The sequence below is a fragment of the Perna viridis genome, chromosome 6 (genome assembly GCF_037379345.1).
Source record: "Perna viridis isolate PV_CMFRI_1.1 ecotype Kerala chromosome 6, ASM3737934v1, whole genome shotgun sequence".
NCBI lineage: Eukaryota > Metazoa > Mollusca > Bivalvia > Mytilida > Mytilidae > Perna > Perna viridis.
The window spans coordinates 29,362,170-29,500,888 of record NC_142450.1 but is presented as its reverse complement, the minus strand read 5'-3'; the positions used below and the strand labels follow the sequence as shown (position 1 = coordinate 29,500,888).

Sequence of the window (138,719 nt, the reverse complement as noted above, 5' to 3'; positions counted from 1 at the left end):
ACCATTATTCCACGTTCATTGGTCCATTGTAAGAGTTTTTTTATCGATTGGTCACACGCAAGCTCATTATTCCGTAGTGATCTACAAGAGTATACACTATTTAAGGTTGATGTTGTTCACTATTTTTACTATCGCAATTGCTGTTGTCACTTTGTATGTATGATTTTAATTACTTTATGTTCTTTGTTGTGTGTGTCTGTTTTCCATTTCTGGTCTTTGTTCCTGGGTTACATTTTTTTATTACCGTTATAACCTTAGTTCCCTTGATTACTCTTTTTATCAAATTCATTATTATCTATCTAATGATCCTTTCGTATGTAAATATTTTAACAATAGTATTCAAAATATAAGTTTTAAAACAGAATGTACACTGGATGTCAATTTTTAAAGCCACGAAGTCACCATCTTCAAAATAAATCTTAAACTTTGTGTGGAAGACACCTCAAGTTCTAGATGAAAAAATAAGGTAAAAAGTACAGAAGAAAATATTTGTTGCTTCATCATTTACGATATGTTTGTCAGAAACAAAACATTTCTCAATAAGTTTCGACTTTTTGTAAGCAGCGCATATGACTTGTGTTTTATTACCTTGGTCGAAAAGCATGTATTTTAAATATAATGAAGACAAAAATATATTATTCTGGTGAGGCCACGATTTACAACAAAACTGAAATTCATTACTGTTATCCATCAATAACTCAAAATGTACAGGACGATTTTTACATGTTCCCTTATTTAATACTTAACTAATAGATATATGTATGTAAACATAAAAACTTACAAACGCCGTAGTGACGGCATTCCAATGAAAGCTCCTTTTTCAACACTCGATATTCTGTTTGAATGTAAATTCCTACAAAGCAAACAATTTGTCTATAATGTTATAAATGTTTAAAGAGTATTTGTCAAATTGTTAGTTGAGTTTTATATATGAGTTTAAAAACTTCCGATTTCTCAAGACTATGAATTTTGCTGCTATTTGATATTTAAACAAATTGTAGGACCTGTTTACAAACACGTCATCAACATTTCAAGATCGGTTTTGTTCACGAATTCAAATAATTTGTAGCAGAGGTCGTTTTTACAATTCATTCATGTGAATTAAGTCAAAAGTTATGACATCATAATAGAAAAAATACCTAACGAGTTAATGTAAATCAGATTATAGATTTCCCCATACACCTGGTCCATGCTCCCAGTTTTTAGTGGATTCCGAGTTGCTCATTTACTTTTGTTACTTTGTATGTATAATTTTAGTTACTTTATATTCTTTGTTGTGTATGTCTGTTTTCCATGTCTGGTCTTTGTCCCTGGATTACATTCTTTTGATTACCGCTATAACCTTGGTTCCCTTGATTACTCTCTCCCAATCTAACTATACTAAATCATCAGTCACCATGCCATTTCTTCGTTCTCCATTCCTGATTGCCCATCCCCTATATACCATAGAATGGGAAGTTTCCAATACAAGTTATGTACCTATATTTGTTTGTATATTGTTGTTACTAGAAATGAAAATGCAAAATAAATAGTCCATATCTTAATTTTTATGACTTAATGTACTGCTTCATGTTCACAAATTGACCACCTAAAAGAATGTATGAAAATCCGATAAAAGATGTTTTTTTCGGCTTTTTAATGAGTAGAAACATTAAATAATACTCCAGCTAAGACTCATGCAAAATGTGATTCATGGTTGGAAAGCCTACATGTTTTTATTTTTGATATTTTATTGAAAACGTTATACTGAACAGAAATTAGCATGTTGTTTTTCATATAACCCTTGTTTATAAGAGATATAAATTATATACAATGTACTGTAAATTCAACATAAAAGAAGATAAATCTGTAAATGACACGACACTCAAAATACAGCAGAAACCATTGAATTTTCAAATTGAATTATCTCCTAAGAACAGACATCATATAGACCTATAGAGCAACGTTATAACAAAAATAAAAATGTGTGGCCTATTTTGGGGGTGTATCAATAATTACAGAATTTGGATGATTCTTAGCTGGAATACTACTTAATAATCGAAATATAAATGTCAATCCGAGTATTGTAAGAAAGTGCTTGCATGTATTTTCAGATTTCTTACGCAGATACCTTAAGACCATTTCCCCTTTTTTGCAAAAATAGAAATAATATTGACATTTGAGTACTTACAACAATCTAAGATTGAGCAGTTTCTCAAAGAACTCTTCTTTCACTTTCGCAAATCTGTTTTTACTTAAATCCCTATAAAAATCAAAAGATAAACATGCTACGTAAAAATAACAATATAATAGGTTGGCAATTTCTTAAGCATCATTTGACTGTATCAATAAAAGCCAAAATCAACACCAAACCAAACAAAAAATACGCTTACCTGAGAATAGCACAGGATGTATTGTTTGATAAATATAGTAGCATCACATAAACCTGTAGAATTGATTATATTGTGTATGAAAACTTTGATTAAACAAACAAAACCTTCTTACTGTAGATCATGCATATTACACGGTGCAATCATTATGGTAATCTTTCAAAATTATATAGATAACTTTTTTAATTAACTAAAATGTTTGCAATTATGCACAACTAACACATTTAATTTTTTTTTGTCATAAAAATTTGCATAGAAAAATGTCAAACATCAATTTAAAAAAAAACTCTTTCAAGAGGAGATAATTGGAGGGGAAAAGTTTTAGAGAAATGTACTGGGAATTTTAGTTATCGCAAGAGAGTAGTGTCCCTCAAATTTGCTTTGTCTTTTATTCAAAATAATGTCAGTGGATTTCTCTTTATATGTATTTGCAATAAATTCGGTACACCAGCTTTTTTTATTGTTTGCAAAATAGTAAATCGATATGAAAGATGGTACAAAACTGTCTCCTTTAAGGCTCAAGTATCTTGAAATCAAGTCGTTGACATATGTTTTTACATTTAAATTCTAAAGTATGTTCATTAAATGTCATTTTTGAGAATTAGAAACATCTACATGCTAGAAGTATTATGGATGAACTACCTCAATTGTGGAATTAAACCCAATTAATATTGGTCTAAAATTAATTCATTCATATTCCTTTAAAAGTTGACGCAAACAAAGACATCTTCTCACTGATTGATTGATTGATTGGTGTTTTTAATGCCGTTTCGGCGACCAGGGCCATATCACGGCAAGAACATTTAATGAAATGAAAATATTAAAAGCAAGATCAAAGTCTCATCATAAAATTATGGAATTAAAACAAAAAAGCTATTTACATATAAAAGGGTACGTAAAAAGTAAATCTAAAAGACATAAAATACACATAGAAACATTACTTCGATAAAACATTTAAACTATTGCAAAATCAAGGAAGGTATCAAATTTAGATTTTATTAAATATACCGATGTCCCGCAAGAAATCGATAATGTTTTTAGATGAAACGGTCTTGAACAAATCAAACATATTGTCGCAGTCAAAATAATTTTGCCTGGTGTTGGCAAAATCCACACAATCTAGAAGAACATGTTTGATAGAGAAAGGGCAATCACATGGGATACACTCAGGTTGAGGATCACCAACAAGCAAATGCCCATGTGTACATCTAGAATGTCCAATGCGCCATCTAGTCATGACCACTTGTTCTTTGCGATTGCCCGATCCGAATGAACGCCTAGATCGGGTTTTATGGAATGGAGTTGTCCCATCGGTCCTGCCACAACTTAAAAATATATTTCCTTATTAAAGGTTTAAAATCGGTGTATGGCAAACTAACGTCCTTAACTAATTTATTTTATTGCCTTCTTGGCAACCGTGTCTACAACTGAATTCCCCTGAATACCAATATGACTGGGTACCCAGCGAAAAACAATCTCTTTATCAAATTCCCGAAGTCGATGAATAAAATATAAAAAATTGTAAAATAAAAGTGTTTTTCAATTTGTGACTCTTAATTGCCAAAAGACAGCTCAAAGAGTCAGAACAAATAATAAACTGTGAAAGATTAGATTGAGTAATCAATTTTAGTGTTAACGAGATGGAAGCGTTCGATGGCAACCGTTCAGTTGCAGTTCTGTCACCATGAACTGTCACTGCATTGGTCTCCAGATAAATTGCTTCTAAGTGAGTTTTTATTCGAATGCCAAAAGGAGGAGTTTTGCCTTCATGTTTTCGATAAATGTCGACATAAATAGGATTAATGACACAGTCATTGGCAGGGCTATCAGGGTAGGCCGTAAGTTTACTTCCATATTGAAGACCTACTTTTAAAGTTTGTCTCCAAGGGATGGTTCATTTGCCTCGGCATGAAGGCTGTCAATAGGAGAGGTTCTGAAGGCACCAAAGCAAAGTCGCAACCCCTGGTGGTGAACAGCGTCAAAAAGTTTAAGGTAAGATTTTGTGGCGGAACCATAAACAAGAGATCCATGGTCTAGTTTAGACATAACTAAAGATCTATATAAATTTAACAAAGTTGAGGTATCAGCACACCAATCGGTACGGGACACCATTTTCAAAATATCTAGTGCCTTAAGACACCTAGATTGAAGTAATTTGATATGGGGAAGAACATAAAGTTTACTATCAAAAAGTAAACCAAGGAATTTTGTTTCTTCTAACCGGACGAAATGGTCAAGAGTACTTCTGCCTTGTCTTAAACCACTCTGACTCACTATTAGTGAGTAAGTTGTGATTCTCAAGGAACCACACAAGGCCATCATTGACCATTCGTTCCATTGTCTTGCAGACGCAGCTAGTCAATGCCATCGGGCGATAATTTCCTGGTTTTGGCATAGGGACAACTGAAGCCGTTTTCCAGATGGAAGGAACGTAGTAAGTAGAGATGGATCAGGAAGATGATTCAAAAGTTGATAATGAATATTATCTAGCCCACTAGCTGTATCATGAGCTTTAGCCAGTGACGATTTTAGTTCCTCTATAGAAAATTGAGAGTTGTAGGATTGAGAATCATTCGACTTAAAGTTTAGTGTTGCCTTTTCTGCAAATGATATATAATTTTTTTGGAAATCCAGTTTGTAGTTACTTGAAGATCAATATTTATCGAACGTTTCAGCTAGCTTATTGGCGATATTTTTTTTCGGTGTTTAGAGTGGTATTACCAAATATAAGGTATTTCATTGAAGAATTCGAATTTTTTCATTTTACTTTTCTAATAAAATTCCATACTTTATTAAGCGGAGTGTGAGATTTAATACTGGAAAAAAATTCCAAGAGGTTCGTCTGGCTTGTTTACATGTACGTCGAGCTTTTGCTCGAACTATTCTGACAAATTTGCTGGTGTAGGATTTTTGTCAAATCGGCGATTGGCCTTGTTGCGTTCTTCGATCACTTTGTCGCACTCATCAGTAAACCATGGTTTACTAGGCCGTTTTGGATTTGTCGAGGTTTTAGGTATTGTTTTATTAGTAATTGATTTCAGTCTTTCATTAAATAATAAAATGGGATCTTCAACATCCTTCATCGCTTCAAGGCAGTGGGCTTCAAATGATGGCCAATATGCTTTCTCAAGTTTAAAACGAGGTTGGCGTTCATCTGTATTGGAGGAAAAATGCTCCACAATAATTGGAAAATGATCACTCGTGCGCAAGTCGTCATGAACTCGCCATGTAAGTACGAGAGGATCACAAATGCTTAAATCAATAGGAGAATACGATCCATTGTCTGAATGAATGTCGAAGATCCGTCACTAAAAATACTCAAAACGATCATTTGTAGTATGATCCGTGCGTAATTTTTGAGTGTGTGTGACGTCAAGTTACTGACTTAGATTTGGCAATAAAACTTTCTTAAGGCAAATTTTCAAAATTCCTATACAATTATTTCTTATGGAATACCGATAACAATTATTTTTAGAATGAATGTTTATTTCTGAAGCAAAACTGAATTCGTTCTACTTACAGTTCAACAAGAAGTTGACATCGTGAGATGCCGGATGGAGTTTTCCAAAGTCCATTAGAAGACATATTCCTTGAAAATTAAAAAGAAACTCAAGCAACATAATTCATTTTACAAGTCAATATTATAATTTGTTTTGGGAGTAGCCCTACGGAAGACAGATAAGTGAAAGTCATTTTTTTTTTGTCAAAAATCAACCAATACATTACGTTGATCAATTGTCAAATTTTATATTGATAAATCCATATTGTATTTTGATAATTGTCACAAATTTGTTCATCATTTCTTACTTCGTGTTTTTCTTTGACATTTTATGACAATTTCACTGAATGTCTCTAGAAAAGCAGAAGACCCTTCTTTCAAGTGCACGTGGTGCATGGTTTATTTTTTGTGGAGTTCAAGTTGCTCAATTACGATGTGCCTACTACTTATAATTATATACGGTTATTTCTATTTATTTAATTTTTTGGTGTGTTGGACTGTTGAATCTTTCCCAACACGGTGCACCACTATGGTTTGCAGTCAAGTTTTCCGTTTTATAGCCTGACAACCCCAGCATGTAACACGCCAGGGATACCCCATTCCACCATTCTGGGCACTATTTAGTAGCCTTTTACGACAAGCTTAGCGTTGCTGTAGGCCTATTCTGTTGACACCTGGAGCTGCACGTGGCGAAACAGATTGAAGGTTTACCGATTGAGATAATAAAGTTGATTATTATTTCATATATGTAATTATACTAACAGTCTTGTTAGTCTAGGACAATCTCCCAAGGCTTCATCTAAGTATACCAAAGCGTTCCTAGACAGATCTCTAGATAGAAAATTAAGAAACTTATGTATTACAAAAATGCCAATATTTTCACATTTTCGTTTACTTCATCTGTACATTATTAAGAGAGGTGAACTTAAATTAAACGCCATGAATTTTATAACTCATTACTATGTTTGCGAAAATGTTTACATAAATCGTATGTACGAAGCTCCGTTAGATAGATTTATTTCATTCTTGTTTGATTAACTGTTATAAATATATAATTGATTCAGGAGTTACGTCCCTTAGCCTAGGTCTACCCCTTTGAATTACAAGCTGCAGTTGTGAAATATTAAATTCCAAAAATACCAAATTTCTGATGCTTCTTACACCAAAGAGAACAAAAAAAAATGAAAATCATTCAGACAAGTAATGATTGTTAATGACTGGATAGTTTGTACCTTATTAAGAATGCTTATGATAAATAATCAGGAGTTTCTGGACTCTGTATGTCTTGTTTCTTTTTCACTCACAGTTTCTTTTTGTGTTGCTGGGGTCAATGAGGGCAACTATTTTGCTGTACCTAAGTAGTATGTTGTTTTTGGACCAGCTGCAGTTTGCCCTGTGTTGTGAGGGTTTTCTTGTTGCTTATTGAAGACCCTATAGGTGGCATTGATTTTTCATCCCAGTGGGGTTGTTGTTTCTTTGACATAGTCATCATATCCATTTTCGGTATATTTGTAGAAAACAGACAAATGCATGCAAGGAAATCTCTATTTATGTTGTAGGATAGATCTGTCTATCAGTAATATTTGCAAAACTGAGAAATTCTATGAAGACTTCGTGTTCGTTATGAAAAATCCTTGTCGTAGATCATAAATATCGGCAAGAAATACCGAAGCGTCAAGTTCAAAAACATGGCTTGAACGTTTAACACATGAAACAAGGACAAGCTAAATACACAATGTAGCGAACCGAATAAAATAGATAACAAATTTAAGAGTATTCAAGAGAACCAAGGTGGTAGTGGTAATCAAAAGAATGTAATCCAGTGACAAAGACCAGACATGGAAAACAGACATACACAACAAAGAACATAAAGTAACTAAAATCATACATACAAAGTAACAAAAGTAATTGAGCAACTCGGACTCCACTAAAAGCTTGGAGCATGGACCAGGTTCACCGGCAGGGTAAGCGTCCTCTGCTTAGCTGGAAACACCCACCGAGTTGCTCATAAAAGGTCAAGTCCAGGGTAGACGAAAGAGGAAATGAAAACTATGACACATTGAACAAATCAGTTTTCACGGCGCAGATGGATACACCGTAACGATCCACGAGTTCATGATGACGACCATAAAACTTTTGAAGTGATGACTTCAATCTTGTGGCAACATAACCCTGCTCCAGAAGCCTATTGGTTAGAATTCTAGCGCGATACAAAAAGTATGCATAGTCTCGGCAAGCTTTGGCATAACGTATGAGTTGTGATATGAACACTTCATACGCAGGTGCTGAAGGGATGTTGCCAATTTTGAATGAAAAGTCATCACGTTTGTCGTAAAATTTCGTCAATAGTTTTCCTTTACCATCGATTTCTAAGTGTAGGTCAAGATATGAGGCTGACCTTACAGTGTCTGTAGTATCCTTTATCTCAAGTTCTTTGGGGTAGGTGCGATGTATCAAATCCCCAAAACTACGATTGTTTAAAGATAATACGTCATCTATATAGCGGAAACTAAGATTAAAGGATCTAGGTAAACGATATTTTTTCTTTCGGATCAAATCAGCTATAAAGTCAGCCCCATAAGAGTGAAAGAATAGGTCAGCAAATAGAGGAGCACAATTTGTTCCCATTAGAATGCCGACCGTTTGTTGAAAAACGCCATCACTACACTGGACAAATATGTTGTCGATTAAAAATTCCAGCATTTTGTAAACATCTTCTTCTGTATATTTGGAAGATGATTTGGAATTATTTCTTACAAAGTATGAGGAATCTCTACCAAGAACTATATATTTGTATCTAGGTGTACCATCTTTTTTGGAAAAACAACCATGTATAATGTTTTGAAGTCGGGATTTTAACTGAATATGTGAAATAGAAGTATACAGTGTTGAAAAGTCATAGGTTTTAATGCTATTATATTCTGATGATAGTCTTGAACTAATTGCCTCCAAAACAACTTTCGAATTTTTCAGGATCCAAATTGAATTAATACTACTACGGGAGTAACAAGTGTTGTTGTAGGATTGCAAACCCTCTTTGACAGCTATGAGTATAGAAGTTAAAAGTTTTGAAAGAGGTTTGGTGGTACATTTCGCAGATCCAGCTATGTAACGTTGTTTGTATGGATTCTTGTGGAGTTTAGGAATCCAGTACATAGACGGTAAATCACAATTTCTTCTTTGGAGAGTGTGGTAGCTGTATAGGTCATATCACTGCTATTATGTTCTACGTCTACCTCTGATAATAAACATAGGATGTAAAACATTTTGCAGACAAAAACAGTGTTGTTTTGGGCTTTGTCTGCTGGTACGACAACATATTTGTCATGTATAGTAGACAATGTTTTTCCTACATCGGGATCTTTGAAGACTGATATAGCATTGGCACTCATAAGACATCACACAAAAGCAAAAACACTAGCAATATGAACTCTCATAACAAGAGGGGTGGCATAAGGCGTTCCAGAGGTTAAACATGTCTTGCTTCACCAGTAATACCCGTAATATTGCAAGTCACAAAGAATTTCCGTTTAAAATAATTTACACTAGGACAAAATCGTTTCATTCAATTTAACATTTTATTATGATGTAAATTAAGTAAACAATGCCGAAATGGTAGAAAACTATCCGGACATGGGACAATACAAAATGCATATTTAAAAATGTCGGGATTTGACATTGAACCTGAAGCAATATAATGATAAATCAACGTCGTGTCAAAAACTTGCTTGAAGATTTCAAAGGAAATTAAAGTCGTCACTGGGTAGTTATCAAGCCTTCACATGATGGTAGTGTAATTTTTTAATTGTAAATGAGATCAGTAGAAAAATCATATGACCTGTCTTCTTGAATCTTTTTGAAGAAATCTAGTATTTTCTGTGAGATAGAAATTACAGATCAGTTATTAAGATGTCGTTCGTAGTACTTATACAATGCTGAAAATAACAAAGGTTTAAATTACCTTTGATTATAAGATTTTTTTACAATATCTTTGCTCTACAGAGCAAAGTCCGTCTACAGGCTCGACAGAAACGAATAACTGATACTTAATCATTTAAAATATACTCACAATTGCGATAAATGAGGAATCTCCTGAAAGACATCTTTGCCTAAATGCCATAATCCATTTTCTTGTAGATACCTTATTCAATCAAAATTTTATATAAGAAGTTTCAAAAATACGAAGTTCCTTAGCAAAATGCTAGCTATTAACAAATTAAACATATAATTTGAAAGACTAAAACGATCTTCTTATCATGTACTTTAAATATCTTTAAAAAAAAAGAATACTTTTATACACATGAATAAACACAACATGAGAATGATCCGACAATGATATGATTCCAAAACATATAATATTTTTTAATGACCGACGCATAACAAATTATTTGTTACGAAATGACTTATAAAATAGGCAAAATAATGCGTTGATGTATGTGTTATGAATATTTTTGCAACCTGAGTCTTCCATATGTGTCAATCACTGTGACAATCAAGCAGTGGCATGGATGAAACTTGGTATGTGTTGACAAAAATGACAATTTCTAACATTAAAGTCAGGGAATATATTTTTGGTTAAATTAGTTATAATTGCATTGACAACTATGCCAAAAAAACTTTACAAAAAACAATGCATATGACGCAGATGTTAAATAGGGATCATTCCAAACAAATAGACTTTTTGAGTTGGAAGATTCCACAGATCGTTGGGTTTTTTTTTTTTTTTTAACAAAAACGGAAATTAATTTGCCGGATTCTTACAAAAACATGTACCTAAAAGCTTTTGATATTTAATATTATTTTTAAAACCAAAAAAATATTAAAATGAGGTATAAGATTACATATGCTTCGGTAGGTGCATTTCCAACGGGTTACATATGGTACGTAGTCTCTTTTGATGTACTAAAAGGAATGTTTATGGTAACGTAAGTACAAATCGTAATTCTCCATTCTTATAATAAATGAATCTTGTGCCAATTTTTCCCATGAAAATCTATGTTTTTTTCCCTAATTTCAAAACATTTTTATCCTGACTTGCGATCATATACAACATATTTGAATCCACATGAACGTTGACCAGGATAAAACAAATGCACATACATTAGATTCTTTACTTGATTATCCAAGCATCATAATTGGAAAATCGTTAATCGATAATAAATTGCTACAATGCCTACAGATTGTGAATTTAGAACGTAGAAGCGTTTACGGTTACTACTTACAACACTTCAAGGTTTGGTACTGCTTCGAAGTAACACCTTGTCAATTTGGATATTACATTTTTATTTAAATTTCTGAAATTCCAAAAATAATACAACTCATTCCAAATAAATAATAAAACTGAATTAAAACTACCTTTCATTTACGAATACAACGATATCAGTACAACTGTCCAATTGTAAACACTTGTTCTATACTACAATAATTTGTTCCTGCATTTTTTGTTCCGTTAAATATCGAATGCATCTACGGTTACAAATTTGCACGTAAGTTCATTGCAATCATAGTAATTAAATATTTGCGGTTAAAATGTGCAGTAAATATTCACAAATTTATTCCGAGATGTCTTTTTGTGTTCTATTTTTGTTTGTATGTTTTAGTATCGTTTTGATCTAAGCTGGTTTAATCGCCTGTCTATTTTGTAGTCTAGTATTGTTTTAGCACTAACCTTACCCTGTTAATATCTTTGGTATAAGGCTTTTAAGTTTTTTTTAACCGGAATTATTACTGTTGGAAGACCGCTTTGTTTGTGGCTTGCGAGTTACGTGTATATCAATATGGTGCATAGAATGTGTTTCGTATTTATACCAAACCTTCTTTATTTGAAAATGGATATGTGTCATACTTTTATCACCGTATTTACGCATTAGTGATTTTTGTTGAAAAATATGGCAGTCCATCACCTTTGAGTTAGGGTCAAATCTTGCGAGTTCACGGAGCCACATGACGAGACTAACTTATTGCTACTTCTTCTTACTTACAAAAAGATGAGTTCAGAAAGTCCTTTGAATGGGTTCCCGTCCAAAGTACTTATTTTGTTATCCTCAAGTTGCCTGAAATTTGAATTAATAAAATATTTGTATCTTACATTTGTCAGAGTGAGCATTAGCCCACACCCAAATGCAGTTCTTCTCCTTGTAATTTAAAAATATACCGTGCATCGCAAATAAATGGAAATTATGACGAGATTTTTTAGATCTTTTTACTTTAAATATATTTTGATGTAAAATCAGTCAATAAATAGGTAGTAGATGTTGGTCATTGAAATTCATTTATGTTATAAATAACATACACTTTAAAATGATATTATTTAAATGGCATTGGCATTTTTTTTCTTTTTTAAGTCACATGATAAAAATGAAATAATCGTTTCCTTTTATTTGCCCACTTCATTTACTTACAAAGTTTTCAGATTTTTACACTGTTGGAGGCCCGACGGGATTCTGGATAGTTTGTTACTTGAGAGATCCCTGAAATGATTTTTTTAGAGAGCATGAACTTTCAAGATTTTAAATTCTACAAATAAATGTCGATAAGAAAATATCATAATTAATACCCATTTTAAATTTCACTATTTCAGACTTTTTTTCTGCTTTAGTAAAGAAACACGATATTTACTTTTAATGTTTTTTTTTCAAATTGTTCTATCCATAGGCGTTGTGAAAGAACAACCAAGGATTGGTTTGGTAACATGGACTGTATAGTTTATTTACCCAAGGCACATAACTATAGGCACAAATACAATATTACATACAGCAGAAGGTTGTGTAGCAATTATATAATACATGAATTACATCAAGTCTGTTCTCTGTTTCATTGCTCTGAATATAAATTTTCCCAGGTTACATACTTCTTTTACATTATTAGAACTCAATAACTGAATATATCAAACATGGACGGCCTTCACCAATAGTAAGGCTTGATAATTTTTTTTTCTAAATCCTTTATAAACTGGGCATTTGAGGATAAAGTGCATCTCGTCTTCTATATCATTTAAATTACAAAATGTACAAATTCAATTATCCCTGGATATACCATTAAATCTACCACCCTCTATAGCGAGATTACGACTTCAACATCAGACAAGGGTTACTCATATGACCATTAAATGACTTCTTGAAATTTGAGCACATGAATTGCATATAAACAAACATTAAATTTTTCATATAATGCTTACAAATGTTCAAGATTTTGTAAATCTTTAAAGACATCTTCTGACAAACTGGATAGTTGGTTGTTTCTGAGAACCCTGTAGTAATTCAAAACAATACTTTTTACTAGTTTTGTTAAGATGCACTCAGGTAAGTCACTTTGATATACAATTTTTTTTAAGTCTTAAAAATATTGTAACAATGCGGATCAGGCATCAGTGAAATTTACAAAAAGCTTTAAAACGAAAGTATAGTTCTGAGGCATACAAATGCAAACACATGGCATAAACATTAAAACCAGAATAAAAAAACAATCCACATAGACATCATATTATAATCCAATTCAGAACTGAAAAAAGATTAATTGTCGTTACTTGGTAAATGTTTTTTTTTTCATTTTTTCAGCTAACTTTCAGCTCATGCCACGTGAGCTGTTGCCATCACTTGGTGGCCGTTGTCGTTAACAGTTTGTTTAAGCATCTCCTCTGAAACTACAGAACCTAATTCTGTAAAACTTAGCATTATTGTTCCTTAGAATGTCCTAAGGATGCTCAAAAATGGCGTTTGGATTTTGACCCATCGAAACACAAGACCATCGTTTAGACCATAGGGGTCAAGTCATCAATTTATACATATATCTGGAAAGTAAACAAAGGTATTTGAAAATAAATGTGACTTTCCTTCTTTAGCTCAAAAAGCTTTACAAAAGTCTTTATTGGGTCAAAGTTTTCGGACAACTCTTTGTGAAAGTTATTGCCCTTGAAAGGTTAGAAATGTCCATTTTTGAAGTTTTTAGCCAATATTTTGAAACCTATTATAGATAGATAAAAACTTTCAATTGATGAAATAGTCTTTATGATAAGGCCTACAATAGTCTCCATTTGTTGAAGTTATCGGACGAGTCTTTGTTAGAATTGTTGCCTTTTAAAGGCGGAAAAAAAGGCAAATTTAGGCTCATATCTCAAACACTCTGATAGCTTAATAAACAAGTTTTATTTGATGAAAAAAATCTTACGATAAGGCCTACTAAAGACAAATGGCTCATCAAAGCTGTGGAAAGACTTCTTGTTAGAGAAAATGCCCTTGAAGAGCAAAATTTGAACCAAATGAGGGATTCAGGTTCCTGGGAGCATCTAGTAATTAAAAGAAATGCGTTTTCGATATAACGCAAAAACAAACAAAACAAAACAAAAATAATACACACATATTTACCTAAGATTTTAACGTCGCAACTTACAGGATTTTCAGGGCGTCACCGACAGGTGCAAAGGCTAATGGTTCTATCTCCGAGATCTTGTTGCAGTCCAATTGCCTGTAAGACAGTACATCATTGTATGACAGCTGATTATATTCTGAACTTTGGGAAATAGAGGTTGTCTTCCTTTAAATTCCTTTTTTAATTTATATTGAACAATATATGGTGAACATCTAAGGTAATCATCTACAATAGACAAGACAAATTGAAGCTTCCTATCAATATTTAGGTATTTGATTGTACATTCTATAGAAAGTTTAAATCTCTTTTAATCGGTATACGCTCACTTTTATATCACGCGACATTCATATTGCCCAACTATGGAAACGTAACCGATGGAGCTTACAACCTCTAATTTCATTAAACAAATGTGATTGAAGGTTCCATTGAGGGTATTTGTTACCGGAATATTATCGATCAAAACAGTCTTCGATTTTCAAATTAAATAAACATATGCCCTTACATTGCTTACATCACATTATAGTTGTGTCTTTGATAGCATTTGATAGAAAACGAAAATATATACGTACATGTATTAGCATATGGATAGAGTGTTGAACTTCGATCATTTAATACAAATCGCGCCCAGAGAACGGTTTTACCGCTTTTAAAATGATGCTGTTACAGATACACCAAATTACATAATATCAAGTTTTTATTTCATCAATTAACATTGGTGCAATAGTTCAATGTCAAAGGTCATGAAATTGGGACACGACACTTCAACATGTCATGATGTGACCCAAAACGAAATATCCAAACACAGATGAGTTTTTGCCCCGACAAGAAATAGGCTTTAAATGTCAAATGCCAAGGTTAAAGACAACTTTGGTACGCGACACATTGTCTTCAAGTTGTCTACCTACATACCTACATACATACTATAAAAAGTCTTCGTTAAAACACAAAAAAAAAGTTATGGGCTGGACAAGAAATTTGCTTAAAACCCATTATTTGAGTCGGAGATCAAAGATCAAAATCAATGGGTTTGGTACGGCACGCCTTGTTTTTATATGATCTAAATATATACCAAACCACAAAACCCTATGTCAAACGATAAATATTTTATGACCTAGAGAAGAAATTGGCTTAAAAATCAATGATTTGACCTTGATGTCAATGGTCAAGGCCAAGGTCTTACAAACAAAAAGTTTACAAATGGATGGACAACATATCTGTTGACACATCAAATATCAAAAACCTATGTCAAAGGACAAAAAAGCTTTGGCCCGGACAAACTTTGGCCGGGAAGAAGAATTCTCAATTAAACAATTTTAATATTACTTAAGCATCTGTGTATAATGATATGTTGGGCCAGCTGCAGCCGGCCCTGTGGTATGAGGATTTCCTCGTCGTTCATTGAAGGCCGATGGGTGGCGTTGGGCTGACATTTTTATCGCGGTATTTTTTATTTTTTTATTTTTTTATTTTATTTATTTATTTATTTATTTATTTGGCTCTTTGTCATATACACCATTCCTATTCTCGTTACATCGTGTAAAAAAATTTAAAGAACATGTTCTTGCTATGTGAACTCTTCCTTTAAAGAGACATTCAGAAATTAAGAAATGCATGTAAATCAAATTTAGTTTTATGTTAGTGTTCGTTTTATTATTTTCAAGGAAAAGCATTATTCGTCATTTAAAACTTTATGCAAACTGAAAAGATATATGCATTTTCTAGACGATTGATGAAGATGCTCATGAGAAACTTACACTATTACATATTCAATTGATTTTCCAGAAGCAATAGCTGTAAAAACTGATGGATATATATTTCCCGAACTGTCTCCTAATCTACTTTGCATTTCCCGCGTGTGTTTTCATTACAACGCAGGAAACTTTCGCACTTAATCGTATACTTACAACTCGGAGACGACTTTAAGGCCACGGAAATCAATTGCAGAAACTTTTTGAATTTCGTTGTCTTTTATATATCTACAAAATTACATGTTATATGACCTTGATTTTAAACTAGTATTTGCGCTTTCAGACTATTTTGCTTTATTGTGCGTGTTAGATTTTAGCTTGATTTCTTCCTATGTGCTGGTCTATGTAAGAACCATTTTTATTTCAGTATTGGTGACACCAAAAATGAGAAATATACAATCGCAAGTGTATAATTGGGTTTCATATCATGCGTTAAATTGAGCGCTTACTGTTTTGCAATTCACCAATGAACGATAAATGTTTTGCAAATATGTTTTACATACTCGACCGTGGCATTGTAAAGTTAGAAATGTGGTTCACTTAAATACATCTATGTCTATAGATTCAATATAAATAGCATGCAGGGTATATTGGGATTAGTTTGTTTCATTTTTATGCTTAACCGACCAAATTACGACATTGGTTTTAGATTTGTCTTCGGTAGATTTTTGCCGCATCAGTATTTTAATTCATCTTAACATCTTGCTGTTTCAATATAACGGTGCTCGTGTTTCTTCTTTCTTTATCCCTTATATCTTTGAAAATATAGTAATGGTAACAGTTTTGCTCATAGATTTCATTCATTTCATATATTTTACTTACATTGCTTTGGCTTGAGAAGCACAGTTCCAGTCGTCGGGAATTGTGGTGATTCCTGCTTTGATACATGTGATTTTTTCTTTAAGGCATTCACATTTGCTTGAGGAGAGTTCGTTGGTTCTAATTTGTGGGAGGGTTGTCAGGAATACTACAACATTGATTATGAAATACATGTTGTCTATTGAAACCGAAACGATCTGAAACAAATAAATAATATCCTACAGGTATCATGAGCATGTATTTTGTCTTTAAAAGTTAGATCTTAATTCAACAGATTTCTTATAGCTCGTTTTGATTGTATTTTCCTACTACTGTCCCAGGTAAGGGAGGGTGGCACTGAGCGCTCACAAATATCTTTAACCCCGCCTGTCCCATGCTGGGACCCTGAAGTCCAATGGTTGTCGTTATTCTTATGTTTATTAATATTCCTTTTACTTTTTTTGTATAAATTAGGTTGATTTTCGTCCTTTTTATTTTCAATTTTATTTTTAGACGAAATCACTTATTACTTTTACACATATCCAAAACGCTATACGTTCCTAGAGATGTATAAAAAAAAAAGCACAACGTTATATAAATAAATCGATCAGGCGTTAAGTCAATACCATGAAGTTTTCTTGTCAGAATAAACCTACCTCAGAGAAGTTCCAGCTGGATATAATACTCGAAGAAGTAAAATAATGTTATATATCAAATATTGAATTGCGTTATATATTTTGGCTAATATATTTGAATTATATTCTTTTGTTATCATTTGATGTAATCATAATTGAAACTTGAAAATCTATAATTGTCAATTTGTTTTCTACCATAAAATAAATTGACTATTTCATAAAAGAATGAACAAGGGAACCAAGATTCCAGAGGAAAGCAAAGAATATAATCCAATGATTAATACTAGACAGGGAGACACACACACACACAACAAAGAACTTGAAATGACAGTAAAAAACACGTACAGAGAAACAAAAGGAAATGCGTAACTCGGACTCCATAAAACTTGGATCCTGGACCAGGTGCACCGGTGGGGTAAGCATCCTCTCTTTTTATCTTGTTCATAAAATTTCAAGTCTATGATACGGCGAACAAATCGGTTCTCATGTTGCAGATGGATAAACCGTAACAATCCACAAGATCTTGATGACGACCATAAAACATATGTAGTAATGACTTTAATCTTGTAGCAGCATAATACTATTCCAGAAGCCTAACTGTAAGAAGTCTAGCGCGGTACAAAAAGTCTTCGTATAAGGCAAGCTCTAACATAATGTTTCATTTGTGATATGGAAACTCTGTCGTTCTGCACTCATCTAACCAATCTTTTCAGATGAACATTTTTGTTATAATTTTAAATTTTCTTAAGAAAAAGTTTATCATCTTGTAGTTATATGTTTGTTCTATTTTATAAGTCATTGTTCATATATTTTGACAAAACCTTAGTTTGTAAAGAGACAAAAAGAAAACCCGCTCTATGTTCATAACCTCCATGTTTTGACGTAAACCCACTCATTGGATGCATTGCAAGACTGGTACCTATAAATGAAAATCATGATCCCATCCTGAAAGTTGAGTTTATTTCCCAAGTTCATAAAGATGAAATTCAATTTTATTAGTTCATGATAATGACATATTACCTACGTTTGAAAGAAAAGAAGGAGTCGATTGTCCTACTGGTGCACCCGGTTCATGCCCCTGGTTTAGTCGAATCCGGGTTGTTCGTTTAGTTTTGTTCCTAAATGTATGTGTGTATTATTCTGTTTATTTTATGTTCTTTCTTCTGTGACAATTCCATTTTTCTAGTCGTTATCCCTAGATTATATTCTTTTTGTTACCGTTCTGATGAATCCAGTATTTTTTTCAGCCTTTTGAAATTCAGTCACTTCAGGAAACTTTGCAAGCTGATGGAATGTCTATTTCTGTAAATATGCCTTTATTAGGTTATAAAGAATTAGCTTAGGTATATAATAATTCGCTTCTTTTACAATTCAAAACAAATTTTGTCCTCTGTAATATAAAGAGTTGCCTTCACAAATGTTTAGACCAGCTGACAAAAATGATACATTGAAATTTATCAAATAATTAGGATGCTTTTTTGACGTTTGTGCACAAGTAATTCCATTTTTCAGGCGTAGTGACTTCATATAAAATATAATGGTTTGAACTAAATATGTTGATTTTATGGTAACTTAAATTATGAACACTATGAGGTGAGTATAGGAAGAATGATTTTTTTTACTAATATTTTTTAAGAGTTTATTTAATGTTAATCTTTATTCTTGTGACATATTGTAATTCAGTTTTGCATTTTTTGCCTACATAAATGAATAACATATTAATAGCTTTTAATTTTTTTTATTTTACAAGTACATTATCTTTTTGTCAATCATTTGATCAGAATAAAAGATTGGGAATTACTACTACAGCTTTTAACTATGAAATAAATTGTAAAAGGAATTTAAAGCACATTTTTAATCATTGTTAATGACAAAAATGGGACAAAATTTTATATACACTTTAAAGAGCAATGCTTGCTGGGGTTGTCAGGCTATAATACGGAAAACATGGACGCAAACCATAGTGGTGCACCGTGTTGGGAATCATGCCACGTTCCTCGCACGTTAAAGAACCCTACTGTCGTCTTCTCCCGGAGTAGGAACCATAGGGCTCCGCCACAGGAGGCAAGATTGCCAAACCCTACCCACCTCTCCTTATTTCCAGTGGCAATCAAAATTTGTCGTCCCCATTATCTTTGTGTCCCCTCCCATTTTTCATTTCATCACCAATTCATGTTCATTTTATCATCCACTGCATATTCATTGCCTGAATATAGCTGAAATATTGCTGCTCGGGCGTTAAACCCCAACAATCAATCAATCATTAAAGAGCAATGCGACCAGGCATATACACTTTTACAGAACGAAAGATATCTCCAATAAGATAAAAGCTCGCAACTCTAGTCAATAATAGACCATGCCACTCAAAAACTTCTTTTTACACGTTTGAAATCATCTATGAATGAGAATATTTTTTGTACTTTTTTGTAATTGACGTCTTACTTTAATGTTGGTTAGTTTTTTTTCCATGGTGTAGGTTTAATATTATTGTATTGTTCTGATTCTCCTACTATCATACCTGTATATACTCTTAATATGTTAATGAAAGAAATACTAATTTGACAGTGTGGGCACAGTTTATGGTCAATTGAAGATGAATTAACAGTTCGTTCGTCTTTGAAGAAGTGTCAGAGGATGCAGAAACTTACAATAGAATGATAGCGAAAAGTGAGTTATCTACCTTTGTTGATAAAATTGTAATGCACTTCTAAAGAGTTACCTCTAATTACTGACTCTTGAAAATGAAATGAGTGCCATTTCAGACAACATTTCAAATAGGATTTCATTGGAATACTTGTGTTTTTTTGTTTGTGTGTTTGTTTTTGTCCTCCATGATTGACCCACAGTGTAATTCTTATAGAGAATAGCACGAATCACAAATCCAAAATTAAATTCCGACACTTTCATCGGTAATAGTGATAAACGGCCGCAAATCCTTTCGAACAAAAGATGATTTTCATCAATTTACATGCCCCATATTTTTATATCACTATTGTTTTTACTGCATACAGATCTGTATTTTGGAGAAAAGCCTGCATTCATTTTCTTTTTAAATCGCCTACCCGATTCTGAACAATCTATATAATCTGTGTCTCAAAACCTAAACAATCGAATGACGGACTACGACTTTTTACATCTATATGGTATGTATGGCTGTTTCTGAATTAGAAATAAAAATGAATTTTATATGAACCATCTCCTGCCTGATGTTCACACAGACTGCTACTAAGTTACTATAAATATGTCTGATATTAGCATGATGATTATTTCAAGTGGTAATCTATATTTATCTTCGACCATATTCAAAATCGGAATCAAACACTTCAGATAGTATTTAAGAATAGTTTAAAACAATTTCCTTGTTTGCGTTCGAACCATTTGCATTCAACTATATAGTCTAGGACATACATGAAATTTATAAAACTGAACAATGCAAATGAAATAAAATATTATTGATTGTGTTGTGTACATGTTTACCTCTTTTAGTTTACTTAGATGTATAACATGTATAAAGGTTTATGTATTGATAAACCTTGCTAGTATCTCACTGTTTGCAACTCATTTTAATTGAATAATCATTCGCACGGAGTGAAACTGAATAAAAATTGCGAATTTGTAAACAACGGTCAAAGCGAATTAAGATATATGAAAGCCAATGGACAAAAATTAAAGCAAGGAAAAGGAATACTCAAACAACAAAAGCCAATAAACAGGATCCGCAGAAGTACACACAAAACACAGAAAGTAAATATTAAGCAACCAGGTCCCCTCAAACGCTTCGAGACGCATCTTATGTTGTAGCGATCTATGATTTTCTAGAAGTAAACCTGGGTGTAAGATAAATGAAAGACAGCATTTTCGTTCTAAGAATGTTCATACGTTTTGCTGTTCGAAACATATATGCCTTATGACAATCGGTGAATAAAGACACAATAATTGAGACAAGAAACATTGTGACATAGCTCACTTTTTAATTCCTTCGCTCTGCTTCAGAGAACCCAAATGTCATTCAGATGTAACAACAAAATAGAAAATAGAAAGTGCACAATTACATTATATGATAAAGAATGTGTGAATGATTTATCGAATTCCATGCATCGGTTAAAGAAAACTTGTGGATTAGAATTTGTTGATCTTAACATAATTACTTTTACCTCCAGCTTACCTAGTTGTATAATAAATAACTTATCAATTATTTATCGACATTTCATACAATTAAGGATACAATATAACGATGAATTGCTAACCAATTTGATGTTGATGTGGACAATTAGGTCAAGGATCAATGAAAATCGACAAAGGAAACGCCTATTGAACACAGGATGATTTTCTTTTTCAAAGTTTTACCAATTATTTATTTAAATAAAACTTTAATCACTCTCAATAAGTTTAATAAATATCATTATAATAATTTTGTCAAGTGGTTATCTATATCTATCATCTATCAAATTCTATATCAGAACCCACGGTTTATTTAAGCACTGCTCCTAAAAAGGTCAGGTAAACTTTTTATGAAGATGTACTTCTTTGTTTATTTCACCTTAACAGGATAGAATGTTGAAACTAACAAATAAATAACTTTCATTTTTGTCAAAGTTTATAGAAAAATATATATGTATATATAATTTACACTTACGAATATGTATGCACTCAGGCTTTTGTACTCACAGCTTTTATGAATTTCTTACAGTAAGCACGAAATTTTACCAAAGTGAACTTGCAAGTCTCATTGCTTATTTTTTTAATGCACAACTGATCGATATTTTATATTGTTCCTTTGATTACTTCCATTTTAGGCCAAATATATTTTTTTTTTAAATAAGAAACACTCAAACAATTTTAGACGCAACTATACCTTTAATGATTGTAAAAATATAATACTATACATTTTAAATTGTATGAAATAGTAAGTTTAAATAATACAGAACGATTTCTGAACACATAACTTGGCTATAATTAAATTGATTATATATATTTGATTGTTGCAATTCAATGCTTATTCATTGAAAAAAATATATTATTTCATTTCACATCCTCATAATGATTTGCAACATTAAGCTTTACTGTTTGACTAAGTGTATTGTCTTTATCAACTACCATGTCTTGTTTATAATTACATGGTGAATATTTAGAGATGCCCGGAACGTTGCTGAATTCATGGTATGCTGCTTCTGTTCGAGTTTCACACAGTTTATCATACTGCGACTGTTCTCTTGGCAAACCTTGAACTACATCTACATTGTTTTCAAAATCGGCGATCTCATCATACTGGATCGTCGTAGGTAAGGGTGAAATGATCCTAGAGGATTGTGATTGTGTATTCTTGGGTAGGCCAAACCGAAAGAACGAGATTATAAGACCAACGACCAAGCAGCTTGCAGCCGGTATAAGAAGATAAATATACCATGCTGGCGAGAACATATTTCCATCATGTCTTCCTGATACTTGACTTGCTATAAAAATATAATACAATATGGAGTTTTGTTTTAAATTTGGAAAGGAATAGATAGAATTCCTGCCTATCTTACTATTAAAACATTCCTGTTCATGAAATACAGATGTAATCAACAGAGCAACCTTATACTTCTACGTTGATAAAAATGATGGCATTTCATCTTCGATAAATGTATATTAGTAAAATAACGTTCACACTTGTCAAGGGTTTATACTATAATTAGAATGACGACTGACATTATGATGTTACATGTACCCAGGGACAATACTTTAGTGCAGCTTTGAAAAAAAATACAGCCATACATCGCCTTCGCAAGTATGGACCAAACTTCGAAATGAATTGAATGATCTTAAATGATGAAGTTATTTTTTTTTTCAGATATAACTTATTTCAAAGCTTACTCGTATTGCAGAATTCACCTGTCCAGTTAGTAAAACAGAAACAACTTCCGTTCACATGACTGCAACTGCCATGATAACAACTGCATACATTTGTACACTGAACGCCATAATGGTCCTTATCGCAAGCTTAAAATGCAATTGAATTATTACGTATCAAGTAAAACCACTCCTACAAAATTGCCAACTGGCACAGCAGGTTTTAGCCTGAATATGCATGAACGACACACCAAAAATCATTTTATGATCACAAATTTGAAAAAATTTAACTTTAAAGTTTATTCAGATAAAAGGTTAGTCGGCATCTTTTAAAACCAGATATCAACAAATATTTCTTATGTATGTTTTCGTTTGTTTTGTTTTTTGTTTTGTTTTTTTAGGTGTGTTATTTTGCTCTGTTTTGTTGGTAGATTGTTTGTATTTTGGTGGCTTGTTTTGGTGGGAAAGACCCATATGCATAACCGTGAAGAATGTTTTATTGTGATATAACTTATGTAGTATTCTTACCTGCGTTGCATTTGCTTCCCTGCCATCCGGGGAAACAAGAACATTCACCAGTTACGTGATCACAGTCCCCATTTTTACAACTACAGCGATTTGAACAGTTGTTACCATAGAATCCATGTGCACATGCTTAAATTGACAAAAATAAATATGCAGTGGACAATATTTTTCGGCATGTTGATTAAAAAATTATTGTTCATAATTTTGTGTTTCGATGTTTAAGTTAAACAAAGGTAAATTTTCCTAGTTTAGATAATTTTCCATTCAAGGGTTTCAGAAACGTTACTTATTAGAAGATGATCTTTTACAATACTGAAATTGATTCACTTTTACTTGTAGTACAGTGCTTTGGTAACAATTGTCATAGACGTTAAATCGATTTGAGTGTACATAATAAAGGGAAACCATTGTTAGTTCTGAAATAAAAGTTAACAGATGATAGACAACATTTTGGGAAAACTTTCTCAGTGAAATAAATTTTCTAACAAAGATATTGCAATGGATTGGTTTGAACATTTTTATCATATTGGTCTGTTTGCTGCAAATGTTTGTCAAAGTTTGTCATTGATAAAAACATTATATTGTTTTTAAATGAAACATTATTACACTACTACCAATAAGGGTATTTATCGTTAGGTATTCATATATATGATTCTTGCTTCTATTTGTCCGATGCTGTCTGCTGAAATGAAGACTTGTAATGCAACCTCGACCGTTGTTCCCTTGATTTTATTTTCACTATTTTTCTTTTATCTTTTAATTAAACTCTCAAAACCTGGAGTAGAGACAAGGTGTTTCTTACTTTCTTCGCATTTGCTACCCTTCCATCCAGGAAAACAAGAACATTTTCCAGTTATGTGGTCACATTTCCCATTTAAACAGGTACAGTTGAATAAACATCTGTCTCCATAGTAACCAGGTGCACATGCTGAATAAATGAACGGTATCTCTTGTTAAAAACTAAAATATACCTTTGCTTGTTAGAATGTAGCAGACCATAAGAACAATATATAAACGGCTTTTTACTTATATCATTACAACACTTGTTTTTATATTATGTATCTCTTAGTCGACATTATTTGACTTTATAAAAATATAAGAATTCCTCAAGGAGACACGGAGAGCAGGAAATAACTTTTTATAACAAACTGTGAAAAGCACATAACACAACAAAAATATACGCTTACACTTGTATAACAATAAGGCATCTTTCATCATAGAAGTATATATATATATATATATATATATAGAAAGGTCTGAAAAATTCCCAACGATGTTAGAACTGTCAAATTTGCGATGCAGATTTTTGGTCGTTCCCTCCACGGGACTCGTACCGCTGTGACATCTATGACAACGCCACCTGCACAAAGTCCAGCGCCCTAGACCACTCGGCCAGCTAGGCTATATAAGTAAATATAGCTTTCGCTGGCCGGGTCATTCCTTCTCGTAGGATTAATCTAGGGCTGTAACTTGGTACACGATGTATGGTAGTACGGGACAGTTCATTTAGGTGTTATTATGTAGGAGAGAGGATCAAATTAATGATGCATGTCACAACAAATCAATATTTTACAACGTCTCAGAATGTGACCACTCTATTCGCTACACTGCTCCATCGGATCAAATTGATACAGGGAAGATATGTAAACGTAGAGAAAGGTCTGATAAATTCCCAACGATATTAGAACTGTCAAATTTGCGATGCAAATTTTTGGTCGTTCCCTCCGCGGGACTCGAACTCGTACTGCTGTGACATCTATGGCAACACCGCCTGCACAAAGTCCAGCGCCCTAGACCACTCGGCCAGCTAGGCTATATAATTAAATATAGCTTTCGCTGGCTGGGTCATTCCTCCTCATTTATTTATTTATTTATTTATTTATTTATTTATTTATTTGAAGAAATAATGTAAGTCATATTTACCTTTTTCACAACATGGACCTTCCCAACCTGACAAACAAGTACAGGAATTGTTTACAAAGTCGCCATGATGGCAAATTCGGTTACACCCAGTGCCGTACCAAATTTCTTTTTGTGTGTAGAAACATCTGTTCTTTACGCAACTCGCATAGTTCATGTCTTTTGGACAGCAGACAACACGTTGTCTACTTTTTGTTCCTCCCCCACACTCTGTTGAACAAGAGGTCCATGAACTCCAAGGTCCAAAACTGCAAATTTTACAACAGTGCCCGATTGACAATATCACTAATAAGATATGTACGTGGAACATGTTGTATTTGTTTTATTTGCCATCAATCTGCAGATTACGGTTTCGTCTTTACAGGGCGGAAGAGTTTCTAGTTGCCCGCTAAGGTATTGTGATGAACAGTTTCATTACAACACTAAATTATAAAAAAAACTAACTTGTTATGTGTTTTTAAACGTTTCATCACCAAATTATTATTCATTGTATAGTTATTAATATCAAAACATAATCAATCCATTAGAATGATAAATATCCTGGTTCCTATTTAAGGTTACATTTTTTTTTGCATAACTCTAACAAGAAAATCAGAGTCAAAGCGATATTTTAGCATTCAAGAATCGCTTGATAATTTTCAGTGTTCTCATCTAAGCAAATTAACCAAATGGTGACTGGATATAATATGTTGAGTAATCCAGCTAGAAATCGAAATAATATTGATGATTTATTTCCTGTAATTATCTAATTATATTCATAAGCAGTCAAAATTGTCCAACAAAATGTCATTTTTCTATTTATGGTCATTTCCTTACAATTGTTTTCTCCATGTTTCGGAAATATACAATACTTGGTATTAAATCGTTGGAAATTCCATTTCAAAACTCAAAAGTTAGAGCAATACTCCATATGAAACCAAATATATTTTATTGATTCTGAAATAAAATTAGTAATTAAATTACTCAATAGACATATACATATACATAAGAATACACATTTTTTCACATTGACGGTAAATATAGTTTCCACTTAATATACATGTAATAATTCATTTCCTAAACTTCAAAAACATATCAAAGATAAATTCAATATGTAGGAAACACATCTTCTTTCAAATATTTGTCACTGATACTAAATGTTGTACTTGAACTCATTTTGATTTCCGTTGAAATGTTTGACGATTTTAGAAAACAGTATACATTCTCCCGAAACGATGTATTGATCAAAGTGAATGCAAACATACTGTTTAAATACCTTATTGTTAAAAGTTAACATCCAAACGGAATTTTACCTATTTCTATATTAAAGATTGGAACTAATTCTTGTGTCACAAAATTAAATGGCGCAACAAAACTGTGGATATTGAGCACAGTTAACACTAAAAAACCAGTTTCTAATCCGTTAATTTTTCAGAAAATATTGTCTATGCCAAAGTTCATTCTCCTTTCCACATGGATTACACTATTATTCTCTCTCTTTTACGGATCAAGTATACCATGTAAGAGTAAAAAAAACAAACAAATAAATCAATACAAAAATAAATACATAAAACAAAATAAACGCTTGACAAATATATTTTATGATAATTTTGGCGACAGAATGGCCAAATGGCCGTAAATATACACGTTATACAAACTATTTGTTAAGTGAAGTGTGTTTAAATGTTCTTCCCGTTTCCAAACCGAAAGAGATATATAGGAGACAAACAACTAGGACAATGGCTACTTAATATATACATGCACTATATACTAGTGATATAACTAAAAATGCTTTAATCTGTCGCCAAATTTGCTGCGGTTGTGATGCACAAGCCGAATTTTAAGTCCATAAAGCAATAGTTTCTGTTATTTTTTATGTCTTTTTGAAATAATTCCAATCACGTGCTGATCACTGAATGGCCTGCGATGTGTCATCATGGACGTTAATGTTTTTTTTTAAATGACAGAAAGAACAGCGATAGTTACTTAAGTATCAATTTTTTGCGAGTAAAACAATTAATTTTCTCACAGTATATCTAATTACTGCAATGTCTAAACCACTGTGATGACGTATATCACACAAGTATAACAAACTCCTGGATCATGTTATCAAAACTGTACGACACAAGCTATACTATGGAGTGAAAGCCAGATCGTATTAAGCTGATTAAGTTCAACAAAAAACATTGAAGCCGTTTATTGCTAACCGTGTGACCAAGATAAAAGAGCTCATTGAAGAATGGCAACTGCCCGAATGATTCAAACCAAGCCGATTTACTAACAAGAGGCTTGAACGCAGACAAATTAAAAGACAACAAATTATGCAACAACGGACCCGAACGGCTACCGGGTCGAATATACTGGCAAACATGAAATGGAAAGGAATCTACAACAATAACAACCTTACCCTAGGAGGAAATAGGAGTACACGATGAACTGATAAATGGTAACACTGATTATGGTGACAATTGATTCGAGCCGATTCAGTTCATTTTACAAACTTTTGCGTGTAACCGCTCATGTTTAATATTCATTGAAATTTGCAGAACTGGCAAATTGAACACAAATACCAGTATTCTTACTCCAACTTCGATACAAATAGCTGCAAATACTTGGATTCGGGATACTCAAAGATGTGTTATCTGGAAATTATTCAATCGGGATCAAAAAGCAATTGTTTAGTCCGACAATTGAAACTCTACTAATTAGATGATGATAATCTAATACGGTGTGAATGACGCATACATCATGCACCTCTAGACATTTTCTACAAGGTTTCCTTTGTTACAACCGAAAAAGGAGGAGCTGACCAAGCTCATAGTGATGAATGCTCATTGTCATCACTTACATGCAGGATTATCAGACACTGTCACATTGTTAAGTCAAGCAGATTGGATACCATTGATTCGTCAGATTGTGAAAAGCATTTTATACAAATGCATAAATTGTAGAAAAGTAACAAGACGCCCTATAAAGCTGGTGACGTAACGCCACTACCCTACGATCGACTAGAAGATTCAACTCCATTTTCTGTTACAGGAGTAGTCTTTACTGGTGCACTGAATGTAATATCATTTGATGGAAGTATTACCAAAGTATGTATTTGTCTTTTTACGAGCGCGAGTACTCGAGCTTTACACTTAGAAGTTATAATGGACTTAACTGAAGACACATTCATGTTAGCTTTTCGATGATTTATAAGCAAGACTTCGATACCTAAAACAAGCATGTCGGACAATGCAACCGCGAAATAAATAGACATTAGCTATTGTTGAAGAGCTGAACGTAGGGAGAGATGGTGTCAAGAGATTGGTCGTTATACGTACAAGGACTGGGTTCACCACAGGCCCCGTCAAGAACTTATACATGTATCAACTAGAAGTCAATGACGAAGACAATAAAACAGACTAAGTGCATATACGACGCACTCAATGTAAGAATACAGATGATGCTAATTAGAGAATTAAACAATGAACAGGTGCTAAAAATAATACATAATAGAATAAGTTACATGTGTCAGAGACTGTTTAAATTGTGTGCCAGAGACTGTTAATATTATGTGTCAGTGAGTGTTGAATAGTGTATCAAAAACTGTTTGAAGTATCCGTCAGATTTTCTATTTCTATCTCTACAACGATAAAGTGCGATTCAAATTTTATGATTTGTAAGGACCTGAATCTTTCCTTATAGCTTAAAGCGTGCATTTTACACCTCTTTACCTTCACAAGTATCGCATATATTTATGTACAAATGCTCTACTCCCCACACTCAATATTTCCAACAAGTTTCTCCTTTTAATGTGCAGTAATATAAATTTGTCTCATACGCTGAGAGATAAGTTAACAGATGATGGATTTTCGTAAAGTATACAAATTAATTTTCTGTAGTTTTTACTTGTATACTATTATAATTTCATCTTGAACTTTTTTTTTGAAACTCGTGGTTCTGATTTTTTTTTACTTTATTTAGGCTAAAATTAAACAACTAATTCCACTTCCCATAAGCTTCAATGCTACCATCACAGTATGGACTTCACCTTACCTGCAGAAGACTATATACTAATGTATCAGCATAATTCTACATAGGTCAGCTCACATTCCTCAGAAGATAATATAGAGTTAGCAGAATTGCAGTGCAGTACTGGTCTCTGGAAGTGAAAGGTCTATAAATAACATGGGAAATACCAGTGTTTTCACAAGACAGGGGTAAATTTGAAATCTTTATGGATATTATGCATTACAGAACAAAAAGAAAAAAGCACTTATCAAATGTATAAAAATATTTTCCTTTCCGAAACAGTTTTAATTTGTTTTAAATGAAATGAGAATTTATCTGACAGCGCTATGAGTAACAGGAGCTAAGTAATTTTTGCTTAGGATGGTACTTCTAAATGCTCATTGGTTGAAACTTGTGTGTAAACTTTATTGCCCTTCATTTCTTTCAATAGAAATAACTTTCATGGCAGAATTTCATCATAGTAACATCACGGAAACCATGATTAAAGCATACAACTTTAAAATCCGAAATGTTACAAATATGGTACAAAAGCAAAAAAAAAACGAGGCAACAAACAACATTTATATAGAAACTGGAAAAAATGAATAAAAACTAAAGCAAAACATAACAAAAACAAAGAAAAACAAAAAACAAAACAACAATGATAACAATAACAAGAGTTAATCAAATAGCGGGGCAATCGATGAACATGGTGCCTGTGCATGGTGCACTGGTAGGGTTGGTGAAGAAGATTTAGGTTCTGGATGAGATTTAAAGAATTAGATAGGATCATTTGTTCCGTTTATAGTAAGTCAACTTTTTCTCCATTTGACACAAGTCGTTGTCTGTGATCGTTTTTTTCCCTTATTCATAACTAGTGTCTCTCCATGCGTTTGTATTCTTAGAACAATATCAATATTTTATATCTGTATATGTTTCAGAGTCAAGTTATATTGTGCTTATAAGACTTAACCTCTGAATTAATTTGTTTGTGTATGTGTTTGATTTTTGTTTGTTTTTTATTTTTTCTCAATTTTACGAATTTTGATATACTCATCTGTGTTGTTTCAACAGATACAGAAAGAATTAATACGCTTGGTAAAGACAGACCTATCTTTTAAATTTGTGATATCAAAAGATTTTTTTTCTAAGTTATCAATAGGTACCTTTTAACATCCCAGACGGTTTCTTTGACGAAGTTGCATAATACTATTTTGCACTCTACGTTTGGCCCAGTAACAATGTAAATCTTAAAAGTTCAGGTACTAATCTATAGATAAGCAATAAATGTAGGACATTTATATTGGAGTGTAAACCGCCATGGCTACTGTACAACTAGGGGTTTCTTGTCTGTTGCTTGCATTGGTAACACATTATGTGAGTTGAACATTATCTAAGTATGTTTATACCAATTTATTGTCATTTATTTGCATTGAGTGCGGAAACATCCAGAAATATCGTGAGCTTTTTTTACATTGCTCATGAGAAATGTTTTGTTTCGTTTTGTTTTGTTTGTTTGTTTGTTTGTTTGTTTTTGTCTCTCACAAATGCAAGAAAAAAGGTCTACTATCTAAACAAAGCCAGTTAAGAGTTCTTAGTGGATACTCCTATATAAGCCCTTTGGGAAGCCATTTAGAAAGTTGTTTGTATACGATATATTTACCAATAATGACTTGTTTTGCGTAAATCGTTGGTTACAATCGGACTATCTAGAGTTGTTTATCACCTGTTTAACTCCAAGCATTGGGATGATAAGAAATGCGTATGCATGGGTGACGACTGCATAGTGGAAGTCTTACTATCGGCCAAATTAAACATTCGTGTAATGCAAAAGTATATAAAATGTATATGCATAGATTGAACTAACTTTTTTCACATAAGTATTGTAACGGGAGAGCATGATTTGTCTCCAAAAATTATACGCCGCCATCGAGGATCGAACTTAGACCACTCGGTGACAAGCCAGCGACAAACTTAATTCTTTAGCCAAATTAATTAACTGGCTATTTACGTGTCACTACGTACTACAACACAGGTAGGCCTTCCTGCTACAGTATAATAAGCCGTGTTACATGTTACTGATAGAAAGGTCACAAATGTTCAATTCGTCCTTATATATATATTACTTATATACATTTTTGTCTACATTGCATGAACCTACAACTTCTGGTCTATAATTTCATTTGATCTTATTTAAAGGTGTATACTGCAAGTGTCTCATCCATGACGACGCTACCGGCGACAACGACGCGTCGTCATCATGGTCATCACTACGTAAAACCAACTCACAGCTCGGAACCTTCAGAGAATGCTCACTTGATCTTCCATTTTGATCAATATTCCATTGAGGTAGGGTCGTACAGAACTGATCAAGTTAAGAACCATACGTTTGAGTTTGAGTGAAATACCAGCACTGTTTTTTATACGACTGCAGTCCGCTTTTAATGTGGTAGATGTATAATTTTCATTCCCTATATCCTTGGAAAATGGCAAATGAAAAGTTTGTTTGAAAGATTTCTTAAATTATGGAAGATAGTTAGTTTTCATTTGTTTTAACTGTTTGTCTTGGTTTTTTTTATTTGTGCGAAACGTAAAAGGTTGGAATTCCGTTCATCTATACAATAACACCAAAATAGATTATACATTACCAGCCGAACTATAGCATGGCAGGTGTACATACAGATGCACATGTTCCTAGTGAATCGTGTATATTTAAATGTATGTTTGTTTGTTTGTAGTTGTTGCTGCTGTTGCTTCATTCATATATCAATGTCATAATTTAATTCCAGAAATTGTTAGTAGCAAAACAAGGAAATTCCTGTTACGCTTATCCACTGATGAAAAGTGACCTGAATGTTATACATACACCGATAGAACTTTTCAAACTTGAGGTACATGACATGTGTTCCCCGTGATTTTTCACCATTGTACTGATTTGTTCCTAACAAATTTATTTAAACCAATCATAATAGACTTTCTTCTTTAACAGATTTCTACCCTGGGAGATTACGTATATAGCATCTTTCGATAATTGATGTATTAATAAAAGTTAATATTTGTGTATTTCAAACTTTTAGTTATAGGGCATAGAAAGGCTTTTCCTTTAAGTTTATTTTAAACCTCAAACGATTCAATATAAGCACAGGTCTAAAGAAATGGACTGTAATATGGATTAAAACAATGTTTTGTTATCTGTTATTTTTTAGTTCCAGGCGTCTTAAAGCCGAAGGATTTAACGCTTATTTACATTTTCAATTCACTCACTACTGCATCACGGCCGGGTAATTTAGTTACAATGTAAGCGTCGATTATAACCGCCAAATTTAAGTGTTTAGAGTAGGGTAGTATATTGCTAAAGGGAATAAAATGCATCAGTTTCTCCATGCAGTATCCAGTATTTTCTCTACTTAGGGGCACCTGATGCACCAGATTGCACAGAAAGCATACGTTGACTGGAGTTTCGATGACTTAGCGGTGAGAAGTAGATACTACAGTAACTTCTGCAAGGACCATTTCAACGTGTACAGAGTGCACCGTCTGTGACCTTCCAAGACTTCCAGTGTGCAATGTTTTAAAGTACTGCATAACTTCTCTTTAAATTCGAAATAAAAATGAAATGCTTTAATATATTATATATTCATAATTGCTTATATATCAAAAACTGCAGCTTTTGACACGAATGTGTTTTCCTTATGAGTTCAATGATGTACATTTGTATCCACTGTACCTTGGGCTTTGTCAAATGTTTGATGGTTTATACACTTTTTTTAAAAGAAATTTTAGTTTTTAACTAATGAGAATTGCCTATTTAATGTAAAACTCATTTGTTTTACGACATGGGCGCGGATTTTTCTCTCAATAGCTCTGGAAGGAAGTAACAAAATATACACGTGAGGTACTCTTTCCGTTTTTGTGTTCATTTATCTATCCTAAATACAATGGCTAATATTCATATAACAAACTATAATAAATACATACATGTATGCTGATTCAAAGGGTGTAAAATAGAATTTAATTTAAATTCATACATTCCAGGTAGGGTTGTTTTCTTTGACATAAATATCACATCCATTCTCGTTATATTATCATCATAATTTTTGTTTAGGTAAGAGAAACAAAAACTATGTACAAATAATAAAAAATAATACATTTGTATATCCTTTTGTGTTTTCTTAGTGGTTAGTAGGAATGCACTTTTGTCCTTCAGGAAAATTAAGAAATAAATCAGGGAAACTCCATTTTATCATTGTTTTACCACGGGCTGACCATTTATGCCGCACGTGGCACGTGCTTTATGTGTGTAAGTGATGATTACGGAATATAGTATAACTTTTCTAAAACATAACAAGCATTAAATATATAATATGAATTCGATGTTCTTTCACGCTACTGAAATGAATGAAGGCAGTTGATACAAATCGGAATGTTACGTGTGTTTGTTTACATGATTAAATTGAACAGTAATTTGCCAACACACATGCCACGGCCAATAAGTCGCGTGCTGCTTATATGCATATGGCAATCGGAAATCCGATCACAGTTGTGGTCTCAAAGCCTGTTAAGGACGTCATATTAGAATGCTAGTTAACTTCTTAAGAGCTCAATCATTTCAGAAAACCATGAAACAGTGGGGAATAAAAATGTGCAAAAGTCTGTTTGATAGCAGTTTTTAATTCTGAGAAGGATTAGGCACCAACCATTTTTATATTGAGGGGTGGGGGCTGGGATAGTTTAGAAAAAAAAATTATTAATTTCACTGTGAAGAAAAATATTTTAAAAAATTTGCTGTGGCCAGAAAAAAATAAATGAAGTTCCAAATTGGTACGAAAAAAAAATGATGTTGTATTCATAAAAAAATGTTAAGGAAGAAAACACAATAGAAAAAAGAAAAGGGGAGGTGTGGAATCTCATGTACATGAATTGAATGTATCATAAACTGCCATTCGACATGTCATGTTAAATTATGTATGAAGAAGTATGTAACAAATATCAACATTTTACTACTTATTGTCGCAAAATTCATGATGTTATAATGAGCAACTAAATATATATCAATATCCAGATAATTTTGTTTTATATTAATCCAGTATGTTAAACTATTAAAAAGGCTGCACATAAAATACACAAACTACCATTATAACCAATTTAGATTTTATCTCCAACAGTAAATAGATAAGAATACCAGGCCTTCCCATTATTTCCTATTGTGGTTCTTTAACGCATTACTTGTGGAGACTTCTTGACTAATTTTTGCTACCTATAGTTAAAAACCAAGGAACTTATGTACGAGAGAGTTTGGAACTTTTAAAGTTTCTAAATAACAACAAATTTCCTATGTACTTATGACATGACAATCATGTATACTAGCATGTTCAGTAATTCACTAATTAAGGCGGCTGAAAACGTCATCTTTGAAGTAAAAAAAGACAATCCTGTAGTTTTGAATAATGAGAACTTACTTCTAATATTAGAATTAGTTTTTAATATGATGTGCAATTATTATGGGGACAGTCTGTAGACCTGATATTTTCGACAAACAATTATTATGGGGACAGTCTGTAGACCTGATATTTTCGACAAACAATTATTTTGGGAACAGTCTGTAGACCTGATATTTTCGACAAACAATTATTATGGGGACAGTCTGTAGCCCTGATATTTTCGACAAACAATTATTATGGGGACAGTCTGTAGCCCTGATATTTTCGACAAACAATTATTATGGGGACAGTCTGTAGCCCTGATATTTTCGACAAACAATTATTATGGGGACAGTCTGTAGACCTGATATTTTCGACAAACAATTATTATGGGGACAATCTGTAGCCCTGATATATGCGACAAACAATCGTAAGAACTTATTAACTTTATGGTTAAAAAATTCCCAAACAAGCACAACATAATTCGTTCCGAGATGATGGCTTTATTGTCTTTAACGGGTCTTTTGGTCAGCTTCAAATGTTATTTAACATTGTTATAAGAACCTGAACTACTCAAATTTAAGTATATGTCCTTTAACGGAACAGAGTTGAAACATTACAACACTTAACACATTTTATCTGTTTAATATAAAATCATTACCTGTATATACCGTTCTTTAAATTTGTATCTTTTACATAACACATTTGATTAGGAAACTAACTAATATGTTCATTATATGATCGGAAGCCAATGCAACATTCGTGAAATATACTTGTGATATGTGTATATGTATTACAATACATTCGATTTTACATAACTATAATTTTTCATCCTCCGATGAAACTGTTCTCCCTCAAGACCGCTTCAAGCGAGCTGGAACGTATGGACATTATACCAAACCGGAAAAGCTGCCCACACTGCAAGGGAAGTGGAGCGCTACAACCTTAGAATGAAATTAGATGGGATCATTCTATCTTCAGGGCAAACTCTACTGTAATCTAGACCATCAAACGAGGATAGTAACCTTAAACATGGAGTATGCATCTTACTCAACAAGAAGGCCAAATCATCACTCACCGAATGTAATCCTGTGAGTGAAAGAAACTGTCGTGGCAAGATTTATGTCAAAGATATAAAAAGTAACAGTCATTCAATGCTAAACTCCTACCAACGTAGCAGAGAAAGAAGATGAAGCAAAGTTTTACAACCAGCTCCAAGCTACCCTAGATAGAACACCAAGAGACATCTTGATTGTAATGGGTGACATGAATACCAAAGTCGGAAAAGATAACACAGGGATAGAACTCATCATGGGGAAGGAAGGATTTGGTAACAATCAATTCAACGAAAATGGAGAACTCTCTGCAGATTTATGTTCCCACAACGATCTGGTCATAGGAAGTACAACATTCAGTCACAATGATATCAACAACCTGGGTGGGTATCTCCAGATAGAGCACATTACAGTCGCCAGGAGATGGAGAGAGCATGAAAGACGTTAGAGCTTATCGATGTGCTGATATAGCACCCGATCATCAACCTGTGGTGGCTAAAGTTAAGATAAAAATACCCAGGGCGAATTAGAAGCAGAAAGCACAGCATAAGGAAGGGGCGCAGTAAACAAACAATGGAAGAGAGAGTAAAATCCACATATAACACCACATGCCAAGAAGACCTTGGATTTTCAAAGAAGGAATACAAGATATGGTTATCTGACGATACAATCAAGACAACTAAGAAGCGTAGGTCTATTAAGATACAACTTGACCAAGTCAAGACAGGATTGAGGAAAAATTAGTTGACGAGGTAACACATAAGCATCAGGAAAGAAGTAAAGAGAAAGACCAAACAGGATAAAAGAACCTACATCAACGAGCTCGCTTCAAAGGCAGAGAATGTAATGGTCAGAAATGACACCAAGATTGCGTTCAACATCACATGCCAACTGGCAGGTAGAAAGACCAACAAATCCAAACCAGTGATAGACAAAGATGGCAATGTGATAACAAACCTAAATGGACCACTTTTAAATGGAGAAGAAGATATACCAGATGCTCTTGATCTACCTCCTGGAGAAGAACTTGATGTTAATATTGGCCCAATCACGAAGGGTGAAATCACAAAAGCTCTATGGAGAATCAGCACTGGAAAAGCCCCAGGACCGGACCAAACTCCACCAGAGTTCTTGAAGAGCAACCCAGAATTCACCTACAGCATCTTGATTGATTGGTCAATTGTTGGGGTTTAACGCCCGAGCAGCAATATTTCAGCTATATCCAGGCGATGAACATGAAATAGATGAAAAATGAACATGTAATGATGCTGCAATGAAAAATGGAACGGAACACAGGGATAATGGGGTCGACAATTTTTTATTGTCACTTGAAATTGGGAGAGGTGAGTAGGGTTGGGCAATCTAGACTTCTGTGGCGGAGCCAAATGGTTCCTACTCCGGTAGAATAGCAAAGAATTGTTCTTTAACGTGCAAGGAATGTGGCATCTTTCCCAAAATGTTGCACCACTATGATTTTCCGTATTATAGCCTTAAAACCCCAGCATGTTAAATGCCAGGGTTACCCTATTCCATCACCTAGGGCAAACAACCCAGTTGCTCTGTGGGCACAACGCCCTTAGACCCCCGCCAGAGCTCTGAGCACTATTTAGTTGCCTTTTACGACAAGCTTAGCGCTGCTACGGGCCTATTCTTTAGACACCTGACCAGGAACTCGGTGGTCACTCACTACAAAGCTAGACGACCTTGACTTTGCAGATGATGTGAGCCTTCTATCCCACCAATATCAGCACATATAACTGAAGACATCGGCCTTGTTCGAAACAGCCAAATCAACGTTACAATACCAGCTTCACCTACCTTGGTAGTGTCGTTTCAAAGAATTGAATTGCCGATGAGGACATCAAGGCGAGAATTGGAAAGCCAGACCAATCTGGAGGAGCAGTAACACAAACATCAGCCTCAAAAAAAAACAAAAAAACTCAGAATATACGAGACAAATGTCAAATCAGTTCTTTGTATGGATCGGAGACTTGAAAAGAGACGAAAAAAACCGAACATGACCAACAGGTCTTCGTAAACAAATGCCTCAGACAGATTCTACAAATCAGATGGCCTGATTAATTACCAGAGCTATGGGAACATACCAACCAAACACCCATTGCTGATATCAACAAGAGACGTAAAAAGGGATGGATAGGCTACGTACTAAGACGCTCAGATAGCAACATCACCACACACTCTCGAGAGTGGAATCCGCCAGGCAAAAGAAGGTGTAGACTTAGGTAGATTGGCCATGCATAATTGATTGTGACGTGGGCTGCTTCCCTGCACGGGTCTTTTTTTTTTGTGCCATCCCAGGGGAAGCTTCCCGGCCCGCACTAGTCCCAGAATTTCTCGAGCAATCGCAGGGGAAGCTTCCCGTACCGCACAAGTCCCAGTCTTACTCATACTATCGCATGTCCACTGTTGTATGTTATAAGGCCTAAATACAAGAAACTGACGTGAACAAAAATCCTGATTTTGAAATTCCTGTCCCATTTTTAGAGGATTGTCATTTTTAGGGGCAAGAGGGGATGCAACTCTACTAATTTATTTTATTTAGTCTTAACAAGAATAAGATATCTTATTGAACTGAATCTTTACCTTTATATGCTCTCCTTTGATATCTATATAAAATTTTCCATTTATTGTTTATCGTAAAGCTGACAGGCAAAAAAATCTGCCATAAGAAGAGTAGAGAAAAATTATTTAGCTATGTTGAAAATCCCAGGCCTCTGTCGGAAGTCACATATTTGATCATTTTTAGATAACTTTTCATTTGATTTCTTATTCTACATATTATGTACTTTCTGCTGGTTGTATCCCACTAGCTGAAAAACGAGCTCGCTTGTGTCTGACTTAAATTAGTTCTTCCATATAGCAAATTTGGCGGGATCTTCTACTTTCACTTTCACTTCGAATTAACAGATCAATATCATGAGATACGTAATTATTGCAACGTAAGACTTATTGTTTACACATAAAAAAGTAAAGCAATAGATTTAATTCGTGCAAGCACTAAACGTTTGGGCGGGTAAACATTTTTTTTGACACAGAAAAGGAATTAAGAATTTTAAATTATAAATTTAGAAAAGTTTGACTTGTGGCATGCCGTCTTGGTTTGTTGGTCATCATTACTGACTTGCAGATTAGGATCTTACTTTTGGAAAAAGAAAACGAAGTTGTCATAGTGGTAATGAATGCGAATTTAACCGTTGATCTAAGAAGCACGGAGAGCCTGATTTCAGTTTGACAGAAAGTTAACCTGTTAGTGTTATACCAAGAGTAATATAAAGGAATTGCAAGGATCTTTGAGTTTCAAATCTGTAGCAAATGCTGGTTACACCTACCTCATATTAGTTCTCAATGGCATGGGTACCACATTTTTTTTAAAATAACACTCATCAATTAAGGAGTTGGAATTAAGGTGAAATGTATCATTGAAACTTTACTTTAATTTGAAATAGTTAAGATGATGTGTCAAAGTGGCATGTTTTTCCAAGAAGTATCTAGAAACATACTCAAAATATGTATTATTGTTGCTGAGCATTAAAAATGTGGTGCAAGTCATTCAAGTGTGAAATTGGGAGAAGATAAGTCCACTGTTGCCAGAGTGTCATGTAACCACATAGATTAAGTATGGTGGGTCTGGGTAAAAGTTGCTGAGATTTTGACTTATGTAAAATGTGGAGAGATTTTGACATGTAAAATGTGATGCATGTCAGCCTTGTGCCAAATGGAGGTCAAGACCATGTGAATTTTATTCGATATCTCGACTTATCCACCAAAAAGTATGAGATCAAATCTTTCCCCAACAAGAAGGATGCATAGACCAAATATGGTATTTAGTCTATTAGGTATTACAGTTTTAAGACAGTGTACATGCACAATCCTAATAGTTGATGGCACATTGCAGAGGATAAGTCATTTTTTGGTTATATTTTTGGCAAGGAAATTACGTCCACACATAAATTACAACTTTATTTTAGGTGAATACATTCATTATTACATAGGTTATTATATGTGAAAATATACAGTTGTTTCTTTGGTTTGGGGATATTTTTGTGGATGTAAGTATGTCCAAATAAAAACCAACCAAAATTTACCATACTTGACTGTTTATGTTGAATGACGTCAAATTTGTTGGACCATTTTAACACCTCATTTAAAAAAAGGGGTGCATTTCATATCCCAAATGCATCCTTAGGATCTATACATACGAGATAATTCGAATGGTTTGCATAAGATCTATTTTTACAGCTTCGGAGTTCGGTTTTTAATATTGCATCGTCTTTGTTAAAATAATATATTAAACAGTAAAGAATAAAAAAGGATGGAAAAACTGTGTTCAACTCACTCAATGAGGCAATTATAATATTTTGTAAAGTGCTGTTAGCAGTCTACATAAATAATAAAACACAGGTTTGTAGTAACTCCTGTAGCATCTTTAAAATCATGTCATATATTACGGACTGGCTTAGTCCCAGCCCATAATGAAAAAGACAGTAATTGAGATTATAAATAAGGTAGGCAACTCTTGTTCTCTTTCTATCAGACAGTAGTGAGGGTGCTTTTTACATTACATTCATAGTCGACATAGCCATACAAAAAATTGAGGAAGGGGCTTTATGGATTTTTTTTTCCCAATATGGTATGTTTTTATAACGAGTCGAAGAATAAATCTCATTATTTTCAAGAAAGAAGCTAATCTCATCAATCTAATAACTAAAATTTTAATTTTCAATGACAATTATTTTAAAGTAACTTATTTATTAAAGCTAAATATTGGGAGTCTAACCCTTAATTTTTTTTAACTTGTCTGACTGCAGGAAAGAATGTAAATTAGATGGCAAAAATTATTTGCTGTTGAAAACTTCTGGAGCAGTGAAGGTAGTCTGTAGTCTCAATTACAAAAAAAAAAAGAAAAAGAATACTGGTAAGAGTGGATCTTGCCATTTTCAACACAAAAGCAATTCTCGGCAATTTGATCACTACAATTTTATTTTTCAATGATAATCATTGTATGATAGCTCATTTCTGAAAGCAAAATACCTGCAATCTGTAAGACATTTTGTCTAAAAATTTGGGCATTGACTTCTTACACAGGAGAGGATGAAAAATCTGTTAGCAAGAATTATTTACCAGTGAGAACTACTCCTTGAACGGCATGTACCCACTCTTTTGAATTATATTTAATTGCATTGCACAATGAAAGAAATTAGCAGTATACCTACGGACCGAGCCTATGTAAAATCGAGCAAGTCTATAATGAAACTGGCTCAATTTCCTTTGAAATGTACAGTACTGTCAATATAAAATATGAAGGGTCTATGTTGACAAAAAATTAAGTTTCTGACACTGAATTTTTAAATGAATCAATTTTTTGCTTTTACTGTATGGATCATGTCTATTGATGCATAACATTCTGATTTTGTTGTATTAAAATGTAACACATTTCCTCAAATTTCAACCCTTTATACTACATGAAGATTCAAAACGCAAAAATAAAACCTTGTATTCAGTTTTTATCATTTTATTTTGCAAGTCTCACAGTAAATTTGTCATTATATTTTGCATGCCTCTTAGTAAAAAAAAAAGCAGGGCCCCAAACTGTATTATCAGCAACAAGATGTCTCAGTTTGATTATAAACTACTGTGAAAGTCCTATTATTCATTGGTAGACCAAAGCACTAAATTTGGTTCCCGAAGTAAAGGATGTTTCCATTGATGTGTTGACTGAAAACCTTGAAACCATGGATTCAAGAATCCATGAACTTGTGTTTCTTTCCTTATCCACACAAATTGGTATCCATGCATTTATGTACTTCAACAGTACTATTGTTTAATTTGATCCAAGGAGGCTAGGGTAGCCTCTGGTTGAATAATCTTACAGAATAACACAACTATATATTGATGTATAAAAAAAACTGATGATTAAATAATAATGATACACCTGAACCATAAACGATACATATTGGAATATTGTTGACAAAAGATTAAATGTATCATGAAAGTTATGGTGAACAAATTCCCAGTCTGTGGTGACAAAATAAAAGTAATTAGTAACTTGAGTTATCTCTCTTTGATTGTTGTTGGTTTATGGGTTACTCCAGTATTGCTAGAGGTTGTCTGGCAAGCTATTTTCTGACTTGTGCCATCCTAACCTCTAGCATCAAATGTGTTTGAGCCACTGCAAATGTAAATAAGCTAAACATGTGTTCTAAAATATTTTTAGTCTTTTATTTACATACTAGTGCATGTAAAATTCAGACACTGCCCATATTAAAGTAATTCATGGTGAAGAAAAACCCACCGGACAAACAATGCTTTTTCAATGTACATGTGCTATATTTTTATGTAACAGTTGTCCTTTCCATGTTCAGATCTGTACTTTTGAGAAAATCATATATTTATCTCCGACTAAAATCAACCAAATCAAACAAAATCAAGAACAATAACTCTTGCATAGTGCTTATTTCATGTACAATCTATATAAATTTTATATTTATATTTTATAATTTTATAAAGTGCAACATCCAAATGAAAAACTAAGATGAGATCAATGGCTGATTTTGAATAAGAAGTAAAAGTGAAGTCAGTGGGTTTTTGACATGCATGAATAGACTGTAGAATGGTATTATTTATTTCCCATAGGCGACAATTGTAAAACTTCTATTCACCCCTTTCAATTAAAAACAATGACGGAGCTATGAATTGACATTTTTCTAGTCATATCTTCATTTCCCTAACTAAAATTGTGAGCAAAGTCTTGGTATAACCCTCTTGTTTCTTTGGTATTTTAAGCAGATGATGTTTGGGGTCAAAGTTCACCCCTATTTCTGCAAATGGCACATAAATTTTAAAAAACCATTATACATGTATTTATATAAAATGGTTTTTAAAAAATATAATGCAATATTTAAAAGTATAATAATGTAAGAGTCTGGAATTAATAAAACATTTTGGGTATCAGCACAATTTGTCCAATCACATTGCCCGGAAGTATTTACCTGAGAAGGTTACACGAAAGGCCAACCTAAAATAATGAGAAATAGTACTGTTCTACCTGAATCACCTTCTGTCTGATTTTTATAAAAACCACTACTTAAGTAACAGTCAATATAAACATAAAAGAAGTTTAAGCCACCGAAAATCATGTGATAAAAATCCTAAATTTCTTGCTAAATACCTAGAAAACATTTGTGATGAAGACAGTTATCAAAGTGACCAGTCAATTTGAATTAGCTAGGTCTACAATATATTTTGACAAAACAAATTTAAAGTTGACAATGGCAACTCGTTGGTTAATTTGATATTTTCATTTTGCAAATTAAAAATCCATAATTTTAATAACCAGATGTACCATTCAAAATGCTGAAAACCAAATGTGAAGTTTATTTAAACTACTTTTACAAAGGATTTCCAGGATTGCTGGATGTTTTCATTATTCGTTTTTCTTCAGTTAAGTCACCTCCCGTTTTAGGATAAATATTTTACCATATTTCTGCCAATTTCAAAGAATGTAGGAACATGTGGTTTGCAATTTGGTGCCCAGAAGTAAGGGGTTGAGGTATGGAGGAATGGAATTCCAACAGCTTACATTATAGGAGTAGATTATGGGTATCAGTCCCTGAGCCGATGTGCATCAAAACATTGAGGGCATTCAAGGCCAAAAAATATAGTGTGTTTCTTTTTGCCATTTTCTGTTTTTTTTTCCAGCAAATGATTATCATTTTTCATCAAAAGTTCAGGGTAAATATCTAGCTATGACACTACAATCTTGTTTTTGAGGAAAAACAGTATTGTCATGAAAAATAATGCTTCAGAGACAGGGTCTTATCTTATGCAATGAAAAAAAATCGTGAAAGTCAATTTTAGTTGGACCCATTCTGGTGTGCCAAGGTTTGTGCCTTTTTTTTTAGAATGCTCCAAAAAATGATCTTTGACATGTCCTAAATGAAAAAAAATGGCCGAAAGTGAGATTGAGACTTATTGTTTATTTTATTTAGTTTATTTGTGTTCTAATATTTTCTGTGCCGACGAAAAGGAACAATTTTTGATAAATATTTTGGGGTGACAATATGATGATGAAAATGGAAAAAGAATTAATCAATTATATATAAATCCTAAATTTTATATGATTTAAATCTCTTACAAAAATGAATGTTATGTCTTTTTATTATTCCTATCCATGAATTTCTAAATTCAACTACTGTGGATTCCTTTTAATCGTATAACCTATTTGTTTGAAAAATACATGCAATTAATAGCAATATGCAATTAAAGGAATTGTCATTTTAAGGATTGATTGATTGATTGTTGGGGTTTGACACCCAAGCAGCAATATTTCAGCTATATTCAGGCGTTGAACATGAAATGGATGATAAAATAAACATGAAATGATTATGAAATGGGATGGTCACAAGGACAACAAGGTGGACAGATTTCAATTGTCACTGAATGTAGGGAAGGGTGAGTAAGATCAGGCACTTTGGCCTCCTGTGGCGAAGCGCGAAAGTTCCTACTCTGAAAGAATACCACAGCAGGGTTCTTTATCGTGCACCACTATGGTTTGTGGTCAGATTTTCTGTATTATGGCCTGACGACTGAAGCTTGTAGCATGCCGGTGGTACCCCATTCAATCACCAGGGGCACACAACCCAGTTGCTCTGTGGGCAGAGTGCCCTAGCCCATGGCCAGGGTTCTGAGCATTATTTAGATGCCTTCTACAACAAGCTTAATGCTGTTGCAGGCCTATTCTTTTGACACCTGAACCCGCACCAGGCTCTTTCCAAGGAAAAGTACCTGATATTTTTATTGTTTAAGTGGGGTATATTCTTTCCTTATGTTTAATTAGGTTTGTGCTTTATTGTCTAGTCAAAAGACATCCTCCCAAGTCAGGGTTTTGAGTCCACTCTGGCTCCCTCAAACCCCTGTGATACACTAAACCTGTGTATACAGTTATATGATTTACATCACACAGACCTGTCAGCTACTTCCTGTATATTGTCTCTGTGCTATTACACAGGTGGACCAGCAAGCCAGTCACATCCTGTGTGTTTAGATTAACTACTCAAAGGGTAAATAGGTCTTCAGTAAGTAAATAATTAAATTGATGACCAAGCTAATACACAAATAATCTTGTACAGTTTTTTTAAAATGTTTTTGAAAGGATAAAAATATGAGACCATATAGTTGGAAATCAAAGTTTCTGAAAGAAAAAAAAAAGATTTTTATGTTCTCACAATTTTTTTATATATCCATTAAGTAGTTTTAACATATTCAATATATTTATTATTATACCGGACAGAAAAAAAATGTGTTTGAAACTAAACACGGGCAATAGTCTTCTAATTGTCCTCTAAAACATGTCAAACTAACTCCAAGATGCAAGATAAGATACACTATGTTAACAAGTTACAAAATAGGGACCTAAAGAAAAACAAAACCCAGAGCAAAAAATGATGACGATTTGTTTATGGAACAATCTGTGGTTGATTGTTTAATTGATAAGTAAGATATCTTCAAGTGGTGTTACGCATCAGGTCTGGACTTAAATTTAATAAAGGTAAACTTCTTTGGATTGACAAACTTCAAACTGGACTTGTGGTCATACTAAGAAATGCCCGTTTGTTAGTCTTGCTATTTGCAGAAAATATCTTTGTAAGCATGATAAATTTTAGTGTCATAAAAAGCAGTATTATTATTAAATTTTTTTATGAATCTGAAATTACTGGGCTATTGCATTTTCAATATGAAATGGTGCTCTAATCAAGTAAGTTGAATTTTTATGTGCTAGTAATTTGAATATTTTAATGAGCTTTTCTATTTACCTACTGCATTGGTTCTGCATTGTTAAACTTTTAGACATCAGTTCTTCTGGTTTGTGCTTGTGATGGTGGGAACTTACACTTTAAGTTTAGAAAGCAAACTTCAAGTATGGAAAAGTTTATATTTATCTAGAGTTCCCTGTGGAGACCTGAAATTTTGAAAAATCCTAGATCTCTCTGAAGGCATGCAGCTTATAGGCCAAAAACAAAAATGTATGTTTAAGGTTACTCTAGCTAATTTTTTTTTTGCCTACCCAAGCACATTTTATTGGTGTATTCTTTTTTTTTTTTTTTTTACAAAAGCCCCTAAACTTTTGTCTTGGCCTTCTAGACTTTACTATATATATTACATTTTTCACAGTTAAAACATCTTTTTACATCTTATTGGTCTGTAATTTTAATTAGGTAACGTTTGAAACTATCCATGGCATCTTTCATTTTTTATTTCACTAACAAAACTAGTCTCTCTAACACATCTACTTTTACATCCTATTTACTTACTACTGGACATCAGTGTTAGCAAAAGTAGATTGGGACAGTATTTTCAAATTGAAAGTGGACAAAAAAACTTAGGTAAGACGGGTTCTGATGTCTTGCTTACCCATTCTTGTATAGAAATTTGTCAAAAACATTTCAACATTTCTGATCTTATACATAGTAGTTATATATGATAGTTCTTTGATATGGATGTAAAGTTTTCAATATTGGAGTCATTATGTCTTTACATTTTTCTTTAGTTACAGTATCAAATAATGGAAGTATTGTTATTGTGCATTTCTTCAAAGTAATACATAAAAGTTAAGTAAGTTATTTGTTGAGATCTTGCCTTTGTTTGTCAGAATATTATTGTCCACCTAGAAATTTAGGACTTTTGACTTAGATAACCCAACCATGAATAAACTCTTATATTCTAGTAATACAAAGTAGAGATTTAATTTCTCTTTTTAAAAGCTTTCCTTTAAATAAATATTTTAAAGGGAAGACCATATTATTTGTGTTTATTTATATACTGATTAAAAGGTAAATATTCATAACGGGTAGGACTAACAGTATCATATACTAGTTTTCATTCATAACATAGGGGGGTTTAAACCCAGTTATGGAAATGTGGTATGAGAGAAAAAAGTAGAATGGAATTTTACCTTATTTAAACTAATGCGTCGAGAAAGTTAAGACTGAGTGATCATCACATGAAACTTTTGAATATTGAATGCAGTGTGCAGTGTGCAGTTAATTTTGTTGCGTAATTATCAAAATAGATTGTTTCAATGGGTTTGTGAACAGATGATTTGGATGTGTTAATCAAAGGATGTTGTGTTGGATTTATTACCAGGAATTTTCTTGGAATTGAGATAAATTTGCATACACAATAGGTTAGTCTTCAGTTATTAACACAAAACCTTTTGATGAATGTTCTTATGGCTATTATGAAGCACAGTTCCAATTAAGTTTGTATTTATTTTTAAAGGGAGATAAATGGTGTTGAATTATTCAGATGGGAGATAAATTGAGGTTTAATTGAAAAAAAATATGACAGATGTTGAATGATTTTTTTGGTTGGGTGTTATTTGAATTAAAGAAGAATTAAATTTAAAGCTTAATTTTGAAAGAATGTTTTTCATCTTCACCAGTTCTACAGAAGTTGTGTGTGAGCTATGAAAAACAGTACCGATGATTGCAAAGAAATTTATTCCTTTTGTAATTCCACATTTATAGTCATATTCACATAAAGTTCCTCAAGTACAAACTGTTTTTGTATGCTTCATTTTATTGACAACATACAAAACTTCATTGTAGTTCTTAGTATTCTGTCCCAATTGAATTAACATCTTTTTATCTGCATCTACTGGTTTTAAGTTTGATGTACTGTTTGAAAATTAATTTTACATTTTTCATTTTGTACTGTTAATAATTGTATCAAAATAAAAAAAATCCTGAATAAAGAAATAAGTTTTTAGCCACTTAAACATGCACTGCATAAACATTATTCAAGTTCAGTCAAGGCCTTTAAATAGACGGACATCAGAGATACAATGTTCATGATCTGTCAATACACCCTAATTTTGTTAATATTGAGTGTAAGTATTTGTAAGAATCAGGCAAAATGGGAAAAATCAGAAACATGCATGCCAGATACCCACTGATCTTACAATATAATTTCACTCAAGGATGCTTTCTTTATTTGATAAGATCATTATTTGTTCTCTGCATCATTGGATTTACTTGTAAATTTTTCAATAGAATGTCAGAAAAATGAGGTTTTTTACAGATTTATCTGTCCTTTAAATGTTCATTTACAGTGCATTTCATTGAAATTGTATCTCAATACAGCAACATGATATGGAAAACCTTGTTTTATTCCTTTGACTCTGATCATACAAATACATATAGTCAAATTACACTTTCAAAGTAATGTTTTTTTTTTCATACCATGTTTCACCTACTGCCTAATTCTTACAAAGACTGACAATTAAGTCAGAAAGAGAAAATTAATGTACTGCATGTTTTGATTTTGAAAAGATTGGTGAAAATGATGTTCATAAGATTTTTTGTAAAATGAATATTTAAAAAAAGCCACATGTGTAGATAGCATACCAGCTAAGATTATGAAAAATTGTAGAACTGTAGTTGTAGCTCAGTTAACAACTTTAAAAACATTTTTTTTATAGAAAGTGGAGTTTTTTTCCAGGCAGAACAAAACAGGCACAATAAACACTTTTTGTACAAGGAAAAAAGCCCTTTGGAAAAATCTGTTTGCAAGCCTGTCAGTGTACTATCTACTTTTTTCAAAAGCTTATGTAAAAGTTTTTGAAACTCAGTTAAGCAAGTATTTTGATTCCATTTTTTGCTTTTGGTACTTTGTATGTATGATTTTAGTTACTTTATGTCCTTTGTTGTGTATGTCTGTTTTCCATGTCTGGTCTTGGTCCCTGTATTACATTCTTTTGATTACTGCTGTAATCTTGGTTCCCTTGATTACTCTCTTACCCTTATTTGTATGCTTTTAATAGGGCCCATGGATACCATGGATGCAAACTACACTACTAAGACCGTTGCAATATTGGTGATCAGCACTAGATAAAAATTATTTTGTTGCTGCAGTTTTTGATGGATCTGTCTAAGGCATTCAGCTGCCTTCCCCATAAAATTCTGCTTGATGAATTATCAGGATATGGAGTTTCCAAGATTTCAGTATTACTCCTTCATTCCTACTTTATGAATTGAAAACCGCAAATTAAAATTAGTAGTATCCTTAGTAGTTGGGCTAACATCCATAAGGGCGTGCCGCAAGGATCCATCCTTGGCCCTGTTCTTTGCAATGTATTTATCAATGATATTTTTTACTTCATCAAACATAGCTCACTATATAAATCCTGATTATGATGTATTAATATCTACCTTAGAAACTGAATCATTGGAGTTGATTGAATGGTTTTGAATAAACAAAACGCAGGCTAATCCTTTGATATTCATATTGGTAATTTGTGTAGGATGGAGTCTCAGCAGCTAAATGCACATTTGGGCCCATTTTTTAATACACTCACAAGACTTACCATACTTTCATTCTTAGCAATTTTAATTCTTTTCCCTTTGACAAGGCATGTCTGTACTGGAAAAAATTCTAAAAAACTGGAAAAAGTGCAAGAAAGATCACTCTGTTTTGTGTATGATATGTCTAGCTCGTACGAAGTAATTTTAGATCAAGCCAGGAATGCGTTCTCTGCATATTAGACGATTCGACGCCAAAGAACAATGGCTGTTGAAACCTTTAAAATCCTGAATGATTTATTACCTGTATGCCTAAGTGATCTTGTCATTGTGAAATCATACATATATTCCTTTAGGAACAAAAATAAACTAGATACATATATCCCACAGGTCAAAACCAGTACTTATGATAGATAAAGTTTTCGTTTTGTTGCAACTACTTTAAGGAACAGTGTTACAAACCATTTCAGGACAGAAATAGTTTTTCTCATTTTAAGAGCTTAGTTCAGTCCTGGAATGGCTCAGAATGTCGCTCACAGTTCTGCATGCAAAAAGCTTCTTTCGCTTTATATGAATTTTTGCTGCCCACTAGTGCTACAGTGTAGTTGTGCTAGAAATTTGATATTTTACCCAGTCTTAGTATTCTTATGTCTTTTATGTTTGTGCATGAAAATGTGTTTAATATTGTCCATGTATGTCTTGTAAAATGGGCTAGTTACTGTACTATTTGTTTTATTGCCAATCTATGTTTTTATGTTTTGTGCAGTTAATGTTTGAATTTGTTTTGGTGTTCTTTTGCTATTAAACATTGTGTAACTATTTGTACATGTGCAGTCTCTGCGTTTTGCATGTACTGTGTATGTGATATATATATATGCTCATCTGTTAAAAGTGCACCAGAGCTTATGTTGTCTGTTATTATTTGTACTGAATGTAAATAAAGTTTTTGTATGGTAATGTATTGACATTGCATTGATGAGTAAGACTTTATTCAATTAAAAGTAATTGTCCCCAAATAACATGTATTTAAACTGATTAAATTTTGTACTGCACATTTTGCATTCAATAATTTAATTGAATTGTTACTAAAATTATATAATTTACAGGGGACTCTTTGTCTTATGAATTTTATAATACCTTGTCCTGGTCTTTGAAAACTTCTTTTGGACTTGATCTAGATTCTGACTTTCTTCAACCCTTAATATTTTTGACTTGCACATTTTCAGGTTTAAGAGGCTATCTGGCAAAAATTATATACATGTACATTTATCATGTTGATATAATTATAGAATATATGCAGGTCTTGAATTTTTTTCAATTCAATTCAATTAAGTCAACATAATATGAATTAATCAATCAACTGATCTATTGTGGTATGTATTAGGGTTTGACAGTACTTTTTCAGATACCAGATTACTTAGATATATATATTATTTTTGGTACAAAACTCCCGAAGTTTGACACAAATCCCTAAACCATGAAAATATTTCTTATGTCTTATTCATTGTATGAAATCAGTGGTACACATAATCAATATTTGATTTTGTTCAGTCTTAAAATGGTATCAACCTGTCATCATCTTTATCTGTGTTGTTGGCGTCCATTTACTTTGTTTATTAATGATAACTTGCGTACAACTTATCATTTTTAGGGACATGGCAGAGGGTCCTATAGTTGGAGAAGGTTTTTGTCCCACCTCTTTGAAAATAAAGGAATTAAAGGGGAAAATAGTTGTTGTAATTAGAATTGATAGCAAAAGTTTGTAGCAAGAGTAATCAAGGGAACCAAGGTTATAGCGGTAATCAAAAGAATGTAATCCAGGGACAAAGACCAGACTTGGAAAACAGACATACACAACAAAGGACATAAGGAAACTAAAATCATACATACAAAGTAACAAAAGCAAATGAGCAAATTAGATTTTAATGATTCAGATGCCCTGTGTTAAAATGTTTTACATGGTAGACTTATCTTAAACTGTTTTGAAGGAACAGGATACAAAATTGGGCCGTACCCCACTTCCCCCCCAAAAAAAAAATTGTTTTTCAATGTTTGATTTTCAATTTTTTTTATTGGACTTGCCTGCAATGGTTTTCAAGTTATAAGTGGCCAAAAGGGCATGTCCCAAAATATTAATTGTTTTTTCTTGGCTTGATTTTGGGAATTTTTTTATTAGATTCCTAATGAAAATTTCAATCAGATTTTCAATATTTTTTAATATGATTTTCAGTTATAAGGGGCCCAGCCCAAAAAAATCTATTTTTTTTATTTTTGGTACAATTTTGAATTTATTTTTTTTGATTGGATTACTTATGGAAATCCCTGCCTGTATATTACATCAATCTTTTTTTTTTTGGTCCTTTGAATTCTGTTTATTAGATTCCTTATGAGAATCCCTGCTCAATTATCTCAATCAGATTTACATTTCTTACAGTTTTTAGCTTGTCTGGCCTAAGACCATGTGAGCTGTATCATCATCACTTGTTGTCTGTCATCTTCTGTCATTAACTTTTCTTTAAAAAATCTTCTCCTCTAAAACCATTTGATGGATTATTGCCAACCTTTGCTATCAGCATCCTTAGCTTGGATGTCTTCTTAAAAAAATATATTGATTATACAGATCAAGCTGAAAACATGGCCTTTGTTGCTAATTTTTATATCACAGGGACCAAGTCACCAATGACTAAATAAATCTCAAAAGACAAGAGATACTAAACAAATAGTGACACTCCTTCTTCATTTTTGAGAGCTCTACGAAAGTGTCCATTGGGTTGAAGTTTTAGGACATCTTGTTAGAATTATTGCCTCGTATGGCAAAAAAAAAATGAACCAGGTGAGTAATTTAAACTCCTTGCATTTTGAAGCCTCTAGTATAGTTACAGGGATTGAAAGCAAAGGTCTTTGATTAACACCCTTAAAGCAGAACTTTTTTACTCTAATTGAATTTCAGTTTTTGTGCTATATTGTGTCCAAACCATTTGTTGTGTATTTAATGAACTGCTTAAGTGTGTGAAAACTTCATATTGTGTCCACACTTGAGTTCAACATGCTGCATTTTGTACAGCTTTTTATTTCTACATGAATAAGGGCTCTGTTAAAAAAAAACATGCTTTGATGTATTTAGCTCAAGTCACAGATCAATTAACATATTTAACTACAAAATTTAATATGTATTTATAATTGTTAAATATCCTGTAAATTTGAAGGTATCACTGTCGTTTATGCTAGTGAAAGATCTACAATTTAGCAGTGCTTTCCTTCAGCCTGGGGCTAGTAAATATTGATTTGGGCAAGTGAAATGATGTGTACTTGTTTCAGGATAGTTGAATCCTGTACAGTCCTTTATTATTCAGGCTAGTCATTGAGAATTTTGAAGTAAGGACTGATTTAGTGCTCTATAATTTGCATTCGACGTCAGTTACATAAAAAAAATTTCCTATAACAGATATCAACCCTCAAAGTTACATACATAACTGTAGGCTAGGCTAAATTTGTTTTGCTATGGGTAATATGAAAAGGAAATCCTAGAGCTGTGGTGACTACATGTTAAGAATAAATTTTGGCTTAATGATATATTATTTATTTTGTTGAAGATTACTTTAAGATTAAAGATGCGTGTTGTGGTTCTATGATAAAAATGTCTTTTTGGTTCTTTGAAATTCAATGTTAAAGTTTGGGAACTATATATGTAAAATATTTCTTGGCTTTATGATAATATTTGCTGTTGATGGTGTTTAGATCAAAGATTCACGTTGTTATAAATATTTTCAAAGATCCCTATGGCAATAGTTTTTGCAAGTATGTCATAATCTTACTCATGTTTATCACCTGTGTAAACTAGATTTATGAAGTCGATAAGGATGAAACTGTCTGTAAAATTCTTTTGAAACATTTAATGCTTGCTGAAAATTGGAATAAAATGAGACTACCATGTAAATATTCATGAAGCATTTTATACTTTGGAAAATGGATATTCAAGATGGCCCACCCACTCCATTTTTTTTTTTTTTTTTTAATTTTTCACTTGTAATGTTTTTGGAAATGAACAACTACAAAACAGATATTGATTCTGTGTTGCTGTGTTAAAAATGTGTTGTGTTTATTGAAACAAATGTTACAACAATGAATTAGATGACATACATGAAATACATTGTTGAATTTCTTCCCAATAAAATATTATATTTTCATCAATTATCATTAATAAATATGTCAGTCACTTGATATAAAATGATAAAATATAAATTTTATGTCAAATTTCATAGAAAAGTCTATATTACAGTTTTATATGAGTTGTAGATAATACAAACTTCTTTATTTTCCATACTGACAATGCATAGCAAAATATAATATTGTAGTGACTCCTGCTTTACTCTAATATCTTCCAGAATGATGGACTTAATGTTAAGGAGGTAGACCTAGGGTAAGGGACACAACTCTTGAAATCAGTGATATATTTGTATCATATTCAATTTCACCAAAGCCTATCTAGGTTTCATTTGTAACAGAATGATATCAATCCAAGTTACTTTGATGCTTACATTAGATTGATGTCAAATCATTGAAATGCTGATTTGAAACAGAATGAAATCAATTGAAGTTACTTTGACTAATGTTAAAATGACATTATATGCACTCATCATTTAACAGAAATAATATAGTACAGTCCTTTTATACGATTTTCAAAAGGGCAAATTCCAGATACAACATATTAAATGGCATAAGATTGTAATCCTTAAATCAATCATGGCCATCTATAAACGATTATCTCTTCTAATCGGATCTTAATCACCGGAATAATAATACATGATTGTCTTTTATTTCATCACATTATTTGCCCTTTATCAGACGGCATTGGACCATTTCTTTATACAGTATGATGATCATTTTAATATTCTATTGTCAGTTTTAATAAAAGATATTTCAGATCAAGCAATGAATGTCACATTACAATAGTTTGTTTCATGAGGTAACCATCTTCATCGTTTTCATTGTGCTGAGGTTTTGTTTGTATATTGATTCATTTTTAAGGTTTGTTGTTCTAAAGTTATAAAAGTAGAAAATTATTCATCATAGTTCATTGTCATTGTTGGAAAACTATTTTTGTATTACAAATATTAAAATTTATTGTTTTGAGCTTTAAAAAGAAAAAAAAACAGCAGTATTATCAAACATTATTTTATGAAAGTTTGTATCATGACAACACTATAACAGTGTCTAGGGTTTTTTATTTGACTGCTTAATTCTACAGATAAGTTAGGCGTAAAATTCAACTAATTTTTTCAACAATTCAACTCACAAAATTAAATTATGATCACTTTCCCTGAAGTATATCTCACTGTCCAATGGTGACAAAAATTCGGATCTCCAGAGCCGTACATTGACAACATGAATTATAAAAGAGAAACATATATTGCATCATCATATGTTAGTAACCTGGTATATCATTTGACACAGTACATATGTAAATTAAATTATTTGGGTATGATGTTGGTTTGCTCATATGAAACATCATGATAATGTGTTTGTAAAATGAAAAACATTTATGATAATCATATACATGATTTAAGATTCCCATCATCCTCAAATCATTGTATAATACTGCTTATGATTCTTTGGTATGTACTTCTAAAATCTTGTATTTCATATGTGGCAGGACGACCTACCTGTGTTTTAGAAGGTATCTTTTTTTTAATAGCCAGTTAATTGACTTGGCTTAAGGATTAATTCTTTAACCTAATTGGTTTCTTGCTGGCCTGTCATTGAGTTCAGTCCTCAGTGTCAGAGTATAATTTTGCAAGTCAAATCATGCTCTTCCCTTACATTAAGCTCCAGTCAAAAAAAACAACAGGGTTCAGATAGCTATATTGAGCTAGTTTAAAAGTTGTTCATGGAATGAAGACACTTGAGGTTTGGGAAATATGGCAGGAGAGCCTACCTGGGTTGTAGGGGATAGTAGATCTAAATAACCAGTTAATTGACTTGCCTAAAGGATTAATTCTTTAATCATGTTGTTGCTGGCTTGTCACCGAGGGGCCTAAGGTATGATCCTCGGTGATGGAAGTATAATATTGCAAGTCAAATCTTGCTGTCTTGTTACACATAATTAGAGACAGGTGGTATTAGAAATGCTCCACCCAAGAAACACTAAGTTTTTGGAACCATTCATGGTAATATCAACCTTTGTATTTTTACGAGTCGCAAATCTTGTGCAAGTATCTTTGTAAATATTGTTGGGGCATATCAGATCCTTAATTTGTACTTTTCATATCTCTCCACCATTTAGCACCTTTTGGGAGCCTATGACCACTTAAATTTCGTTAATCAACAATTTATTTGATATTAGACAATTAAGTACAACTTAAATGTACCTGTAGGCAGTCTTGGTAATTTCAGGATTAAGCATTAATTGTATAATATTAGAGTATTTTTGTAATGACTTTGTTTTTGATTTTGGTCGTTAAAAGGGAGAAGAAATTTTTGTGATGATCATTGCTAAATTTCATTGATGTGATAATGGAATAAAGATTAAAAGAATTCATGTACCAGATACATCTGTGTTTTAAAAGCATTAGATGAATTTTTCAGGAAAAAAAATATTTCTATGATTTAGCAAAATAAGTATATAAAACCATGGATATATCAATTAATTCTCCATCATACTGCAACATAATAGCAAATAAGTTGATTCTTGGTAATACAGTACATCATATATGAAGATTAAAATATAACTTTTTAGGATGTGCATTATAAGTGTTTGTTTCAACTCTATATCGTCTACCCTATATCCCATACTCTATATCACACTTCTAAACCCATATCGCATATCCTATTTCACACCCCTAGACCTATATTGCACACTTTCACAGAACATACTTGAGTATGGTTAAAATATATGATGTAATGAACATGACATGTTAAAATCACATGCTGTATCAAACCTTGGCCTGGATCACCCCGCCGGTAGCCGTTAGGGTGATGTATGAGTCTCAGGTTGATACAGCATGTGATACAGACTTTTACATGTAATATTCAGTATGTATCACGACATACATTGTTTAGTTCAATGATGAAAATCACCAGATTTATATTTTAATAATGGTTTAAACAAAGGATTTGCAATTTATTTACAATATATAGTTACAATATAAGTATTGATCTTAAAAGAAATATCAAGCTCCCACTTGTGGTAGAGAAGTGTTAAGCTTGGTTTGAGGGGGAGGGGGAGTAGCATGATGGTCTGAGAACTGAATTGAACATATTTTATTGCATTAAGAGCAAAGGGATTGGACAAAAGTTATTTTAAATTGTCAACGTCCTCTTCTCTTCTCTTTTGCCAACAAAGTAAATCTTGATGAATTGACCTTTGAAGAAATGTTAAGCTTCCACCTATGTCTAAAACTATACTGATTTGGTTTGAGAAGGAGGGGGAGTAGCATGCTGGTCTGAAACCCACCTTTGCTGATATAAATTCAATATTGATATACTGACTTTAAATGAAATGTTAAGTTCCCACAAATGTAAGATAATGCTGTGATATATATTGGTTATAACACATTTTAAAGTTTAATGTTTCATCGAGTAAAGTGTGAATTTTAATATAATGAGCAATTGACTTGTAAAAAAAGTTGTCAACAAATTGAAATCATTCCAAAAGCTAATTAATTATATCCTTAAATATCTGTGACATAGATATTTTTTGACTGCTTATGTATGGAAAAAGTGCAAACAAATTTTCTCAATATATTTCCATAGTGCATTTTGACAAACTGACCTATCAATATCTTAAAGAGGCAACCTTAAGAAACACTTATATGGTTATTTCTGGAGGTTATGAGGTGTGAATACTTCGTTAATGCATTTCAATTTCAGCATTTTTGTTCTTTATGTGCCACACCTGTTACACATTTTGCATTATTCTAACAGAAGTACTTAACAGTGTTGCTTGCAATTTTTAAAGAACAAAGATCACACATGTTATTCAAAGTTCCAACATTTCTATACATTATTTTCATTTCAAAATCATATTGAACTCGCCTTTCGATAATGATTGAAATTTTTTTTCTGAAGTTCAACATTTTGCAGTTTCTAATATGTAACTTTTTTTTTTTGTAGAAAAACACTAATAAAAATATGATGATCACCATTGAAAGATTTTGGTTGGTTCCTGCAACCCCCTGCCCTTTGTTTATATAATTGGTTGATTTTGTGCTTTTTTGGAGTACTAAATGACCAAACTCTTAAACAGTGTCTGACATTTGAAATTCACCCTAGATACTGCAACCAGCCCTCTAATCTTGCAAAGTCAGGAAAAAGTGAATGATTTTAAGCAACATTATCCAATAGTCAAACACCATTTAATTTGAATAATGTCCAAGAATTTCAAAAGGCCTGGCTGCAGTAGTTAGTAAGAGAGGTTGACGGAATAACAGCCACTGTATGGAGCTTGCTAATAGTTTGGAACACCTCCTTTCAGATCTCTGGATCCATCCCTGATAACTCTAATGTAATGAATGCAATACCAAAGTCTAATAAAGTGACCGCATTAGGAGTATTTTCTATTTTTGTATAAAAAGAGAGTTTTATACAAAGTGATAATTTTGCATTATTATTTTGCCTCTCCCCTTCATAAATGTTTTTAAATGATAATTTGATTTTAAAGTTTCATTTCTCCCACAAGGAAACTGATTTTATCACCACAATTGTCTTAACAATCATAGATTATAAAACAAATTACACTGTCTACATATAAAAACACATGATATATACTGTTGTACATATATATTTAGCAAGAATAGGTTACTGGTGTAGATATAGGTTACTGGTGTAGATAACATTAATATCTGTAACATTTGCAATAAAGTTAAAAGACAAAACAGAAAAAAAAACAAATCTACTGAACAGAACATTAAAAATACTTCATTTTACCCTCAGCAGCTGCTACTGTAAACTTATATTCAAGATGACGTGGGCTTCAGTAATACGTCACAAATATGAATCATTATACGTAGCATTTCAATATTGATTTTATTTCAACTCATAAGAGCGCTTCCAAGGGAATCCGCAGATAGTGATTCCACTTAATGACTTGGTTTGTTGAAACCCATAAACTGAGTTAAGTTAATTGGAGTCCACCATGATTTTTTCCAGATTGTCATATGGTATATTTGAGAGCTGTTGGATATTGTAAAAACATTGTCAACGACTTTTGAACTACATATTGAACAGCTAAAGGAGAAAGATTAATCGAAATATTTAAGGTAAGTTTGAAGTATATAGAATTTAATCTGATAGGAGTGGGAATAATAGCATGCAGTCTTTGAGTATTGTATCACAATTAAAACAAGATGAAAATCATTGATTTTTTCATTTCATGACATAGTATTTTATTTTCTGATTTGCTTGATTATCTAAAATGTCTTGAATCTAGTGCAGAAAACTTGACAATAGCTTAAAGGTGATTTTAATTGTTGATATAATTTTTTGTGGTTTGTCTAATTGTTTATTTGTGGATTTTAGAATAGCATCAGAGTTTTCAGTGAATATTTCACATTAATTGCATTGGGTATTTAAATCTGTGGCTTGATTGAACATTGTTAATCATGGATTTTTTAGTATTATTATGGTCTGTTAAAAAGACTCTTCCTAATGGAAATCATGCAGATTTTCCAAAATTACTGACTTAACCCCTAATTTTGATACCCAAGATTTGACTAGATTTTAGCACAAAATCTTCCTAAAATAACCAGAAAAATACCTAATAAATCTTTGGGTGTATGATGAACAATTTTTTACCCAGCAAAATTAATGATTTTTTTTAATGCAACTGTGAGATGTGACAGGGATTGTTGCTCATCTGTAATGAAAACTGCCTTTGGCTAACCATAACATTACAACAGGTAGTATTGGTTTTCAATTTTTATTGGAGCTAAAGTCCTTTGTTTCCAAAAATCATTCAAATTTTCAATCTTTGTCTTCTAAGGCTTTCCTTAAAATCATTTTTCTTGTCTCTGTTTAGGCTTTACAGGAACAAATCAAGAATTTCAGGGGGTGGGGGTCACATATGTTTAATTTAAGGCAGAGTGAAGCAAGGCTAGACAATATTTGTTGGGTAGAATTTGTTAAATGAATTCATGCACAAAAAAAGTTAAACAATTTTAGGAGGGTGTACATTGGGTCCGCTCCCCTATGACTGTATGCCTGCTCTAACTTGATCATGACTGGAAGAAGAAGAAATACGGAAACTAGATTCTTTCCTTTTACGTATGTTTTTGTTTAATGTTCCTGTTCATTGAAAATTAAGATGCACATGAATAAGGATACTTTTTGACATTTACAAATTGCTTGAAATTTTTTTTCAAGGCTTATTACTTTTTGCTTTGTACAGTGAATGATCAAACAAATTTTTTCATGAACTTATTCAGTTTTAATTAAGTTTTTACAATAAAACTACAGATTTTCAATTAAAATTCTATATACAGAATGAGATTTGCTCAAAATTTATTGAGCGGAACAGCTATCATATATTTTATTCTATTTCATGAAAAAGGGAATATGGCTATTCTCATCTTTCAATTATCTGCCATTTTGAACATGACCTTTATATATTATCTACATTTTCACAGCATACATGCCATGTAATACTGTTAACCAAAGAGTCGTTCTGCTCCCGGATTGGGAGTTCATTCATCTAAAAAATCAATAGACAATTATTAAAATTAATAATAACAGCATCTCGATCGTGGAACTGTAAATGGGATTCCATGTTTCAGTAGTTCTGATTAGATAGGCGGCATTATTACAGGACTAATGGGAAATGAATAAAAATAAATGACTATATTAGCATATCCCCTATGGTATATACCAGCTCTGGATTTATCTTTAAAAAAAGTTTATACCTACATCATTAATAACTTAAGCCATCCCTTAACATCTACTGCACTGAAATCTGTCATGGGATGTAAAATGTTTTGAAAGGTATCATTCTATCAAAGAGTCATGCAAAATTAAGACTGAATTGGGCATTTAAGAATAATTGTATACTTATACAGTTGTCAGTTGGAAATGGCGTCTGAGCAATTCAATCCCTAAGAATTTGCCCGGAAGAAAAATAGTTATAGTAATTTTTGGATAATGACCTAATAGAAAAAGAGCTGTTTGTACTCAAATAACATTTGACTTTGTTGATAGTGCTTCAGGGTTTTTTATCACTGATGTCTTGCCCCAATGGAATATCTGAGGCTTCATGTAACATACACTGAATCTTCTTTAAAAGTTCAAACAATCACTTCCTTATTGCATACTTCATTCCCAAAATATAATTTTGAGCCAGTCACAATTGACCTTATTAAGGGTGTTTTATACTTTTTAATTGGGATTATGTTGTTTCTATGTGAACATTTTTGAAAGAGTAATCAAGGGAACCAAGTTTATAGGGGTAATCAAAAGAATGCAATCCAGGGACAAAGACCAGACATGGAAAACAGACATACACAACAAAGAACATAAAGTAACTAAAATAATACATACAAAGTAACAAAAGCATCCAAAGCATTTGAAGTACCCAAATGTGCCCTTTATTGTGAAGCTCACATGAGCTGACTATTTTGTTGTAGCATCATAATGACATTTGTGCTATTTCTAGGTTATGCTGCGTTATTGCACTCCGACTAGATGGAAAACTTCAATATATTTTCAGTTCAATTCAATACTTGCCAAACAGAATGAATTGAGGGGTTGCTTTATTGGACAGATAAAAATATTTAATTAATCTTCATTGTATTAGGGTACTCATCCTTTCAAAGGTCAGGCTGTTGATTGATTGCTATTATAACTAATTATTGAATAATTTGATATTGAAATCTGAGGTGTTTAATTTCAAAAGAAGTATTTATGTATAAAAAGACACATGCTGCACTGTGATCATGATCCTAACATGGAAATCAATCAGGTCAAAAGGTTGATGGAAGGTTCATCAGTTTTGTTGGTAATCACAAATTAATTAAAGGATAAGATTTTTTCGTGCTTAAATCAAAAAACAAGGTTTAATCAGTTTCGGTTAACCAGTGTATGTTTTATTTTGTGACGGTAGTTGGTGGTCTTCTTTAAATAATATCAGAATATCTTATAATATAAAAAATAAAGACAGAGGTTATTTTTTCCGGCCTTTTTAAATAAATTAGTTCATATATCAATTATAGTACAGCATGGTACCTGGTAAGGTAAGTCTACAAGGAATTATGTTAAATCCTTCAGAATGTATTTAAACTGTCCTTACATGTTTAAGAGTCAGAAATAAAGGCTGGAAGTATCAATCTCCTCATTCAAAATTCAAAATGAACTCTGTTGATATTAACTAGATTTTCATACTGCATTCCAAAAAGACAAAATAGGGGTTGCCTTTCTGATCATTAACAGATCTATGTATCTTTTATGCTTTTTAAAAGGTTTTGACTCCATGACAGTAATCAGTATTTTGAAATTGTAGATTTTGAATAGTTATCAGGTGTAAAAAAAATATAAATGTTAAATTAAAAACTATATAAAATTTTGAATTTCTGCTTCAAGATATCAGATGTGAATAACCAGTTCCATTTTGGGATTTTTCACCTTATTTGCTCGGAATTGACTTCCATTTATTTATATACTAAAGCATAAGAGCTATTTATTGTATTTTATGAATAATTAAGGTAGTAATTGACATATAATTGTACTTCAAAAAGGGGGCCCTCGGTTGTTTGCCTATGGATTAATTATCTAATGGCCAGAAAATTTGTGTTGGAGATACTATAGTTATGGTTTTTGATCTTAGTACATTGTGGATTACTGGTAAACTTTTAAGGTACAAGGTCACTTTCTTATACAGTCAGTAATTGTATATGCCATGTCTTGTTGAAAATGAAAAAAAAAGTGGAAAATCATAGGTTTGCATGAATATTAGGTAGAGTAGTATCTTAATTTAATTGAACTTGTTTACACTTACAAACCCAGTGTTTATATGTTTGAAGTTCCTTAAAAAACTCCCATCAATTTCCCAATATCCACTATAATGAATAAATGTGCAAATTTCATTTGATTCTGTGAACTGCACCAGGTATACCTAGTCTATAGATTATTATTGAGGTAAAGTCATTTGTTTGTGTGATTATTTCTTCCAGTATTTATTTTAGTTTTTGTACAGAAAAAAGGATGTTAGCTCAGTATGGCAGTACGCTTTGTTCATTTCTATAAAAAAATATCTTTTCAGTTGGAATGTTGAACAATTTTTCAGACAAATTGGCTTTTTGATAACAGATTAGTTTGCATTTAATTGATACTTTCTCCTAGGTTTATAATTCATTCTCATTATCAAAAAGTGTTAAAAGGAAGAAAGGGGTCCACATAAGAGATGTATACAATTTTTATTTCCCATATGCAGGTAGAGTAATCTGCCTTAAAGCAGAATTTTGGAAAATGGGCAGTTTAATGGTCTTGTGAATGTGTGTAGGAAGTACCTCAATTGTCACTGTTCTTCTTTCCTCATCTTGAAAGCAGTACATACGCTCCTAAACTGCACAAAAGATTTTATTGGAATTTTATAGGAAGTTTAAGGGTAATATGTAGGTATACATGTATGTGTAACGGAATATAATAATTATCATATCTTGGTGAAGGGGAATAACCTTACTTTAAATTTTTACACAAAGGTATATTGTTGGGGCATCAAAAATTGAAAAGGATTATATTATCTCAAACTCTTTGCCATTTCAATGCCAGTTTTGCATACAAGTAAATAAGGGAGAATGATATTTCATGTAAAGATATTTAATTAAGGCGCCACAGTCTTACTGAGTATTAATTTTAAATTTGATTACTTGTACCAGTATTTGGTTGACTAACAAGGGTCATTGACTTAGGTAATTTATGATATTGTTTAGAAATGTATTTATTTATATAATCCATCAGATTAAACTCATAGTTTAAAATATCCATGTCTTATGTGGGATAAAAATAAGGCTATAACCAGTCTTTATGTGAGTTATTACATGTACATATTTGTAACTTTTTCTGTTTCTTTTAATGCCCCACTTTGTATTGAATGGGGTGTACATATATATAGTGATCATGCCCATTGTCTGTCCATTTTTCTGTCCACAGTTACCATTTGCAACTCCTTTGAATGAAATTTGCTAAAGCTTGCACACATGTTTAAGATGTAACAATATTGACTGGTTTTATGTTAACGACTTACTTATTTAGGGAAATTTTTCATTCAAATGAATAATTTCTTTTCTATTAAAATTTGCAGCTAGTAGCTAGGCATATACATGTATATAAAACATTCAAACCTTTCTGTCCAAATTCAAACCTGTCTGTCTGAACATTCAAAACACTACTCAAGCTTGTTACTGCCAACATTCATACATCTTTTGTGCTTTTTACCATCCATACATGCAGGTGTGGATTCAGGCTATGGCCCTAACCCTGCCCCCCTCCCTTGAAATTGAGGGAAAATTTTTTTTGCATGAAATCTTGATTTTTCATAAATTCATTCTATTTACACCCCTCCAGTCTGAAATCCTGGATTTGCCTCTGAACATCATGTCAAACCTGTTTCTATTTCATGTGAGTTTTAACATTCAAGCATGTCACTATGATATGTGTCTTTCAAATTTTAGTCCTTTCCATTATTGTGTCTCCTAACATTGAAATCAGTCTTTAGACTTCTATTTACTTGATCTTCAGATGATGATGTGATTCCATGTCTTTTAACCAGGCCATGACATTTAAAAATGCAGTATTTGTAAACAGAGTGACAGAAATTCAACTACAGGGCATCATTCACCTAGAGAGTGTTCAATACCCATTCAATTTTACATTTTCTCATAATCCATGAAAATATTGAATTATTGTCCTATTTTATTTCATAATTGCAGATATTGAGATTATTTGCTTAAACAATAGATTTTTGTCATTATTTTAATGGGACAAAATCAATGTATAGGTTCATTTTATAACCAATGTATTAGTTTACATTGATAAAAACTCTTGGTTGATGCTAGTGGCAGATCATAGAAACACAGATATTTACAAGGTAGGATTTTCTATCTACAAGAACCAATTATGATATGCTGGTTCCTGGGACTGCAATATTTGTATATGTGTAACATACTGAATATTGCGATCGGGAACCAGTCTACAATTACGAGAACTTGTTTAATTTTTGCTCATTTTATAGTTTGTTTTTTTTTTTAAATAATTTTTAAAAAATTACTTTTTTTTTTTTACCCATATGTGGGAAATGAACTTCATGTACAATTATGCTGTGTATAAAGCAGAATTTTGGTTTTACTCACTTTGATAATCAATTCTGAATTTACATTAGAAATTGAGATTTTTTTTCTTTGTTTTCTTCAGTTTGTTCCAAACCATCAAATTTTACATATCTTTACTCTATGTTTTCAAATTTCTATGAGAAAAAGGACAGACAAATACATGTACATATATGAAAATTTATTCTAAAATTAGACAATATTGACATTGGCATTTTCAGGTATGATATCTTATTTAGACTAAAAGGAAATATTGAATTTTTCATGAAAATTGTAATTGATGACATTTGTTGATCTTATCAGGGCTTTTTCTATAAGTCTTTGACTAATTAAATATATTGCAACTGATGCTTGATAACATTAAACTACTTCCTGGTAGAGATTTTATCATTTTTACTTTTATCCCTAGTCTCAGGTCACTGAATAACACTTTAATTAACTAGTAAACTGAATGATGTCAATCAGATTTAGAGTTTTCTTGCCTCATTGGGCTTGTTCCTGTGCTGGTATGATTCTGTCTGGCCTTTGAACAGCAAGATACTACGTGGTGCCTGATGTAGATATCATTTACTTAATTAGAATCAAACTATTTGATGAAAGGTATAATATTTGCTATGATTAGTATTTATTATGAGTTATCCTGGATCCTAATTTAGTTAAATTATTGGGTATTGTCTTGTTTAGATTATGACTTTGCTCATTTGTGTCAGGGTTTTACCTGTATCCCAGTCTTGATTCCAGCTGATTGTCAATATTAATTTAAGATTTTAGCTTATCTTGTTTTGATTGAACAAAACATTTTAAACAATAAAACACAGGTTGACTTTGAAATTCTTACTGTTCAGGAATTATTGAATATTTGGAATGTTGGGGTTTCTATGATCACCAGATCAATTTACCTTCTCTTAACTTTATTGTTTGACATGTTTATCCTCCTCCTCTGAAACACATTATTGTGATGGAAACTTTAGTCTTACATATCCTAAGCACAGAAGATGTTGCTGCTCTTTCAGAGTTCGCCTTTATATCAACATTTAAGTAGTAGTCTTTGTAAGAATCATGCAAAATCTAAAAAATGTGATCCACCCCAAAAAAAGGCTACATATTTTTATTTTTGTAATTAAGTTGTTTTATGGGTCTATACCATGAAATGTGTAATTATTCATTCAAATCTACCTGCTCTTAGGAGATAATCGACATTGAAAATACAGTAGATTCTATTGTATTTGAGTGTCATTTATTGAGTTATCTCCCTTAATTATGAATGAATTTTACAGTGCATTCTATACAATTTTTATCACCTATGAGCACGGTTTATACGATAAACCAAATGTTAATTTCTGTTTACTGAAGCATTTTTAACAAAATATCAAAAATAAAAATATGTAGGCTTTTCACTCATGTATCACTTTTTGCATGATTCTTAGCTGGAATGCTACTTAAAAACAAATATGAAAAAATTCATTGTTGTCATTTTTCAAATTTTGTGTTTATTATAATAAATCTAATGTATTCTTCAGTAATGAGTTCGATATAAGCTAGATATCTTAAACATCAGCAATATGCAAATCTTCAACTAGATTGTACTCTAGTTTCTATCAAAATTATATACTTATCAATCCATAACTTCTGAGAGGCAAATAACAATTAAGTAGCTGTCTTTGTAAGAATCATGCAAAATCTGAAAAATGTGATACACCCCAAAAAAGGCTACATATTTTTATTTTTGTTATTAAGTTGTTTTATGGTCTATACTATAAACTGTGTACTTATTCATTTAAATCTGCCTGCTCTTAGGAGGTAATCAACATTAAAATTTCAATAGATACTATTGTATTTGAGTGTCATTTACGGAGTTACCTCCCTCAATTTTGAAATCTACAGTGCATTCTATATAATTTTTATTTCCTAAGAACACCGGTTATATGAAGAACTGAATGTAAATTTATGTTAACTATGGCATTTCAAATAAAATATCAAAAATAAAAATATGTAGACTTTTTACCCATGCATCACATTTTGCATGATCCTTAGCTGGAGTGCTACTTAATAGGATTGACCAATTATAATGTACTCTTTGTGTACTTTTCTCAGATTTGTCATTTAAGCACTTTTTCTTTGTAATATTATGATGACTACTATACATACTGGCAAAAATAGTGTCATTGATTGTTTTATACTTTATCAGTTTTCAAGGAAATGGCTTGTGTCTTTCCAAAGATTTTTTAAATTTTGTTCTGCATTAATTGGATATTTGATGATGTAAGAAGTATTTATACATATAAGACTGAACTATAACTTCAGTATTGTTTACATTTTTTTTTCATTCTTAAGTAGCACTCCATATCAAAATATCAAAAAGAGGTCATGAGACATTATTTATTATGTCAGTAGACACATTTTGTGCTGACAATAAAAACATTCTAATTCCATTCAAAATTCTTCTTTCAAAATGTTGTTTCATCGTTTGTAAATAATGTAGTTGTCAATTACATTAAAGCAAGCTGTTACAAGAAATGTATGCCTTGCGCTTTTCCAATACATTCTACCATAGTAAATCTGAAAAGTTGCTTACTTATTGTGTTGCCTAAGTGTCATTAGACAACTCTTTCATGTGCAGGGGCATCTTCAGTGTCTCCCAGACACTAAGATGTTTCTAGGATAGTCATACTTTGAGTGTTATTGGCTACACAATTGGAGTGTAGGGGCATTTATTTCTTTGTTTAGTTTACATTTAACTATTGCTTTAGAGATAAACAAATCCCAATACTTATCATTAGGTTCCATATTAATACTTTAAAATTTTATATAGCAGTTCATGCCTCTAAGGTTTAGAACTTCGTATACCTTGCTTTGTAATTTAGGAAAAGGGAATCAGGAATTTTTGGTTAATGAATGTTGCAACATATATTTTTAAGGGTCTTTTATGACTTGTTACATTTTGCTTACAATGCAACTCAGACTAAATAGCTTTTTGTCACTTAGCATCTGTTGGTCATCTAATATATTTGTCAGTCTGTTCAGTAGCAACTTAAAAGAACGTTTATATAGAGGCTTTTTTTTTGTGGAAATTGCATCACATCCGTATGAAATGTGTGACATATGTAGTAACTTATATGAAACATTTTTATGCCTATGGATTGATTTTGTGGTATTAAAAGTCACTGTGGTAAACTCCTAGTAAGGAGGTGATATATAAACCAGATGAAAATAGTTTATTATTTACAAAGTCAGAAATAATACAAATTGATGTGAGTGTACTTTATACAGCTGTCATACTGCAACCATACACTTCCTCAATGTGTTGGGACAAAATAAACTCAGGGGTGAATCGAAAAACTTTTGAAAGGAGGGTCCATTCTAAAAATTTACAAAAAGAGGAAGTTGTTCAGGATTTGTGCCAAACTTTTGTCCAAAAAAGAAAATTCCAAAAAAGGGGGATTTAAACTTCTTTAAACTTCTAAATGTACAGTATCAGCTGCTGTAGTACACTCATAAGGAGCAATGTATCAGGTATGCTCACAAGGAGCAATGTATCAGGTATGCTCACAAGGAGCAATGTATCAGGTATGCTCACAAGGAGCAATGTATCACATAGGTTCTAATACATCTAACTTGATTGGATTTCAGCTAGAGATGTTATATGTCTAGAAAACTTAAAGTGTGTCTAAATTCTTCATGGATGAACAGCATAACTGCCAAGTCGTCTGGTGTAGTGGCTTCTTCAAAATTATATGTTGTTAATTCAGTGTTTGAATTAACATCTGTAAACATGCCTTGGTGAAACTGAGTTAAAAATTGGTGCTGAATACAAAAAAATACCAATCATATATACTATAATAATTAAAGAATATTTTAAACTTTGACCTTGTTTTTTTTTTCAAAGTTCTCAGATCACAAATTCAATTTTAGACTTGTCTTTCAATGTTGCTCAACAAATCATTCACTAAGATATTGGCGACACTATTGAAGATTCTATAAATAATTTGACAGTCAATATCTGCTTTAGACAGCTGTTACCAGTGTTTATAAGGTTTATGGTGTAATATGATTGCTGTAGAAATCTAAATGGATAAACAATTATTGTCCAGGATATAAGTATTACACAGTTGATAATGTTTGTATAATTGGTAAACAATACAGTCCAGATGGCAAGGTAATATTAATGTGACAGTTTTGTTTGTATTTTTTTTTTGTAACACTATAATTAGAAACTTCACTTAGGCTTTCAGAAATATTGGAAAGATTAGGCTGTTTTGTGACTTTTTATTTTTATAGTACATGTGTCTTTTGATTTGTATGTTATGAGTTTTTCAGTTGAAGTTTGATTAATTACTGTTAATTAAAATCAGTTCTATTTAATATTTAATATTCTGTCATGTTGATCCCTTGTGAGCAGCAGATATTTTAGGTAAAAGGGGAATCGTGGAGTTGCAGAGAAGTTTTTATGTTATTTAATGATTAGATAATTGTGTATTAGTGAATTATTTTTATCACTTGATAGATGCTGCTCTATTATTATTGCAATGAAACATTTGATTAAAATTTAGGAGATTTTTTCAACTCGATTTTCTACAAGTCAAAGTATAAATATTTTACACAATGTATATATCTACACTATACTACAATAAATATTCACTATCTGCCTTGCATTGAGAATAAAAATGATAATATTTACCCTACCAATGCACCTGGTCCATGCTCCCAGTTTTTAGTGGAGTCCGAGTTGCTCATTTGCTTTTGTTACATTGTATGTATTATTTTTGTTATTTAATGTTCTTTGTTGTGTATCTATTTTCCATGTCTAGTCTTTGTCCCTGGATAACATTCTTTTGTTTTCTGCTAGAATCTTGGTTCCCTTGATTACTCTTTATAAGAATACATGTCTTATAGAGAAACTTGTTTCTTTTTAACCAAAAGCATATTTTCATATTTTACTTCCCATGAGCTGATTTAGTGAACCATTGTTTTTTTTTACCTTCTTGTGTCAGAATTCATTAATAAAGTACATTACTTGTTAGTGTGACTTTTAAAGGTTAGTTCAATATTATCAATAAGTTTGCGACCACTGGCTATTTCTGATTAAAATCTGCCAATTACTCCATTGTAAACAATCTACTACTCAGTACTGGAAATTAATTATTCAGTTTGATTGGTGATTGAACCATCTATGACATCTGTTTCAATATTTCAATGAAGTATGGTTGGTTATCTTAAATTATTTACATGTGAAGGACATTGAAAAATTAATTTCTACCTGGTAAGACCTTTTATTGTTTTAAGATGACATGTTATGAAGACATAAGTAACAGTCTTTATAAAAATCAGACTGGAGGTGGTTTGTGCATTTCAAAACTCCACCAAATTCAGCTTTATATCTTGTTCCTAAACCGTTATAGATCACATTACCAGTCTTAGTTTTTTATGTGAGGGTTGTTCTTTGGAGATAAAATTTATATAAATTGTACATAGAATAAGCACTTTGCAAGAGTTACTGTTCTTGATTTGGTTTGATTTGGTTGATTGTAGTGGGAGGTATAAGTGTAGTTTTTCTCGAAAATACAGATCTAAATACAGAAAGGACTATGGTCACCAAACAATACAGCATATGTAGATAAAAAATGCATCATCAGATTCATTACTTTTCACCATTAATCACCTTACCATAGGCAGTGCCTGAATTTTATATAGACTGGTACATAAATATTCAACTAAATTTGATTTCTTCAATTGAAAAAAAATTGAAATTCAGATGAGTCAATTATCTATGATTTTACATTAAATTACAATTAGCAATTATCAACTGTTGACTACTACATCAGTTATTGATCTCTCACTGACCAGTTAGTAATTGATAATCTATCTGTCACTGATCAGTTAGTAATTAATCATCTATTTGTGACTGATAAGTTAGTAATAAGTCTTTAATCTTTCACTGAGCAGTTAGTATTCAGTAATCGGTCTGTCACTGAGTAGATAGTAATCAGTCCTCTTTCTGTTATTGATCAGTTAGTAATTAGTCATCTATCTGTCACTGATCAGTTTGTAATCAGTCCGCTTTTTGTCATTGATCAGTGAGTAATCAGCCCTCTATCTGCCATTGATCAATTAGTAGTCAATCATCTTTCTATTACTGATCAATTAATAATCTGTCATCTATCTGTCACTGATCAGTTAGTAATGCATCATTGATCTGCTACTGATCAGTTAGTAATCAGTCATCTATCTATCACTGATCAGTTGGTAATCTGTCATTGGTCTATAAAATAGATGTACCATCTTATTGTCTTGTCTATGACAAAAGTCACAGAAGGCAAACCTAAGGTTTTTCTGGCATCAGCATCCAAGTAAGATTTTGTTCAATAACTGATTATGTCAGTACTTATGTTAAGTGTATAGTTGCATTGTCATCACTGCATTACACTTCCATATCTGTTCCATGTATATGCTCCGCAACCATTATGAGATATTGAATAGAAGGGACCATATCTGTCATAACATATCTGAATGAAAACAGTTCATTTTTTATTTGCATGCTTTTTAGTTGGATATATACTTAAAATCTATCTCTGAACTATTTCTATCAAACATTTGTCAATTAACTGCCTTGGAAATATCAAAATTTACTCATGCTCATGCTTTATGATGTATTTTGTGAAACAATAAAAATGAATGCCAAATTCATTGCCTGAAAATTCAATGAAGCCTTGAATTAAATGTTACAAAATACTGTTAACCTTTTTAAAACTACAAAAAATGATGTTGGAAATTGGATATTTCTATGTTATATTTTTCTATGGATCCACATTGGTACTAAAACATTATGTAATTCTATCTGAAGTATCGAACGATAATATTGGATTCATTTAATTGTTGTGAAATTTGGCAGTAAAGTAATATTCATCTTCTATAAAATTTGGTCTTTAAAAACCAAACTGTTCATTTGTAAATTTTAGCTTCATCAAATATTGATAGCTTGGAAAGGTCATTCTTCAATACTTAAAATGAAATAACGAATAAAGAGTAAAAATCAATGAGAATGAATGACTAGAACTCTTTCTTTTTTAAATTTATGCTTCCTTTTACATTATTGAAGCTTGCTTGGTAACATGCATCTACACTCATGGTTGATAAAACTCTGTCAATGATTTGATAAATGGTAAGAGTTAGTTCTTTTCTCATTAACTAGTTTTTACAGAGTTTGAGAATGAGGTTAGTCTTCAGTAGATTTTGAAGTTTATACATCATATACTGAAGTTACTGTTGCTTTATCATTAGGACATGGTATATAAATCTTGAATATTGAGTCTTATAGAATTGGAGACTATGCATGTCAAGAACACATACTGGTGAAGCAAATTAACATCAGATATGAGAGAGGATGGTACATTCATGTTCATTAATCAACTAATATAAGGCAGTAGTAAGAGGAAGAGGGTGAATTCTTAGACCTGAAAAACAAGAAAAGCCTGATTAGAGTGTATGACAATTTACTTTTGAAATAAAAGAAATGTATTAATATTTTTTTCTCCAGAATTCTTTTTTTTTAAGATCCTGCAGTCTTAGATTAATAGTTGTCTTTTGGTATAGTATTTCTGTTATGCTAGCTGGAAAGCCTTGTGACCTGACCACATGTCTTATGGGGTTTTAATTTCTGCATGAGTTCAGTCATTTCCACTTACATGCACTTAATTTTTTTCTGTAATATACAAGGAAAACAATACAATTTAAGTTCACTCAAACAGTAATAAATCAAGAAATAAATGTATTAAAAAATAGTGAACGCATGATGTATTGCTATACAATTTGCCTCATTGGGGATGTAAAAAAACTTGATTAGTAAATTGGTTTTAGGTATGAATAATTTATTACAAAAAAATATTATAAAATTCTTCTGTTCTATACAATTTTTTTCTCCGTTGAAATCTCAAAGCTTGAAGTGATCACTCGTAGTTCAATATGGACTTAAACAAAAGAATGTTTTTTTTTTAATTGTTAGAATTCTGTTATTTTAGCAAGTTTTTATCTGTCATTTTGTACATGTAGGCGAATGCATTTTTTTCCTTTTCAGTGGTTTTTATTTGGTTTTTAGTTTGTATTGCTTTATTGTTTGTAATACTGGTTCTGATATTATAAAATGTCATGGATTTTTTACTTCTGAATGGTTGCCAAGATTTTTAACTGGTCAAGTGTTTATTTACACATTAAAGCTACTTATTTGCTGACAAATATATGATGGTGCCACAGATCCAGACAAGTGTGGGACTTGTTTACTCCTATACAGATGCCATAGTTATTTGTTTTGTAGAACCTTATTACTTTTATTACAGTCTGAACATTTTAATTCCATTTACTAGATTAGGCATATTGTAATCTGAAACCTTTGAAATCTTAGTTCATTTTGGGAAAAAATAATCATATTGATTATAAGAAGTTTGGTATTGTTTTGTTGAAGCATGCTGAATGTTGCTCGTAATAAGTTTGGTATTGTTTTGTTGAAGCATGCTGAATGTTGCTCGTAAGAAGTTTGGTATTGTTTTGTTGAAGCATGCTGAATGTTGCTCGTAAGAAGTTTGGTATTGTTTTGTTGAAGCATGCTGAATGTTGCTCGTAAGAAGTTTGGTATTGTTTTGTTGAAGCATGCTGAATGTTGCTCGTTTTATACTTGAAGTTGCTTTGGTCCTTTGAGTTTTTATTCAAAACCATAGCCCATAATAGTCATTTATTTCACAAGAGGTTTTTACTACACTTTGATGTTTGATTTACTTAGAAATTCATTCCATATCATAACATTTCAGATACTGCACTTGATGATTTTTATGATTGTATTCCAAGCCTTAAATGGAATATCTACTTCCATTTGATTTTAGATCATCAGCAGGGTGAAACAGTGATTTAATTCTCACTTTTCAATTTTCAATTACTGGGGCTTCCATATACTGAGTCCAAGAGACAGTTACAGTGTCTACATGTACTCTCTATAAAAACAAATTGAATTCTCATTGTTGGTCAACTTTATATATTATTTCAAGAACTAATCAGTCAGACTTTATTCTCATTAATCACAATATCCTTCTAGGTTTAATAGGATCTCAAATTATGTAGGATCATCTGTCATTCTGTCATAAAATTATTATTTTTCTAATTGTGTTGAAATATAAAACAATTCAGTGCCAATGGGTTAGAGACAGATATCTGTGAATTACCTGAAGTTCAACATATCTTGATGGATCTGAAAATGATACCAACTATGTAGGATTTTATATAGTAAAATAATGATTTTTCTACAGTATGTTGGAACATGAAACTATTACAAAGAAAATGACATTTGAATAGAGTCATATATCTGAATTTCTGTTATCTTGGTTGATGATACCACCATCTGGACTAAGATAAGATGTCTCCATAGCTAAGTTTGTAGCAAGGTAACTATTTTAATGGTCCTGGATTGTGATAATAAATTGTGCATTGTTTAGATAGAAAACATGGAATCAATTCACCTTCAGTGATTGATACATACATTTTTGTGGTCAAGTTGAAGAGTATTGGTAAAGTCAATGTAGAGGTTACCATTTTCTTAATATTGTTTGCATCAGAAACATTACCTGGTTTTACATATATTGTACTCTACAAATGACGATGTGTTTTTAGGGAACAGTCTTAATGTGTAAGTTTCATAATAATTGCCATCAATGCAAAAAAGGCCTGCTTTAGTTGGATAGGGATCTAAGATTTTTAACTTACTTTGTGTTTGATTGGTCAAATTTGTTTTTTTTTAAATGAAAGTTTTCATTGCTACACGTCATTTTCTATTTCATTAACTCACCTGTCCATACACCAGGTGAGCTGTTGCAACCATTGTCGTGATCTTTGTCATTATCAATTTTTCAAACATCTTTTACCCTGAAACTACTGAATAGATGAGGGAAAAAAATTACATGGACCCATGAAATCTTGCATTTTTTACAAATTCTACCCCAAAAATGTCTTGCTTTGCTTAACCTTTAATTCTGCTATAAAGCCCCCTTACCTGAATTCCTGGATCCACCCATAACTAATTTTTAATTTATTGGAATCTTAAAATCATAAATATAGGTCTAACTGTGAAACTACAGTATGATCAATGGTATGTGTGCATCAGTAATATGCTCAGAATCTTGTTCATTTGTGACATCTGCACACTGGATGAAACCTTTCAACAAGAGCTATGACAAGGGTCAATATTCTACTTTCTGCAAATTCTGTAAATAAGAGTTTTAAGATTTTGTGACAGTTTAAGGCTTAAGCCTATCTTCTTTATCTAGAATTTCAGTTTCGATGCTTCTATCAAATTTGACTTAAATATGGAAGCCTTAGGAAATTTAACAGGAAGTTATATTCATTTTAACTCCTATTTAGTGTTTATGTCAAACAACTGTTCATTATTATTTTCTAGGTTAAGCATACATTGGAGACTACTTTTAGCTTAGTAGCTGCAGGACCAAAGTTCTACAGTTGATCCATCTCACATGTTCATCTTGCAGGCATTTGGATAATTTGGCACATAACAGCAAAACTTGGAACAGTACATGTACATGTCCCTTAGCTACCGTATCACTCTGGAGAGACAATATCTAAATCATACGACATGAGCATAAATCTGATCTAGCTAAGTCCTTTCATAACAAGTACATACATATTTTTTTCCATCAACTGTAAGCTGGAAGGATTATTTTAGGAAGAAAAATTTCTAGATATTGGCATTATTGTTATCCATTGTGATCCATTAAGTATCAGATTGAATGATTTTGTCCCGTCAGATAGACGAAGCCACACTATCTGTCATTTAGGAAACCGTTTTGACAATATTATAGATCTGTAACTTTCAGACGGAGACAAGTAATGTGATTTGTTAACTATGATGGACAAATGTTCTCACAATGCAGTGGGATAATGGACAAACATTGGGTTGTTTCTGCTCACTGTGAATGGATGGAAAAAAGTTTTGGTGTTACATTAGAAATATTCATTTTAAATGGATGGATTCCAATCAAGATAATGTAAGAGTTTTTTTAGGCTGTTGTACATACTATCTTATTAATTTTATTGAATAATTGGTTAAGTGGTATTAAGGTCCATGCAGTTTTTTTTTGTGAAACAAGACTTTTTTTTTTTAATATTTATAATTAAAAAGCACCTTTATATTTTTTTAATGAATCAGAATGAAAGGTTAACTATATTTTTAAAAATTACCAATCATAGAAATATGGACCGCTTATCAAAAGAAGGATGATAATCTAGACTTGGGGGGATAGGGAAAAGCAGCCCATTTTTCTTAAAAAGACCTACAATATAATTACGTTTAACTTTTATTTATCCCCTACTTTGGTGAAATTATAGTTGTATCTCCTTCACTTCCATTACTTTACATGTTAAAAAAGTTATTTTCTAAGTTTTACTGTGCATTCCAAGGTCATATGGCATTTTAAAGTTACATACCATTGCAAAGTTTGGAAAATTAAGTAAATTCATTGTACTAATGGTATGATGAACATAGAAGTTTTTCACATTTACTTGAATAAATTACACTGAAAATCCACATTTTAACCTTTTCTGCTAGCTGACATCATGGAGGCAAATAAACAATTCATAATCATACACTTATGTAGTAAATTACAAATATGATTTTAAAGTACACATTCTTAGCTTTACTTTGATTATTTTTAGTAAACATACACATGGATTATGCACATATAATGCATAGATATAGGTACATAGGGGGTGGTAGTTTAACTTTGAAGTGGTGAGACAAGTCATTTGCTAACTCAAAAATGATTTCGCAGATTTAATAAGCTTTTTCTATACTATGTTTTTCTTTACTGAAGGAAGCTCCTTCTCATCTGATTTTGTTGTTTTTTTGTTGTTTTTTTTTATATTTCATATTATATCATATATTTAGATAAGAATATACCATCTTCTTACATGCATAATAAGTGATTGTAATAAGTGATTGTTTAAACCCTATATTGTATACACTATATGACCTACCCTATATCACACCCCTGTACCTACATCCCATACACTACATCACACCCCTTTACCTACATCCCATACACTACATCACACCCCTATACCTACATCCCATACACTACATCACACCCCTATACCTACATCCCATACACTCTGACATACCCTATATTACACCTCTATACCTACATCCCATACACTATGACATACCCTATATCACACCCCTATACCTACATCCCATACACTATATCACACCCCTATACCTACATCCCATACACTATATGACATACACTATATCACACCCCTATACCTACATCCCATACACTATATGGCACCCCTACTTGAAACACTTTTGAGGTATAGCAATGATATAAATAAAGAACATGACATGTCAAAATCTGTATTACATGCCATACCAACCCTTGAACCATATCATCCCACCTACCATTTTCCCTTGGGGAGATGTAGGAGTAAGTGGGTTGATATGGAACATGACACAGATTTTGGCATGCAATATTCAGTATAGATAAAAATGTTATCTTGATATTTGACCCAATAGGTTAAAGCTTGCTATCTAAACAAATCTAACTCCATTTTTATTTTTTAAGTGCACAAAATGTCAATAAGTTGAGAATAACCTTGTCAAGTTGCAAAGTCTCTGTCTTTTGATGTCATTTAAACACTTAAGTAATGCTGAAACAATTTGCTATGAACTGCTGAGTGCAAATAGGCAATTACCCTGGCAATCTACAACTGTATGGACTCAACCACTTACTTGGCCTATTTTGTAATATAAAAACAATAGTAGAAGAACCCCATATAAATACTGAAAATAATATTTTTCTTTTTTACAATATGAATTCAATTCTACACAATTGTCTTGAGTTTTAACCATTATTTTACTCATTTTCTTTGTACATTACACTGTAATTTCAATTTTTCTGATTTTTATAAACCTCATTGTATCATGCCAGCATTTATTTTATAAATATTGCTGAATTTAACATTGCTCAGCTTGGCTGAAAATGCCATATTTCCTGTAGTGGGTATAAAGATTTAGGTTGAAGGCAGTTTTTATCAAATTCAGACTGGAAGTGGTTTATGCAGGTTCAAAAACCCACAGAATTCACTTTCATTTCTTATTAGAGTTCTTGCCCTTGAAAGGGAAAAAATGAACCAGGTGAGTGATTGAGGTTCTTGGGAGCCTTTGTTTTTAGAAGGTTAAAAATATTTAATTATGACTTTTCTTCATTCAATAATTTTTCTAAAATACCATTGTATCTCTTTACATTTGATGTCAATGCTGAACTCTGCTTGACTGTAGATGATGTTGATAATCCTGCAAGATAAGGAAGATATCTTTCTCTGATCTGTTTTCTATATAAACATTGACTTACCCTAATGCTCACATAACAGTAGATACTGCTAATTATTAAACCATATGCCTAATTGACTAATGAGATTTGAGGGTGAGAAAATGGGCTTTCACAGGATTTAGTAGATTATCAGAATATACATTAAAAATTTCTTTCCAAAACTTTTTCAAGAGAATCAAAAGTAGTTTACTGCAGCAACTTGATAAAGTTTTGAACTTTTTAAGGGAAGTGAAAATTTGCAGTAATTCAAGGCAAAAAAATCTACTATAACATATATATTTCTAGGTCACCAAGGTTATGTACTGGTATTACAAATATTCATACAGTATGAGGAAATAAGATATAAAAAAGTAAGGTCAAAGGCTGCAGTTTTTGTTATTATTCTGTTGATAAATCATGTTTTGATGTTCAATTCCATAATGTATACATATGTAAGGAAGGAATTAATTTGTGATTATTTTTTTCAAAAACCATTTTTGAGGAAAAATTCAACTTTAGGATTATAGCTGTATGATTTAATGATATCATATGATTTTTTTTATTTTAATCTTTAGACAATTGTTTTTTAAGCTTTGCTAGTTCAGTGTGATTCAATCTGCTTTTGACAGAAATTACATACTGCTCTTAATGAAGATTTAGTCATGGAATTTGGTCAAAATATGAAAACTGGAAGCTCAATTTGGCTTGTCAAATATGTAAGAAACTTGATCAAATTCAGATTTCATCTTTACTATTTATGATATAACTAAAGATGATTGGAATAAAAGACTCTTGTGAGATGTAGTCTATGATAAGGATATAAAGCAATATTTATATGCGACAAAAGTTATCCTGAGGAGTTATGCATTTGTCATAGTGCAGCTGTAATGCATATTGGATATTATGAAATGTGATGGATTCTGTTGTGAAATGCTAATTGCAATAACGAGTACACTATATGATTTCTATTGTAGGGGGGAAATGTACGCTGACATGATTTAGAAATGTACACAGATATAATTAGTACAATCAGCTGATCAAACAAACAATGTCTATTGTAATGGGAACCTCAAGTTCTCCCAGCCCTCTCTATGAGAAAAGGACAACACAGAATATTGAACTGGACGATATAAGCAAGTCGACAGGAAAGAACAATGATAAAGGGGATGGTGGTGTTGATCGACCTCTCTTGGATAAGGAAGCTTTGTTTATAAATGAAAACAAATGGGACGATAAGGATTTACAATTGGAAACTCCAAATTCTCCAGAAGATAACGAACCACAGGATTCAGCGTGGATGCAATTTAAACCAGTTATGAATCAAATGAACAAAGTGATTCAAGAGAAATATAGATACAAGCCAAAACCAGTGGCTAAGTTGTCTTTACAGAATAAAGTGTATAATTTTCTGGAGAGGCCAACAGGATGGAAATGTTTTATCTATCATTTTACAGTGTAAGTATTTTTTTTACCCACTATAGTCCTGTTACTGGATATCACTTACTGTCTGTCTGTCTGTCTGTAGCCATAAAAACATTGTTTAGATGCATTAGGTATTTCTCAAATAACTGTTGACATTTTAAAAGCTCTTTTGAAACCTCTACAGGAATAACATTTCAAGGTTTCATTGATAGATCATAGGTATGCTATCAATAAAATATCAAAACAAAAATTCATGTCCCTTTAAATACATATGTGGTTACATTAGAAACTGTGTATTGATCATGGAGATAGAAGATCCTGCAAGCAAGTTTTTCAAACAAATGCCTGACTCTTTAAGAGGCACTGGACAGGAGTATTTTTGCCAAACACTTGAATGGGATGGTGGTCAGAAACAAATACATGTATGTGTCTGTGTTCTTATCATATTTATAGACCCCACAAACTTAATTTTGTGGTTCTCATCCAACATTTATCTTAAATTTCTTATTAAATTTTAGTGGCTCAAAAATATGATGAGGCAGCCTTTTTTTCTTCATAGATCATATACAGATTATTTGTTGGTTGGGTGAGGTGCTTCTTTCGTTTTGTTTTTTTAATGTCAATCAGAATGAATAATGAGCCCCCTAAGTAGAAACAGGGGGCTGAGAACCTATTTGAATTTACTTCATGAGCCTTACGCATGTTTTTTGTTGTTGTTGTTCAACAGTTGTTGTTTATATTTTTTATGTATATTTTTAAATGATGTGACTTGATAATCGTCGTGCTCATGGAACAGTTCTGTGATATGTTACTGGTATAATGGACACATTCCTTGCGCTAAGTGTCCTTTTAAGCAAGAATCACGACAACACTTCAGCATCATGATGATGTCTGGGGTGTCTTAACCATTTCGTCTGCAAAATGTCATCATTGTCATAATTAAAAACAGATGGCTTAAATATGAATTCTCCAATTTGGCACAGATCCTGTACAGTAGTTAATTACAAGAAGTTGTAAATTTATATTAGATTAGGAAAGTACTCAATAAATACACCTAAGGTTAATGTGTATAGGTTTATAATACTTGAGGTAACTGCTCATGTAAAGTATATTTGTTTCTTGTTAAAATCTGTGAACACTATTTGGCAATTATTTTGGAAAAATGAAAGTGTTGGCTTGAAGTATTTTCAAATTCAATTAATTGCTAATTAGGTGGTTCTACTAAGTTATTTATGATGAATTTAATTCAGTCTTTAAGCTAACAGTAATATTTCCTATTTAAACCTAGCTTCTGTATTTCTTTAAACATATATCGTACTATAGGGTATACGTGACTATGCATGTCTTCCCTGTTCCCACCCCTTTTATAAACTGGTTCTGGTAAAATTTAGGCTTTGTCACCAAATTTACATTGAAAGAACTTTGCAAAATAGTTTTAGATGATTTTTTTTTCAGAAATTAGAAGTGCTTCCTCATTCAGACTGTAGTTCCAGTATGATAACTATATTTCATATACTGTGAAAGTACTATTATTCATGGGGTACCAATTTTCATGGTTTTTGTGGGTGAGCCAGACCACGAAATACGGTTCCCAATGAAAAGGAAATTCCAATTATTGTGTACACTGACAACCTCAAAACCACAAATTCAAGAATACACAAACTTGCATATTTTTGCTAATCCATGAAAATTGGTGTCCACAAATTAAAGTACTTTCATTGTATTTGGTCAGCTGAATTATCCATCTTGTTGTTATATTTGCCACTATTGTTTATCTCCATATCTGAGTACTTTTTATTTTAAAATATAATCTGTAAAACAATGAACTTTTTCTGCTTCAATGTTTTCTCTGTGAAATAAGGAAGTCATGATAATAAAGGTCACTTGAATATCAATCACTTCCATTCATCTTGAATCTTGAGAAAAAAGCATTAAAGCAACTTGTTAAAATAAACATTCCAATTGTTTCTATAAACATCGAGTAAGAAAAACAAATATGATATCTTTTTTTGGCCTTTGTCCTGTAAATAAGTAGACAGATTCCCAAAACACATGTAAATACTAATTCACAGATGCTTCACATAGCACAGCAGCAGCATGGCATATTAAAAAATAGTGTGTTGTTAAATGGACTGATACGTTGCTGTTATTGGTTGGAACTTTCTTTGTCTTTATACTTTCATTTTCATGGCAAGTCTTTTTCTTCTTCGTTTCAGTCAATTTTACACTTGACAAAAAACAAACACTCAACCAAAAAATATTGATGCATTTAAAACACAAAAAAAATGATGATCCACTTAACATGCTTAATGAAGTAAAATCATTTTACAAAGAAAAGTTTTAACTAAATCACACCAATTCTACATGTAGACTTTAATACATGTACATGTTGTATTGCTCTCAGGAGAATATATCTTGCTGTTTTCACCAGACCCCTTTACCATTCCATAATGACATACTTAGTCATGGTATATGTCACTGATGACTGAGACATGATAATAAGTTTTCTCTCCCCTATTGTCCATTTCTAATAATAACCAATTGTTTTTGCCATGAACTCTGGCTGAGAGTCTGGCAAACATCTTACACTGCTCTGAAAGGGGTGTACTCAGCATGATTTTTGTGCTTTTCCAATTTTGAAGGTAGAGACATGGACTAGGAATTTTTTTCCAGGTCATAATAAAACTTGTCTTGTATTATAATTGTATTAGTTTTAGAATTTAAGTAGTCTAACATTCAAATTATTTAAAACATTTTTTATAGATTGGAGAATTCAGTGAATAATAAAGGGGAAGATTTAAGACATGATACACTATGTTGGTTCTTCAGCTTTCATATATCAGTAAAAGTTCCTGAGATTTGTGGCCCGTTATAAATGAAATTATGTCGTGTAATATCAGATTTTTTTCTAAGCTCTTTGCCATTGTAGGCTTGGAGTAGAAAACTGATCATAAAGGAAACAACAAATATGTTGAAAATTTTGTATTTTTTTCCAATTGTTAACTCAGCTAGACTTTGAATTTTTTTCCTGTGTCACAAACACAATGATACAACAATTTGAGATCATGAAACTGTGATATTGTTTGATTTTGTATTCATTTTCAGGAAATAGAAAACCTGTCATATTATTGTTTAATGGGTGCATCTTATGTTATACATGTATCCATGATTTTTTTACTCATTTTCAAGAATGCTCCTTCCTGTTAGATTTGTGAAGAAAATAAAACCAGTGGGAACCAAAAAGTCTGGGGCAAACTGCAATTTTGGAATCTGAAAGATTTTGGTATTATTAAATTTTTCTAAGGTAACCACGCCAAGGTAAAATCAAGGCAACATAATAACTACAATTTATCATATACATCCAACTGTTCAGATATATGTAGTAATGTGTCACAGTGTTTATACACATGATCAATGTAACATATGTGATAGTCCTAGTACTTATGTAATGCAGTGTTGTATCATCGTATGTCAGAATTAGGCACCTGATGATATGCATGGACTTTGGGGAAAATATGGAACAAAATGACATTAATTCATTCAGATTTCTGATAAATCATATGGTTAGCTTATTGGAGAGTACTTGTCATTAGAAATTTTTAAAAGAGTAATCAAGAGGACCAAGGTTGTAGCGGAAATCAAAAGAATGTAGTCCAGGGACAAAGACCAGACAGGGTAAACAGACACACACAACAAAGAACATGAAATAACTAAAATAATAGATACAAAGTAATTAAAGTAAATGAGCAACTCAGCTCCACTAAAAACTGGGAGCATGGACCAGGTGTATCAATGGGGTAAGTGTCCTTTGCTTTTTTAGCTGGAAACACTCGTCGAGTTGCTCATAAAAAGTCAGTCCAGGATAGATGAAAGAGGAAAGGAAAACTATGACACGTTGAAAAAATCAGTTTTCATGGTTCAGTTGGATACACAGTAACAATCCATAATTTCATGATAAGCATAAAAAAGAAGGCAACGATTTGGGATTTCTATTTATTGGACGATTATGATTTCATGAAAAACAAATCAAGTATCCCAATACTTCCGTATTTGAGGGATTGGCTGTGCCTAAACAAATCAAGTATCCCAATACTTCCGTATTTGAGGGATTGGCTGTCAGGCACAGAGCCCATTGCCTTCAATCTGTTTCTACTCTTTTCCACAGTTGTGGTGATAAATGATAATAGAAAGGGGTTCCAACCCATAAAACTCTCCCCAAGCACTGACTTGTCTGACTCAAATCCCATACATAATTAGGCCAACCTTACTCTTACATGTGCATGTTCTTATTAACAAATGTTACTTTGTGATTGAATCAAATACAATACCAGTTGTGAATGTCTTTGTATACCTAACTAGGGAAAATTGATATTAACCGTAAATTATGTCATCTTCAAAAGAATATTTTAAGGGTATTGTGAACTGTAATAGATTTGTAAGTTTGACCACATGTGTAACTTATTCCTCAATTTTTCTATTAATGGCTTGGGAGTATTATAAAATGTTGTTTTTTCATCCTTTTGAACTTGGTAATGAGTGTTGTAAAATAGCTAGATCCAAATTACACATGCAACATCTTGGATTTTGTAGGACATGATTTGACGACAGCTTAATGTTAGTATTTGTTTCTTAATAGGGGAACTTCAAAGAAGTTTTTGGAAATCATGCAGATCAATACTTTTTTCTAGACAAAATGTTAACAAAATTATTCTAAACTTCATCAGTAGCAAAAATGCATGTCTTTTAAATATGACAACAAAGCAGAATATATTTCCTATGTGTTCAGAAATCTAGTTCTAGAATATATATCAGGGATGAGTATTACTTAGGACAGTTATTATAAAATAAAAGATAGGAAAAAAGTCTACCTTTTTATGGACAATAAGGCTGTAATATATCTAATAAATTCTATATTATATTTGTGACTTGGAGAAGTATTAAAAATATAAATCAATTAAGTCTCAAACAAGGTCTTCCTTTTTGAATTGACTAGGAATGGTCTGTATTCATTGAAATACATTGAAATACCAATAATTGTTTGGAACCTTGACCTCATTCTATAATTTCTGGGCCGCTTACACTAAGGTCATGCATACCCACAGCCATTTGACCTTGGTTTACTTACAATGGTTATTGAAGACTTTCATGCTGTGTTCAACAATAACTTGAAAATTTAAACTGTAGCTGTCTGCTTTTTGTATGTTATATTAAAAAGTCAGCTATAGTTTATCAAAGAAAAATGCCTTGAAGGGCATATAAAAATCTGTCTTTTTAGATCATTTTGTACTATCTACTACTCATACTATGACTGGATGAATTTCAATACTTGCTGAATGAGGGAATGCTTGAATGTTTGATTAAATTAAATAGATAGAATATAGCCCCATTTTATAATCATCCTGAGAGGGAGTCTTTTGTATTCATGCAAGGATTACTTTTGCCATCTATATAATGAAACCAACTTGCTAAAGTTATGTTCTGGATTAAAACTAGTACAGTGTCCTAGATATTAATCTCATTAGTAATCTTATAACTTAATAGTATTGTCAATCTACTTTAACAATTTTCTTTAGATTAAATTAAGTATCATTTTAGAATCACCCACAGGAATAGCCCATGCCTCTAACAAATCAAATCTCCTTGGTAAAAAATCAAGACGTTATTAACTCAGATTACAGAAAAAATTGATCTAAAATGGGCTGCCAATTTATTTGAAGGGAATATTTTTAGAGAAGACTTGCGAAGAAGGAATTTTATAGGCCAATGTATTACATGTATTATGATTTACAAATGTCCATCCCTCTGTCTGTCCATTTTATTGTCACACCATAACTTGGGAAACTCTAATATGAGATTCTGAAGTACTCCCCGGGCATTTCTCTGGGTTTTTTATGTTAATTTTATTACATGTATATTAAATTTCTCTTTTTTTTAAATTTTGTTTAAATTTGGTGTAGAAGTTGGCATCCTTTAACATTATCGTATTGTAGACAAACACTTAGTTATTAATGATCCATAGATGCCTGTTCATGATATATTCTGATAACAACAACTTAGAAGTCATAAGGGATTTACATACATTGGAAATACGATGTATAATGGTAGCTTGGATAACACAATGATCTGTAGGAATATTAGCAATTACAGTGTCTCTGAATCTGTACAATTTATCAATCCTGGCTGTCACTGAGCTATAGGTTTTCTGGTTTGCAGGCAACCAGTTTCACTTCCTGCTCATGCAATTTCTTTGGTAATGATTTCGGTAATATAAAACATCTTGCAAGTGTATATGGGAAAGTGCAGATTTATCATGCAACTTGTAATAAATCAATCATTAGCATTCTTGATGCATTTTATAAAAGTTAAAGAAATTGATAAGGGTTCATTTAAGATCATTGCATGTAGCGTGTTACTGATTCCAAGTGTCTTGTTGTGTTTAAAATCTTACAAATTTGACATAAATTGCAACTTGTTATATTTTTCAATGTTTTCTCTCTAGCGCTGAACTAGACCCTCTGAACTATTTCTTTTCAGAAATTATATTTCTGTTTATGTTACTAAGTACTTGTCATCACAGAGATGAACAGGGACAATTATTTGTTGTGCTTTTCTGTTCATTCTGTGCTCTATTTTATCATTCAAGTTCGAACTGGAAAATGATATTTGATCTGAAGTGTATCTTCAGAATTCTTATGACCTAAAAAATCTTCTAATTATTAATAGCTTTTTATTCTCAGAAATTGTAAATAAAAAGATAATTATATACCCCAACAAACAAAGTTTGGTATATAGGAATCACCCTGTATGTCTGCCTGTTTGTCCGTCTGCTCACATTTCTTGTAAATGCAACCCCTCCTGAACCACTCCTGTTGGATTTCGAGGAAAATTTACAGGAAGGTTGGGTATCATATGTGCATGAAGGAATATGATTACAGTCGAAGGCTTTAGACCAAAGGGAGATTATCCAAATTAAGGGTTTTACATGTTTAAACCTTGTTAGTGCAATCCTTCTAAACAGCTCAAGGAAATTATATAGGGAAGTTGGGTATCATATATGCATGAAGAAATATAATAACTATTGGAGGACTCTTAAGGGAAATAATCCAAATTAAAGGTTTTAATATTTAGAATCTTGTAAGCACAACTCCTAGATTACTCAAGGGAGTTTAATGAAGTCTTACAGCAAGGTTAGGTATCATATGTTAGATATGCATGAAGGGATATAATTACGGTCAGCAGACTCCAAGATAGGATAATTAAACAGGCATTTTACATTTTAGTTCATTTGAAGTGGGGGCTTTTGCTCACAATATATATCCCCCTGTCTTCTTTAAGTTTTATGATACTAAATTTGGATCAGATTTGTAGGAAAACAAAACAAACTTTATATTTATTTTGGTCCGTCAGTAGACCAAAAAATACAATAACTTTCCCCTCATTCAGCGAGTGGGCAGTACAGTACACACATATATTGGAATAACCTTGTCCATCCATCCATCCATCTGTTATAGATGGATTGATTGCAAATTTGATACATTTGGCTTTATATAGATGGGGCATATGTTGTAAGCAATTTTGGTTGCTGTCCAAATATATCATCTTAATGTATGAGTAGAGGTAAGCTTAGCTTGACAATGTGTGCAACTTCATGTTTTATCTTTGAATGTTTACAATATGTTTCATATTTAATATATCTTTTTTTTCAGATTTATGATGGTTTTAATATGTCTAATATTTAGCGTATTGTCAACTATTGACCAGTATGAAAAATTTGCTAACGAAACATTATTTTATATGGTAAGTACCTTTCTTGAGCATAAGGCACAATGGAGAATGTTGAATAGCACTGTTCTAGAGCTGCCATTTACTTTTGTTGCTTTGTATTATTATTTTTGTTTAATTTATGTTCTTTGTTGTGTGTGTCTGTTTTCCATGTCTGTTCTTTGTCCCTGGATTACATTCTTATGATTTCTGGTAGAATCTTGGTTCCTGTGATTACTTTTTTCAGTGATAGAATGTTTTTCTGTAACTGTTATGGAGACAAGCAAATGAACATTAATGTAAACATACTACAAAGGTACACATTGCGTTCAGTGAACTAAACAAAACATACTACAAAGGTACACATTGCATTCAGTAAACTAAACAAAACATACTACATAGTTAGACATTGTGTTCAGTGAATTAAACAAAACATACTACAAAGTTAGACATTGTGTTCAGTGAATTAAACAAAACATACTACAAAGTTAGACATTGTGTTCAGTGAACTAAACAAAACATATTACAAAGTTAGACATTGTGTTCAGTGAACTAAACAAAACATAAAACAAAGTTAGACATTTCGTTCAGTGAACTAAACAAAACATACTACAAAGGTACACATTGTGTTCAGTGAACTACACAAAACATACTACAAAGTTATATATTGTGTTTGATGAACAGAAACAAAAACATACTACAGTTATATGTTGTGTTCAGTGAACTAAACAAAACATACTACAAAGGTACACATTGTGTTCAGTGAACTAAACAAAACACTACAAAGGTACACATTGTGTTCAGTGAACTAAGCAAAACATATTACAAAGGTTTACATTGTGGTCAGTGATCAAACTTTAACAGTATGTTATTTTTCCATAAGCAAGAAATTCTGCTTTCAATATAGTAAAAAAATGTTTTGGAGTTGACATTTCCAGAAAGTCACTAGAAATATGCTATAGCTTACATATTTTATGACCATGCAAATACCTCCTTCATAAACTAAATTACATATGCTTGCTTATTTCTCATTAACATTATGACCCCAAGGGTTAATACTTGTTTAGAATGAAGTAATTGGTTCAGTATTGTCAAATGATTTGTTTTGAACTCACATTTATGACAGAATCAAATCATAATTGAAGCTACAGTGATGTTTGTCTTACAAAATCTAACAAAATGACAAATTAATCGAGCTTATTACTGGTAGTTCTTACTGCACACATTCCAAGGCTATTTGTCAACAGTTAATACACTTTTATGCAGGACTTCATCACACACATGTCTATTTAAACAGTCATTTAATATCTCAAATGATACTACTATTTCAATACTAGTTAAACTGACTGTTTAATTTAGCTGTCTTTCTGATTATAAATATCATAATTTTGAATGTAATGCATTATCAAACTCTACCTGTTCCATTATATATAATATTATTTCTTTTTCATGACAGACAAATTACATTTTTTGTTAGAACACTTGTCACTGTTTGATTTTTATACTTTCAGGAAATAGTTTTAGTTTTATTTTTTGGTTTGGAGTATGTTATTCGATTATGGTCTGCAGGGTGCAGGAGTAAATACCAAAGTCTCAAAGGGAGATTACTGTTTGCAAGGAAACCCATATCTGTAATAGGTAGGTTAAAGCAATCATTTTGCACAATATTAATGAGTTATCTCCCTTTTTGTAATGAATTTCAATACTTTCTTTGTAATTTTTTTCTCTTTAACCATGGCAGTTAATCAAACCAACATACAACTTTTGGAAAGGGTCCATTTGTGATATGAAATGGATAAAAAAAATTTTAAAACAAATTTTATCAAGTGCAATCCACTGTCTGGTTTTTGCATGGACACTCTTGTAAGTACATGTATTGTTCTATCATGACAAGTTACAGCTTAAGTTTGAATTTTGTTCTGGCCCATTGATTGATTTTGTGCTGAGTTTTGGCCCTTGAACTTAAAAAATTCTTCCAATAACTCAGTTTTCCACACTTTTTTGTCATGCTGGCAGATAAACTTTTGGGGTTTACATATCACGGTTGGTTTGATTTGCTTGTTTCAAATTTTAATGAAAGGAATCTTTATACATCCAAGATTTTATTACATCAAGGTTTTTGATATCACAAGCTTGTAAAAACATTTACAAAATTGTTCAATCGATATGAGGAACTCACTCTCAAATTCAGATGTACTTGTAATGGATTAATATGTGCAGGTATCTCTCACCCTTTGTTTTAAGGTAATATTCTACACAAAACATGGAAAGCTCGATACTTACCCAATAAGTTACCTAAACCATTGAATAGGCTCATTTGTAAGGATATAGTTATGATACTGTTGTCAAATTGTTTAGGATAGCATTTTTAGCTCAGCTGGCCTAGAGGCTGTGTGAGCTATTGTCATCACTTTACATCCATCATCATCTGTCATCGTTAGTTTCTTCTCCTCTGAAACTGCTCTACCAGATAGACTGAAACTTGGCATGGTTGTTTCTTAGGGTATCCTGCACAAACTAATTGTTTAAAACTTCTGAAACTTAGAAAAACATGGATACTGTTACTAAAAATAGAATATACCGGTCAAAATACAGTTTTTTACAAGTGACTCAAAAAATGTTGAATTCAGCAAAACTCTGACAGTGGGTAATATTGTTCACCATCAAAAGATGGACCGTTGCTGAAATTTTCAAAATAATTCACCGCCTGATGAACAGATTTTTTTTGTAGTTTTTCACATTTACAAGTTTGAAATTCTTCTTCTCTGGAACAAAGTGACAAAATTTAATGAAAGTTGGTGTAATTGTTCCTTAAGGTATCATGCACAATCTGATCATTTAAGATTTTTGAAATTTAGAAAATTATGGCCACTGTTACTAAAAATAGAACATAGAGGTTGAAATACATTTTTTTGCAAATAACTAAAAAAAATAACAATTTTGAATTTAGCAAATTCTGACAGTGGGTACAAATTGTTCACCATCAAAAAACAAATCTATGTTGAATTTTCAAAATGATTCATAATCTGATGATGGCCCTTGAAACTGATTTTTAGTAGTTTTTTTTACGTTTACAACTTTGAAAAATCTTCTTCCCTGAAACCATGTGACACAAAAAAATGAAAGTTGACCTAATTGTTCCTTAGGTTATCCTGCACAAACTGATCATTTAAATTTTTTCATAGATTAAAAAATGTGGCTGTCATTACTAGAAATATAACAGAGAGATCGAAATACAGTTTTTTTTGCAAATAACTAAAAAGCTGTTTAATTAGCAAAATTCTGGAGGAGGTTAATATTGGTTACCATCAGAACTAACCTCTGCCAAAATTTTCAAAATGATTTGTCACCCCATGTGAGAATTGTGGCCTGGGAAACAAAATTTATTTTCCTTTTCTAACCTGTACAATTTTGAAAAGCTTCTTCTCAGAAACTGTGCAACAAAATTTAATGAAAGTTGGCATAACTGTTTCTTAGAGTATCCCGCACAAACTGATTGTTTAAAATTTTTCATCGCTTGAAAAACATGGCTGTCATTACTAAAAAATAAAACAAAGAGTCAAAATGGCATTTTTTGCTAATTTTTTTTCTGAACTATTGAAGAATAATGAAGATGGAAGGTTTAGATAAACATGATATTCTGAGTTGATTGGCAGTATTGAATTTTTTTTAAGAAGCCATTTTCAACAGTTGCTGGGATTCCAATGATTTTTTTTTTATTTCTGTGGGAAACATGGTATTCTAAGTTGAATGGTGATGGTTTATATATGATAAGGTCTCCTGAGATGAATGTTTTATAACTATGATTTAATTATTTTATGTTCTTTCTTGGTAAATGTATAGGATGCTAATCCCCACCTTGGTAGGATAACTGGGTATAGGGTCCCCTGTGAAAAACACTTTTCAACATTTTACAGTGCCTTAGGTACTCATGCATTTGAACTTTCATCATTCATCAATAAATGCTCTTTTTCAGCAATTGCTTGGTCAAACATGATAACAAAGCATGATACCTTTACTTACAGAGTTAATAGGGCATGGTTTGCCAGATGAGCCATTCAGGCTGTTTGAAAGCCTCTTGTTTGGTATTAAAATTGATTTGCTCATATGGTCTTTACATAAAAATAAAAACACTATATATAAAAGCAGTTTTTGAAATGACATAGGTTGTATCCTTATTGTATCTCTTGTTATGTACCGTGATTCTCACCCGGTATCAGTAGAATTGGGATTGATTTTACATACGATGGGGACTTAACTTTTTGAAAGTTTAAGCTGGTCTGGAGCTGGCATGTCAGATCACTGCTCATAGTCCTTAGTTTGTACATTTGTGTAATTTATATTAAGTTTCTTTCTTTCTATTGTAACAAGGGACTCAGACTTTTTTTCAGGTCCTTTGATTATTTTAATGAGTTATTTTCTGTGGGTTTTTCTTGCTAACAAATTATGCAAGAAGTTTGAATTCTGTTCTGTTCAACAGAATTTTCTTTCAGTATGTGACTTTGTATTGCCATGCAATACTCTCAGAATGCTAGCAATGTTACAAGTTACAGTAAAGAAAAAAAAACTATGAAAAGTTGAGATTATATATTGCTTTCAATACTGCTGGGTATTCTCTGATTGTTATCATATGGAAACTTTGGAAAAATAGATTATATGATTTACTTCCTATTACATAATATACACTCTCCATACAATATAGATGAGCTTGTGCATTGTGGTTTATTCTGGCACTAATGTAACAATTTTGATAAAAGTTTATGTCTAAGTACCATGGGAAAACTGAATTTCATTGTTGGATTGTTAGTTTGTCTGTAGACATTCTGCAAGCTAATTAAATAAGTACTAATTGGTTATGTAATCGGTAATGGAAATTCCAAGTGACTGTTGACAAGTACAAAATTGTATTTATAAAATGTCCACTTCTGTGCTGTTTAATTTTCAGTATATTTATTTAATATGTATTGCCCTGCCCTTGTTTATAACACTACAGAAAGAACTTAGTACTGGTAATGATTATCACAGGTTCAATGTGGATACAATGTTTAGATACTGGCCTTTAGATTGATTTGAAATTTTGTATGTTCTTGCAGCCTTTTTCTGATTCGAAATGTTTGGGACTAATATGTTTTTGTGCCTCTTATCTAACTAGTAGTTTGGGGTGTGCCTCCATATAGTTAACTTGTTGAGTTCATTCTGATTTTAACTCTCTTTTTTATTTTTACACTATATATTTCAATTGTACCTGTATGCCTGCATGATCACTTTAATACAAATGTGAGAGAAAAAACTGCTCTAATAAGTTTTAAATATACTGTAATGAAAAATGAGTTGGTAGTGTATTCTCCGGAGATAATCCTGATCATATACAATATTTCAAAGCAGTTTTCATCACAGATAATTATGTAATTTACATTAAGCTCTTATCTCTATCTACAATCTCAACTATTTACTGGATTTTGTGCAGTTTATTCCAATTCCACTCAGATATATAACATTTCAGAAATTACCATCATAAAGTTTTTTTATATTTTAACTTTGCTTATCTTTTCATCACTAGTTTTCACATGCTGATTTCCTTTTCAAAACCAGGTTTTATGAATAATGTAAATACTCTTGGGCTTACTTAGGTATGCACCATGAGGTAACCCCAAGCATGGTTTGAAAGTTGATGCATCTCATTGCATAATCAAATCAACAAAATTGAATTATAGATAACCATGTAGAACTGTAATTAATTGGTGTTATCGTCTTGTTGTTTAAGGGGGAGAAAAATATTTCATTGCATAATTTGTCTGATGTAAATAAAATGAAGTAACTTGCCTGAAGACTTACCGGTACTATCAAGGTGCACTTGACAGTATGAAAGAGAAAAGAATATGCCTATAATTCCAGACATAGTGCTGATTGATTGATTTTAGTTTGATATCTGCCTGTATATTGTTCATACATTTAAGAATGACAAAAGCTTTATTTTTCCATTACTTATCCAGTTGACTTTAACTAAGTTACTAAGTTCCTATTTTGACACTATATTCATCTGTATCATTTAGTGTAATCATTTGAAGATGAATTGTGGTTTTGTCCATGTTTGGCTGACTGGATGACCTCTGAATTATATTATATCATATGGTCTCCTGTCACTTGTTTAGTCTTGTTGAATAGGTTTTAAACTGTTTCTGCTTTGATGACAGATGCTGGTTCTACAAAGTTATTCCATGAGTCAGCTGATCTGTGCATGAATGGATATTTCCTTATGTTCAATCATGGGAAAATCTGTTGTCATTATCTCAGTAACCTTATAATATTTTATACCATTAATCCTTATACAGTAATACTACCTGTTGTAAAGTCCACATTTTAATATTAAATTATTATTTATTTTACAAGTATGAACTTCTGACCTTTGTATTATAATTTTGTGGTCCTAAGTTGCAGCTATGATTTTCTTTTCAAATTCTGCTTCTTAAATATTACAATAAAGATTTTACCAGTATTTCCTTTTTTTGTCAAATTCCTCTTTCTTCCCTGTATAGTCTTTACCTTTGGATTATATTCTTTTGATAACTTTGATTCTTGATTCCCTGGAATCATTCCTGAAACCATGGGTTCAAATAATGGCTGGCTATGGTCCACGACCTCAATTTCTTATATAGGATCATTGAGATTTTATTTACCTAGGTACATCAGGGACTCACTATAATCTAGATTTAATCATTGAGGACCTTCCAATTTTTGGTGGACCTTTTATTTAGGATGCAAAAAGACCAGGATCTTTACTCTTGAAAAATAAATGTGAACCCCTTTGGCTTCAGACATATTCTGATGTAAATGATGATTCCATTCTACCATGTGAGAAATATCTACAACAAAAAAGGTATTAATAATCAATTTTTAACTTTTGAATTTCATTGATATAGTTCCATTGTGAAATAAATTCAGACTTGACAATAAGATGATAAATTATTAAAATGCTAATTCCACCTCACTAATAAGACATGTTACACTACTTAATTACCTTTTCCACTTATTTTTTTTTCTTTCTATGTTTTTTAATTATTTCAAGACAAAAAAATATAATGGTCCATCAAATATCAATTTTAAAGTACACATGTACAAGTAATTCTATTTACCAGTGTAAACCTTTTTTTTTTGTCCTATGTAAAGCTTTTAATGTTTCATTCCAACAGCACACAAATAGAAATACATGTATATAATTTAATATAAAAAAAACAAGACAAGTTTTAGGTTTCTATTTAACTTATAATTCATCCACAATTTAGCTTTGAAGAAAAAATGAAACTAATTGATATTAGCTCTTTCTAAGAATAGGCAATATATCTAACTAATTAATAGCCACAAAACTAGACTTGTTACAAGTCTCTGTGTATAAGATTGGTATTTCTACACTACTAACTATTCCCTATCCATCTTAGCACTGTATACAGATATCTGTAATACAGATGGATCATGAATAAATATTTGATATTATCAGCAACCTCATTGTTTTTTCCATTGTTGTTACTGCCTGATAACTTCTATCTCAGCCTACTGTCCTGATACATGTACTGAAAAATTCTGGTAATTACTAGTGACGACCCTGCGTCAAATAGACTGCAATGTTGCTGATAAACAGGATAACTTCAGCCATGAACATCTCAACAGAACATCATTTCTCACTAAGGAGACAAACATATTCCTATCCTTATCCGTGTGACATATAAAACATGCAATGTTTGTGACATCACAATAAGAAGTTGTATGGCTTCCCATAAATTCGAAGGAAGTTTGGCAGGCACAGCATTCTAAATTGGTGAAATAATCACAAAATTAAATCTTAAAGTAAGAAAAAGAATCATACACTACTGAAAAAAGCAAGACTAGGAAATCTCGGACACACCCTTTGGATAGATTTCAATGTTCTGTAACTTGGCAAAGTCTCCTTTATATAGAACTTGAAATCTTACCTTTGAGTGTCTGAGATTTTTCTATCACATTCTCGGCAGTGTGAGATTCTTGATATCTTCCCTAATGGGCTCATCGTGAATTTTTTTGTTCTCAGCTTCAAAACAGCTGTTATTTTTAATGAACTGATATTAATTTAAATAATACATGTATTACAGAGAGACTTGTAGCAAGTCTGCAACAAATATGATTAATAGAAATCAAATTTCACAAACAATAGTTACAATTTGATAGCAATGACAAAGAATCCATTTTAGGACAGTCATTCAATGCTTTCTTTGATCTATTATTGGTAAAAAGATTACAGACTAGCAGACAGATTTTATCAAAACACTCTCTCAGTGATTATAGCATAATGAGTGCTTAATTTGCCCTTCTGTGCAGTGATTACAGATTTGTTTAAAACATGTTCAAGAATCAACTAAATTTGTCTTAATGATAATTAAGGATTTTTTTAAATAAAATTAAGTATAAAATTAGTCATTATTATTGATTGGTATTAGTTCAAGTGATTGGGATTGAAAATAAACATGGAATTTCTCCGAATTTCTGATTTTTTTATATAATAAATTACTTTAAACATATTAAATTCAGCAGTTTTACAGATCCTGTCTAGTAAGCAAATTTGCTGTTATATCTAGATTTTTTTTTTAAATTACTAGTGTTATATTGTGTTGCTGACCAATTTTGCAGTTACTTTTCTTTCCGCTTTTTTAGCTCATCTGATCAAAAGACTAGTGAGCTATTGCCATCACTTGACATCCAGTATCGTTTATTTCCTTTGCAGTCGTTATCAATTTTTCAAAACTCTTTTTCTCTAAAACTACTAGACCAATCAGAACCAAACTTGCTATAAATGATCCTTATGGTATTCTGCATAGAACTGATGTGGGGGTTTTTGCTAAAAAAAAATATGGCACCTTACTAAAATTAAAACATAGTAGTCAGACAGAAGTTTTTGCATATATTTCCAGAACTGTTAGGTTTTGCTGAATTCTGAATCATGGGTTAAAATGTTCATGATGAGATCTATCTTTGGTTAAATTTTCGTTCTAATCTGTTAAGCCATGTTGGAGTTATTGCCCTTTTTAGAAGTTTTTTCCCTTATTTTAGTGTTATTTATTTCAAAAGTCTTCTCTTCCGAAAATTCCAGATGAATTTGAGCAGAACTAAGTATGAATATTCCTTAGGATATTTTGCACAAAACTGACGTTGAAATTTTTTATCTGTCGAAAAACATGTCCGCTGTTACTAAAAATAGAAGATAGGGTCAGACGGAAGTTTTTCCCATATATTTCCAAAACCATTAGGTTAAGCCAATTCTTTGAAGTGCCAAAATGATCCTTATTGTAAGGTAGTACTGTACAGTTGGGTCATTTCTGAAAATTTGGTCTCATTTTGTTGAAATAAAGCTGTTTCGAGGCAGCCCACCCAGAAATTTTGCAGTGTTTTATTTAATCCTTGGTGTGTGAAGGTTCAAGTAATTTATAAGTAATTTAGTGATTATTGTCATGAAATCCAGTAGCCATGGTAACATACTTAAAAAAAATATTACTGACTTTTAGTACAAACCTGTTGTGCCTTTGCAAAACTAACAGCAAAATACTATGTTTTATATCAGGCACTTAGACAATGTGTGAAGGAGGTGGAAAATGGGTAAAAATAATAACACCCTTTTCAATTCATTTTCTCACAGTTTTAGTTCCTAAAGTTTTTGCGAAATAAGGAATTTGAAAATCAGCTAGCTGATGCCGAGGACAGAACCTAATACAGCAGGGAATAGAAATGTTTCGTATACAGTTCTTCATTTGAATTATACCTGTTTACCATTACATATATTACATCTATGTATAAATGCTTAACTACATTTAAACAAAAATATCCACCAAATTTCAACTTTAAATTTAAGCTTTACAAAATTAGACCAGGTCAACTTGATATGGGAAACAGTGCATCTAATTGTAACTGTATAGTGCACCCTTAGGCCTACAAAGGTCTGCTTTGGACCAAAGTTTTCAGATGACTCCTTGTTAGAGTTAATGCCCTTAAAAGGTGAAAAATGATATTTTTCGGTTTTCAGCTAATCTCTTGAAAACAATGGTAGATAAAATGAAACTTTTAGTTGATAGATTGATTCTTATGTTAAGTTCTACCAATATCTTCGAGTCAAAATTGTTGGACAACTCCTTGTTAGAGTTATTGCCCTTGAAAGGCAAAAAGTTGTCTAGATGAGCGATTCAGGGACCTGGGAGCCTCTTGTTTTTCCACAGCAAAAATAGCAGATTAATATATTTATAGTAATCAGTTGGCTTTGAGCTAGAGAGAATGAATTGATGCATTTTAGGCCATTTCAGATTCATCTTTGTGTTTCATTGTTTCTACACCTATTATCCCCAAGATGTAATTCATAGTCACTTCATTTTAAATGACCACAATTTTTGGTCCAATATTGGAATCAGGCTGTCATTGTTTATGGTCAATCGATGGACAATTTTGTTTCCAGGGAAGAACTTTGGTATAAGTTTATAGATCTTTATACCAAGCATTGCATGCGAGGCTAACAATAGACTTTCAGCCAAACCAGAATAGGAACAGACAGGACTGCAGAAATGGGTCAGGGAAGGGACTTCAAAGTGAAACAGCCATTAAATTGGTTTGAAATTAAAATATGCAATTCAAAAACCAAGAAAAATTTTTATAAAAAGAATTATTTACAGTATCTAGACCTGTACACTGAATTATTTAAAAAAAAAAAACGCATAACCATTTACCAGTCCTATCTCGCCCATTTCAGCCATTGTCAATGGCTTTTCAATGCTTAAACAAAGGTTAGAAAATGTATGTGCCTAACTCTTATGAAAATTACACACCACGCAAGGAAGCCTAAAGCTTCAAAAATATTTTACTTCCAGAAGTGAAATGAACCAAAAGCAATTTGATAAGGCCTTGTTAAGAATTCCTTTTTTGATTAATTAAAGTAAGAACCTGCTGGAATGAAGAGTTAATTACATGTTTGAATTTTTCATGCATTTTATAGTTACATGTTGATTAATTGAGGTTAGAAGCTGATGGAATGAGGGATGGATGATTACAGGAATAAATATTTAATGTTTTGGTGATTTTCAACTGCATTAATGTCAATTAGCTGTGTTAAGATTCATTGTAAAGTGTAAAAACAGTAATTAAAATTGTGGTATGAGGATTTTTTTTGCAAGACATATTTATATTACAAAAACTCGTTCAAAAAGTTCATGGGTGTGTCTTTAATTATAGAAAATAATATTTTACAAGCTAACTGTAATCTGTTATCTTTTTCCAATGATGATTCTTCTATGTACCAGTCTCATGCATTCTCAAAAAAAAAAAAAACAATGAGGTATTGAAAATATTTGACTACATATTGTAATGGTACATATTCCAATTCTAGATGTATTGATAATTCAAATATTTATATCTCATGAGTGAATGATATATTGGGATCACTTGACAGTCTGTCTCTTCAGTGGTTATTCCGTCCCTCCATATCTGTCTCTCCAGTGATTATTCTGTCCCTCCAAATTTCACCTCAATTATCTCATCTCTAAATGCAGTGATTAATTTTAATGGTATGATTTTGGGGGTCAGACAAGTATAGGTATATGTAATACAACAATGTGTGCAAACTCAAGTTGCTTTTGTTATAATTAACCAAATAATTTTGAGAGAAATAAAATTTGCTGATATAAGAATGATTGGTTAAATTACAAATCTGATATTACATTGTACAGGTATTTATTTAGAAAATGTAGACTTTGGTTAATCTGTTTTAGCTATTCAGTATGGATTTGTATGAACGAAGACTGTAGCATCTATTATTTTGTAAGGACTTGTTTTGGTACCATGACTGTTAAAGTAAAGGAAATGTGATGAAGTCATTTAAAAAACAAACTGGAAGGAAATAATTGTCAGGCATCAAGTCTTTAGTTAATTGACCTATACTGAATTTAAAAATTTTCTCAGTGATAGAATACATGACTCTACAAATAGAATGAAATAGAATTGGTAAACAGAGATTTTAGAATATCTCCAGCAGTGTTTTATGATTTTGAATAGTACACAATCATTCATGCAAGCACAAGTTACATAATGAAATAAGACCGGATTGGAATAGCAACAGGATATTACTATAATCTGTGATCCTAGTGTTAAGTGAAGCTGTAAGATAAAGGAGTTGTACTCTTGTATTTAGGATTCATTCTAATGGTTACTTGAGTTATAATGTGGTGTATGATGCCCAGAATCTGTTGTTGGTTTTTTTTTGTCCCTTTATTTTTCCCGTGCACTTCTAAAACCGTAACATTCTATGTCTAAAATAGATGTAGTCGAGCTTATATAAGGAGTTCAGTTGTAACTTTTCTACGTGGATCAAAAACCAATCTGACATCAATAGTTACTTCTTACTGCAATTAGAATAAGTATATCACAAGTATTGGTTTTGAATAGAAATGTTATCATAATATACAATCTATGTTTGCAAATATGTACCCTATCAGAAATCTTGAAGGAATGGACTAATGGATATACATGCCATGCTTTCTCAGATAGGAGTGTAAATAATTGACTGATTCCAATATCAGAATGTTTAACCGATTGATAGTTCAGACCTTGTTTCAAGAAGTTTTTGTAATCTGCATTCAGTCAATAGAGATTTCCATCAGATGCCTTTGACAGATGGCGTTTCAAGTAAAAATAAAATATGTGATGCATTGGTCGCAAATTGACAATTGAGTGCCACACTATGAAATTAGTACTGTATTTACTCTGAAGAAGCGAGAATTTTGCTTTTTCTCTGACCGTAATTACATTACTCCTGCCAGTAGAGTGTTGCAGGATGCAGAATTAGTGGCTTGTAAAATGTTTCTTAGTTCTTTGAAAAGGTTATGAATGTATGTGTTGTCTCAGTGGTATATGTTGTATGATAGGTAGTCAGTCTTCTGTATTGTCTCACGAGTGCAATATGAAGATCATATAGATGTGTGGGCAGTGGAAGGACTTTTTGGTCAGTACATGTTACGTAATGGTGTATATGTACATTAAAGTCCAATTGATCCATATATATGTACATGTATCATATTTGGGCCATATATTGGTAGTTATTTTAGATATCTATAGACCAGTTGTTGTTAAACATTGTTTTTTTTTTAATATTTTGAGTCTGACCGAATTGGGTCGAACCTGAGGAACTTTCAATGTTGAAACAAAGTATTGTTGTTAATGTGAGGAACTAAATTGAAATGCTGGATAAGTGAATTAAGATCATTTTTTGCTGCATTTTGTGTTTGCTGCAATACAACTTGTGTTTCAGCATTAAATATAATACATTTGTATAAGTTAATTTGTGTGCAAATTTTAAGTTGATATGCTACCACTTATACAAAAGTGATCATTATTATACCCCTTGCAAACCAAGTTTGGGGGGTATATAGGAATCTTCCCTTCTGTCTGTCAGTCCATCTGTCCACATTTCTGGTAAATTCAACTTCTCCTTAATCGCCCAAGTGATTTTAATGAAATTTAATAGGGAAGTTAGGTATGCATGAAGGAATATAATTACTGTAGGAGGACTCAGAAAGGAAATAATCCTTATTGAAGGTTTTACATGCTGATGAAACTCAAAATACAGGTTGGGTATTTTGTAAATTCATAAAGAAAGAAAATCATCGTCAGGTTCTTAAAAATGCAAGTTATTGGTTACCATGTATAAGTGGTAATGAGGAAGTACCCTATTGTGAGCTTACATGACTCCTAGTATGTAGAAGAGTTATGGTACGATATTTGTTTTATCCCTCACTTTATTTTTCAGATTTATTAGTAGTGGTAGCCAGTATAGTGGTTTTATCTGTAGGATCCAATGGACAAGTTTTTGCCACCTCTGCAATCAGGTAGTGTAAATTTTCACACCTTGTTTTTAAATGTTTTTTTGTTTTTTTTTTGTTTATGTTTTGTTCTGCATGTTTTTGTCTTTGTTTGTATGGCAGGTGAATTAATCAGCATTTGGTTTTTCTGCAAAAATTAATTATTTTCACTATTTCCCAAAATTATACAAATTAATTTGAAATCTTAATACACTAGTCATTTGACATGTATTACAGTAATCCAAGAATCAGTCCACTTGTCATTCCACAACCCAAAACCTGGAATTTAACCAATCCCCTTTGCCTGGATGACATCATCAACTTAACCAAGGGACATTCAAATTTGTTAATATATTTTTTATATATTTGAATGATATGGTGGAATAACACTTGTCTTCATGATTCTAGGTCTTCACTTGTACTTTTAAGGGGTTTTGTACTGTAACATGCTGGTATTTCGTAATTATTTTAAGCGAATGAAATATGGCCTAAATTTACTACTGAAACATTTCTCAAATTAATGATTTATGAATCAAATCACTGTGCAAGAAAAAAAGTGCTCTTGTTTAATTTACAATAAATTTCAACCAAATGACAATGAATGTGTAATTGCATTTCTTTGGATTAATTTTCACTGAATTGACTCAAATTATTCCTGCCTTAGACTCTTATTAAACCATTAAATTATCAAGTTTTGTGAAGTTTTCAAAATTATGCAATTTTATCGGAAGCCAGCTTATTCGTTTACGACAGAATTGACAAGTTCTAAATATGGCAAGGCATGAGATTTTTCAATTCTTTTGTGAAGATTTATTAATGTGTGGTCAAAATTCACAATCAATCAATAACTTTGGGATTTTTATCATTTACACAAATTTCTAAACTTTGAGAGATCTATTAAATTTTATCTTAAATCAATTAATGTTCTTCAACCATGGTATCAACTTTCATTTGATCTGCAAAATCTGTGCAAGAAGTGTTATAGATTTTTGATGCAATACTTTATAATATAAAGTGTAATTAGTTGAAATAGGGATGGATATGGAAACGTATAATGGGGAAATATTTCTACAGTAAGAGATTTAGGTTTCAGGATTTCTCCTTGTGTACCGGTATCCTTCACTGATTTTTTAGCCCTAGCTAGCTCCTCCATTCTTAGCAGATTTGGAAATAAGCCCTGATAAGACTTCTTTACCAAAGACTCTTAGACATTACACATACATATACTATGCTATTGTGATTATTACAGGTACATGTATTACATTATTACTTTATACATGTAGTCCCTTCCTTAACATTTTGTATTGTGTTTCAAAGCCACTGTGCTTTCTGCAAAATAAAGCCTAATTTTGTAATCATAAAATTCATGTTTTTTTTTTATTATTATTACATGTGTATTATTATTTTATTTTTTCATTTTAATAATTTTAATTATTCCAGAGGTGTGCGGTTTCTACAGATTTTACGTATGTTACATGTAGATAGACAGGGAGGAACGTGGCGACTCCTTGGATCAGTAGTTTATATACATAGACAGGTATGTATAGGTAGTCTCTTCTAAAGGGAGCTAACCTCCTGTACCTCCAGAAGTAATGATACCATCACCTAGCTGTAGTCTTATGCACAGGGGTTCAACTTAGCGAGCAAGTCAGATTTCTGTGACCTATTTTATCTTTCACTTCATGACAAGCTGAATTTTATGTTTAAGAAAGTTGAAATGCTTTTACATTTTAAATTTTTCCTCTGCCATTTGAAAACAAACCCTCTATTCTTGTAGCAGTTATATCTTTTATTTCTGTGAAATCATTTTTTGGCAATTCATTCAACAGGGTGAAAAACTAGGGTTAGAATTTTTCATGGCTGAAAATTGACCTTGAATCACCCTTCTGTGGGTCAAAATATTGTATGATTTTGATACGATAATACATTATTTTGTCTTTGCTAACTTTGTATGTCCTAAAGCTAGTATGTTTTGCAATTATCCAGTTTCAATATTTGCAATACGATATACAATTCATTTATATCACATTTCCTGTTTTAACACTATTATTGCTAGCTAAACATTAATATAGAGTTGGCAGGAATAGTTGTATTTACTTAGGATCAGTTACTATTGTTTTATTGTTAAGGATTAGTCTTTTATGTAGCTTTCATTGTTCTGATGCTTTTATCACTGCTTTTTTTATGGTTTTCACATTTGTGATGCTTCACTCAAGCATGCTGCTCTTTAGTTACAGTAAAACTTATCAGAACCAGGCCATTACTTAACTCTCAACCTGTATAGAATATACCATGAAAAAAACAACTAGTAACCAATCTGAAAACGAAGTATAAAATGTTTAAACCTGTTTAAAACAATCCCTGCATTAATGTGAAGCCAGTCGGAGATGAACCTTGGGTTTAATTTGTTATTCAGTACAAGATATTTAGATGTACATTGTAATGGAGTCTTATTTTCTTTAAATCATTGATAATGCAATAAAATGCAACCATTTTTAGAGGCAATTTTGTTCAGTGATTAGATTATCAACTTTTGATCCAAAAAGGTCTTTTTTTAACATTTTTGAAATTCTATACATGTGATCTTTACATGTTAAATATTTTCCAAAACCAACGATTTTGAAGACTTCAGTCCTTGAATTAATACCTGTCTGCAGCACTATTATACACACAATAAATATTAGAGTGGCACTTCATTTCATACAATTGACCTAACAGACTGATTGAAAAATTGTGAACTGGAGTATTTATTTCAATGAGTTGTTGATCCTCAGCTCAACTTGGAGGCAAAGAATTCTGTTAATTGATTGATGATTGTAATTTTTACTTGTGTCGGAAATTCTTTGTTTCTAATTTTCTGAAGATGCCAATGAGGCTGTAGAGGCTGTTTTGTATTTTCACCAAACAGCTGATTTTATTTTGAGCAGTAATATCATGTAATCTACTGGGCCTACTTTCCTGTATATCCATTTCTTTAATCCTAAGTAAGCTAACTGATATGTCCAATGAAAAGTTCAGATACACTGCATGTATGGATAATGTTGTCCTTTTACTAGGTACATCATAATTTTGTAAATACATTACATGTAGATTAGTATATGTATCATATAGATTATAAATAAAAAACATAATAGAAGTTTTCTGAAAAATCGAATGGTTTTAGCTGAAATTATTGATATTTTTTTATATTAACTACAGATAATTATCAACCTGCCTTGTAGGAAAAAAAAGAACATCAATATTATATTATGAAATGATTGTTTTTATCTGATTAAACCATTTGAAGCAATAAGCTTGTTTGTTGATAACATCACTACATTAATGACATCAAAGGTTCTGTGACATCAGATCATAGGGATGAAGTTGATTGTGTTTTGTGCAAATACTGACAAGGGCTTTATAGCAATACCTTGTTAGATGTAGAATGCATGAACATTTTAAACTATGCTTTTAGTTATGGTGAAAAATATGGTTTATGGGATCTCATAACTAGACATTTAAGTAATGATGCTTCTCATCATATGTGATAATATGAACTTTTCACTCCCTTGATCACAATATAAAAAAAAAATTAATTTAAAGTTTTCTTCAAACTGACATTTTTTCTTTAACAAACATGGCATTAAATGAGATAATTAATGTTAATATAACATTAAACTGAATGTCAAATGATGTTCAGTAAGAGGTAATATTGCCTGTGTAGGCTGAAAATAAGGAAAAATATCCTAGAACTGTCAACCTTAGCACTGATGAGTCAAGTATTCTCTGTTTCACTGATTATTATTACTTGTTTTTTTTAAGTGTCAGTCTTTATTTTTTCCTTTCTGTTTTTTTTTAAATAAAAATCAGACTAGAGGTGATTCATACATATCAAAAACCCACCCAAAGTCACTTTTATTTCTAATGTAGAAACAGTTACAGAACTCATAAATCTTAAGGTAGTAGACCTAGGGTAAGGGACACAAATCTTACCAATCATTGGAACGTTTGTATTCGCCATTTTATACCAACATCTTGTAAGCATCAAAGTAACCTGGACTGATATCATTCTGTTTCAAAGGGAAGCTTGAAAGACTTTGATGAAATTGATACAAACATATCACTGATTTGAAGTGTTATATCCCTTACCCCAGGTCTACCCCCTTAATTTGACATTCAGTTGCAGTGAGATACAATTTATGAACATTGCATATGAAATTTGCACAATGCAAGAATTATCCTTGTTTGGTTTAGTTGGTTTAAGTGGGAGATGAATGCATTGTTTTCTTTCTTAAAAAATACAGATCTGTTTACAGAAAGGGTTCAATATATTTACATAAAAATTGAGTATATGGAGAGCAAAAATAAATTGTTTGTTCAGTAGGTACATTTTTCTGCTCCTAAAATCACTTCTAACACTAGCAGTGTCTGAATTTTATATGGATTTGTATCTGATCATCAGAATCAATGCATTTATTTTAGAAGATATTATTTCTATTTTCAGGAATTAATCACCACATTGTATATAGGATTTTTAGGATTAATTTTTTCATCATATTTTGTCTACCTCGCTGAAAAAGGCACAACTGATGAAGATGGAAAAGAAACAGATTTTACTAGCTATGCAGATGCCCTTTGGTGGGGAGTGGTAGGTTTAAATACAAACTTTTTTCTATTCTTGTAAAAACTTTTTTTGTCCTCCGCGACAAGTCATGAGGGGACATGGACATGGAAATGCCAGGTGTCTGTCCGTCCGCGTTTTCCTCACTGTTTTGTTATGCTTCTGCCTAATAAGTTTGTTTTGGTATGCAGCCTTATTATGTAGAGTTATAGATTAAGTTTGACTTTGGTTACGGTTGAATGATTTTTATGGAAGTTATGGCCATTGGACCATTTCCCACTTTTTTTTCTAATGCTTTTACCAATTGACTTTATCTGTTGTATGTAGTCTTACTATGAGAAAGAGTAATCAAGGAAACCAAGGTTATAGCGGTAATCAAAACAATGCAATCCAGGAACAAAGACCAGACGTGGAAAACAGATATACACAACAAAGAACATTAAGTAACTAAAATCATACATACAAAGTAACAAAAGCAAATGAGCAACTCGGACTCCACTAAAAACTGGGAGCATAGACCAGGTGCACCGGTAGGGTAAGCGTCCTCTGCTTTTCTAGAAACACCCGCCGAGTTGCTCATAAAAAGTCAAGTCTGGGGTAGACAAACGAGGAATAAATCAGTTTTCATGGTGCAGATGGATACACCATAACGATCCACGAGTTCATGATGACGACCATAAAACTAATGTAGTGATGACTTCAATCTTGTAGCAACATAACCCTGTTCCAGAAGCCTATTTGTTAGAGTTCTAGCACAATACAAAAAGTCTGTAGTTTCGGCAAGCTCTGGCATAATGTATGAGTTGTGATATGAACACTCCATAGGCAGGTGCTGAAGGGATGTTGCCACAGATGAAGGAAAGTTGACAATTCTTTATGAAAAGTCATCACGTTTGTCGTAAGTTTGGTCAATAGTTTTCCTTTACCATCAATTTCTAAGTGTAGGTCAAGATATGAGGCTGACCTTACAGTGTCTGTAGTATCCTTTATCTCATGTTCTTTGGGGTAGATGCGACGTATCAAATCCCCGAAATTAGGATTGTTTAAAGATAATATTTCATCTATATAGCGGAAACTGAGATTGAAGGATCTAGCCAAACAATAATCTTTCTTTCATATCAAATCAGCTATAAAGTCAGCCTCATAAGAGTGAAGGAAAAGGTCAGCAAGTAAAGGAGCACAATTTGTTCCCATTGGAATGCTGACCGTTTGTTGAAAAACATGTCCACCACACTGGACAAATATGTTGTCGATTAAAAATTCAAGCATTTTGTAAACATGTTCCTCTGTATATTTGGAAGATGATTTGGAATTATTTCTTACAAAGTATGAGGAATCTCTACCAAGAATTATATATTTGTATCTAGGTATACCATCTTTCTTGGAAAAAACAATGATGTATAATGTTTCTAAGTTGGGATTTTAACTGAGAAGTTACAGATTAAGTTTGACATTGGTTACGGTTGAATGATTTTTACAAAAGTTATGGCCCTTGGACTTAGAAAATTTCAGTGAATTTACAGTTTTCCGCACTTTTTTTATAATGCTTTTACCACTTAATTTTATATTTTGTATGTAGTCTTACTATGAGAAGTTACAGATTAAGTTTAACTTTCGTTAAGGTTGATTGATTTTTATGGAAGTTATAGCCCTTAGACATAGAAAATTTCCATGAATTTAAAGTTTTCCGCACTTTTTTTTTTGCGCAGGGACATTGGAACACTGTTCTTTTATTTCTTTTATACACTACCATACAAGTGTTGAGGTATTATAGAATATACCCTTTGAAAATATTGTAGTTGCATGTCTGTCCATCTGTGATGGTTTCCAAACATTAACTTTATAAGATATTGAGGAATCATTTTATAAACTTTGTATACTTATTGAGTATCATAAAATACAATAAAGTTCAAATATCATTTTGATCATATTATTTACTCAAGTAATGGCCATTTGAAGTTGTACCCCAAATTCCAAACACAAAATTTTTGATGACTTGAAATTATCTCTCTTTAAATATTGAAGAATTGTGAAAGTGAGTTCTGTTTTGGTGTTATAGAGTCTTTTCATTATCAGTACCTTTTCTCCACCAGTTTTTTTTTCTCTCCATGAATTAGAGTAATCTTTCCTGAAATGATAAGGTGATTTTTATTTTCTGGATTAATTGGAGTAATATTTCTTGGAAATACGAACAAAGGTGGAAGTTAGTTCTCTTAAGATTGTGAAGTCAAGAAAGAGTGTGATTTGTTGTTCCTATGTGATGATTTGTAATTTATATTAAATAAAATACAACACTTGGCCGGGTATAATTTAATGTCCCAATTAATTAGAAATTAAAAAGATCTTTTTCCATGTCATTTGGAAGGAGGAGATTATATAACCTTGACTGTTACTTAATCCTGAAATGGTTGTTTCGGACAAAGAACCCAATAACAGTATTAGTATAGATACAGGGTTCTCAATAAGTTTTAAAGTAGGTGGAAGAAAATTGAAAGTAGGTGGCACATTGAGGGCCCTCATTTACCAAAAGATACCTAATGTGTTTGTTTTTTTTTTTTTTTTTTGAGGAGCAAAATAGCTGGCGCCAATCTCAAAGTAGACAGTGAAATTGCGGGTCACCGGCACTTATTGAGAACCCTGTAGATATGCAGCTTTAATTATTATTGTTGTTCATTTTCACCAATAAAAGCCATTTCAAGAATCAGTGTACCAGGCTAATGATTCTACATCCCCATGTAGTGCTTTTGTTGTATTCTCTTCAACCTTGCTTCCAAAAAAAAAAATTAAAGTCTAAAGATAATTATTTCTTTCTTTTTTTTATGTGACAGACAAACACAGTATGATCAAATTAAATTCATGGGAAAACTAATGTTAAAAGTACTCTGAGTGACAATTTAAAAGGAATATATAGTTTTAATCAGTAGCATATTTTAATGGGCAAGTCAGTTTTGAGGAAGCAATATAGGTTTTAACAAGTGCCAGTTGATTAGAAAACTTAGCAGAGGTTGGTAAAAGGGTTCCAAAATTTTAATGGAGAACAAGCATTCAATTTCACAAAATAAAATTAGTCATACGTTAAAGCATCACCATATGCTTTTTTTATGTTGTCATACTTAACGACTTAAACTAACAACAAATTCGATCACAATATTCTAAAAGTTGACGAAAAATACTTTCTGTTGCATTGTCCGAAGTATGAAGAAGAGAGAGCTACCATGATCTCGTCATTTGGAGTTCGCAACCTTTATGACTTTGCTATTACATCAGATGAACGTAAACTAAAACTCTTACTCAGTGTAGACGTCAAAACTGTTTCTAAATTCATCAGTGAAGTCTTCAGATTTAGGTCAAATCCTAATTGAAACTGTCTTTCAATATGTTCAATAGTTTTACTTATCTATATTGTTCAAATTCAAAAAATCTTTGCTGACATTGCATTTAACATTCTTGATTTCAAAGCGTTTGATCTCTTAGGACTTTTATTATAAATTGTAAGTGCATCATAAGCCTGTGGAGGCTGGCTGACTTTTCATGTACAAAAATATATATATAACTCAAGGAGGGACATTTACTACACCTTCAAAAAGTGACTTTTATAAGGGAACAAAAGCAATTGGTTTTATTCATGTTTTAAACAGAAGTCATCATTATATTTAGTCGAGAAAGTGTAAAAATATCTTTATAGATACACATAAGGTCTACCTTGTTGTCCCAAGACATATATGTATAGTTGGAATACATCTTTATCTTTGGCAATACAAGTACATTGTATACATGTAAGGTCCAGACCATTTGGTCTAGAACTTTATAAGTTTGGGGAATTATTTGCAAGTTTAGTAACCAACATAATTATAAACCTGCTGAAATATGCATGAATTTCTAGTGAGTTATGTCCCTTAGTGTGAAGAAGTTTATCTGTTGGCAAGTTTGTAAATAACAAGAGATAAGTTGTCAAGTGTTTGTTATTTTTAGATAACAGTGACAACGATAGGATATGGTGACACAGTACCACAGACATGGATGGGCAGAATTGTCGCTTCCTGTTTTTCAGTATTTGCAATCTCTTTCTTTGCTCTTCCAGCTGTAAGTAACTAGTAATCATTGTTTTTGTGGATTGCAGAATTTTTTGTAGCTTTCATCTTTATTTTAGGGTAGAATTTCAATTATCATAGTTGAGCTAAATTTGAATTAAATTCATAATTAAATTCATAAATTGAACATAAATAAGACATATCATCAAAAGAGAATGGAAGATAACTCTCAGGGTAAATGACTGATAACCCAAAGCTGATGTGATTATTTTGGAAATAAAGGAGGGGGCAGATAATTGGTACCTTTCTCCTTTGTCCCTTTCCCTTTCCCTTTCTCCTTTTTCCCTCCCCTTTCTCCGGCCCCTCTTTCCCAGTCTTTCTTACGATGTCAGCCATCATATATAGGTATCATTAATCAAGAATGAAATTTGTTGTTGTGTTTTGTTTTGTTTTTTAATTTGCATATGAGGTTGTTCCCCATATTAGCAGGTCATAGAAATCTTGACCTTTTATAGAGCTGATTGTCTTTGTGCTGACAGTCATATTCTGTATTGCCAGCAATGCTTACAATGCAGTCACGTAACAATTATGCTTATCTAATAAATCTCATGTTGAATAGTTTTGCCATACATTTCCAACAAACAAACCCACTGATATTAAATGCTGACAAGGCATTCAAAGTTGTTTCTGCTCCATTTTGCAAATTTTTAAAGTCAATAATTGCCATTTGAAAAAATTTGGAGAGTAGGAAGAGAAAATCACCATGTTTACAGTCTTATTTTCACAAAGAAATTTCAGGCAATTACAAGAGTTTAAATGACTGCAGGACTCCTGTTAATTTAAATTTAACAGCAATTTTCTCTTCATTATTGCCAAATCAATCGTAAAAGACATGACTTTCTTTGTTTGGTATCTTCAATACTTCAACATTCCATGACTATTAACCCCATGTGGGGATGTTTTATTGGAAATAAATTTTATGGTTAAAGTTGTTTTTAATATCTTGCTAAGCAACATTTATCAATAAATATAGTTAGTGGTTCAAACAATATAATTACAGTGCCATGATGACCTTAAAGTGGTTCTAGAAAGTTTCTGTCTGCTGATGATATAGTGCTTTCCAATCTTGATAGATTCTTTCACTTTATAGGTGCCTTTCCTTCTTGTAATATGATTTTGTGTGTCATTTTTTAATATAATTTTTTTCATTTCAGGGAATTTTAGGGTCAGGGTTTGCCCTAAAAGTACAACAAAAACAGAGGCAGAAACATTTTAACAGACAGATCCCTACAGCTGCATCACTTATACAGGTAAGTATGTCTGGAATACATGTAGAGTTAATGATTATTGAATATGAAATACGTAAGAACTAATCAAGATTTGAGATTTAGCAGTAGACTCTCTGCTAAAAAGGCTTTCTAGGAAGATTACAGTAATTGGTGTCTTCTTGAATGAAAATCCTTTAATGGATATTGTTTATACTTTTTCATATTAATTAATAAAATTTTTACTTTCAAGGTTAAAAGTCAAAGGTCAAGGTCAAACAGGCAGGAATGTACCCCAAGTTTTTATTGCCATAGTTAATTTTACACTTGACTTGACAAACTAGAAAACTCACTTTTTGAATTTTTAAAAACAAGTTTGCACTGTTATACATGAATATAAATATGACTTATGATTTTGAAAAGCTAAGGTTTTCAACACAAAAAATGATTCATAAAACCTTCAACTATTATTCATGATATTAATTTTAAGCTGTCATTTTAAAAAAAGATTGGTTAAGTTTGCATGAAATTGTGAAAGAGGAAACCGATTCACTCTGCAATTTTGTATTTTTAGCTTTGCAATTACTTGACACTTTCATTTTTAGCTCACCTAGCCGAAGGCCATGTGAGCTATTGCCATCACTTGGCGTCTGTCGTTGTCGTCCGTTAACAATTTTTCAAAAATCTTCTCCTCTGAAACTATTGAGAGGAATAATATGAAACTTTGCACAGATGTTCCTTAGGGTGTCTTGCACAAAAGTTATCTTTAGATTTTTGATCCGTCAAAAAAATGGCCGCCGTTCCTAAAAATAGAACATAGGGGGTCAGACTAATTTTTCGCATATATCACCAAAATCATTAGTTTTAGCAAAATTCTGACTAGGTTAAAGTGTTCAGCATGATGAGATCTATCTGTGGCCAAATTTTTACTTTAATCTGTCTAGCCATTTAGGAGTTACTGTCCTTTTTCCATGTATTTTTTGCTACTTTTGATGTTATTTCTTTCAAAAATCTTCTCCTCTGACCCTACTTGATCAATTGGAATAAAACTTAGTATGAATGTCTCTTGGGGTATCTTGCACTAAAGTTGTGTTTAGATTTTTGATCCATCAAAAAACATGGTGCCGTATACTGAAAATAGAGCATAGGGGTCAGACTGTAGATTTTCGATTATGTATCTCCAAAACCATTAGGTTAAGCCAAATTCTGACTGGTAAAAGTGTTCAGCATGATGAGATCTATCTGTGTTCAAATTTTCTTTTTAATTTGTTGAGCCATTTAGGAGTTATTGCCCATTTTCAATATTTTTTTTTGCTATTTTTTTGTTATTTCTTTCAAAAATCTTCTCTGACACTATTGGACCAATTGGAACCAAACTTTGTATGAATGTCCTTGGGGTATCTTGCACAAAAATTATGTTTAGATTTTTGATTCGTCAAAAAACATGGCCACCATTACTATAAATAGAACATAGGGGTCAGACTGTAGATTTTCGATTATATATCTCCAAAACCATTAGGTTTAGCCAAATTCTGACTTAGGGTAAAAGTGTTCAGCATGATGGGATCTATCTGTGGTCAAATTTTCATTTTTTATCTGTTCAGCCATGTATTGATCCTTATGATAAGTCCTCCCAAAGTTTTCTTGGGTCAAAATTATTAGTAAACTTCTTGTTAAATTTATTGCCATTGAAAGACAAAATTTAACCAGGTGAGTGATTCTGGCTCCTGGGAGCCTCTTGTTAATATGAGATATTGAATCAAAACAAAACATCTTCTAAAAGTAGAAATAATGTTTTACAGTGTTTGTGGCGTTGCTATGCAGCAAGTCATAAATTCCACTCGTCGGCCACCTGGACTCACCACATGCAGGAGAAGAGCCATTACGATCGCCATCATCACCATCATTCCAAATCTCAACAAAACATATCATCAACACAATCAGCCTCTGCACTTACACGCATGGCTCGAAGAGCAAGTTATTTAAAAAAGCGAAGATTTTCAAAATCTGCCAATAATGTTCTAGATAGACATGAAAGTAGTGGTTCAATGTCAGGGAATTTAGATTCACTGAAACAAGTTGTAGGTAAGTTTAGCTGGCGAAATTTTATATTTCGTGGAGATACTGGTACTGCATGTAATCTTACCTTGCATGAAGTGTTTCATTTTTCTTAGCTGTGTGCAAGTTTTTGCTATATTAAACATAGTAGTGGATGAAAAAGCATTAAAATAGTGCATCTAGTTTATTAAAACATCTAATTGCCAAATAATTAAAAAGTATTCAAGCTTATTAGTAAGTTCACAACTACTAAGAGAATTGGTAAATGCAAACATTTCTTTCAGCTGTTGCATATCTCCATGTTTAAAATCAAGATTTTGGGTAGTCCAACTAAAACATTGATAAAAGTTAATTTATATTTTTGTACTGAAACTATCAATTATTTAGATACATTAGGTTATCAGCTGAAACTGTTATTAATATTTTTATCAATTTGTTCCAGATACTCCAATAAAATCTGTACATGGTTCGTCTCAGGATATAGAAGATGATGATGAGAGTCATGATATCAGTAGACCAGAAATGTAAGTATGAAAAGGGAGACCACTCAACTTCAACATTTTTCATGTTTAAATCAGTAAATAAAACTCCATCTAATTTTATGAAACACTTTTAATGAGGGTTTGATATTATATGCTTGCTAAGGTAGCTAAATATTACTTAATACAAGGTTTGTAATAGTTTAGTAGACTGTGAAATTCAAAAAATATAAACCATAATTTTGCTGTATATTAGAAAAATAATTTTTTAAGAGAACTGTTTCTTCAGCAGAAGATATGCAGGCATTAAAATGATCAGATTCATGCAACCTGCCTTTTATGCCGAAATACAACTTAATGCTAATTAAAATCAATTTTGAAATGGTTCTTTTATTTTGTGAATTGATGGTAAGTTAATTTTTTGTTAGTTTTGTATTAAATGTTTTCTTTTTCAGTTCTAATGTCATAGGGATTTAAAGTTTAAACTTTTGTTTCACATTGAATGTTTTTCTTTTCAGATTAACAGAGGAACACAAGACCATGATTAGAGTTATCAGAAAAATTAAATTCTTTGTTGCTAGAAGAAAATTCCAGGTAAGACTTAGAGATAATTTTTACAGAATGATAGAAATGATTTAATAAAGTTTCCATTTATCTATTTTTATTGTGAAAATTCAGTTTTCTGCCTCTTATTTAAAGGGAAACATACACGAAATTATTTATCTGTTTTTTGGTTTGTCACTTTGTCCACCCTTATTTTCTATTTCATAATTATTCTGCTAGGTTAACTAATTTTAAAGTTAATTAACTTTTTTTGGACATGTTTTATGATAAAAGATATTTTCAGATATTAGGGTTGGGTATAGATGCCAAAATCACTAACCATCACCGTAACTTGTTGACAATATTATCACCTGTTATTGTTTCCTGTTTTATTTTTCTAGCAAGCAAGAAAACCATATGATGTGAGAGATGTTATTGAACAGTATTCACAGGGTCATTTAAATATGATGGTCAGAATCAAAGAACTTCAACGAAGGTTTGTAATTACACAGTCTCTAGCAATGAAAGGATCTGTTATTAGAATAAGGAATACCAGTACTAGGATAAAGTGAATTTAAACCAAAATATGATCACAAGTGCTGAAGAATGCCTAGGTTAAACAAGGGGCAGAACTTGTTGCGTGCACAAGAAATCTTAATGTCTTCTTGGCACACAATACTAAAAAAAAACTGATATATTAAGATGCTTTTTTTTTTTAAATCAGGTTAGACCAAACTATTGGTAAACCATTCTATCATGGTGGTAACAAAGACAGACAAAGAACAACACTTTGTACCCGAATAGCTCATATAGAGCAGCAGGTATTGTTTGTCCAATTCCTTGTCTATGTAGTAAAATTGAAGTGTTTGCACTTCATCCATCTGTCAGTTATTTTAATCTTATTTGATACAAGGAATTTTCCCAAAATGTTTGTTTGGCAATAATTTCAAAACAACTTCCTTCATGTGTCTATATTTGGTATGTAAAATGGCAGCAAAAAAAATTTCGTAAAATATTATGGGAGTATGTTGTCGTTGTTGAGCTGTATCAAGCTTGATTTGTGTTCCATACTTATCCCAGTTCTGTAGTTGTATCAAGCTGTGCCCTGTGAAGCATTTATTTTCATCCTTTAGTTATGTACTCAAATAATGTCTGCTGAACATACACATGTTGTTAAGTTAACATAAAAATAATGTCAGCTGAACATACACATGTTGTTAAGTTAACATAAAAATAATGTCAGCTGAACATACACATGTTGTTAAGTTAACATAAAAATAATGTCTGCTGAACATACACATGTTGTTAAGTTAACATAAAAATAATGTCTGCTGAACATACACATGTTGTTTAAGTTAACATTTTTAAAAACATGTATTTCAATTTAAACAATAAGACAGATTATTAGTCTTAGCAATTTCCTTTTTTTTAAATTGGAAATGGATTTAAGACAGTTGTTTCTTGAGGATATAAATAGAAAATAAATTCTGGCTGGGGTTTTAGGAAAGCATTGGTCAGTTTTTCACTCAGTAAATAAATATCTCTTGTATATTTCAGATTGATAGACTAGATACAAAGATGGACAAAGTATTAAATCTACTAAGTGAGGTAGTAGTTAATACTAAGACATCTAAAGCTATCACAGATAAAGAATCAGACAGTTTATAGCCAAGGCAAAAATTAGGATATTTTATTTTTTTAAATATTTGTTAAAACATACTCATTTGTTGATTATTTGTTATAATTTGAATCTTTATTTAACTGTTTTGTTCTTTTTATGGTGTGAAATCTCTCAGATGTTGACATATTTTTTTTATTTATGTAGATTTATATGTACTGTTCTTCAGTTTTTTGTTTCTTTTTGTGTGCTCTTTTAGGGTTCGAAAATTCATATTTAGATCTCTAAACCTATTAATTAAAAGTTATTTTTTGTAAGATTTATTCCATAATATTTTTTTTTCCCTTTGACTTCCAAGAAATATTTTTATGCACATCTTTTCAGTATTTTTGTAAAAATCTTTGAAACACTTCAGTGCAAAATGAAGTTACAAAAAAATACCATCATAATGATTTATCAATTATATATTATATTTCATTTTAAGCTTACTGTTTTTTTAATAAATATGTTAAAATAAATTATTTATATGAGGCAGGCTCTTCCCTAAATGCTCCTGGAGAAACATTGAAAAATGCAAAAACCATTAGAACGCCTTCATAAGTGAGTCCTTGGTTGGAAACAGTGGCATATTTCAAGAGTTAGTTTATATATGACAAAAGCTGTCATGGCAGTCCTCCACTTTCATGGCACCTGCATGTGATTGAAGTTGGAATAAATTAGTGCAAACTTCATTTCTACTATCTTACATAGGTTTAAGGTCACTTTAGGTGTATATGATATACTTTTACATCTTTTTTCAAAATGCTATCACCATTTACTCAACAGTTGACAAAACCCAGGGGTAGATCAAGACATTTTGAAAAGGAGGGGTGCTGGTCAGGGTTCCTCAGAAAAAGGGGGTGCTAGGACATTATTTACCATTTTTTGTAAATTTTACACATGGAAATGACAAATTCTCCAATGAAAAGGAAGGGTGCCGTCCACCTACACCCCCCTTTCACCTCTGGATCCACAACTGAAACCTAGGAACAACCATAGCAAATATTACAATAAAACTAAAGATTACTTAACAGAAATAAATGTATTTCAATTTTCCTTAACATTCCATGTCTTTGTGATTAAAAGGTATTTAAAACTATATTTTAAGTATATATGTCATACTGTGTACTAGATATAGCAGGGTGGTTTTAAGTCTTAAATACTTACAAGGTATTATTTTTATATAACATAAGTCATCTCTCCTTGTTTTGCAATTGTCAGTCTGTCTGTGTGTATTTTACTGATTGCAAGGTCATGATATATAAAACTTTGGATTTGGAAAAATGTTATAATCAACTTTTTCTTATGAAAGACAGTTACAATGAAAGCTGTGTAAACTGAACCCTGAGTAATTTAAAAACCTGTCTAAACTGAACCCTGAGTAATTGAAAACCTGTCTAAACCAGATGCTTTTTAAGGTTCATTTATATATGAATATGAATGGATATTAGATCTTGGTGAACCAAACACCTGTTAACTGCATATTGATATTAAAAGTTTAAAAAGTGTTCTGTTAAAACAGCCTTCACTGTATGTGTTTATACTGTTTAGTTTTATTACATTTGTTCCATGTCTGTTAGCTGATATATTAAGTAATGATTTTCAGGAGATATTTTTTTTTCAGAAATTGTAAAAATACCTTTTTTCCTAACTTTTTAGCAGAGTTATAGTTGACATTTTTTTTCTTAATTCCTTTTTATGAGAATATTTTTGTTGTACAATTTTTTTTTCAGATCTAGTCAAGGACACAAATTTAAAGTGTTATATGTTGTAAAACACCTTTTACATTAAATATATCAATCTGCCCACACAATCAAAGATATTTTTCACTTGATTATTGTAAATTTAGTAGTTATATAGTAGGTGTGATTTAACTTTTCTATTGTTTTCCTATTGCAGGCATCATACTATTTGCCATCTCCACTATACATTGTGAAAACAATATTTTAAACCAAATATTTTACACATTTTTCAAAATTTGTTTGATGAGTAACAACACTTTTACAATTTCCATTTTAAAATATGATAAATGATTTGACCTTTGCACTTCAATTTTTCTTGTGATTTAAATAATTGTTCATAGGTTTTGATTGATTTTATCAGGGATTTGTTTCAAGATGTTGAAGACTCGCCCCAATTTTTTCATGTACATTTTATGTGATAGAAAATAATCTTCTCATTATGTGTTTTATTTGTCATTTTCATGCCTTGTCATTCATTTTTTTATAGATGGATATATATACTTGTCCCTTCTTTTTACCAAGTTCCATTATATCAGTATGTTAAGGAGGTAGACCTAGGGTAAGGGACATAACTCATGAAATCAGTGCTATGTTTGTATTATATTCAATTTCACCAAAGGCTCCCAAGCTTTCGTTTGAAGCAGAATAAAATAAATCCAAGTTAATTAGATGCTTACATAAGATTAATGTAAAATGCTGAATACAAACGTTCCAATGATTTTTAAGAGTTGTGTCCCTTTCCCTAGGTCTACCTCCTTAAACCATTAATCTTTTTCACTCTGTGTCTTTCATAGCTCCCATTTTCAGTTTTATAAATAATGGTATTGTTTAATGCAACTGTTTTCCAAATTATATGCAGTAACTTTTTTTATTATTTTTTTTTAATTTTTAATTCTTTTTTATTGCCATTTCAAAGCATTAATCCTTTTATTTGTTCCCAACATATTGAACTGTTACCTTCTATTTGAAACTTGTTGCTATTTCCATTTTTCCCATCAGAGAGCTATTACACTTTTTAACAATATTGCTTTAATTGTCCTGTTCATTTTATAGAATATTTTGAACTACAGCGAAACCTGTGTAAACCAAATTTCTTTTGGACTGAAGAATTTGTTCTGTTGAGACAAATCTTCAGAATTCATTTAAGGGAGTACACAACACTAAGGGAAATAACTCTGTGAAAAATCATCAAAACATTTTAATTTGTGACATTCTTATATCAGCTTAAAACATCTTAGTGGTCGAAAGTTCTTTGGTTAAAGCTACTTTGTGTTCATTGAAATTATTCTCATGAAACATGTGGTTAAAATTTCTTGAAATTCATATATTTTGTTTTTATTATCAAAATCATACACCGAATAATATTTCAAGAAATTTTGAATGAGCCAAATTCATTTTAGAGAAGATATTAGGTACCCCCTTTTTCTGACACTAAGGGATTCATTAGAGTTACTACCTTCAATTAACTTTTAAGGACAATACCGGTAATTAATTTCTTTTTTAGTACTGTTTCTTGTCATTCTTTGAGGGCAACTTCTCTTTTAAAAAGATCTGTCTCGCTAAATCTTATTTTTTGTTTTTCATCACGAGTAGTTACCAGTTACCCAAAAATATGCTCTCACATGTATTTATATTGCATTGTGATGGTAATGATAGTATATTTTTTATTTTCTCATATTTATATTTGTAGTGGACTTATAGGGCAATAGGGGATTGAAAATATCTTGATACAGGTGTCAGTTTAAATTTTTCTTCTAAATGACTTTAAACAGAGACAACTGATACAACTTATGTATACAACAATAATGATCATGTTTTTTTTTTTTTTGTTTTTTTTTTATTCTGGGGTATTGTCAATTTTATTAGATAATGTAAATTTTAAGATGGTAAATTTCAATTTTAATAAATTATACACTCCTTGCTTCAATTGGAGTGATGATTTTGAAATGAACTTCACTTTTAAGTATACAAATTTAGAGTTTTTATTTTTCATACTTAATTTATCACATTAGTCATGCTCTAGATCTGTACATTTATTTTTTGGTCTATATACCAGACTAATATTCGTTCATTGTGAAATACAGCTGGTTTTAAGTATATAACAGGCTTTTGATATATTCATACTTGATGGTTTTTCTGCAAATCATACTCTATTTTGATGATCTGAAATTTTAAGGTTCGGACGGTTTTATTTCTGTTTACAAATGATGTGAATATATAAATTTTGTATTAGATAAGGTTTCATTTATAAGATATTTTGTTTTTGAATTATAAATTTACATCATAAGTGTAAATATTCTTTCGAGAACAAAACAAGTCCTTAAATTACTTATACTTGCAATAACTTGGATATTGAACTAACATGTATTGCTTCTAAAATCCACACCTTCAAAACATCTCAATTTATAAATCAAGCAAAAGCTTCATTGTTCTTTAAAGAGTTTTGTTAGTAGGTCAAACCAGGGTCCCTGGTCGCCCTGAACTCAGAAGAAATTTTTTTAAAGAGCTGCATTTATTATATCCTTTATATATGTTCAAATGACTCGTGTATGATCAATTTTTTTTACTTTATGTTCACATATCATTATAGTCCATGAACTGAGACGTGCAACTATTTGATGGGTCGATGACCGCTGATCCAGTGATCCCAGTGACAGATTGATAATCGGTGACCAATCTGATCACAGTTCTGGTATTACAAATAATCAGTTTATGTAAATTCTGTTTATAAGATATTTAATCCACATATTTTTTTTTGGTTAAAATAAATTAAGTGAAAAAGTAATCCGAATTAATTGGTGTTTAAATCTACTGCATTTAATAAATATATGTAAAAATTGACGAAATAAACAACGAAATCCGTAAAATATATTTACCCCTAAATGGTCATGTGTGATCTCCAGTTTGATACTGATCAGAAACCAAACAGTGATCGATGACCAATCACAATTATAGTTGCATGGATGGGTTCAGGTACTGTATTAGCAGTTTGAATTTATTGCCTTATTGATGAGTACATTGACATGTTTTCTGCTTTATTATTTTTATGTTGTAAAGCACCTTTAACTTTCTTTATGAAACATTGTTTTCATAATACTCATGTACATTTCTTAATATTTATTTATTAATTTATCAAAGTTTTCATAAATGTTTAAATATGCACAAACACATTTTGAAACTTCCTGAAGTTATTTTGATAACTTGTTGTTTTCTATTTTGTAAATAAAAATTTTTGAAGTTGGAAAAAGTTGTCTTGGGTTGATGAACCTCCAATTCAACCAATGAGCTTTTAGAACGTACACAAAAATAGTCTTACACAAATTTGTGTTATGTCACTGTGGGAAAAGTTCATATCAAATCTGCAAAAGTTAACCTGTTGTTAGCAGAGAATCATATTATTTTTATTTTTATATATAAAATGATCACTGTAATAAATATCGACAAAAAAACAATACCAAAGCATCAGTTGTAGGATAATTCAAATACGTCAAAATACAAGCATATGGCCTGAATATAAATGCAGGAAACAGAGACGATTTCATACACAATGTAGCGAACTGAATAAAATATATTACACATGAATCTGAAAATAAAGAAAAAAGTCACACAAAAAAGCACTACCGACACGAACTCCCAAAAAAACTAGGAGTGACACCAGATGCTGAAGAAGGGTAAGCATGTCCTGGTCTGCTAACGACACCCGTCATATTGCGAGTGAGTATAATCCGGCAATAGGAGAGTTCTTCGTGATGTCATCACTTACCTGTGATTTGGTTTTGGTTGGCAAAAAATCCATTGAGTGGCATAGGGTATCAACTTTAAATCATCATGACTTTTTTTTTTTCATTTTTAAAGATAATCGAAAAATTCTTTTGGTTCCCAACATTGCAAATGAAATTCTTTTTATCCATGGAATTTTTAAATAAATATTCAGTAATTAGACTATATGTACATACGATTTTAATTATAATTTTAACAAAAAATTTTAACCATACAATATTAACAAAAGCTGGCAATAATAAAAATGCAACACTCTGTGTTCGTCTGTTCAGTTGGATTACATGTAGAAAGGCAATGTATGAAATTGGAAATTGAATATACATCTGTTGATGTCTCCGATAACGTCACTTCCTTCAGATAACGCATCTGATCCAAGTGGTGAATCACAGTCTATTTTCTTGTCACAAATTTTCTGTATCAACATCTTGCATCTTACTGTAAACGGGTTTAAAACGACAACCATTTTAAGTACACTTAATAATGTCAATGCTTTTCATGTTTTGTCACAAAATTTTTATCTATCGAAAGCGACTCTTGTGTTGCGTACTTCCGCATGTCACCCTCTGCATCCCATTGTAGACAGCTGCGGTCCAGTTGTCCAAAAGAAGGTTAAAAACTTCCTTTAACATTTAAGAAAAATCTTGTACAAGAGAAACATTTTTTGGCATTATAAGTACAAATGTACCAACTAATCAAGTTTTAATACAACTTTTAATTCTTTCTGTATTGTTTTATGATGATTTTTTGCTTTTCTATGACAGTTTTCGAGATAAGGTTTCATATTGTCATCACCGAGTCATTTCGAAAGTTAATATAATTTTATAAACCCTGCAAGTTCCAACTATAGATGTGTTTGTCATTAACATGCTACGAGTCATCTCCATGATCGCCTGAAGGTAAGCTTTGTTTCCAAAATGAAACAACTAATGTCTTTTCGTGTCTTGTACTAATAGCATCGTTAGTATTTTCCATTACACCATGAAAAGCAAGTGCATTTTCTTGGTAAATCGAAGTTATTTTCCGTAAACCGTTTATAAGCCGATTGTGTGCATGGACAGTGTTTTAAAGCGCGTTTCACTTTCTTCAGAAAAAAAAATACTAGAAGATGTTTTACAATTAGTGCGCTATTATATCCTATTTTGACGGAAATGCAGTTATGAGCAATTTAGGTATATCCAAGGTCTTTTACGTTTATTCAAATTGTGAAGTTTGTTGGCTGAATATACTGTCAGTGGATCCTGCTCCAACTTCCGTTTTGGTGATAAAAGCCGAGGTGGTCTGGTCATTTATTTCATTTCATTGCTCTTAGGGTTTTTTTCATAACTTGTTTTGACAGCTAGTTTTGGTACCTAGTAACATCTGATGTTCGATGATTGACATTTTAGTCAATATTTCCGGAATAATTTTCCTTTGAAAAATGTTCAACACCCAGCGTCTCGAAGTTAGGATTTCCATATGGCAGTTAACAACTGTAGTCAAATACGTTTTATCATTCTATCTGAAATACAGTGGGTACGTAATGTTGAGAAATGTATTGAATCTTGTATTTTTGTCGGAACCTTATATGAAGCTCCATGCACTTATCATATTGCAACACTTATTTTGTAGAGGTGGTTCATGACTATGGTTTCAAACAACGTTCTTAGTTCTATGTTGTGAGGTTATCCTGTTACTTAAATATCGGTAGTTTCTCCTAAGACATATCGTTAACATAAGTCAAAACTAGCACCTTGCAAAAATTACCCGCAACACTTTCTTGCAGACATTTTATCTGTTGTACCTCATATTTTTTGTTGTTTGAACTAACATGAGGTACAGTAGTCTCCAGAGGGACGTAAGTGATACATGTCCAATTTCGATACCTTATTTGTATATAAAACTTGATATCCGTCTATCCGTTTTTTGTTTCATTGTTCAAACTAGTGTTGCTCGACGTTAAGCCATACTCTTCGTTTAGCTTTCTAAACATGTTTTATTAAAAAGATTTCAAGTAACAACGCATAACAGAAAGTGAAGGAAAAGAGTCCTATATTTTCTTGTTTTTCTTCAAAAGTTGGGATGATATTAGTTGATTTTAATTGTTTGTTTGTTTGTTCGTTTTTGTTCCTGTTTTTGTTTTTGTTTTTCTTATTATTATTATTATTTTATTAATTTCTTTATTTATTTATTTATTTATTTAATTTTTTGTATTGATTAATTTTTAAAATGGTGTTAAGATACGAAGAAGACTCGGATATAAATTTAGTCTTTTGTACCAATACAATGCAATCAACGCACTCGTATGAACTTGGAAAATCCTTACATATGTTTTTTAAATGACCCATCATACAAATAGTACTTGACTCTGACAGCGTACTACAGTGAAAAAAAAACACAAGTTGGCAGAGTTGTTACAAATATAACAAATGCCTCAACCTGTGATAGTTGTGCTTCCATTTTTAGAAGCATGACTTTCAACTAGTTGCTTGAATGTCATACAAGAAGCAGGAGAAATTAACCGATGAAGAGTAATAACAAAATTACCGAACTGATGAAATCTAGGCAGTATTCAATAAGAATAGTCCGTATAATAGATTTCAAATCTACCAAGGATCATTACCCGTTCGGAGCACATGATTTTAGTTGTGTTTTGGTTGATCGTTTCTGTTCATAATAATTATTTCCTTTGTATTGCGTATTAAATGTTTAATTTGAATTCTTTCACTGGTAATTCCAGCTGTGTTTTGATTACCGTTTGTTTGAAACTGGTATATTCTTTTTTATCACTTTTCGCAGACCTTATCCATATGAAATTTATACCAATCAAAGTCAAGTGACATGGAAATATATGGAAACTATTTTTTTTTTACATTTGTAAGTATAAAAAGTAAATACATTTGGAATACTTAGTTATATCTCCTTATAAACGTTATTTGTATGGATAATAATATAATCAGCATGAAATGTCATACTCTGAAATATATGCTTTTAGGTCGGCTTGTTGTACGTTGTACGAAAAAAATCAAATTCCGCAATGGAATACTAGTATCACACAGCAAAGCCCCGTCCAGGTCCGGGTGTTGAAAGAATATGTCTGCAGCAGCGCTAAGCTTGTCGTAAAAGGCGACTAAATAGTGCTCAGAACCTAGCCGGGGGCTAGGCGCTCTGCCCACAGAGCAACTGGGATGTGAGCCCCAGGTGGTGGAATGGGGCACCCCTGGCGTGTTACATGCTGGGGTTGTCAGACTATAATACAGAAAACCTGACCGCAAACCATAGTGGTGCTCCGTGTTGGGAAAGATGCCAGCCACGTTCCTCGCATGTTAAAGGGCTCTGCTGTGGTATTCGATAGAAGTAGGAATCTTTGCGCTCCGCCACAGGCGACTAACTTGCCCGACCTTACCTATCCCCCCTTTTTCTAGTGGCAATCCGAATTTGTCGACCCAATTACCCTTGTGTCCCATCCCTTTTTTCATATCATCATTTCATGTTCATTTTATTACCCATTTCATGTTCATCACCTGAATATGGCTGAAATATTGCTGCTCGGGCGTTCAATCCCCAACAATCAATCAATCAATCATCACACAGTAAATAACTAGATAATCTCACAATCTATGGGCACAGTTATGATTTATTTACATTTTGTTTATATTTCCTTAATCTTTAAATCACAGGAGAACTTTTTGATATAATGGTAGTAATGGTAGGGTAGACCTTTAATACACAGGTACTTAAATCACTTATACATAAGGAATAAAAACCTTCTCACCATTCACCAGCCTTTGTTTTTTTTTGGGGGGGGGATGATTTTTTTATCGGATTCGTGTATTTTTAATGATTGTAATAAGAGCATGATTAAATTGCGAATCCTGCTCTTCGCTAAGGTCCATTTGGCGCTTCCTCTTCCATAATTATGTGGCAATATTTTGTCATTGTCCCAATGTCGTGTTTTGAAGAAACAAACAAAAAAATTAGCTTCTAGATATAATTGTAGAGAGCAAGCGAAAAATAAAGAATTGAGAAACACTATGGTAGTCTTATATTTTACTTATCTTCTACAAAATAACTTTGATATTTGTTTCTTCACAACTAAATCGAAAGCAATGTTAATGTACGGATTCTTGGCCTGTTTTAGAAGTGGAATGCATTGAGCAACCATTTTTATTTTTCTTGCAGTTGCTGTCGGAACGAGACTGACATTAAAAATAGAAATACAAACTAATACTGTGTAAGGAATGTAGGAAATACTGTTCACAAGAGCAATGGCAAAACACAGTCTATTAAGAATAATTAGAGTCTTTTTCTCCTTCCTCGCGCGTGCATCGTTATTTCTGTGCCTTTCTTTACTACTGCGTATATTACTGGACTGATCTTGTTCCCTTTCTTTCCACTTGGTGATCAAGCCAGTATATTTTTGTTTTCCTGTATCCCGTTGTTCGAGATTGGATTCGCTTCGGTTTCTGTTTAGTTTTAAGGTAGTTCTACGTTTATTGAAAATCTGCCTTGTATGATGTATTACGGGAATATAAAGTCCAACCGTGATTATACTGAGCAGAATAATTACCAACAATCCTACGCCTTCCAATAACCTATCAGTTGCGTTGTCGAAATATACCGACACACAGTAGTGTTTCCTTGTCATTGAGATGGTTCCGTTTTGGCATCTATTACTAATAGCATAGGAAAGTTTCCGCACGCCTTTCAGTAGAGAGTACACAAAACTTATTCCTAGCGATAGAGCTAAGCAAATTCGTCGCCATGTTAAAATTGGGTTTCGTTCAAATGGATTGCATATTGTCTGGTAACGATGTATGGCTGTAAATAACATTATCATTGCTGATGCACCAACTGTAAAATACACCATGAACTTAAAGTAACACCACACTGTCAAGTTTGAATTTTCAAATGCCACATACCTTAGAATGTGGAACAATCCATGAAATATACAACCAATGGTATCTGTGCCAGCTAGCACAAGGAGAAAATACCGCTCATTTTTCCTTGTTTTATCTATTTGGGATGCGTATACCATAGCAACAAGTGTGTTGCCTATAATACCATATAGTGCTACAACTGCTACAAATGTTATCAAAACATAACGAAAAGTAGGAAAATTGAATGTTTCCTTAATTTCATCTACCGTTACGTTGCAACTTGTGGTTGAATTACTCATTCCTATACATGACAAACAACCTTTACTGATAGTAACAGATCTTGACGAATGAACCATTTATACTTAATGTTTAATTTTAAACTGTTTTAAGAAGCATATTTTATTATGATTGGTTGAAATCATTTTGTTGATCGGAGAAATACGCCCTAGCGAAACTACTTTTCAAAGAGAGCTAATGTGTTTACACATGTCGATAAAAATGTATTCAACGATTATTATTTAAAACGTAACTACATTCATCAAGTTGGGTAGACAATGTATTTCTCTGTACTTTTGATTCTGTATTCTTATCAGATAATTAACCATACAAAACAAAACAATAGCATTTATAATTTCAAGTACACAGTTTTTACTCTTAAGTACTTAAGCACTTTAATGTCACTTATATCTTTCCTCAATGAGGAGACCAGGACATCCTTCGTTGGTTGATCTGTGAAGCTGAGATGCACTGGATTTATTTATAAAGAAATGTATTTTAAAATTGGTTCCAAGAAATTCACTTGAAGGCTAATATGTTTATTCTGTAACTATAATATACTTTTGGGCAAAAATGAGTCAGAGGAATTATAACGTTATATAACATAATGCTTGTAAAGAAGTTAATCTAAAGTTTCCATTGATGTCAAATAGATACCAAATGTCCATTGATGTCAAATAGATTCCAACTGTTCATTGAAGGCAGATAGACGTCAACTGTCTATTGATACCAGATAGACATAACTTTTAATTAACGTCAACAATCCATTGATTTCAGATACATATTAACTGTCTGTTGATGTCAGATTAACGCCAAACTGTCCAATAATATCAGATACATGTTAACTACCTATTGATGACAGAAAGATGTCAGCTGTCCATTGATACCAAGTACATTGATTATCTATTAATGTCCGATAGACGTTAATTTTCTACTGATGTCAGATATATATTGATTATCTATTTATGTCAAATAATCGTCACATGCCTATTGGTGTCAATAAGATGTCAATTGTCTATTGATTCCAGATAGACGGTGACTATAGTACGTGAGCTGAAATAACCACGATGCAACCCCATTCCCATCATCAACCAAAATATGATTTTCAGGTACCCTTATACCTCACATTTATAGAAAAGTTATGTCATTTACAATTTAAAAAAAAACACCGCGAAGATTTTTTTACTTGTCAAGTGGTCTTATGCGAATTATTGGAATACAAAAAAAACCACCAGTCTGCTTCCGAAATTTTTTTTTAACTATTGTTAGTAAGTGTAAGTGGTTTTGACCTATTTATGTCATGTTTGTATCAATTTAATTTTCTAAGAACAAATCTTTTGTACCATGTAATATTTATACAGTTCAAGGATTTCATCCTTCATGACAACACTTTCATCTTAATTCACTTTATGTTGTAATTATACAAAAAAAAGTCAACTAATTGAATCCCGCTTATGTTTCGTGTACATTAAAAATTAATACACAACACCTTGAACGATTTACAGGTGATATGATGCATTTAAAGACCATTATTGTGGGTCCTTATTCAGCATCAGACTGATCAACATTTTGTTTGCCACATTTTTATGACATGTACTTCGACTTTATGATTTCTGTTGTATTTTAGAATCAATAATTTAATTTTTATTTCGGGTTTATTTATCTTTTAAAATTTCTCTTATTTTATTCTTTGTTGTGTTTGTATGCTGTTTTCGTTCTCTGTTAGGTATTTTTTACCAATTGTAGCTGTTACTGTTCCTATAGGATTAATCACCGTTTTTCCAAAATTTATCGATGTGTAAAATCGGACATAAAAGGCCTCCAATACGGTTCATTATTTCCGATATATTTCAACACAAATAGGCAGCATACAATTGGCACCAGTAAAAATCGGTAAAATCAGTAGTCAAAACAGTACAGAAGATATGAACGGTAAATATGTGAAAACAAAAAGAACTAAATCAAATACAAATCATTTAAATCCAAGCCATGGGTTTAAAAAAAGTCTTGAACTTTCTGGGGAAGGTGCGTCAAGTTCAAGATGAAATAATAATATTCAAGTAAAAAATACTGAAAATGAACAGAATATATTTCAATAAGATTCCGGTATCGGAAGTAAAACTTTTTATGCATCGAATGCGACGTATATTTTATAACCTTTGTCCAAAAGAACTTTCTGTAACGTTGGCGTCTAATGGAGTCAGAGTAGTCGCTACTAGCCTTTACATACTTTAACAATTGAGAAATGAGAAATATAAGAACCATGTGCAGGGGAAACTGGTATAATAATGCAGAAGAAAGGCAAATTTGTACTTTTTAAAACAAAATCGTCTGGTTTGTCGCATCTTTTTTTACTGAAATGACTACTGTCGACAAATTCGAGGTTTAAGGTTTAAACATAACGCGGATGAAGCTGCCTCGGTTGTCTATTTGATTTTTTGTTCTAGTGGATAAAAGCACGGAATGTAACTCCAAATTTAGGTCTTTTAATGGAGAGAACATCGTCAGTATATCGGTATGTAAAATGATAGGGTCTAGCCTATTTTACCTTTTTGTTCTTTACAATATTTTGAAGGAACTTCGATTTTTAAGAATAAAAAAACAGATCGATTATGGATTTTTATGTAGTTTCAGAATTAAATACAAATAAGGTAAGTCCTCAGATTTCTTGCTGGCTGGAATGTTTAAATGAGGCCATTGAGGCTTTGCGATTAGCTTGGATTTCATCCTTTTTTAACTTACTGCTTTTGTTTATAGGATTGTCCGAATTATCTTTTATTCTTAGCCCTTGATTGCATTCTTTTGATTTCCGCTTTCATCTTGGTTCTTGTGGTTACTCTTTCTTTTACTAAGCATTTGTAGTAAAACGCTTTACATACAAAACATTATTACTAGAGGCTTTGTCCTCTGGGAACACTTAAAATTTCTCATGAACAGAGGAGAGAAATTTGGCAGCTTCTACGTCCTTGAATTCTTATTTAGGTCGATCAGTCGAGCAGTTTTTGAGGTTTTGAATGCGACGTTGTACCAGATATTCAACTGCCTTTATCCAATCTGACATTGAGTCAAGTTCTATTTCATATTCCTTCTCTCTCTTTATCCCAGCTCTTGTCAGTTCTTCAACTTTTTCCATTATGATTTAAAAATTATGGTACTAGTACACTTGTTGTGGTTCTCTGAATTTTGGGTCGTGAGAAATCACTTTTCGGAGATTCTAATGTTGAATAATGCTCAGATCACCCGTGATGACATGGTAAATAATAACACATAACATACAATAAAACGAAACTTTTCACGAACATGTTTTTTTTTAAAAATTTTTAATTGCTTTCAGTTAAATGAAAGCATAGCTTCTTCTATACAATGAAGTTGATAACACTATCAATGATGCATGTAATCACGTTGTCAAAGTATATTACATATCGCAATTCAATCCATCAGGATTCTTAGATACAAAATAATTCAAAGTTTATGATACACTTCATGACAATAATATATACCAACTGTAAACTGGTATTTCTATTTTCACCGGGAGGGGAGCTTCAACCATATCCACGGGAAATCTCAAGGAGTTATTCGATCTCTCGCCAACATTTGTCCGTCATTGACATTATATATGTGTATTTATTAGCTGCATAGTCAAATCAAGCTATGTAAATAAGTAACGCATAAAAAACATATCAGTGTATAATGATATACGTCACCAATGCCATCAGAGTTAAAAGAATGAAATGTACTTTCATTTATTTGTTGTTAGACCCCAATGGGGTCACCTTATAGGGTTATGATGCATTTAAACTGCTGATCCAAACATTGAAATTACACTTAATAATTACAGAAACTTATGAGAAAAAGGGGAAGAATAATCGAAATATGATCAAGAATGTCAAAGAACCAAAATATTTATGATATATATAATATTATATATAAGTTTTATTACACGGAGCATTCTTTTCTGCCCTCTGGAAAAATCACACATTGTACAATTATATGTATGTATTAAATAATATAAATAAATATGTTTAGATCATTTTAAAAGAATAGTTTCAAAATTTTTTACCCTAAAAAATACAGATATTAATTTCAAAAAGCTTATTTCAAGGGGGAATGATTGACGGGAAATTATTTCAAACAGGAGATAATATGCGGGGAATGGTAATGGGGATTTAAGCTTTTTTATCATTACGAGAAAAAGATACTGGTGACAATAAGTTTTCTTTTTGAAATATGAAATAATATCAGTTAAGTGCACTGCATGTAAACTGTTAAAACTTTCATTTACTAGTTTCTTAAAAGTTTACCAAATAGTGATGTAAAGTTTTGTAAAAAAAATATCTTACAGTTTGGCCAAAATATTGTAAAATTAAATTCGGTGACATAATTATGTGTTTTACATCAAAGTCCTAAAGTTTTATTCATGATAATCTTTGGAAAAAAATAAGGAAATATATATACTAGAAATATTAGGTATGGTCTATCTTTCTTCTCCAAACATACAATTATTCATATATTGGTTTTCGTCGCAAGAGAAAAAATAGTGGAATATTCGAGGGAGAAAGTCTAAAAGTTAAAATAATTTTAATATATCTGAATTAATTACGTATGATTCATTCGATTAACCGCTGCTATCTAAACAATAATTAAATATAACTTACAATGTATACCTTTCAAACTTATTTTACTATATAACATAGTTATATTATATGTATCTTCTTTGACCTTCTTTGACCTTCAGCTTATTCTTTCATTAAACAATATGACTATTTATTGTAAGGAGTTTCGACTTCCTCTCCATGTGCATTTTAATTTCGGTTATCTTATAAAAACTCTTTTAAATCACTTATCTCATTACGACCAGGAAGTTAATCTTATATAATAGAAGTGGTTGTTGCAAAACACAATCCAGAATTCATATTAGATGATTTATTACTTTAAATGCAGGTTCCTACCTTTACGCATATAAACACCGTAAAATAAACATTTTGTTAAATATACAACGACATAAATAAAAAATTTATAATGAACAGTTGATTGTCCTCATTTTGCATAGCATTCCGTTCATTTTCTTTTGATTTTGTTTTCTGTGCAAATTTTGGTAGATTTGATTTAAAAATTGTGATCTCTTTATATGCAACTTGTCGAATAAAATGAAAAGAAACCGGATTTAAAAAAAAAAGATACTGCATTCTTCACTCAAGTGTAAATTGATTTATACTTGATTTTTTTAAATACACACCCAAAGTGCATGTTCCGAGCAGACGATCTGGTAATGCTGGTTACCCCAGACGAATACTTAATTGTAGGAGTTTTTTTCTACAAAGGTTCATCGCTGTATTAATGATGCGTACAATGTTTAAAATGATTATGAGAGCATAATAGGTCAATATATTCATCAATGTGTCATCAAAGTTGGAATACCAATGTAGGGAAAACAACTATATCATTCATTTATGTTTTACCTTAAGATGTGTAACTGATAAAGCTAGAGGCATATAAACAAATTAAAAGTAATGCAAAATAGCTCCTCTACAAATACATCTTTTCCCAACAAATATTTTGGATTCCAACGAGAATCCAATACCGATTGGCAAAACAGTCACCAATGTATTTGAATGAATTAAGTCATTAGCGTTTTTATTTATCGACAACAGTTATCATTAAAACCTCTCTTCGTCATAATTTCTAAAATTCGCGCCCCATGCAGGTCCGGGTGTTAAAAGAATAGGCCTGCAGCAGCGCTAAGCTTGTCGTAAAAGGCGACTAAATAGTGCTCAGAACCCTAGCCGGGGGTTAGGGCGCTCTGCCCACAGAGCAACTGGGATATGTTCCCCAGGTGGTGGAATGGGGTACCCCTGGCGTGTTACATGCTGGGGTTGTAGGGCTATAATACGGAAAACCTGATCGCAAACCATAGTGGTGCACCGTGTTGGGAAAGATGCCACGTTCCTCGCACGTTAAAGAACGCTACTGTGGTATTCGATAGGAGTAGGAACCATAGGGCTCCGCCACAGGAGGCTAAATTGTCCGACCCTACCCACCTCTCCCTATTTCCAGTGGCAATCATAATTTGTCGACCCCATTGTCCTTGTGTCCCACCCCTTTCTCATTTCATCATTTCATGTTCATTTTATCATCAATTTCATGTTCATCGTCTGAATATAGTGAAATATTGCTGATCGGACGTTAAACCCCAACAAACAAACAAACAAACTAAAATTCGCCGCCAAGTGTCTGTTATTATCCTATCCACAGTTGCGATTTAACTGTTGTCTTCAAGGAATTTAATAAAAAAACCACTTCGTGTTTTCCTAAATGATTTTTTCATGGTTAATGAGACAAAAAGGCCATGACAACCCAAAGTAAACTTGTAAAATAAATGTAAACATGATGAAACTGTGCTACGTTTTCTTTTTTGCATCACTCCGAGGAAGGTCATCGCCATTGTCACGTTCATATACACGACCTAAAAGACCGACTGAGATAACAAGATGTTCAAATCCACGACTGTCGAGCCAGAGATATGAGTTTCGAAGCACTGTTGTAAAGAGGAATTTCTGGATAGATGTAACGTGTTGTCATTGATCCTGTTATTCTGACATGGTGATATATTGAAGATGATTTTTTGACGTAATTTCCACATTCAGAAATGTTGTTATGCCGACATTTCAACAGAATACAGACGTGCAAATAGTACAGTCCATGTCACGGATGTAATCCATCACGAGCTCCGAATGCAAAAAGTTCTTCATTTTTTTTCATTTTTCTCATATGATAGATAACAGCATACGTCATGCTGGCAAACGGAAACATTCCCGGCATTTTTAGTTAACAGTTTCATGTCATAGGTGTCACGAAATAGTTTTGTTTTGAATTGTAACCCATTGTTATGGTGTGGCTTAAATTGTTTCCGAATTAAATCAGAATTCGGGACATTACTGATTTTCCGACGACGTATAATTGCAAGATCGGATACAAGGAGCTTTTCCGTGTTGTCTTCACTATAGAAAAATGATGCATATCCGTCAGGTGTGTATATTCCATTACCATGCAGACGCATCGGTGAATATTTGATGTTCGCCGAAGGAAAATTGACGTTTGCTCCAGCAGCAAATGCAGAATTGAACGCCGGCTAAAAGTGGAAGTCCGTCCATTCAAGCGGTTGGAAAGGCAACGTTACCTATATTGTCTTTTTCCAATTATTGGATCCTTGAAAAGAATGTCGAAACAAGTCATGAGTCCAAATCTTCCGAATGATGTGTCAAAGTACACTCGTTTACGGATTGGTGGATAGTCATACATGTGTTCGAAGTAAAGATTAATTTTGTGATACTTAGCTATAAGTAAACCATTTGCATTGAAAACTCATTTGTGTTGAGTTGATACTGTCCGTCTTTGGGGCATTTACTGTCAACTATCTTGTTATATGATTGATAGTTCTCCATGTTGACTACGATGTATAGATGGTTCTCTTTTGCCATACAACTTAAAGCACGCTGAATTTCTGTATCGTTAAAGCGGTCTGGTTCCTGACAGGGATTCCAATGTTCTTTATCTGGATCAGGAATGTATTCCAAATAAGATTTAACACCTTCACGAGAATGACCACTTCCATGGATGCCATTTCCGGGGAAAAACCAAGATATCGACTTTCTGAAATTAAGTTTCAATGATCGTTACTATAATAGAGTTATATAGTAAACTACCATCATAGAATAAAGTTGGTCTTCCCTCGACTGAATGACAATCACCTGATGAACGTTAGTACGTAGTTAATTGGATAATGCACAAAGGGATTTAAATTTTTGTCGTACTTAATTAAAATACCTTTTGAAATGATAGAAATTGAAATTCCTTGTTATAGTCCAATTAACAAAGACATTTCATGTGATAATGATCATTCAATCAGGGGAAGACCACCTATTTAACTCGCTTTAAATTATAGTCAACAATCCGTCTTACAACTTTAAGGAGATAGATCGGAAGAGTTTGTTTGCTGTCCAATCCCGTTTGACAATTGTTGAATGAAATATTGTTAATTATAAATCGTTAGAGAAGTATTCAAACAATTACAAGAACATTAGTCTATCATTAAAGAAATTGTGTAGATGTTCAAGTGTTTAATCATATTCCTACGCCAGGAACTATACTTAAATACTCATGGTAAAATCTTTTAGGTGTGTTTATCTTGATATATCTGATATCCGAGATTTCTGTTGGTGTTACAAGCTTGGTCGATAATAAAGAAAATTGGGCGATATTAATAATGAGAATTTATTAATGTATTTCGCCATGTTATGAATCTCTTAATTAAGGAATTTGATAAACCATACATTTAAAAGTTGACTTGTTCACCAATTTTAAAAACGCTTATCTTAATTTAGTTGTCATAAGAATAATAGGGGTGTAATTTATTGTAATTAAATCCTCATCATATAAGCCCATAAGAGCTTTCCATTCATGTTAATTAAGTGAGGTTTAACCTAGGGTAAGAGACATAACTTTTGAAACCAGTATGTTCGTATCATATTCAATTTCACCAAAGTCTATCAAGCTTTCAATTAAAACAGAATGAAATAGGTCCATATTACTTTGATGCTTACATTGATGTAGAATGCGGAATACAAACTTTTAAATGATTTGTAAGAGATGTGTCCCTTACCTTTCGTCCACCTCCGTAAGCCATCATTGCCAAAAAAAAAATGTTTGTAAAAGCTAAAAAAGGTTTCCTTTTTGTCCGGCTTAATCTTGCGAAATAGCATATATATATATATATGTCAAATTTGCAGTCCAGCGCCCTAGACCACTCGGCCAGTTAGGCTATATAAAAATATAGCTTTCGCTGGCCAGGTGATTCCTCCTCGTAGGATTAATCTAGGGCTGTAACTTAGTACACGATGTATGGTAGTACGGGAAGTTCATCTAGGTGTTGTTATGTAGGATAGAGGATCAAATTAATGATTAATCCTACGAGGAGGAATCACATGGCCGGCGAAAGCTATATTTTTATATACCCTAGCTGGCCGAGTGGTCTAGGGCGCTGGACTTAGTGCAGGCGGTGTTGCCATAGATGTCACAGCGGTACGAGTTCGAGTCCCGCGGAGGGAACGACAAAAATTTGCGCAAATTTGACAGTTCTGACATCGTTGGGAATTTTTCAGACCCTCCTATAAGTTTACGTTATCTTCCCTGTATCAATTTGATCCGATGGAGCAGTGTAGAGAATAAAGTCGTCACATTCTGAGACGTTGTATATATATATATATATATATATATGATAAGATATATATTATATATACGATGTTAGTACTGTCCCGTACTACCATACATCGTGTACTAAGTTAGAGCCCTAGATTAATCCTACGAGGAGGAATGACCGGCCAGCGAAAGTTATATTTTTTATATAGCCTAGCTGGCCGAGTGGTCTAGGGCGCTGGACTTAGTGCAGGCGATGTTGCCATAGATGTCACAGCGGTACGAGTTTAAGTCCCGCGGAGGGAACGACCAAAAATTATATATGTATATATATATGCTGGCCATGAAATTATTCCTGTTTTGCTCTTTTGATTGTATTTTATTGCACACGCACAAAACATCTTACCTGATTTCCTGCAATTATTGCCTGGGAATTGCAAACATCAATGTTCCTCATCATGTTTCTAAGCGCAACGGATCTGTTTACCCACGACTTAACTCCTTTTGAAATGAGGAGAGCATGTTCATATACAGCAGCCCGGAATGTAGTGCTATTGAATAAAGAAGTCCTCACAGTAAATATGTGGCACAAAACTATAATTGATATTGGTATCTGTTGAAGCGATTTCTTAATTATTAGTGATTATAATTTTTTATAGGCTTTAGCAGTCGTATTTGCTATTAAGACAAGACAACACGACACAGAATAAGAGGGATAATCACAAACTGGAAAGGCCAAATAAGTTAAATATATGAGGACAAAATTAAAACTCCAGAAATAAACAAATAAAGCAACCTGATAGACGCAAAAAACAAAATGGCACTACTTTTTGCGCAGTTATATAATTCCGTTATGTCTTATTTGTATTTTTATGTATTCATATTTTTGAAGAAACTTGTGTACAGAATGATAAGAATCAAAACAAGAAAATTAATTTTCTTTTATATCAATTTTCAAATGACTACTTGGTTGATTTAGATGTCACCTCAGACAACAGGTTTAATATTCTCAAACCTTCATTTATACAATTAAAAAACAAAACGGTACAGTTCGATTCAATACCTATTTTTGTGTAATTAAATTACCTATTCAAAACAAATGTTTGATTCTTTTGGTCGTTCTGCATGTGAACATGGTTTGTAATTGAAAAAATAGATTTAAAACTATCTTCAGATGAATTCTTGAATGACTAATATATTTTTTCATTAAAATTTTTCATGGTTATTATAGGAACAGCTACTGTATATACTTATTCGCATTTTGTCCATTTTTCGTCTTTTCGCCGTCTTCACAGTCTTTATATGGTGTATATGTCCAAGAGACCAAAACCCCTGCCGGGATAGAAAAAAATCAGTTCAAGGCCAGCCATAAGTCTTCAATGAATGACGAGGAAACCCTCAAAACACAGGGCAGGCTGAAGCTCGCTCCAAAACAACATTTAAGACAGATACAACATAAAAGCAAACTGAAAGTGAAAATGAAACAATGGATACAGAGTCCAGACATTCTTGGAACAGACGCAAAATTTGCGGCGGGTCAAAGTACTTTGGTGTGATTACAACCCTTCCCATTTAAATCCGGCCAGTGACGAAAATATATCACACAGTAAAACACACCTAAAAATCAGTTCATAAAGGTCTGAGACCCTTTTTAAAAAAGAAATTTAAAAAACCTGATTAGACGTTACACAAATGCACAAACAAAGGACTACTACCATACTAGCCTAGCAGTTAACTACCTCACCAGCTCCAGGTCATACCAAATTCTGCTAAACATCTGATTTCTCATTAAATAAAAGACCTCTTAACGTAGTTATGAAACACGAATGAAAACATTTTATAGCATTTGTCACACCAATTGTGTAATAGAATAAATAAACGAATTGAACATATTGAATATTTTGAATGAATAAGACTTATTATATACAGAATCATTCAATTTTAGTTTCTAAATCTCTTAATAGTTCTACAGACGTCATTAAGTGATTAAGTAACTAATGCAAGATTTTCGCGGTGGATTACATAAGACAGCTAAGCAAATGAATCAATTACCAATTAGTAAAGTGAATTAATCAATGAGAAAGGAAAACTAATCAAAACATAAATGATTGGTCAAGCTCGGTGTTGATTGGAGAGGTAATTAAGTGATTATCAATAAATAATCACTTTGTTTTAAAAGTTATAATGCTGGAGCATAACATGTAATTCACAATACAGTGAAAAGTATAAATCCCTGCCCATCATATTGTACACTTAAAATATTCTGCTGAGAGAGAGAGAGAGAGAGTAAAATTCTTTGTTATGTTCATTGGTTATCAAATGATTTTTAGAGCAAATATTTAGTATTGAATACATTTATTTATTAAAATGTAATTGGATTTTTCAAACATAAAGCTGGGTTACTTTCTTATTGGAAATCTAAGTTTGAAGTCTCATAAGAGTAGTAAATATTTATTCTATAAATTCATGACAATATTATTATAAATTAACGAGTAAGTGTCGAGTTTTCCGACAGGCTCCTCTTACAGTTTTAATATCTGTAGTCCTGGCAATGATGATTTACATCTTATGGACAGTCATTTGTCTTTTTGGTAAATATGATTTAACAATATAAAAATATATTGACAATTTTTCTTTTCCTTTTGCAATAAAAAGAATTACTTGACAGAAATGGTACACGATTAGTAAGCTTAATGAAATTGACAAAATCTTTTTCCAGAGTCCATACCATCTACAACAAGCATTATTCAAATGGACGACATCGAAAAGCACATAAACTGTATGTTTAATGTAAAAAAACGAATAAGAAACACAATTTAAATTTAGTAGAACTGAACCAGATATAACTTCAAAGTTTCTGTTTCAACTATATATTTAATATAAACATGTTGGGGGTGAAATTTAAAGGAATAAAAACTAAAGTGGTTTTCTCCATGTCCTCCAGCAATTTGTAAAAATGAAATTAGTGGAGGAGTGACTCTTTATATGCAACCACTGACCTGGAACAGTGCCAATGTATTCTGCAGGAGTCGTCAAGAAAGACTTATCAATATTCCTAGAGCAGCTA

General features: G+C 32.1%; 4 protein-coding genes across 11 annotated transcripts in view; 2 read left to right on the top strand and 2 right to left on the bottom strand.

The window, feature by feature from the left end:
• LOC148614459 (uncharacterized) overlaps window positions 1-17,465 on the bottom strand; it is a 17,523-nt gene extending 58 nt beyond the window's left edge. Inside the window, exons 1-14 of the mRNA XM_088586183.1 lie at window positions 17,438-17,465; window positions 16,806-16,999; window positions 16,140-16,211; window positions 14,257-14,331; window positions 13,046-13,117; window positions 12,270-12,338; window positions 11,850-11,921; window positions 11,091-11,162; window positions 9,938-10,009; window positions 6,631-6,699; window positions 5,890-5,958; window positions 2,171-2,242; window positions 782-853; window positions 1-81 (exon numbers count right to left, since the gene is read on the bottom strand). The exon at window positions 1-81 is cut by the window's left edge and continues 58 nt beyond it. Of these exons, the coding sequence (XP_088442309.1) occupies window positions 1-81; window positions 782-853; window positions 2,171-2,242; window positions 5,890-5,958; window positions 6,631-6,699; window positions 9,938-10,009; window positions 11,091-11,162; window positions 11,850-11,921; window positions 12,270-12,338; window positions 13,046-13,117; window positions 14,257-14,331; window positions 16,140-16,211; window positions 16,806-16,975 (1,037 nt within the window). The 5' untranslated portion in view covers window positions 16,976-16,999; window positions 17,438-17,465. The remainder of the gene's footprint in view (window positions 82-781; window positions 854-2,170; window positions 2,243-5,889; window positions 5,959-6,630; window positions 6,700-9,937; window positions 10,010-11,090; window positions 11,163-11,849; window positions 11,922-12,269; window positions 12,339-13,045; window positions 13,118-14,256; window positions 14,332-16,139; window positions 16,212-16,805; window positions 17,000-17,437) is intronic.
• Window positions 17,466-22,253: 4,788 nt separating this feature from the next.
• On the bottom strand, window positions 22,254-26,618 carry LOC148614458 (uncharacterized). Of its 3 annotated transcripts, XM_088588545.1 has the most exons (6): window positions 26,510-26,618; window positions 25,697-26,115; window positions 24,576-24,701; window positions 23,777-23,902; window positions 23,273-23,398; window positions 22,254-22,869 (listed from the first exon to the last, which is right to left on the bottom strand). In XM_088588545.1, the coding sequence occupies exons 2-6, from the start codon at window positions 26,001-26,003 to the stop codon at window positions 22,439-22,441; spliced, it is 1,116 nt and encodes a 371-aa protein (XP_088444671.1). In that variant the 5' UTR covers window positions 26,004-26,115; window positions 26,510-26,618; the 3' UTR covers window positions 22,254-22,438. The 3 variants fall into 3 exon arrangements, with proteins under 3 accessions (XP_088444671.1, XP_088444672.1, XP_088444670.1); XM_088588546.1 differs by lacking the exon at window positions 26,510-26,618 and having other exon boundaries at window positions 23,291-23,398; window positions 25,697-26,496; XM_088588544.1 differs by lacking the exon at window positions 26,510-26,618 and having other exon boundaries at window positions 25,697-26,492.
• A 4,274-nt stretch (window positions 26,619-30,892) lies between these two features.
• On the top strand, window positions 30,893-33,293 carry LOC148614457 (uncharacterized). Its single transcript, XM_088588543.1, has 4 exons — window positions 30,893-31,045; window positions 31,868-32,017; window positions 32,458-32,559; window positions 33,080-33,293. Exons 1-4 carry the CDS (start codon window positions 30,989-30,991, stop codon window positions 33,209-33,211), a joined length of 441 nt encoding a protein of 146 aa, XP_088444669.1. The 5' UTR covers window positions 30,893-30,988; the 3' UTR covers window positions 33,212-33,293.
• A 5,762-nt stretch (window positions 33,294-39,055) lies between these two features.
• LOC148614456 (potassium voltage-gated channel subfamily KQT member 1-like) lies at window positions 39,056-120,795 on the top strand. 6 transcript variants are annotated; one of them, XM_088588540.1, is made up of 18 exons: window positions 47,024-47,346; window positions 58,610-58,719; window positions 75,206-75,809; window positions 78,438-78,502; window positions 79,106-79,586; window positions 87,260-87,350; window positions 88,826-88,952; window positions 101,122-101,200; window positions 102,614-102,710; window positions 105,657-105,800; window positions 109,746-109,856; window positions 111,019-111,114; window positions 112,872-113,154; window positions 113,570-113,651; window positions 114,125-114,200; window positions 114,551-114,645; window positions 114,874-114,970; window positions 115,707-120,795. In XM_088588540.1, the coding sequence occupies exons 5-18, from the start codon at window positions 79,180-79,182 to the stop codon at window positions 115,815-115,817; spliced, it is 1,896 nt and encodes a 631-aa protein (XP_088444666.1). In that variant the 5' UTR covers window positions 47,024-47,346; window positions 58,610-58,719; window positions 75,206-75,809; window positions 78,438-78,502; window positions 79,106-79,179; the 3' UTR covers window positions 115,818-120,795. The 6 variants fall into 6 exon arrangements, with proteins under 6 accessions (XP_088444663.1, XP_088444666.1, XP_088444668.1 ...); XM_088588537.1 differs by lacking the exons at window positions 47,024-47,346; window positions 78,438-78,502 and adding an exon at window positions 39,056-39,103; XM_088588536.1 differs by lacking the exon at window positions 78,438-78,502 and having other exon boundaries at window positions 47,025-47,346.
• Window positions 120,796-138,719: the final 17,924 nt, after the last annotated feature.

Excerpts from the sequence above, each read along its gene's own strand:
- LOC148614458 (XM_088588545.1), bottom strand. The coding sequence starts at position 26,003 with ATGTTCCACGTACATATCTTATTAGTGATATTGTCAATCGGGCACTGT. Across the intron at positions 23,903-24,575 it reads GGGTAGCAAATGCGAAGAAA|CATGTGCACATGGATTCTAT; the intron begins GTAAGAAACACC and ends TGTCAATTTAAG. Across the intron at positions 23,399-23,776 it reads GGGAAGCAAATGCAACGCAG|CTTGCGATAAGGACCATTAT; the intron begins GTAAGAATACTA and ends TTGCATTTTAAG.
- LOC148614457 (XM_088588543.1), top strand. The coding sequence starts at position 30,989 with ATGGCTACTGTACAACTAGGGGTTTCTTGTCTGTTGCTTGCATTGGTA. Across the intron at positions 31,046-31,867 it reads TTGCATTGGTAACACATTAT|GTGTATACTGCAAGTGTCTC; the intron begins GTGAGTTGAACA and ends TCTTATTTAAAG. Across the intron at positions 32,018-32,457 it reads TTGATCAATATTCCATTGAG|AAATTGTTAGTAGCAAAACA; the intron begins GTAGGGTCGTAC and ends ATTTAATTCCAG.
- LOC148614456 (XM_088588537.1), top strand. The coding sequence starts at position 79,180 with ATGTCTATTGTAATGGGAACCTCAAGTTCTCCCAGCCCTCTCTATGAG. Across the intron at positions 87,351-88,825 it reads ACGAAACATTATTTTATATG|GAAATAGTTTTAGTTTTATT; the intron begins GTAAGTACCTTT and ends TTATACTTTCAG. Across the intron at positions 102,711-105,656 it reads TAGTTTATATACATAGACAG|GAATTAATCACCACATTGTA; the intron begins GTATGTATAGGT and ends TTCTATTTTCAG.